At 55.1% G+C, this 124,871-nt stretch overlaps 1 protein-coding gene and 2 long non-coding RNA genes across 3 annotated transcripts; 1 reads left to right on the forward strand and 2 right to left on the reverse strand.

The window, feature by feature from the left end:
- Window positions 1-21,529: 21,529 nt before the first annotated feature.
- On the forward strand, window positions 21,530-84,589 carry RUNX3 (RUNX family transcription factor 3). Its single transcript, XM_070510676.1, has 6 exons — window positions 21,530-22,159; window positions 55,408-55,679; window positions 57,515-57,671; window positions 65,589-65,693; window positions 76,546-76,701; window positions 81,467-84,589. The coding sequence occupies exons 1-6, from the start codon at window positions 22,102-22,104 to the stop codon at window positions 82,009-82,011; spliced, it is 1,293 nt and encodes a 430-aa protein (XP_070366777.1). The 5' UTR covers window positions 21,530-22,101; the 3' UTR covers window positions 82,012-84,589.
- LOC139045351 (uncharacterized) lies at window positions 22,167-55,385 on the reverse strand. The gene is made up of 3 exons (XR_011503553.1): window positions 43,889-55,385; window positions 33,561-42,440; window positions 22,167-33,448 (listed from the first exon to the last, which is right to left on the reverse strand). It is a non-coding gene; the product is annotated as an uncharacterized lncRNA (long non-coding RNA).
- An 18,267-nt stretch (window positions 84,590-102,856) lies between the features above and the next one.
- On the reverse strand, window positions 102,857-110,192 carry LOC139045455 (uncharacterized). The gene is made up of 3 exons (XR_011503783.1): window positions 110,010-110,192; window positions 104,537-104,626; window positions 102,857-103,034 (listed from the first exon to the last, which is right to left on the reverse strand). It is a non-coding gene; the product is annotated as an uncharacterized lncRNA (long non-coding RNA).
- Window positions 110,193-124,871: the final 14,679 nt, after the last annotated feature.

Consider the following 124,871-nt stretch of genomic DNA (forward strand, 5'->3'; position numbering starts at 1 on the left):
GAGCATGTGGCCTGTGCTCGGCACATGGTAGGTGCTGATATTTACCTGTAACATCAACCAGCCAGGGAGGGACCAAGCTGACAGATGCCTTAAGTGGCTGTATGTCTTAGCTGGCTGGAGCCGTGGGCTGGTCTCAATTATTCATTCAACGAACAGTCTTTGAGTGTCTTTATGGGCCAGGGGCTGTTCTAGGTGCTGGGGACACAACAGAGAACAAGACAGGCAGTGACCCCGCCCTCTGTGGAGCTGTCCTTTGCGGGATACTTGTGAAAGTGCTGGACTCGGGTCCAGAGCACAGCGGGAAGAGGCTGGCCTGAGCTGCCGTGTGTGGCACAGGGAGCCAGCGCTCGGAGATGCGTTGTCTGGGTGATGTGGCTGCTAAAGGTGACGCTGGGATTCTTGGCTGTATTACTGAAGGTAGGGCACCCAGAGGAAGGAGGTGAGAGTCACCTTCTCCCCTGCAAGGCTCACACACACCCCTATCCTGAGCAATAGGGAAAGTTTGGTTCATGAGTGGACCTCCGCGTCCGTGCTGCCATCCGTTCTGGCTTCTTCTGTAAGCAGCACCTTTACTCTCCTTTGGGGAACTCCCCTGACCTCATCGCTTAGCAAACACACACGGGCTTTCGGTCCATGTGGTTTGGGTGCAAATGACACCATTCTCCGGCTCCAGAGATGGGCATGTGACTCAGGCCTGGCCAAGGAGAGTCGGTCCTGGGACTTGGCCTAGAACGACGGACAGGGGAAGCGTGTTCCCCTGGGATTGCCAAACGGATAAAAAGTAAAACTTAGGCGGCTGAAGACCACTAAGGGGAAAGGCCTGCCTGAAAATGAGGTCAAGACAGAGGATAGCATGATGGAGGGCTGCAGAAGGAGAGTATGAGAGTCTGAGTCCTGATAATGTTGTTTGAATTTCTGGATCCAGCCATGCCTGAAGCCATATCCTCATAGTATTTTCACTTAACTATTAAGCCAGTTTGAGAGAGATTTCCATAATATGGAACTATGAGAGTCCTGACCAATACCATCCAGTCCTGGGCGCTCCACTTGGAGAAGCTTTGATAGGATAGCAGGGGCTTCTCAGAACCGTGTCGTCTAAGGAACAGTTGAAGGCAGGGTAGCCTGGTGGTGAAGAATGTGGGCTTTGGAGTCAGAGCAGGCCTCCTGCTCAGCCCGCTATGAATTGGGTGACCTTCAGCAAGCCCCTTTGCGTCTCTGAGGCTCAGTTTCCTCCTGTAAAATGGGTACAATAATAGTGCCCCCCTCAGAGTGAGGACGTGAGGTCACAGGAGGAGTGTGCTCAGCTCAGCGTCCGAGAACAGCTGCTAGGAGAGCTGACTTAGAGGCCTGGAGGGCCGTGGGGTGGTTGAGGGCTTGGCATAGTGCTGGGCAGAGGAAGGAAGGGAGGATGGGGCGGGTAGAGGGCAGAACCGGGACTGATGAGTCCAGGTCCAAACTTGGACCCCAGCTCAACATGAAGCAGCACTTTCTCCCAGTCAGAGCTAGCCCAAAATGGCCTGGGCTGCCTTGAGAGGTAATGACCTCCCTGTCATTGGAGGTATACGACCACTTGGGAATGCTGTAGGAGGGGTTCAAGCATCAGGCAGAGGTAGGAACTGAAGGACCCCTGAGCCACAGCGGGTGGAGAGGAGTCCTGAGCCAGTTCCCTGGAGATTTCAGTTCCAGCCAAACTGCTCCCCGGGGGGATATCTGAAGCTCGGCTCCAGCATCACTCTGAGGAATCCTGGGGCTCCAGCACGTCAGCGCGCTTTTCCTGCAGCTCTGCAGTTCCGAGTTCAGGCTCATGCAGTTCCCTGGATCTGCCTTAAGCTGGGGAGCAAACAAATATGTAGGAGTCGTTGTCAGACCACAAAAAGGACGGCCACCCAGACCTCTGGCCAGTGACGGGCCAGCAGTTGGCTCAGGAATAGTCACATGACCTGAGCGAGGCCAGTGGGTGTCAACCCCAGAACTTTTGCTGGAAAGAGTAGAGAAGAAGCCCCCTTTCTACTGTTTGCATAGTTTAGACGATGCTAGAAGTGTTGGCAGCTTCCTTTGCACCTCCTGGGAGAGCCAGCTCGAGAAGGAAGCCAACACGGAGGAAAGCAGAACTGAGAGGGAGAGGTCGTGAGGAACGGGCTGGCTCTATGGTGAGGGCTGGCAAGTCTCCATCTGCAGGGTTGGCCTGCAGGCTAGAGCCCCAGGCAAGAGCTGATGTTGCAGCTCAGGTCCAGAGGCAGCCCACCGGCAGAATTCTCCCTTCCTCCGGGGAGGGGAGTCTTTTTTCTCTTCAGGCCATCAACTGATTAGATGAGGCCCACCTACATCCTAGAGGGCAATCTGCTCTACTACTGATTTAAATGTTAGTGTCATCGAAAAACTGCCTCCCCAGCAACATCTGGACTAGTATTTGACCAAATATCTGGGTATTATGGCCTAGCCAAGTTGACGCATGATATTACCCATCACTGTTGGAAATAACCAACTGAGTCCTGACTGGAGGCAGGGAGCTGGGCCAGGTGGCCCTCTGCCCTTATCTGGCTCAGGGACTCCACCTGGCACAGAGGCAACGAAGGGAGTGTCTCAGAAAGAGTGCTGGATTTAAGGGTCAGACCTGAACACAAATTTCTTTTGTTCTAAGAAAAAAATAATAAAGAAGAAAGGGCAGGTTTGAAGCAAAGTCTGCGTGGAAACAGCAGACGCTCCTCTCTGCTTCTTCCGAGACCCTGTTCGATGGAAAAGCCACAGGGTGTTCCAGCTGGAAGGACAAAGTATGGAATAGAAACATGCAGATTCTGAACTCAGGAAGGTCTCAGAGTAATCTCAACTCTGATACTTGTTGGCTGTGTGACTATGGGGTATTCCTTAGCCTCTCTGAGCCTCTATTTCCTGTCATGGAAAATGGAGACAAGGGGTACTGACATCACCACATCAATCATGCAAATTTGAGGAGGCCAAGTAGGTGAAATTTAAGGCCTGCCTGCAGTAGGTGCATAATATATGTGAGCTAAATCTGAACAGGGTAGAAAATTCAACGAATGCAGTTACTAACATCCATGCTGCACACCGCACTGCGCCAGGCACTCAGGGGCACACACAAGCAGAAGCTGACATCTCGGCTACAGAAAGCACAGAAGAATAAACAAATGAGGTTGGCAGCTGGGGACTTCCTGGAGGAGGGGCATGGAAGCTGGGTCACGAAGGATGAGCAGGATTCCAACAATGGCAGGAGGAGGGGGCACTTCTAGGAGGAGCAACCTGGTGAACAATGATCTGGAGGTTGAAAAGCGCAGAGCAGGTTCCTTCCTGGCCAGTGCAAGATGCACGATGAGAAACAGCAAGAGGGTTACCCGGAAGGCCTCAGACTCCAGGCCAAGGAGTGGGGAGGGGATGCTTTGGGTCCTAGGGAGCCATGGGAGGTTGTAGACCAGGAGATGATCAGGCATTTTGCATCCCCTGGGGCTGCCATGGGACTGAGGATTCCACCCCAGCCCAGGCTCCAGGAGTGAGTGGCCTCTGGCCACGCCCTCCCCAGGCTTCCCAGAGGCCCAGCGAGGGGGCGAGAACCACGGAGGGAAGCAGACAGCAGGCGGGGCCGTCTGACACCTCGACCACATACAAGACAAGAGGCTTGTCTGATGTGCCTTAACGTGCAGCGCTGACAGAGCAGGCGAGGGAAGCATCTTGATTTCTCTCTTGCTTCTGGCTAGTCTGCCTTGGAATACCGTAGTAGCCTCACTGGGGGCTGGGAGGTGGGTATTGGGCTGTCATTATTCCACCGGGAGTGGCAGGCCCCAGAATTATATTGGGGCCAGTCCCCTAATGGCCTGTGGCAGCTGGCTCTGAGACGCTGGGAAGACCTTTCTCCCTCCTCTGTCCCCCACTGCCTGGAATCTCAACCCCAGCTGCAGGCCCCTTGGCCTGAGGCCTGCGTTGTCCAGTGGCCAGCATTCGAGGAGTGGGAAGGTGGGTCTGGGGTCCAGGCTTCAGACGGAAGGCATCTCTATGGTTTTCTGGGAGCTGACTCTGATGGGGAGAGGATGGAAAAGCATGGGGATTCTGGAGAATGGGGGCAGGAAGAGTCAGGCAGGGTACAGGACAGACTGGCGCCCAGTGACTTCTGAAGCCAGTCTCTGCCTTCTTGGGCCCAGAGTTCCCCACAGGGCACTGGAGCTTCCTGTGCCTCCCCCATCTCCCCACCGCACCGGACCCCCGCTGGCCTCTGAGGCCCCAGGCCCGATTCACCAGCTCTTGGAAGACAGAAGATCTTCAGGGAGCTTCTTTTCACCTCCCTCCTGCCCTGAACCTGGGTATCCCCAGAGGACACCACCTCCCTGCAGCCCTCTGGGAGAGGCTGCCTCTCTGTCCACACCCCACTACAAGGCTGCTTCTAGATGCTGCCCAGAGAGTCCCCGCCGTGTCTCCCATTGAACCCTCCGCTCCTCTAGGCCGTCCCCTTCTGGTCCCCCCTCCCCAGTCCCAGTCTCACCCTTTCAGGCCTTTTAGCCCTTGGCTCCTGGTGCATGAGCCGGTGAATGGATGAGTAGATGACGAATACGGTCTGGCTTCTGCTGCCCTCTCCTGCCCTCCCCCACCGCCCATCTGAAATTGCACCTGATTGATCCCCAACAGCATCCTGGGCACCAAATCCTACGGCCACAGGTTCTCTCTCAGCATTTTCCCCGTTGATGACCTTCTGAGCCCCCCCCCAGGACCCCCCTACATTCCCAGTCCCCTTTCTGAGCTCCCCTTCCCCTCCCCATCCCGCAGGCTGGTGCATCCCAGCTTCCTGCCCTCGGGCTGGTTCTCTTCAGGCCTCACATCTCATGGCCCATGTGGGCCTTCTCCCTTCTGCTTCGGAGCTGTGCGTCTACCAGCCTGCTGGACACCTCCTCCGGGAGACGTCCTCAGACACGGCAGGACCACCTGGACCCCTCACAGTTCTGGACCTCACAGGCTCCGCCCCACAGCCCCCAACAGGCCCCACCCCTGTGTGCCCCACCACCAGCCACCCAGTCTCCAGCCCACAAACCCAGAGTCGTTGTTGGCTCATTCACCCCAGCTTCCTAAATGTCTTGTACCCACCTCAGCCCCTTCCACGTAGCTATTGTCCTGTTCCAGGCCCGGGCGCCCACGCCTGGCCATCACCGAAGCCTGGACATCTCCTCGCCTCCAGTTCCCCTCACCTCCCGCCAGTAACTCTTCTCAGATGCGCTGGGAGCCCGTCGTCCCGCCCCTGCTCCATCCCCTGCACAGCTCCCTGCTGCCAGCCAGGGCCAAGTGCAGATGCTGTTGCAAGGAACACGGGCTGTCCCCGTAGAGCCGACCATTGCCGCTTCGGGGCCCACCTCTGCACGGTCCAGGCACAGGCCTGAGACTGCCGGAGAAAATGTAGATACATTTGAATTTCAGATTCACAATGAACCATTTTTAGTATATCTCATGCAATATTTTGCCTCGTGTGTTCTTATTTGCCAAATCTGGAAACCCTAGGTCCAGAGTCAGCTCGAGCCACGCCCCCGACTACCAGTGGCCTCACCTGAGGGTGGCTAGGTTGACCCTCGGCATGCCACGCTGACCTCCTGCGGTGGGAAGGCTGGGAGGCCACCAGCCCTCCTCCTGTCCCCCCGCACAGCTTCGTTGTTGGGGTTCCCTCACCCCCTGGTTTCCTTTGGGTCTCTGTTCACACGTCATCTGTTGAGAGAGCTCCCTGACTGCCCACCTCCCTCCCTCTCTGTCCCTTTTCTGCTTTCTTCTCCCTGCAGCACGGATGCCCCTGCCACAGCGCGCAGGGCCCTGTCTGCTGTTCTCTACTGTCTGTCTCCCCGACGAGGACACACACAGCTCCAGGATAACAGAGACCTCCCTTTGTTCGCTGTGAATCCTAGAGCTGAGATTTGCGCCTGGCACACAGTAGGTGCCAAATAAATATCTGAATGGACGAAAGCATTCCAGCCTTCCATTTCGGTTCACTGCCCCGAGGAGCCACACAGGAGGTGGCTGGACATGCCTGCCGGGCTCCAAAAGCCAGGGGGCACCTGGGGCAGCAGAGGGCTCTTCCCACACTCGAAGCCCCAGGGCTAGAGCAGAGCTGGGGGCTCTTGGGAGGGTCGTCACGCGAGGGCGGGCGGCGGCCGGGCTGCAGGGGGGTCTGTACTTTCACAAGCCCTGGTTGCAGGGGCCACAGATGGTTCCCCAGGGGACACTCGTGTAATCAGGGTCCTCATGCCAAGAGGCCGTGGGTGCAGCTGAGACCACATCGCAGGGCAGTCACGCCCCAGGGTGTCCCCAAATGGTTAGCCTTTCACAGTCACAGCTCCTGACTTGTGCTGCAAGCAGAAGAGGGGTCTTAACATTTATTGGGGTCCCAGGCTCTTTTGGGAAGTTTATGAAAATGAGGGATCCTCTTGCGGGAAACTCCTTGTTTTCCCTGATTTTGTGTGTGATTTTCCAAGGTCCCCAGACCCCTGAGGCTTGTGCACTCCAGGGAGGAATGCCCGTCGTGGAACAATATCTAGCCACATGGGAGAAGATGCGTGAACATTTAGGTCTGAGGATGACACTGTGGGAAAGGAAGAAGGAGAGAGAAAAAGACAGACATTGACTCAAGAGAAAAGACAGACACCCAAACACTGATGGCGTCTCATTCCGGGTGATTGCACTGCTATCACGACGATTCTTTCTTTAGTCTTTTCAGATGTTCGGCCGTGAACCGGTGTCCCTTTGTGATTAGGGAGCGGAGATGAACAGAAGCACAGGGCAGGAGAAGAGCAGTGGGTGGCAGGGGTGTGGAGGGGGGACAGGGGTGGGGCTGGTTTTGTCTCGGGCCTGAGCAGGGCGTCCGAGGGTTGGAGCCCGGCTCTGCTGGGCCCCCTGGCCCTCAGGGTAGTTGACGTGCCTGGCCTGAGTCTTGGTTTTCCCACCCACTGAATGGGGACAGATGGTGAGAGAGAGCGCCTGTGGAAATCCAAGTGCACAGCACGCCGAGAACAGAGCTCGGCCCCCACCCATCAGCTCTGGGCCCCTGCCCGGGCCTCCGGGAGGCAACTCCAGGTCCTTGGTCTGTTCCCTGGAGAGGGGGACAACAGGCAGTGCTCCTGAGGGGCCAGGGTGGGTGGGAGCTGGGAACAGAGCGGGCAACTCCCCCTCAGCCCTCGGGAAACCTGGAGGGCACCTTCTACCCCGGGGACAGGACCATTTTCTGATGGTCCTAGGCCGCACAAGGGGCCTCTGGGATGGGCGGATGGGCAAGTCTGAGCCTGTGCAGCTGACCCCTGGGGCCAACAGGACCTACTGAAACCGCCTGCCGATGAGTTGCCCGAATCCAATTCCCTGAGACCTTCCTGACCCTCAACTGATAATAAAAGTTCAGAGAGGTTAAGGCGCTGGCCCCAGGTGCACAGCTGCCACAGGCAGAGCTCCAGGTGAAACCCCATGCTGTCAGACGCCACAGGGTGATTGGATCCGGCCCCAGGTGTGGCCTCCTTAGGGCCTGGGCCCTCTCCATCTGCTGCCTCGTCGGAATCCATGCTGCCCTGCAAGATGAGTGCTGCGTCACCCCCACTTTACAGGCTCGGGAGCTGCGTCATGTGCTGTGGGTCACACAGCTGCAGTCCCTGGCAGGACGGGGGTTTGCACCCAGGCTGACAAGCCCATGCCTTTCCACTTGCCAATTCCATCCAGGGGACCGGGACTGAGCTGCTGCGGTGTGGCGAGCCCCGTGCTGGGCACCCCAGAAGCGTCGCTTCAGCCAGGCCTCATGAAGGGAAGTAGGTGCTGTTGGCCCATGGGCAGAACACCCAGCAGCCAGCCCAGGATGCCAGCAAGGGGGCTCTCAGCTCTGGAGGTCCACCGAAGCTGACGGGCTGCTTCAAACAACAGACATGCTTCCTCTCACAGGTCTGGAGGCCAGAGTCTGAAATCAGGGTGTCAGCAGGCCCACACCTCCAAGAGGCTCTGGAGAAGGTCCTTCTTTGCCTCTTCCAGCTTCCTGTGGCCACCTTGGGCAAGTCGTGGCATTCCTCGACTTGTGGCCCCGAAACTCCGGCCTCTGCCTCCTCCATCCTGTGTTACCTCCCTGGCCTCTTTCTTATGAGGACACATGTGACAGCAGTTGGGGCCCACTTGCATAATTCCAGATAATCGCCTCATCTCAAAACCCTTAATGTCATCACATCTGTTGCCGTACAAGGTCACAAGCCATCTTTCGCCATATGAGGCGACGTTCACAGGTTCCAGAGGCTGGGATGGGGCCGCATCTTTTGGGGGATCAGCATTTAACCCGCTAGAGCCAGGCAGGCCTGGGGGGGCAGCTGGGAAAGGCTGCCCCTTTCTCCAAGGATGTGGGACCGCCAGGGCAGGGTCCTGGGCAGCCGGTTCAGAGGAGACACGCTTATCTCAGGGGTGGTTGGCACGGGACCCCCAGGGCTAATCTTAGCAGGAAGCCCCCAGCAGAGGGGATGGGGGAGTAGACAAGGGGGTCTCCCTGCCCTTCTGTCTTTGGCAACAGAGGGCTGCAGACTGCGTGCGTGTGTATGGACGGACGCCCCTGACCCCAGTCCTCAGTCCCGCTTTCAACTAGTTCTCCTGAGAAAACTTAAAACATGCAAATCTGATTGTGTCACACGCTCACCCCAAGACTTATCAACAGTCCTCACCTCTGGTCGCCTTCAACAGCCCCCACCTGCCTTGAGCTGGTCCCACCTACCTGTTCGGCCTCTCCTGTCCCCGGGGGCCCACAACCTCCTGTCAGCTCCCAAGCCAGGCCCGCCTTGGGCCCCCCTCTGGCCCTTGGCCCATGCGTCCTCTCCACCCGGCCCACTCTGCACAGACCCCCACAGTTGGGTCACCTCCACGCCGGACGCTGTAAACGTCGCTTCATGTAAACGAAGCCTTCATGAGTAAATTAAATAAGTATTTGTGATTTACTTGCTGAATGTCTGTTTTCCCATCAGACTCTAAGTCCCACGAGGGGAGAGGTCATGCCTGTGGTGTTAACTGCTGTATCCTTAGCACCAAGCATAAGGTGTGCACAATACAGAGCTGTTGAGTAAATGAAATGAACGCCAAGCCTGGCTACCCAAGCTCCCCCTTCTTCATTATTTCAGAAGAGCAAGAGCATTCATTCAATCTCTTCTTTGGTGATTCGATCATGTATTCATTCAACAAACATTCATGGATGCCTGTGCTGGGAGCTGCGGACATGCTTCCTGTCTTTGAAAATTCACAGAGTGGTGGAGGGACAAGACATAGGAGGGAATGTGGCTGGAAATATGGAGAGGAACGGTTTCGTGGTGGAGTGACTTCTCCTTGGACAGGGAGCAGGGGCAGGGAGGTGGCAGGGAGGGGCCAGGGAGGGGCCAGGGAGGAGGCAGGGGGAGTAACAGCAGTGGCAAGTCACAGAGACATGAAGCTGACTGGAGCGCTGGCGTCACCACACGTGGTCTGAAAGGCTGGAGCTGGGAGGAACAGGTGGAGGGGTAGACAGGGTCTTCCCCGTGGGAAATGGGAAGCTGTTGAAAGCTGAGGCAAGGGACAGACTGGGTCCGCCCGCACCTACCTGGCTGACAGGTGGAGGGTGAGCGGCGCATACCACCAGAAAAGAGGTGGGCTGGGGATTATTTTGAAGGTAAACTCAACAGTAAATGCACAGTGGAGAGCAATCCAGGATCCAGCTTGGTGACAGGGTGGATGACAGTGCCATTCATGGAAGAAGGAGAAGCTGGGCCCTGATGAGGTCGCTGCGGGAGCTGTGCATTCGCATTGTCTGGGGACCTCTGAGTGCAGGATCTAGTAGGCGGTTGGCTATTTCCACATGTGTTTGTTATTCTCCATTCCCCTCGTTCAGCTCTGCTTTTCCCCTTTCTCTCTCCTGCTCTGTGCACCTGGCGGCTGATGTCGATGGCCTGCCTGGCCTGGTCTCTGTGCCCTCTGGCCTCCCAGCTGGGCTCAGCCCGTGGGAGACCCTGCAGGAGGTGCTCCCTCGCCCCCTGGCCAGCCGTGGTTTGGGCAGCGCTGCATTCTCTCACTGAGTCGCCTCCTCTCCCAGAGCTGGTGAGTTCCTGTGCCGTCTCCCCTCCCTCGCCCCCTCAGGCTGGCGTGGTGGTTTCCCACTGCTGCTGACTCTGGGTGCATCGGCACCCCTTGCTGGCTCCCTTAACCCAGCCCACACCCCCGCAAAGAGCCGCTTCATTAGCGCTCCTCAGTTAAACCCTGCAGGGTAACATCTGTTTCCTGCCGGATCCTGGCTGATGTCCCCTTGCAGTGGTGTCAGTTTCTGGGTTCTTTATTCTGTTTCATCGGCCTGGTTGTGGTCTAATGCCAGCCCCTGTCTGACTTCATGAGTATAATGTATCCTACATCCTGGTATTTGGTGGAGTGACCCACCTCCCTTTCTCGCTCGTTTTTTACTGAATCGTCTTGGCTTTTCTTGGCCTTTCTTGGCCATTTATTCTTCCACGTGAGCTTCAGGAATAGTTCATCAAGTTCTATAAAAAATCCTGTTGGGGTTTTGATTGGACTTGCTAATATAATTTATAAATTAACTTGATGGGGCCGGCCCTGTGGCTGAGTGGTTAAGTTCGCACGCTCCACTCGGCGGCCCAGGGTTTCGCGGGTTCAGATCCTGGGTGCAGACACGGCACCGCTCATCAGGCCACACTGAGGCGGCATCCCACATGCCACAACTAGAAGGACCCACAACTGAAATATATGCAACTATGTACTGGGGGAAAAAGCAGGGGAAAACAAAAAGAAGATTGGCAACAGTTGTTAGCTCAGGTGCCAATCTTTAAAACATTTTTTAAAAATAAATTAACTTGGGGAGAATTAGCATCTTTTAAAAATGGAGTCTTCCCCAGCACAAACAGGATATAGCTGGAATCCTTGTTTCAAACAAAATCTCCCCCACAACCTAGAAAACAGAAAGGAGCGGACTCAATACGGACATTACCTCTGCTTCTGTCTATAAAGTGTCGTTGATTGGTTGGTGATGATATGTTTTCTGGTTTGGGGTTTTTTTTAAACACATGGGCCTACAGGGTCAAAGAGAACAGGAGAAGAGATAACAGCCACACGGGGTAGGGACCTGGAAAGCGTGTGTGTGAGGAGCCACTGAGGTGACAGCCCTGAGAGACCTGAATCCCCATGGACACGGCAGCGGGGACGTTGGAAAGCAGCTCAGCTTCTTACACGGCAAAACCCCCGGAGACTCAGGGACTGGGCACAAGAGACATCAGCGGAAATGGGCGGAGGGAGGGACTGAGAACTGGAGGAGTATTTGAAAGTCTGTAGGAAGCCGTTGGACCCCCAGATCCTCTCGCCTGCCCCAGGAGAATATTTGAGGTTTACTTTTTGGAGAGAGAAAAACAGGGTCTCTGGTCAGGGTGAGGCCAGCCACGTCAAAGGCAGAGGCTGCTGTGCTGGAAAGGAAGGATGGAGCGAACACAACATGTGCTTATAGCCCTCTTACCCCAGGACCTTGGCAGGCAGTCCAGTGCCCTCCACGCAGAGGAGAAGAGTCTGCCCCAGGGAATCAGGGCAGACTGTGGGGGAAAGTCTAAAGATACTGACCGCAGAAATGACTGACCAGACGCCCTCTGTCAAGCCCGGAGTCAGGCAGTCCCACACGATGACACAGAGCTTCCAATCAGAGTTCGGTACCCCACTATTAAAGAGAGGCAGACAGCCAAGGCTCATGAGCCATATGAAGGAAGCCTCCTTCAGAAAGGACCAGACAAAACAGAATGAAAAAAAAGTAACTTGAAGGAAACAGACTATGCAGGGAGATGAAATATTCTTTTAAAAGTCTATCATTAAGGGGCCAGCCCTGCGGCATAATGGTTAAGTTCAGCACACTCTGCTTCAGCAGCCCGGATTCACGGGTTCAAATCCTGGGTGCAGACCTACACTACTCATCAGCCATGCTGTGGCAGCGTCCCATGTACAAAATAGAGGAAGATTGGCACAGATGTTAGCTCAGGGCCAATCTTCCTTAGGAAAAAAAAATTCTATCATTAATATCCTTGGAGAAATAAGAGAAGGTACTGCATCTATGAAATAAGACTAGGCAGTTATAAAATGTAATAATTAGAAAACCAAAAAGTACAAATTCAGATTGTTATAATATAAATGAGAAACTCAATAGAGACATTGAAAGAAAGAGGTGAAGATCTTTCTCCCAAAAAAACTGCAAAAACAAAAAAATAGAAAATAAGGTTAAGAATTTTAGAGTTCATTGGAATCTTAGATAACTTAGAATTTTAAAAGGCCCAACAGAAAGAGAGAACAATGAAAAAGGAAGGGGAAAAACTATCAAAGAATTAATTCATGAAAACTACCCAGGACTGATCAACATGAATGTTCAGGTTGTAGGACCAATTGAATGTCCAGAACAATAAATGAAAATAGCACCACACAAAAGAATATGGTTATGGAATTTCAGAACACTTGGGACAAAGAAACTACCTTCAAAGGTCTCAGAGAGAAAAACATAGGCTACTTTCAGAGATTAAGAACAGAAGTCTTCAGAATTAACAGCAGCACAAGAAGCAAGAAGACTGGAAAAATACCTTTGAAGAGGGAAAATTATTTCAACCATGATTTCTATACCCAGCCAAACTACCCGTGAGTACAGCTAAAGACATCATCAAATGTAACAAGCTCAGAGGTAAATCTACCTCCCGTGCACCCTGTCTTAGGAAGCTACTGGAAGCTTTGCTCCATCAAAGTAAGAGAGTAAACCAAGAAAGAGAAAGGATCCAGAAAACAAGGGCTCCAATGTAGGAGGGGGCAAAGGGAATCCCAGGACGACAGTGAGGGGAGATCCCAGGTTGACAGCTGAGCGGCAGGCCTACAGAGCAACCAGTCAGACTGGAACAGTTTAGACGGTTCCAGAAAGAAGACTCCAAAAAAGATGAAAGGAATGGAATACCTGATGTTATTGAATTTCCCACTAGGAGGTTTGGACAACTAATGGAGAGTTTGGGGATGAATTAGCAGTAAGCACACAGAAAATTATGCAAATGAAAAGTTAAAGAAATTATAACTCCAGGGAAAACAAACGGCTGTGCAATTGAGAACTTGTAATTAGAGCATACTCTCTGACTTGGCTGTGAAAAGCATTTACCAGTTGTAAACAGGTACAAACCAACAGTTAACCTGACCAGCATAACTCTCCTGGGAGATAAAAAGGGTGCAGAGTAAGGAGAGGGTCAGATAAAAGGAGCCAAATCCTCCTCCATTGTGGAAGGTCAGTAAATAATGCCTAAAACAGAAAAGTCACAATGAGCTTAGCAAGCATGTTACTTAGAGAAGTAGAGTGAATACGAAAAGGTACGGTTAAAGGAATTGGAAGTGGTTTTCTCCGAGGAGTGGGAAGGAGAGCCTTATAGAAATATTTGACTATTTAAACCATGAGCATGTATAACTTTGAGAAAAAAGTAACAAAAGCTAAAATAAAAATTAAAAGACAGACGAAACAGGTTTCTCTGGCCTAAGTGGTAAAGAGGACAGGGTCCCCTCCTCGTGTTCAGCCTAATCCTAGGCACCTTCCTCCTCAGGGCGGGGGGTGGGGGGGTCCCTGAGGCACTGCCTCCCGGGGTTCCGACAACAACACTCTTTAAAAACCATTGCCAACATGCAGAAGCATGCATAGGGGAATCTCAGGCTCTGGGACAAGTGGCGTGGGAGCATTGGGTACCCCACCTGCTGTGCCAACACCTCACTTCCCTGATGGCATGGCTGCTCAGAAGGACTGAGAGAGGAGATTGGTGAAGATGCATGTGAAACCATGGATCCTCACCCATCAGAGCTGAGAGACGCCCTAGGAATCATACACCCACCCGAAGAGACCCTTCCCCTGAAGGACAGGTTGGCCCGAGGATGCTCTCGGACCTGAGTGAGCGTTGCCCCGGGGGAGAGTCATCACTCCTGGAACAGGCTTCAACCCACGAGAGCTGGGAGTCGGTGGATACGAACCCCAGCTCCCTCTCCCCTGGGGAGGCGTTCTATGAGGTGCTCCACCCAGTTCCACAGAGGGGCCCAGTGGGGCTGAGCTCCAGGTGCCCAGAGTCGTACACTGCTGCTGGCTCCTGCACCTCGTATGGGTTGCCTTCCCTTCCCCATGTCACCTCCCCACTCCCCCACCCCTGCTTCCTTGGATCCCCTCCCAAATAAACTGCCTACACCTTGTTCCTCAGACTCAGAGTCTGTCTTTGGAGGAACCCAAACAAAGAAAACAATCTCACCCCTCCTTTCACAGAATAGGAAAAGTGACCCAGAGAAGGAATAGAACTGGTCTGATTTCACACAGCAAGTTCCTCGTAGAGCCTGGCATCATGGAAAGAGCATCAGGCCTTGGGCAGGTGATGCAGATCTTGGCCTTAGCTGTGTGGCCTAGGACAAGTTCCTGTCCCTCTCTGAGCCTGGTCCCCCCAAGTGTCAGCCTCTGCCCGTAGCCGCCCTGATCAGGGCTCTTTCCCTGCTCTGGGAAGCCCCTCTTCCTACAGTGCTGCCTCTTCTGTGCAGATGCTCGAGGCGTCCTAGTTCAAAGTCGAGAACAGGCACACACACAGCGACAAGGAAGCCACAGCCCTGGATGGCGGCTAATTCTCTAATTTCCTTGAGGGCTGCTCAAATTCCTGGGATGCTAGATCGGTGGCATACGAGATGCCCCACCATTTCCCGACCACATAATGACACCCCCCCTTCCTTTTGCCTGGGTCAGCAAATTTGCTGGCCGGCACACCCCTGCAAATGGGGTCATTATGACTGAAAGAGAGAGAAAGAAGAGGGGGTGGACATGAAGACCAAGTCATTTTTTAAAAAATTACAACCAGATCCTGGCCTCTCCTGGGGCCCAGCCCCCTCGAGGAAAGCAGCAGGGGCTGGGGGCAGGGCAGGAGGTGGGGGTTGAGGACGCAGCTTCCAGCAAAGGCTTCGAGGATTCCAGCAGATGGGGTTCAAATCCTGACCCCACCACTTCCTAGCTCTGTAACCTGAGTCCCTTCTTCTCTCAGGCCCTCGGTTTCCTCCTCAGTACAGTGGGAGATGGGGAGAGTAATAGTGCCCCCAACACACACACCACTTGTTGGAAGAATTGACCAAGGTCATAGGAGCCACGCCCTGGAAGCCCAGAGGTCGGGGTGAGTGTTCTAGCCAGAGGGCCCTGGGTCAGACTGCCCTGTCATGAACCCTGACCTCATCATTTGTTGTCTAGGTTATTTTGACCAAATTCGTCAGCTTCTCTGAGCTTCTGTTCCCTTAGCTGTTAAATGAGACTAAATAACGATGCGATAGACTGTCTGGGCTCAAATCCTGGATCCATCCCTTCTGAGCTGAACTTGGGCAAGTCAGCTGACCTCTCCAGTCTCAGTTACCTTATCTATTAAACGATCGGATTATTGTGAGAACTGAGTGAGTTAATTGATGTCAGGCTCTTGGAAGAGTGCCTGGCACGTGGTAAGTGCTGGTTTATGATTATTGTTATCGTTATTATTATTAGGTTTGTGAGGAGAAGGCACAGAGAGGAAATGGGGGTGGAGGAACCAAGGCCTGGCCCCAAACAAAATGCCCCCTGAATGGGAAGGGAAGGAGCCCGGGCCGGAGGCCGAGCCTGCGGCGCTTGGAGGCCCTCCCCGCTCTGCCGGCCCTGTGAGGGGCGGGGGGGCAGGGGGGCACCCTTCCTGGCCCACCCAGCTGAGGATGCCCACCTCCGGCAGGGTTTGTGGTCACACAAAGCCGGTCCCTTAGCAGGTCTAAGCCCTGGCAGAGCTCTTTGATGCTAAAAATAGATTATTCCACCAAAAGACCCAGAGAAAGATCGTTTTATGAGCCAAAAGGGGCTGCAGCTTGGGGTTTTCTTTCTGCCTCCGAAGGGCCTGGGACTCTGAGGGAGGGGAGCGTCTTACAGGCAGGCCTTTCCACGTCTTGAAGGAACACAAGAGAGGCCTCTGGGCTGACCAGCATCTCAGTGGCCTGAGGACCTCGCCAGCGCCCTGTCCTGCAACCTGGGACCCAGGTTCAGGCAGCCCTTGGCAGGGGTTAGCCTCAGAAGCTGGGGGAGCTCAGGCCCCTCCCCAGCAGGGCCTCCATGGGACTAGGTGGGAGGGCTGGAGTCTGTGGGGGGCACCAAGGACCTGGGGGAGTTGTGGATTGGTTCCATGACCTCCCCAACAGCCCAGCTCTGCCCTCCTCCCCTCCACGCTCACCCACCCATCTCACGCTGCACCCTGGACCCTGCGGCCACAGGACAGTAGCAGCAGAAGAGCTAACCTGGGCCAGGGCCTGCATGCGCCCTTCCCAGGGCTCCCTGTGCATCTGCCTGCCGGAGGAAGGGAGGGGCTCGACGTCCCATCTCCCAGGGGAGGGCAGTGGGGTGCTAAGAGGCCCCGCTGATGTCACAGGGCTGGGATGCGCCAAAGCTGGGATCTGGACTCACTGCTTGGATCCCAAGGCCCCAGCACCTCCACCAATCTGGAGGGGACTTGAGAGAGTGAAGGGAAGTCAAAGGTCCCCTGGGACGACTGGATGTGGCAGCAGCAGGCCTGCAGTTGAATCCCTCTTACCTCGTGACCACATTGAGCCCTTCCCCTCCGCCAGCCTAGTTTCCCTGGCTGTAAGATGGGAGAACCCTGTCTGTCCGGCGGCTCGGCTTATCCGTGCAGGAGGTAGTGGACGGGGAGCACGTGGGTCATTGTTTGAAGCAGTGGGGACGCTCTGGCCAGGGAGAGAGGCAGCGCGCCCCTCAGCGGGGGGCTGGGGTGACCCAGCCTGAGCTCTTCCCACAAGTCTCTAAACCCCCTCAGGGGCCCCGTTGCTCCTCCACCCAGTTCAGCCTGCCTTGGTAACAGAGGACTGAGGGCTGAAACACATCCAGACCCAAACGCGCACTAACAGGGGAACTTCAGGCACGAGGAAGGGAGCTCTTGGGGTCCCTGGTGAGGTGGATGCTGTGGGTAAAGACAGTCGTAAGATTGTCCTCCGTGCCACCAAACACGTGGTGCAGGAGATGTGAAGACATGGCTACACGGGGATGGCAGGGAGGGGTCCAGCAAAGGGGGCACCCTGGAGAGCGGCTGAGGCAGGAAGCTGGAGTAGGCAAGGGAGGGGCTTGGTTCTGAAGGGGGCATCATGAGCAGTTTTTCGAAACAAACAGGAAAGAAAGAGGCTGGGGATGGAGAGGGGAGAAAGAGCCCAGAAAGCAGGTGGCAGGCAGGCTGGGTGTAAGTCCTGCCTCGTCCACCTGCAGACTGGGTGACCTTGGGCAGGTCTCTTCACCTCTCTGACTATCCCTGCAAGCTGGCGGGACAACCACTTAGAATGGATGGCTGTCCTGAGAGCCCACTGTTGGAGACACTGTGCGCAAAGCTGTCAGCATGTGCGTCCCACGTGGTAGGTCCTCAGCTAATGATCCTTTGGCTTGACCTGGGTATTCCGGTCCCTGGGCGGGCTGTGTGTCCTGCAGGGGCTCATCCTCTACCCTGAGCGATGGCCTGTGCTAGAACAGGCGGATGACCTGGCTGGGGTCCTCTGTGCTTGGGCCCAGCCCTATGATTTGCTGGTAGAAAGCCAGAATTTGAACTCCAAGGCCAGCGTCCATCCCAAATCTGCTACCCGTTTGGTCCAAGCTGGCTGCTCTGACTCCTGGAGGGAAAACTTGGGGTTAATCCCAGGGATGAGCCTTTTCCTCATCAGAAAAGTGAAGAGAGCTGCAGCTATCCTGCAGGTTGTTGGGAGGGCCCCATGGGTTGAGGGGTGTGCCGTCTTTGTAAACTGTAAAGAACATAGACGGGTCTCAGATTTCCCCCATCGCAGTAATCCAAGGTTGTGGTGAAAATACGAGCTCTGCACACACAGGTGAAGAAAACACACTTCACCACCACTCACAGGGGGAGCTTTCTTAAGCGACCTCCGTTAACCAGCTCACGGGGTTCATTGGCACTTCCGGTGTAATACGCCAATCGACAGATGCCCTTGGCTGGCAGGTCCCTCGCTAGGCTCCACCCCTTCTGCTCCCACCAGCCCACGGAGACGTCAACTTGCCAAACATCAGTTGGGTTTGTTCCCAAACCTGTTTACGCCAGTTGGGTTTTGTTGGTTACAGAGCTTCATTGGGTATTACGCCAGTCCAGGGCCAGCCTGTCCTCAGATCCATTCTACCCCTTCCCCTGTTTGGCTCTGTAATGCAGGAGTCTGATTCCACCAAGCCAGCTGGTTCCAGTTCCATTCCACCCATGGGAGGCACTGGGAGGAGACTGAAGAATGAGAGGAAGAAAGAAGTCCCTTTATTCTTTGTCTCGGGGGCATCTCCATAATGGCTGAGTTATGTGGCTCCAAAGAATGCTAGACTGGTCTACCAGGCTCCTGCTTCTGCTGGGGGGGGCCTGGCAACACCCCCTCTCCCATGTCCCTCTCGCCAGAGGGTAGCAGCGGCTTCCTGCTCTGGCCAGTCTTGGGGCTCCTCACCACTCCCCTTTGGTTTCTTAGCTCTTCCATCCCCTGTGTTGCCGATAGCCCCTGAATTAACTTCCTTCAGTTTCCAACACTCAAAGCAGCTTCTGTTTTCCTGCTGGGCCCCCACTGAGGGCAATGCGACGTTATCAATAACACGATGCAAAACCAGAGTGTCGGTTTGTGAAACTAGGTTGAACACCTTGAAAAGACTTGGTCAAGGCAAGTTGCTTAAATATAAATTGAATTCAGTATGGGTGGGACCTTGTGAAAGGTTGGGGGGAACAGTAAATTCGAGATGCTGCTGGATGCTGATTGCTTCGTATGCGTCTTTACATGCACGTTCCACTTTAAAGAGGCTGAAGCTGGAAATGGTAAGCGACGCCTTCTGGGCTGGTTTAAGTCTGAAGAACGAGAGGAAGGCTATTTAAGGCGTATTTATGAGTTTAAAGTCAAAATAAAGGGCTTAAGGAACTCAAATACTATTTTGTCATGATTCCCTTCTTCAACCCAATTTTTGGATTAACCTGATCTTATTGGTTCAGAGGCTTCCTCAGTGTCGGATACTTTTTTTCAGTGGAGAACAGAGAAAACCCGAGTGCCCGCTGCATGCCGAGGGAATACACATTCGGAAGCTGAGGAGCGAGAGTTCGGGAATGGGGCACCTGCAGTGTGGCAGGCACGCTCACGGTTATTTCCCATGTAAGCCTCTCTGCAGTTTTGGGCGGTGGGTACCGCCTCCCTCACAGGTGAGGCAGCAGGCTCAGAAGCGAAGCCTGCTGCCCATCTCACAGCTCGTAAGGACCAAAGTCAGGCTTCAGGAATGTTCTTTCTGCTCCCCCGGGCAGCCTCCAGGGGTTCGTTCAAAGTCTGGCCCAGGCTTCTGAGGCACTGTGTGGAGATTATAAGCTTCTTGAGGGAAGGACCTCAAGTGCTGGCCACATTGCCCCAGGAATGTATTAAATCACCCGATGTGCAGCTGAGCCCTGGTCCAACACAGCCCGCTGCACCCCTCCTGGTCCTGGGCCTGGACTCGGCTTCCGGTGGGGAGAGGCCCTCAGGGTGACCGACTTCTGGGGGCCATGGGGGGCCCGCTCTTACGTGTGGAAATTGCGTAGGGTGGTATGTCAGAAACTGGAGGTGGTGTTGGCAGAGTGGAAAGAACTCCTGGGCTGGGAAGCAGGGGCCCAGGTTCCACTGACTCACGGGGTGAGTCCCTGCCCCCTGGGGGCCTCAGTTTAAGCTTCTGTTAAAGGGGCTCTTCCCAGCTGTGTCCCTCTGTGACCTATGTCACAACGTGGCAGACTCCAAAATGCTCCGAACTCAACCAGGAGGCCAAGGCGCCTCAGCAGGTCCACCTGTGCCCCTGACCCCCACGGCCCTGCCCAGACTGGGCCAGCTGATGGTTACGGTGGGAACCGTCTGTCCTGTGTGACTGTGGGGGTTCCCTACCTGAGCTTACTCATAGTGGAGCCCAAATGACGTCACTGGGACTCAGGCAAGGAAACCAACGTCGACCGTGCCCCTACCCAGTTGCCTGTCCCTCTGAGAAAGGTGTTATCCCCATTTATAGCGAAGGAAACTGAGGCCCAGAGAAGGGGAGTGGTTGTCCCACGGTCTTGCAGCTGGAGAGAGCAGAGCTGGCACTGAAACTCGAGTCTGACTCCGGGGCACTGAGGGGTTCCCCAGAAACCTGCTCTCTCCCTGGGTGAATCAGAGCCCCTCCCACCACCCACTCTCCACTCAGGGACAGAAGCCTGAGCTTCCCGGGCTCCAGAGGAGGCGCAGACAGCGGGTTTCCAAGGGCGTCTGGCCCCCAGGCCACCCAGCACAGCTGTGAGCAGAGACGAGCCGCTCCTCTTCCCGGAGGCCCCTCCGGCTCCCTGTTGGCAGCAGAGAGCACCATGCGTCCGAGGCTGCTGCTGGTCCAGCCCCAAGCCTGGGCTCCCTGGGAGAGGCCAGGGCAGTGCTCCAGCTTCAGGGGGCTTTCTGAAGCCTCAGGACTTAGTTTAGAGGGCGCTGTGGTGTCATGGCGGAGGCCCCAGCTGGTGAGTCAGAGGCTGACCTGCACAGGCTGACTCCGACGTCCTGGGCCTCAGTGGTCTGAGCAGTGAAATGGGAGAGTAGAGGTTGAGAGAGAAATGGTCAAAGCCACCGTGCTCCCCCTGACACCTGACCTGGCTTCTGGGAACACAGAGTATAGAGTTGAGTCATCGTCTGCATCCTTTCCACTTTTGAGTCCCTCTGAGCTTGAACCCTCTGGGACGTGAAGGATTCAAAAAGGGGCTGACAAAGGGCACCTGGGAGGGGAACAGCATGAGCAAAGGTCCTGAGGCAGGAAAGCCCAGGCATGTTAGGCTGGAACAGAGAATCCCAAGGGGATGATGCACCAGAGGGCAAATGAGCAAAAAGGGCCTTGAGTGACAGGCTCAAGCCTCAGAACCCAAACTCTACAGAGGGCCCCTTGGTCGGGCTGTGCCACCCGCTTTCAGGAGGAAGGCCTTTCTTGGTGAGCAGGCCGCCGGGGAACATGAGCGCTGGCGATGCCGCTTCATGTGTTTCCCATTTGTCCTTAATCCCAACTCCCATAAAATCCCCCTGAAGTGCCACCCAGCCACACACGTGGACGCCTCTCCTGGCAACGGTAGTGGTGGACAATGGCAGGGTGTCCTCCACAGCCCGGGGCTGGGGCATGGAGGGGAGCCCTCCGCCCGCTGGTGGCCCTGGGCTCGGGGCAGGGAGAGGGCCCTGTGGGGCTCCCAGCCTGCCCAGGCCAGCAGTGGCCTGAATTCAGGACTCTTCCCCAGCATCCAAACCACCGCCCGGGCCCCCCCAGACACACTGCTTTCAGTTCTGCTTCTGGGCCGCGTGCTGAGGCCAGCCCCACAAATAAAAGCCATCACTTTTCTTCGCTCTCTTTCTTTTTTTTTCCGAAAAAGAGAGAGAGGCAGCCACAAGATCTTCTAAGAGGCCGTGACATCACGGCCCAGGTGACCGCAGCCCAGCCAATGGGCCAAGTCCGCGAGCTGGCTTCTTGCATCCTGTGAGCTGAGGTTGGGTTGACACTGTGAAGGCCTAGTCCCTCAACCACAGAACCACAAGGCCAGGCCCTCACCGCCTTCGGGCCCCGCGCGGGAGCTGGTTGGCTCCCGATCCTCCCCACCCCCGGGGCCACCCTCGCACCCACTGGGGCCTGGGCTCCGCCGGGGGGTGAGCCTCATTCATTCATTCCCGGTGGCTCTGATGCTGGGCCTGGCTTTGCTCTTGCTGCCCTGCGAGCTCTCCGCCCTGGCTGCCGAAGGCCCCTTCCCGCCATCTAATGATACACTCTGCATACGCTTCTGTTGAAAATTTGTGGCTAGACATTCCTGTGGGACCGGGAATCCAAATTCTTGGGTACAAACAGAAACTTACTTTCCTTGGGGATTTTTTTTCTCTCTCGCTCACACACACACTCTCGCGTTCTTTCCTTTCTTCTTTTTCGTAGCAGTAGGGGGGGAAAACAGAGACAAAACAAAAAAAACAAAAAGCCATACCGCCCCCCCACTTTATTTTCAAAAGTAGCTAGGAAAAAATAAAACAACAGCCAGCCAAGTCAACCCCAATCCAACCCCCTGAAGGGCTGAATTCCTGCCCTCCTCAGAGCGGGGCATGGCATCGAACAGCATCTTCGATTCCTTCCCGACCTACTCGCCGACCTTCATCCGTGGTGAGTAACGATTGCCCAGGGCCCTGGGCTGGCCTTTCCGGGTGGGGAACTGTGGCCAGGCCGCGGGCCACGTCCCCCCACCGGCCAGCCTGGCTGCCTTCGTGTGTACGGCCTGTCTGCCTAAATCCTGTGGAGGTGGGAAGAAGGGCTGGGGGTCTCCGTGGTCGCCTGGAGTGGGACATCTCTGTGGGACTTTTACCCTCACCTGGTGGTGGGGGCAATGGCTACCATAAGACCTCGAGACCTCAAAGGCCAGACTTCAGGGGGTCCTGGGGTGGAGAGGACATGGGGGCTGTCCCTGTGCCCCGTGGCTTCCTGCCTCACTAACGGGGCTCCTGGGCCCTGCAGCCCCAGCCTCCGGCTGGTCCGGAGAGCTTGACCCCTCCACCTGGGCTCAGGCAGACACAGGCTCTGAGAGATGCTCAGCTTTCCCAGAGCCAGGCTGGCTTCTGACGAGAGCAGTGGAGAGGCGGGGGGCCAGGCTGCACCCCGGCTGAGATCCCACTGGGGACCTTCTCCACAGTTCTCCGAGTGATCCCTGGGGTAGCGGGAGCAGAGGGAGGAGAAGAAGGCTGGAAGCTTTGGTTGGGAACTTGCACAGCTCCGGGTTGCACAGACGCCGGAGGGCCGTGGGGGGAGCCGGCCTCGCCAAGGTTTGTGGACTTGGTCACGGGGGGGACGAACGTGTTCCTGGGCGGCTTTTATCTCTATTCGCGGCCTAGAGGGATCCGGACCGCTGGGTTGAGCCCTTCGACAGAGATAGGGTTTCGGGATCCCCCAGTGGGAACCTCCAATGGAGGCTGGAACTCAGAGGACGGTTTTCTTGCCTCTGTCTGGCCCACAGGGCTGATGGAGCCTGGCCTCAGGCAACTCCCTGCTGCTTTCTCCCCGACCACCCAGCCAGAGCCCAGAGGGGGCTGTGGTGCCTGAGATCCTTGCGCCCAAGTGTCAGTTCGGTGTCTACCTTGCTGAGCAGACTTAGGAAAGTTATTTAACCTCTCTGTGCCCCAAACAGAGGCACCTCTGGCTGTGACATCCGGATTGTCTGAGGCTGGGAATGGACTGTGTATGAGGCCAGTGCCTCTGGGTTGTGCATGGGCCCAGTTCTGCTCCAGAACAGAGGGGATGACTGGAATCTAGAATTCTGAGGTTTAGGAGCTGGGGCTACCCTTTCTCGGCTGAGGTGGTCAACTGAGATGCAGAAGTCAGTCTGACTGTCCGTCTGCCCTTCTGCTCATCTGCCTGCCCCCCCCCCAACTGGCTAGCAGGGTGACTTAGAGCCAGTCCTTGGGGGGCCAGCTCTGGGCAGGGACTGAGGCACATTTGGGTGCTTATTGTCGCAAGTTTTCTGCAAAGGATTGTCTAAGAGCGGGACCCGTTCCTCCTTCCTGGAGAGAAGCTGAGGCAGGCTGTGTGGCTGCGGTCGGGGACTGGCGGGTGAGGGTAGAACGGGTCTACTGTCCCTGTGGCCGGGGCGCTCCCACCCAACCTGGTGGTGGCTGGTGACAAGCAGCAGCCCAGGGTCCGGGAGCCGCGAGCTGTGGGCTCGTTCTTCAAGCTGCTCCTATTATAACACTCTTTCCTTTGTAGCCCTCAGAGCTAATTAAAGGCAGTTCTGTGGCAAGAAAATAAGAGTTTATAAAAACCATTTGCTGGGTCTTTGTAATCTGTATTTCTCCCTCCACGAGCAAGATGCAGAAATGTAGGTTTAAAACAAAGGAAGCTTGGGGTACAATCCTACAGGGCCGGCTTCCTGAAATGGGCTCCTGATGCCACAGAGCCCTGGCGCTGGCCGACAGGGAAATGAAGGGAGAGGGAGAGGAGAGCCGGCGGCTTTGGGCCCGGCATGAGCCCAGACAGGAGGCCACTGGGCAGAGGGGCTGACTGCTGGTGGACAGGGATGCAGACGTGCCTTGTCAGCTGGGATCTGTGGGGAGGCCTCGGGGTCTGGGGTCTGAGGCTTTGCCTGCCCTTCTGGGGAGAGGTCCTGTCCATGCCGTCCGGCCCCCTCTCTCCTCCCCAGTTCTATTCCCAGTGCTCCACTTACAGCGTGCTCCCTTCAGGGGCTGTCTCCCAAATTCTGCCCCTGGGGGCTCGAGGGCTGCAGCTGCCCGTTCTGTCCCCAGCCTCTGGGTCCTGCAGAGCTCGGCTCCATGCTGCCCGGTGCAGGGTTCTTACCTTGTTCTGAGCCAGGGACCGTTCAGGAGACTTAGGAAGCCCACAGACCGCTTCTTAGAATCTCATTTTTAAAGGCACAAAACAAAATCCAAAGAACCGCAAAGGAAACCAAATCTATGGAAACACAGTTATCAAACTATAAAGAAGTAAGTTTGTGAGATAGTGGCCATGGCCCCTGTACTAACCCACTGAGTGAAAAGACCTCGCAGAGGCCCCGGTAACAGCTGTGGTGAGCATTTCAGGATGATCTGTGATAGCCCTGATGAGACCGAAGAATAGCTATGATTTCTGGCGGTGACAAAATCACTGTGGAAAAAGATGCTCAGTCTTTGTGAGATGTTGGTAAAGGGAAAGATGTCCTGTGTTTCCCCCCAAGTTCACAGACCCCCTGGATTCTGTGCAAGCAGGAACTCCAGGCCTGCGGCCCACGACCCTCCACAGGATGGGATAGAGCTGGTGGGTCTCAGGACACCGCCACCCCCAGAGAGCTTTGAAACACCTGGGTTCCCCATTCCAGAGTTCCTCTCAGCTCACTGTGGAGAAGAAGGTGGGGAGGTATTGGACCCCCGCTCTGCAGTTGAGGGCGAGGGGCAGACGAGAAGAGGGCAATGCTTAACACAAAGAGCTGGCGTGCTGATGGCAGAATCCCTCACACTGAGATGGAAGGCGTGCCCCTGTCCCTCAGCAGTTCTCCGTCCTTCCATCTCGTCTCCAAGGACTCTCCCAGGCAGGACAAGGGGTATTTATTCTCTCCTTGACAAATGGGGAAGCTGAGACCTAATGGCTGTGACTTGGACATACTGGGTCACTGTGGGCAAGGCCCTTCCTCTCTCTGGGCCTTGGTTTCCCCATGTGACAAATGCGGGTGATGGCCTGGAGGATGCCCACCCACAGCTCCACTGAGGGCCAGCACCTCTTCTGAATCCATCCCATGAGGCCCTTCTCTGCACCCCGACAGGCAAAAGCGCTCTCCCCAGGACATGGAGGGAGTGGGGGAGGGTACCACTCAGGGAGGAAACTGGAGGAAATGAGCCTAAACTGCCACATGCAGGATTTAGGGAACTCTGGGGACGCAAAAGTTTTCATTTATTCCGTAATTTCACAAAAGCTTGTCGAGGAGTAGAGTTTCGAGGTTCAGGCTTGGGCTCAGGAGTCAGACTCTCAGGGTTCGAGTCCTGACTCTGCCCTTCCCTAACTGTGCAGCCTGGGGCAAGTCCCTTCACCTCTCTGTGCCTCTGTTTCTCCATCTATAAGATGGGGGTGATGGTTACACCGACCTCACAGGGCTCTGGAGAGAATCAAGTGAGTGGGTGCCTGGCACAGAGTAAGTGCTCATTGTGCTAATGTCTTCCTTCTTCTCATGACTGTGAGCCTGGCCTCGTGGCAGGAGCTCAGGCACCAGGGCGACTGGGCCAGGCTCTCGGCCCTTGAAGAGCTCGTGGTCGGACGTGGAAAGAGATGGCTAAACGGAAAACTGCCCTGGGGTGTGATAAATGGAGTGGAGGGAAGAACGGGGGGCTGGGAGATCAAAGAGGGGCACTGGCCCACCTTGGGGAAGAGAGAACTAGTCTTGGAGAAGTGACACTCTAGCTGGTGTGTGACACTCCAGGTGGGGGAGTGTTACCTCCCCACCCACATCTTGCAGGGTGAGGAGGTGACAAAGGGGGACAGGACGTCCCAGCCAGAGGGAAGGGCCTAGGCCAAGGTGTGAAGGCAGGAGAGAGTGTGATGGCTCCGGGCGCCACCCAGGACGCCTGGAGGGCATGGTGCAGACTGGGATGCTGGAAGGTGACTAGGACAGGCCAGCCTGTGTGGCTTCGACTGTCCAGCTGAGGTGCCCCTTGGCAGTGGTTGGGAAGTAGGCCGGCAGCTCCTCCCTTGGGAGAGGTGGAAAATGGTCTCTCAGGCAGGAGGCAGGCCCCTGTGGAGGCCAGGGGTGGGCACGATGGCCCTGGGCAGGTCTAGCCCGGATGCTCTGACTCAGAGGTCACTGGACAGGGAGGAAGCTGCCCAGACCGGAGAGGTCGGTCACTGTCCTGTCCTGAGCTCTGGGCAGTGGCCAACACTAGAAGACTCTCCCGGTTCTAGCCCTAAGAGTCCCGAATCCCAGGCACCCCAAGACAGTTGGTTGCCCTGAGCCCACGGCAGCCTCCCCCTCCCCCGCCAAACTGGGCGATGACCCGACTGACCGCCAGCCGTCCCGCGCCCACCATGGCGCTTGCCTGGCGCCACGTCTGCTGGGCCCCTTTGGCGGCGGCTCCCCGGGCCGCCCTGTACACACCCGTCTCCCCAGACCACCCTGTCTGTCCAAGGTGCCCCCCAGGCTGGAAGGGCATTCCTGGGAGCCCCCCACCGGCCACAGGGTCTGGGCGGGCGTGAGCCGGCCCCACACAGTGGGACTGTGTGTCCAGCCCTCACCCGCACCCACGACGGCGGCCGGCGGCCCCCAGCGGCCCCACTGGTCACATAGAGGGCCCATTGACGCCGCGGCCTTGAGGTGGCCGCATCAAAGCTGAGGCTTGCTGGATTACCTGAGGGGGTGGGGAGTTTACGCAGGGGAGGGGGGCCCAGAGAGGGATGCCCCTGAGCAAGAAGGCCTGAAAACCTGACCTTCCAGAAGGCTCTGAGAGGCAGGGGGAGAGCAGCGTCCTCTGATCCCAGCCTTGCTTCTGAGCCAGTCTAGACTCCTTGACGGGCGGGGAAACCAAGGCCTGGGCTCAGGGTCCAGGGGGCAGCCGAACCAGCAGGCCGTACTCCTGTCTCCTGGGGATGCATCGTCAGCAGACCCTTCCTCAGATCCACCACCCGGCGTGCACCCCTCTGGTGCTGGGGAGCCTCGCTCAGTGTTCAAGACTGAGCTCAAACACCCCCTCTGTCAAGAGTCTTCCAGGGACCACCTGCAGCCACCAGGGAGCCCTGGGCTCCTCTGAGGTTCCGGTCCCAGGGCCAGCCTCGGTGCCCCCCTCAGTGCCGAGTCGCCTGCCTTCCTCTGTGGAAGTAAAGGGAAGGGAGGGAGGGAGAGCTTTGGCTTTCAGTGGATTTGCAGCCTGGGCCCTCCATCATAGCCTTGAAATAGCACCTCCTGGAGGAAGCCCCCCGACACAGCGCAGTGGGGCCATGGGAACTGTGGGACTAGGGCTGGGAGTGAGACCCCGGTCATACCTAAAAAAGTCACAGGAATCAGGAACAGCGAGCCAATCCAGTAGAGTGTTGGAGCTGGCACAAAGAGAGCGCCCCTCCTCACTGTATAGGTGGGGAAACTGAGGTCCAAAGAGGGGTGTGGGCTTGCGTGAGGTTGAATTCAGCAGTGGGAAAATCAGCTTTGCTCGGCTACCTGGGGACCAACCATCTGCCTTGCACAGAATTACAAGTCAGACAGGCCAGGCCTAAGCTGCTCGGTAGCAGGGACACCCAGCACGTCAGTTCACCTCTTAGAGTCTCAGTTTCCTTCCCTGTAAGATGGGGCTGGGAGCTCTGACCTCAAGGGAGGTTGGGAAAAGTGAATGTGCCCCTGACCCGAAGCCCAGGCACAGCACCTGGTACACAGTGAATTCTCGCCCAGCACCGTCGGCCTCCTAATGGGCTCCACACCCTCGCCTGTGCCTCCAGTTTGATCACGTGCCACTTGGCAGATGTTCCCACATCTGGTTTTCTCAGCGCTGGAGAGGGGTGAGCATGGCGAGACTGTAGAGGGACTGTCGGGCCCTTTGTCAATGGCTCCCAGGGGTGGGGGTGGAGAAGGGGGCGCCCTTTGGGGAGGAGGCAACATAAAATGTGGTGACAAGCCCAGGCTGAGGCCCAGAGGCACCATTTCCTCACTGTGTGGCCTCGGATGAAGTGCCTCACCTCTCTGAACTTCGTTTTCTCATCTTTAAAATGGGAAGAACAAACAGTAGCCACTTCAAAGCTTGTTGGGTGGACTTAATGAGATAATGTATATCATGTGCTTCCTCCAGGGCCTAGTGCAGAGTCAAGCCTTCCATACATGCCAGAAGTTATTGCTCTTTAATGTTCCCCTCCTCCTGGGCGAGAGAATCTGTCTGACTCTGAGCAGGATGGAGAAGCCTCAGTTTAATGGCCGCCCCTTCTGAGGAGCCTTCCCAGGCCCCTCACCTTCTCCTTCTCCCCTCCAGGCCTCGGGCAGACCCTGCTCCTGTCCCCACTCACCCCTACCCCCGGTTGTTGGGAGGGATGCTCCTGGGAGCGGGTCAGGCTTGCAGGATCCGCTCGGTGTTTCTTGCTAAATGGATGGAGGAAAGGAAGGATGGATGAATGAATGAATGAATGAATGAATGAACGAACGAACCAATGACTGACCGGCCTGAGAGGTTTCCAGTGTCTCCCTCACTTCCCCCTGGGCCGTCTGGCTTGTTCTCTGAAATGCTCAGTGGGGAGAGCCTGAGCGCCCGCGTCCAATCGCGGCCAGTTGGCCCGGCGGTGTGAACATTCAGGTTCCTCTTTGGGGTTTTCTTTCACGTCTGGGAAAAGTGCTTTTGGCAAAAGGTTCTGAGTTACACATGGGCGGACAGAACGGATGCCCATAACTTACGATATGCAGGGGTGACCAGAGTCAGCCCCCCCGAAACACCCTTCGCTATGTGACATGAGGGCTGAAACTCCACCAGGAGCACTTGGCGCCTTTGAGGGGAAGCGTTGCTCATCTGGGCTTTTTAAAATGCAGAGTCCTTCTGGCCACGCACACTTCAGCATCAGTGAGTCTGCCTGACCCGCTCCCCTGTGTTCAGAGGAGAAAGGTGGCTGGTGGAGAGCAAGCCAGGGATTAAGGGAGAAAGGAAGACTCAGGGCATTCGCATGGAAGAGAATGAAGTGAGAGGGCGGGAGGAGAGGAGAGGTCCATTTTGGTCATGCCCCTGCCCCAAACTCAGCTCGCCTAGGTGCCCAGTGGCTGAGGACCAACACCCCATGGCCCCAGGCAGTGCCCCCACCCTGAGGGTTTCCCTTGCAACCTCCCTCAGTGAACCTGAATTCTTCCCCCCACCACTCCCCCCACGGAGGAAGCAGGGCAGGGGGTTAGACCTGCAGAAGCTCTCCTGCGGCTCTGAGCCCCCTCGTGTCGTAGGTCAGCTCCAGGACAGCTGGAGTAGGGAGCCCCACGTTAGGGGTGTAGGGGGCCCATGGGGAGAGCTTGGTTCTCCCCTACAGGTCAGCCATATCCCTTCCCAAGAGGAAAAAGAAGCCACCTCTGAGAATAAGGCCACGTTAGAAAAAAGACTGGAAGGAAAACACTAAAATGGGATAGTTAATGCTATAGGGGCAATTGTGGTGGGGAGCCTTTATTTCTAATTCTGTTGGTGATTGTGTATTTTCCAAATTTTTAAACATTGAGTATATTACTTGTAGGTATAGGGGGGAAACTTTTTTTTTCTTCAAAGAGAAAAAGAGGAAGAGGCAGCCCCGCCCTCTCAGGAGCAGGTGGGCTGGGCCTCCCGTCAGCCCTGGCTGCAGCCGGGTCAGCCTGCTCCTGCCCAGCCAACGCCCCACCGGCCACCCTTCCTCTCTCTTCCTCTTGCCAAGTTGCTGCGTCTGTCCTCTTCCACCCCAGCCCCGCCCTATCAGGCTGTGGAGCAAGGGTCTGCCCTGGGCTGGACAGAGCGTGTATACAGCAGGTACTCGGGAAATGCTTGTGGTCTGCGCCGTGGCCCCGATCAGGAGAGGTTTCCCTGGAGAGGTGGGGCTGGTTTCCTTGGATTCTCACATTCCTGGTACCCAGGACTCGGGATCTGATGTGGGCAAGTTGGCACCGCTGATCATTCGGCAGACACTTATTGAGCATCGCCTGCATGCCAAGCTCCATTCTGGGCACTAGGGATTCAGGGAATGAGCAAAATAGCAAAGATGCCTGCCTTTCTGGAGCTGACATTCTAGTGACACGTGGAAAGATTCGCCTCAGGAAAATGTCCCAGGGAGGTGGGCCAGCACCCCTCTGTGCCCTTCCTCTCTATGCAGAATCTTCTGGGACGTCTATAAACGCTCCTCTTCCCCCATTAAATCCTCATCACAGCTCTGGGGGCATCACACCTCCATGGCAGAGATGAGTAAGCAGAGCGATAGGGGCACCTGCTGAAGCTGACATTTGTGAGGAGGAGCACAGCGAGGAATGGAGAGGGGAACCTGGTTTGTCGATGACTTACTGAGTGCCAGGCACTGCGGAGATTCCTTTGCAAATGTATCTCATTTCACTTAATCTCAACAAAAAACCCATGTAGTAGGTGTTATTGTTATTATTCCCATTTTACAGATGGGGAAACTGAGGCTCAGCAAAAGGAAGTGACTCGCCCAGGGTTAGACAGCTAGTAACTGGCGAAGCCCAGAGTCACAACAAGGTCTGGCTGACATCAAAGCCAGCCCGACAAAACTTGCTCTTCTACCTGGCAGACATCTGTTCTTCCTCAAGGTCCAGGCTCACCACCTCCATGGAGCCCTTCCTGATTCCTCCAGACAAAGTGACTCATATCCTCCTCTATGCAACCAGAGCACCTTCAGGCCTTTCTCAAATACTCTAAGAAGGTTTCCCAGAAAGGGTGGAATCTGAGCTGGGTTTAGAATAGGTAGATCCAGCAAGGACGGAACCTTGGGGGTCCAGGCAGAGTGAAGGGCACGTGCAGAGGTGTGGAAGGAGCACCATGTGGGGAGGGCTTTGTGGAGACGGAAGGCTTGTGGGTCCTGTGGACAGGTTGAGGGGAAAGAGGCTGGGGAGGAGGTGGGCCCAGCCTGGAGGTTGAGCATGGCCTTCAAGGCAGCGGGGGTCCAGGCAGGATCCGAGCTGGGCAGTGATGTGGGGCAGAGCATCCCGGATGCACCGGGCTGCTCTCTGAAATAGGCCGGTGTAGACGTGCGCTTTGAGCTCATGTACGTGTGTGAACAGAGACCGCAGAGGCCCTCCCGCACCCGCTCAGAGCCCTATTTTTATCACTCTCTAGACATACATCTGAGCAGCCGAAACACTCTTGTTCTGAGACACGTACAGGGCTCCATGGATGGGCATGTCTGTGGTCTGACAAGGACAAGGCGATGGTTCAGAGCAGTCAAAATGAGACCTATCCTGGGGAGAATCCCAGGACCAGCGCAGGCGACACAGTTTGCAGGGCACAGTGCAAGAGAAAGCAGGGAGCCTTGTTCAAAAATCATTGAGGGCCCGTCCGATGGCATAGTGGTTAAGTTTGTGCGCTCCGCTTCAGTGGCCCGCGGTTCACGGGTTCAGATCCCCGACACAGACCTACACACGGCTCATCAAGCCACGCTGTGGCGACCCACATACAACAAATAGAGGAAGATTGGCACAGATGTTAGCTCAGCGACAATCTTCCTCAAGCAAAAAGAGGAAGATTGGCAACAGATGTTAGCTCAGGGCCAATCGTCCTCACCAAAAAAACAAATAAATAAAAATGATTGAGAATTTCAAAACGGCGACCACAGGAACATTAAACCAAGCGTGGGGCTCTTCTAGGCAAGGGACCCTGTGCACGGCGCGGCTTGCATGCCCAGGAAGTCGACCCTGCCCAGAACAGCCCTGGGCCTGAAAACAAACCTCTGTCTGCCTTTCTTTCTTTCGTGCTTCGTTCCTTTGACTTGTGCAGGATTCCACTCTTCATGCGTCCACAATTTTAAAAATAATAATAATGAATTAAGCCTTAGGCGAGATCATACCCTGAAGATTTTAGAACCAGCTAGAACGTTAGGGAAAGCATGAATCCACCCAACACCCTCGCCCTACCTGCATTTTATGCTGTAGATGGCCTGAAGGATCTATGAAATTTAAAAACAAACTCTGTGCTTTCAACACCTAGAGAAAGCCGTTATCACTCGGTGTATTTCCTTCCAGACTATTTCCCCGGTGTCTGGTTTCTGCCTCTAGAGGGTCTCTTCCCTCCATGGGCGGCGCCATCCTGAGACATACGACGTAACCAGGAACCTCACCCGGGATGTTAATAACCATCGTGCACATGTGTCAAGATGTGTCCAGGAAGGGTTCAGAGCAGAGCCGTCCAATAGAATCGTGTGTGGTAGTGGAGACGCTCCGTGTCTGTGCTGACGGATCCGACCGCCGCTCGCCGCAGGTGGACATGGAGGACGTGAAATGTGCCGGCCCCGGTCCACAGCTAGTGTAACCGACTCTTCCGTCTTATTTCATTTTAATTATTTTAATGTAAATAGCCACGTGTGGCTAATAGCTACCTGTTGGACCCTGCAGATCTAAGAATATACACCAACTGTTAACCCAGGTTATCTCTTGGGGTGAGATTATGGAATTTTTCATTTTCCAACTTCAAATATTTGGAAAGTCTTATACACAGCAAGCATGGATTGCTTTTGTAATCAGAAAAAAGCTACTGAAGATTTTAAGTTTTTAATATATTCACTGCTATTAGGGGGGGAAAAAAACTTTAGATTTCTAAAAGCATATCCCCAGGGAAGATTGATCCTGGCAGAATGAGATCTATTTTTATTTTTCTTATCAATGTGCAGAAGAAAGAATGTGGGGTTTAGAATCAGACACTGTGGGTTTGTCTCCCGGATCTGCCACTTACTGGCTGTGTGGCCACTTAACCTCTGTGAACCTCAATTTCCTCATCTGTAAGATGGGGATACTGACGCCACTGACCTCCCCAGGTTGCTGTCGGGACTGAATCAGACAATGAAGGTGAGAACGCAGGGGACCAGCTGAGCGATGGAAGCGAGTTACTGGAGATGATTTCTGTAGAGGTGGAACCGCTTGTCTCTGTGAGGGCGTTACTCACCATTTCCTAGAAACCAGGAAATGAGGGGGGCGTCTCTCAACGTGTCTTTGGCGTATGTGATCAGTTGTTGAGCAGAAGTAAAGGGGGCTCTATGACCAGATAAGACTGGGAGTGATTGCATCAAACGATGTTCAACAAAGGGTTTACTTCAGGACTTTTCAGAGCCTTTGATGTGCAAACAAACGTAGGCTTCTCGAAGGGGCTGGAGTGCTGCAGAGCCCACTTTGGGAAAAGCTGCCCTCAGGAGAGCTATTAAGCCAACCATGGCTACAGGTGTGCTGTGCAGGCGGGGAATTCTCTTTTCAAGGACCTAGGCAATTGTATGAGAGTTGAAAGGGAAATTTGCTGGATCCTAAATAAAAAAGGAAAAGTACAAAATTGGAATTAATAAATGCACAGTTGTCTAGAAAATAGAAATGATGACAAGTCAACTCTTAGTTATAGTAACAGCAGTAAACACTTACACGGCTCCTACCGCATGCTGGGCACGAAGCACTTTACACGTCTCCGCTCATGAAATCCTCACAACCCTACAAAACAAATGCTATTATTAAGCCTGTTTTATAGATGAGGAAACTGAAGCCTAGAGAGGTTAAACCGCTTGCCCAAGGCCACCCAGCTGGGGTTCAAACCCAGGCAGCCTGCACCCGGAGCCTGTGCACGTCACCACAGCAGGGTCGCTGTGAGTTAATCCAGGCTTTCCTGGATCACTATCTAAGTGGAATTTGGTTGCCAGCTACCATGTATTGAGAGCTTTCTGTTTGCCCATCTCTGTTACAAACACCATCCTCGTGTTTTGTCTAATCCTCACGGAACATCCCTCGACTTCCCTGGGCCCCTCTCCTGGGAAGAGCTGGTGGCACTGCCCTGAGCCCGGCCAGTCAGAATCAGCTCTGCCGCTTTCAGGCTGGTGGGTCACTGCCTCCTCGGGGCTTCAGTTTCCTCATCTGAGAAACGCGCCAGTAATCATTGGAGGACCAAGCGAGGGGAGGTTTGCAAAACAGAGGGCACGGTCCACTCAGAAGGTACTTGATGTATGGTGGTCCTCTCCTTCACCCATGCATAGTTGGGGAAACTGAGGCACAGGGGTGGGGGTCGGGGGGATGCTTGGCCAAGTTGAGCTCGGAGAGCACTCCAAGAAGCCAGGCCGACATGGTATGGCCGGCCAGGTCCACGCGAAGCGCAAACAAAGGCCTTCTTTCCCATCTGGCAGACGCCCGAGGCGCCCTTCTCATAACAGCACTCCGACCACTTCGGCGGGGGCCTCTCCCTCTGGGCTCCTCTCCCTGGGCCCCGAAGCTCTCCCAGGGGTCCCTCCCACCTTGTGCAGGTTCTGTTTGATCCAGCATCATGCCCCGAACCTACTGCCCTGGGCATCCCGCAGAAATCCCCTAGAATTCCCCCTTAGGTCCCCTCGTGGGGTGAGGGGTATGCACGCAGACACGCCTCTGCCCTGTTCATGGACCCCCGTGCTTGCCGGGGGTCCATTCCTCTGCCCTGAGTCACCTCTGAAACCAACTATACGCCAGTCCCGGGCTCAGCACGTTCTATACGTCACTGCTCTCTCACAACCCCAGGAGGTCAATGCTTTTGTCCCCATTCTGCAGAGGAGGAAGGTGAGGCCCAGGGAGGTGAAGTCACTAAGTTCACCTAATTTATAAGCGGTGGAGGTGGGTTTGAACCCAGGCTCTGCTCCCCACTGCTGCTGGGTGGCCCCTGGGCACAGCCCAGCACAGGCAAGGCGGCTCCTGAACACGTGTGCTCGCCCGCACCCCCCCCCCACAGCCCCTGCACCCCTGCATGCCAGGGGCTTTGTTGCTGGGATGGGAGTCGGGCGGCCGACCCTCCCATCTGAGCTGGGTCCCTCCCTCCGTCAGGGCCAGCTTCTCAGAGGGACACAGGGCTCCAAGCTCACTAGGGGGCCTGCGTTTGGGTTTAAGGCTCTGCAGTTACCATCTTGAAAGTCGTAGTAATTTTATCTTTGGATTGGCGCTTTGTGAGTAAGGTCCGAGGGACAGTGGGGCTTGCGCAGGGACCTGGGGCCTGGGCTCAGTCCCGTTGCCGCCCCCCGCGGGCGGGGCCTGCGCATGAGTACAGCCAGGAGGAGGACCAAGTTTTGGGGTAGGGCCTGGGTGTCTGTGAGGGTCTGCACTCACCCCACGACAATCCCCATCCAAGTAAGTGTGACATTAAACAGCAAAAACAAAACACCATGACAGCTCAAGAGAGATTGCAAAAAAAGGAAAATGCTTTTTTCCTGCTTTTTCGTCAGGGACCCTGTGTTTTCATTTTGCGCTGGGTCCCGCAGATTAGGCAGCTGGCCCTGCCTGAGGATCGAGGGGAACACACGGGGCGCCCAGAGGTGTGGTGCAGACGAGAGGGAGCCCAGCCCAGCCCTGCCTTTTTCCAAGTGTTGCTTCTTCCAAGTGAGAGGAGGGAGCAAGTGCTCCCCCGGGCTCCTGGAAGTCACCCAGTTTGAGGCCTTGGGGACAAGGATGCCCCCCCACAGTGGCGACCCAGAGCTCAGCAGTGGTGCCTGGGGCAGCTCAGGGGTGCACACCAGCTCAGACTCCCGAGGTGGCCTGACCCTTCGGCCAAGCGCAAGAGGGGAGCTGGGCTTCTATGCCCCCTGGATGGGCCAGGCCCCTGCCCCAGGGAGGCTCTGCCCAGAGCAGTGGGCCTGAGGTGGTGGGTGGGCTCCTGATGGCCCCTGTGCCCACGTGGACAATGGACTGGTGAGGTGGGAACCTGGCCTTGGCTTTGGGACACATCTTGGTGGATGAAAAGCTCATAGAAGTCCCTGCTGATTGGAGCAGGTGGGATTATGGCTCAGTCAGTGAAAGCCTGGACTCGGGATCAAGGGGTGGTCCAGGTTGGGGCTCAGTCTGTGGCCATTTGGGAGCTCAGATTAGGGCCTCACCTCACCTCACCTCAGCCAAGACCCCAGTGCTGAGCTAGCCTGACTCATGGGAGGTGCTGGGTCCGTCCTGCCGGAGGAATGAGTAAGTAAACACGCTTTGCCCAGCGGCTGGGACCCTGGGAGGTTTTGCACTTTCAAATTCGCCAGACCTGAGTTCACATCTTAGCTCTGACGCTTACTCCCCGAGGGAGATGCTAACCTCCCCTTCACCCTCTTCCTCATCTGTACAATGGGGAGAACAACAGTTCAGAGAAGTAAGGTAATATTCAAAGTGCTCGGCTCCACCCGCGGCCCACGGGAAATGCTCAGTACGTGAGAATCAACTTGATTCCTGAAGCCGCACAGACCCCTGCCTCCTCAAGGAGGCCCACGCGACTCCCTCTGGCTCTAAGATTTCAGCCTTCAATGTTTTTTGTGTTTTTCTGTATTTTCCAAGTTTTTTCATTGCGCTCATATGACTTGTAACACAGGGGCAGGAATGTGTTGTGTGAGGGGATTCAATTAACGTTATTTATTAGCAGTATTGTTGTAAATGGACAATAAATAAAAGGAGGCAAGTCAGAGTCAGTTCCCCTCAAGGATTCACTGGGGTCCCAGCTCCCTGGAGGCCCCGACAGCATTTGGGTCCTGTACCCTCCCTGACATGCACCCCTGCCCTGCATGCACCCCTCCCCCAGGTACATCCCCTCCTTGGGTTAGACCAGCACCAGCCAAGGGTTCTGGCTGGGATCCGTGAGTGTGGTGAGGCCTCTGTCACAAGTTGCCCCAGCTCAACAACCAAAGTCTGGTCACACCTCCACCTTAGGCCCCTAGGCCTGTGTGCCCACCAACCTCCACACTCACCCCACCCCTACCATGTGCGTGTGAACACACACACACACTCACACAGGCAAACACACGTCAGAGGCTGCACCCACTGGAGAGACATCGACTTTTCAGGAACCCCTGCCTGTGGGGACCAAGGGACACCTGGTGGTGTGGTCTGAGGGAGGCCACAGGGGGAAGCTGCTTTGCCCCTACCCAGGCTGGTCCCCGCTTCTCTGGCCAGAAAGTCCCTCCTCTTCCTGGGGGTCCCCAGACACCCGCCACTGGCCCTGTCACTGGGCCGGTGCTTCTGGAGGGATGAGGCCTCATGGGAACCCAGGACTGACGGGATGGAGTGGAGGCCCTAACTCAGAAGGAGGTTTTCCAGCTGGGAGAGGCCTCAGAGATACCTGGAGGGGAGCCATCATCTGACAAGTGAGGAAACTGAGGCCAAAAGGGGAGAGGCCTGCCCAGGGTCACCCCCAAAGGTGCAGGTGGAGGGCACGGCCTAGCCTGGCAGACGTGCCCAGCAGGGAGTGCATGGAGGAAGGCAGGCCTGGTCACACCTCTCTGCGCTTCAGTTTCCTCCCCCATCACATGGGGACCACTCAGGGACCTTCCAGCTCCAACAGTCTGATCTTCTGGGAGCTCTGGAAGGCTCCGGGGAGCTCCAGGTGAAGTCCACGTGGCTCCCTGGCTGGTGGGGGAAAGAGGATGCAAATAGGAAGGGTCCCCAGGGACGTGGGTTAACCCCCGAACTCATTTCTGGCCTCTTCTTCCTGTGGGGTGGGTTAAAAAATAGCCTCCCATCTGCCAGGGCTGGGGGCCAGGCTCCATCTGAGGCTGTCAGGTCCTCCCAGCCCAGCCTGGGACTGAGACCTGCCCCCTCCAACCCCCAAAACCAGACTGGCTGCTGTGGCGAGGTGGCTCGTCTGTCACTGTCCTTTCTCCCTTTGACTCAGCGCTGAGCGTCACCACTGCTCTGCTCAAGCAGCCACAAGCCCAGGAGGTGCTCTGAGTCCCTGCTCTCCCATTTCACAGAGGGAGAGGGTGAGGCAAGCGACCTCCCGGGGCACTCCTGGAGTCAGGACCGGCAGCAGGAGCTGGCTGCCCAGAGCTTAGTGAGTGCTTCCCAGTGGTGCCAGGACTGTGCCTCCGTCGGGTAGCAGGCAGCTGGTGTAATGGGGCGGGGTCTGCCTTTGCTCCCCTCTGGATTGCACAGCCCACAGCTCCCCAGGGCAGCATCTGGAGGATGGGAGAGTCAACTTCATGCCCAGTCAGGCCAAGCTGGGGTGGATCCCAGATGCCCTGTTTCTCTTCTCTGTGACCTCGGCCAAGCCTCTTAGTTCTCAGACCCTCGGTGTTCTCATCTGTAAGACGGGAGACAGCCATTCCTACCTCCGAGGGTGACTGTGAGGACACACTGAGATGCACAGCGCCTGTCCGTGGCGAGTTCAGTCGACGAATTATTAACAAGATGAAGGCTACGCAGGCCTGAGATCATGCGCACCCTCAGCTCGTGGTCGTCTCTGAGGCTGTTTCCATTGGAACCGAGCGTCTGAGATGGGAACCACGAGCCTTAGAGCATCATGTGGACAAATGGCTGATCAATGGGTATTTTTAGCCCGGGTGGAACCAGTGAGGCCTTAGGCGTAGATGGGGCTTTTCTCCCGAGGAGGTCAAATAATTCTCCCAGTTTCTGCCAAGCCCAGAAAGCTGCGGCTGCTGGTGGGAGTGGGCTGGAGAGCAGCAGGAAGACAGTGTCCACACTGGGCTCCTGGTCCTGGAATCCATCCTAAGGGATAAATCAGGGGAGTGGCTAAGACATCCATACCAGCGTGGTCCCAGCAGTGTCTTCATAACAACCCAGAAACACCCTAAAGGGCCAACCACGCGGGAACACTACGATGGTCCAGCCCATGGGGTGGGGTCTCCACACTCTTACCCCCACCACGCCCGACCAGCGACCAGCGCAGACATGTCCCCTGCCGTCAGGGAGAGGATATAATGACAGGGGACACATATGACACGTTGGTGCCATTCAAAAGCAGGTTCAAAACAACATGTCCTATATGTTCCCAACGTTATAAAAGAAAAGAAGGAAGGAAGGAAAGGAGGAGGGGAAAGGAGAGAAGAAATTAGACTCTACACACAGTAAGAATGCCAGAAGGCCACGAACCAAAACGCTACTCATTGTTCTGGGTGGCAGAATTATGGGTGGTTTTAATTTTCTTCTTTATAATTTTATTATTTGCCAATTTTTCTTTAGTTAATGTGTATTATTCTTACAATTAGGAAAAAAATGTGTTTTGTTTGAAGAGATGGAAGGGGGTTAGAGGTTGTTCTTCCGCTTTCATCGGCCCTAAAACTGAGGCCCGTGTGGGAAAGATGTTCATTCGTTCACTCACCCAGCCACTCATTCATTCCTCCTCAGATGCTTCTGGAAACCAGAAGCGAGGCTCAGTTCTAAGTTCCATGGCCACAGAGCTGAAGGTGACCCATCTCTGTCCTCAGGGAGGTCACAGTCTGAGGGTATAGGACGCAACAGAAAGTCCTTTCAATTCATTCCATCAAGGGGCTGTGGGAGTAGTGAAAGGAGGGGGGCCAGGTCCTCCTGGGAGTGTCAGAAACGATCTTACAGAGAGGGGAAATTAGGACAGGGCTTTGGCAGGAGTTCTGCAGTCAGAGAATGGAGTAAAGCACTGCTCGCTAAGACTCTATGGGCTATTAGAGAGAGAGGAGCCGCCCTGTGTGGGGCAGTGTGTCAGATTAAGCTGGAATGCTCTGTGAGCCGGGTTCTTCGAGAGCCTTGAATTGCCTGGTTCTGCCACTCGATGGTGGGGTGACTTTGAGCAGGTTACTAAACCTCTTGGGCCTCAGTTTCCTCATCTGGAAAATGGGCCAATGACCTCACTGAGTTACTGCAAGAACTGAGAGAGTTAATAATGGTGGCGCACTCAGAACAGGGCCTGGCATATAGGAAGAGCTGTGAAAACATTTGCTTTCGTTATTTGCTATTAGTTCCACTTTATCCCATACGCATTCTGGAAACCAAAAGGATTTTTAAGCTAGAAATTCATGTTAATTCGTTCGTTTATTTATTTCACTCATCCAACAGATAATTGCTGAGATCCTCGCAGGCACCAAGCACTTTTTTAGGCTCTGGGGACAGAGTTGCCAGACAAAATACAGGACACCTAAATTATTTGAATTTCAGATAAACAATGAATAATTGTGATATTTGGGACAACTCTAGCCTAAAAAAGTGTCGTTTATCTGAAATTCAATGTAACTGAGCACTCTGTATTTTTATTTGCCAAATCTGGCGATTCTGACTGGGAATGCTGCACCAATGAAAAGCAAACCGTGGCCCCCCTCCCGTCCCCGGAGGCTGAGATTCAGGGCCCAAGACCGTTCATAAGCAAAGGGACGGTCCGCCAGGCACCAAGGAAGGGAGACCATCAGCTCCCCATGGCTGCTGGAACAAACGACCACAAATGCAGTGGCTTAACATAACACACACTTAACAGCTCACAGGTCTGGGGGCCAGACATCCCCCTGACTCTCACTGGGCTGAGACCAGGGTGCCACAGGGCTGTGTCTCTTCTGGTGGCTCCAGGGGAAAGTCCATCCCCGCTTGTCCAGCCTCTACAGGCCGCGCTCTCCTCTATTGGTGGCTCTTTCCTCTGCCTTCACAGCCAGCAACACTGGGCCACGTCCTTCCCGTGCTACCACCTCTCTGGTCCCCCAGTCGGTTTTCCGTGCCACCGCTCCCTCTGACTGTCCTCTTCGGCCTCCTGCTTCCACTTGCAAGGACTCTTGCGATCCATCGGCCAGCCCGGACAACACAGAAAAATCTCCCCATCTCAGAGTCCCCAACCTTCATCATTTCTGCAAAGTCCCTTTTGCCATGTAAGGTGACCTAGTCACAGGTGTGGAGGTTGGGATGTAGGCATCTTTGGGGGGCTTTGTTCTGCCTACCAAAGGGGTGCAGAGAAGGCCTCTCCTGGGGGGTGATAGGGACCTGAATGAGGTGGGGAGCTGAGCCATGCAGACAGAGTGTGAAGGGCTCTCCAGGCAGAGGGAACAGCAAGTGCAAAGGCCTTGTAGTGGGTGTGACTGGTGTGTTTGAGGACCAGCAAGGAGGCCAGAGTGGCTGGAGCAGGATGAGGGAAGGGGAGAGTGGAAGGAGATGAGGACAGAGAGACGGAAGTGGGGGGTGCCATGCAGAACCCCAGAGGGCTGACTGGAAGGGGAGAATGGGTGAGGCCCCTGCCCGCTCCTGGCCTCAACTGCCCCCATCCCCCACCCCCGGGACCATCTGTTCTGCTGAGCTGACACCCACTCCACGGGTACTCACAGCAGAGGTCACACTCCTCTCAGAAGTATTGCAGGATGAGAAGGAAGCATCCCAGCAACATGCAGGATTCAAGTTAGATGTTTGCAAGAACTTCCTGTGTGCTTCCTGTCAGTTACCAACCAGGAAGGGTGGTAACATGTGGGAGAGCAGGTCTTGACTGAGGGTCAAGGGGGCCGGTGCCCTCAGGGGCCTCGCATGCAGGGACCAGCCCCACTCCTGGGATGACCTGGGGGAGTGGTGAGTCCTAACCTTGGACTCCCCTCCACCCCGGCCATCCTGTGATCTCGGGATCCACGTCCCCTCCCCAGACCCGTTTCTCCAACACAAGGGAGTTGGACTCAAAGATCTTCAAGGTCCTCCCGGCAGTGACCAACTGTGAATCCCACACTCTAAGCCTCTCTGATTCTAGGGGTCTTCTATTCTAGGACAAAACCTCGCAACTGTGTGACCTCAGGCAGGTTACTTAACCCCGCTGAGCCTCAGTTTCCTCACCTGTAAGTGGGGATGATCACAGAACCACCTCTTGGGGGGAGTGCAGAGGAAGGCAGTGTTAAACCCCGTGCAGGGCAGACTCGCGCCTGGCACACAGTGAGTGCTCAATTAATGTGAGCCCCCGAAAAATGCGAGCCCCGAGATTGAGGATTCTAACGGCCTCCGCGTCTGGAGCCTGAGTCCGTGACCCCATCTCCGGGAGCCTGACATCTGCCAGCTGTGGGTTCCAAGTCTCCAGACGCCCCCACTGCCAGCGTGCCCCCCACGCCCTGGCCTCCCCCACGTGCTGGGTGGCATGCCTACCCCACGACCACATGAAAAGCCATTCCCCCAGGGTGTCCCCACACCTGGGAAAACCGGCAGCCTGCCCGGCGCTGGCCCCGCCTGGTGGCTGGAACACCGGGCAAGATCAATGGAGCCCGGCTGGGCTCCCGGTGCCGCCACCTTGTTCCAATCAGGGCTGGGCGCCTTCCGCTCCGGACCCCCGCCCAGCACCGGGCCCTGCCCAGCAGCCCCCGTTTCCAGCCCCGTGACCCCCAAGGAGCAGTGCCCCCAGCCTGACTCCCCTCTGGCTGCAGCTGCCTGGACCCGCGGTCGACCAACACGCTGAACGACGGGGCGGCCGAAGAGTGCCAGGCCGGGGCGGGGGCCAGGTCTGGTCCTGGCCTTTGGGTGCCAAGGGATGCTGTAGCAGCCTTCTCATCTGCAGCCTCAGTTTCCTCAGCTGCAAGTCAGGCTACTTAAATTCACTCCTTCTGGTTCTCAGGGCTGTTGTGGGAGAAGCAAAAGAGATAAAGGGGAGAAAAAAGTTTCAGAAACCGTGGACACGCCTGGGGCTGAGGAGGGGGCAGAAAGCAGGTGGGAGAAGCTGGTTCCCACTGTGTGGTGGGCTCTCCCATCAGCTCCCCTCTCCTCTACTTGAGTCCTTCTCAACCTTCAAGTCTCAGCTCAGTTGTCACCTCCTGTCTAAAGTATCAGTGACCACCCCCTCGCCCCACCCACCCACCTGGTCCCTCTCTACCCTCTGCCTCAGTCTGTTTTCTTCAACATCCCAAGTCACTATCAAATATTGGTGTGTTTATTTAGCTGCCTCCTTGTTTATCCTCTGCCTTCCCTCCTGGGATCAAAGCTCCACGGGGCTCCACAGCTGTCTTGTCCATTGCTGTGTCTCCAGCACCTACAATAAGCCCTGGCACATAGTAGGTTATTGAGCACACAGTAGGTGCTCAATCAATGTTTGTTGATTGAATGAAGCTAGTGCCTCCTCCTCTGTCTGTTTCTTATTTCTCCTTTTCCTTTCCATCCCTGCTCTTCCCCTTCAAGTGTAGGGCTCCCTGAGGACAGGACTGGGAACGTTCTCCCCTGTGCTCCTGGGATGGGGCCAGGCCTCTGTGAGCTAAGGACCTTCAGATCATTGATCCCACCTGATTTGACTGAGGCTCCAAGACAGGGCAAGAGGGCCCAGTCCCCCCTTGGGTGTGAGCACATTCTATGATTCCCTTCCGGAAGCCCGCTCAGGAGCAGTCAGAGACACACAGGTGATAAACATCATATTCTTGCCAGTGACAAACTCAGGCCAACAGCAAATGACAAAGAGTGCCCAGTGTCCGAGCCTGTGGCCTAGACATGCCAGGCGGGGATTTATGAGCTTGCTCTAGCCTCTATTTGGCTCTGCCCACATCCTTAGCACCTCCCCAAGGACCACAGGCCTGGTGGGTGAGGAGGGGACACAGCTCATTGCCTAGGGCTGGTGTCACGCTGGGAGCAGATCTCCCTGGTCGCATCCCCCAACCCAGCCATCCACCCCTGCTGGCCTTGGTCCCTGGGGGTCATCTGTGAACCCCAAGTCACAGCTCTGTTGCTTCCATGATGTTTGTGCTCCCCCTGGGGCAGGGCAGGCAGCACAGGCTGCTAGGTTCAAAGCTCGGCTCTGACATTCACCTGGGGGGTGAGCTGGGGCTAGTTGCTGAACTGTCTGTGCCTCAGTTTTCCTAGGGTTATAATGGGGTTGCTAATAATGGTACCTAACACATTCAGTGGCTGTGAGGGTTAAATGAAATCAGACGTGTAAACTGTAGATAGCATTAGTTACTGTAATTGAGGGACCTGGTCCCTGGAGTGAGGCCCCTGCAGACAGCAGGGCACGATTTCAGCATCAATATTTCTTGGTTCAAATCCCAGCTCTGCCCCTTCCTAGCTGGGTCCAGGAGACTTACCGACGAAGTTCAGCTCCTTGCCTGTAAAGTAGGCCTCAGGACACGTGCCTGGAAGGCTACCGGTAAGATTCAAGGAGCTCGGTAGGGAGTGTGCTCAGCAGGGTCTGGGTCCCCAGAAAGGCTCCGTGGGGGCCGGCGGGGGGTTGCCTTGATGAGGATGGCTCCAAGGGCCACCAGATGATTCTGCTGAGAGGGAGCTGACAGACAGAACAACTTGGCTGAAACAATGATTTGCCCAAGAATAAACACTCCCCAACCTTGATGCACCACGGGCAGTTTTGCAACTCTATGCAAATTTAAGCATTTTTGTCCATTCTTTTTTGAGAGGTTTGGGGGATGGGGGGGCTTTGTCTTTTTTTTTTTTTTAATCTTTTGCTGTTCTTTTAAAATATTTTACTGTAAAATATAGTAACAGAAAGTGTATAAAATATAAATATTGTTTAAATAATAATAATAAAACAGGCATCCATATACCTACCAACTAGCTTTAAAAAAACCCACTAACTGGACATTAGGGCTCCCACCAGCATCCCCTCCCCAATCATAGCCTGCCTTCTCCATCTTCTTGCCGTGGCGGGGGGACCCACTCTCCTCGCCTTTGTATTAACCATCATCTTACTTGTCTGTATGTTTTTTGCTTTCAATGTCATTTCCTATTTATAAGAGGAAACTTTTGGGATAAACTGAAAGGCAGCAATAGGGGATGCGAGCTATTGAAGCAACTGAAGGAGTTTACACAGAGAGAAGAGCATGGAAGATGGTCAATTCTCCCCATTTTACAGATGAGGAAACTGAGGCTTGGGGAGGCCCAAGGTCACACAGCTGGCAGGTGAAGATGCCAGGGTGGGAACTCAGAGCTGGTATGCCCTGAATCGCAGACTGTCAGGTCATAAATGGAGCTTTGGTTTCACTCTCTCATTTGTTTAATAAATGTTTACTGTGAGCCAACCCTAGGCTGGACACCATATTTGGTCCAGCCTCCAGCCCCATCGAACACTTGAAGTCCCTCTATAATATCCTGGCCTCAACTTGAACACCTCCCACGACAGAGAGCTCTCTACCTCCAGAGGGAGGTGTCTCATTCCACCTCTAGCTAGCTCTCAACACTTCTTTTCCTTGTATGGAGTCCAATACCCACCGACCCTAGTTCCATCCTCAGCATCCACGTGGTCCCCTGCCTCCCAGGAGCTCTTCATAGATCTGAAAGCAGAGCTCTCAGCCCCCAGGACTGCTCTTCTCCAGGATGAAGTCCCCAGTTGCTTCAACAGTGCATCATATGACATGGTTTTCAACACTCTTCCCCATGCTGAGGTCCCTGGGGGTGTCACATAGGCCCTAACAGAGGGGGCTCAGGCTGACTTGCCCTCCAGAGGTCTCAGGGGTTTCTGAGCTCACACTGCATGCCAGAAGCCCTTCACGACTCCCTTTGAGCAGCAGTAATTACTCGCATTTTGTAGGTGAGGTGGCTGAAGCTCAGAGAGGCCATATGTCATGCCAGGGCCTCTCAAACTGAACCTGATCCCAGGCAACGCTCTGCCCTCTAGCCCAGGCTGCCTGGAGGACCCCACCTGCAGCCCTCCTATTATAGCCACATTTCTCTGGGCCAGGAGGGCAGGCTCTCCTCACCTCCATGGAACATTTAGGAGGGAGGGAGGTTAAAAGTCAGATGCTGGGGAAAGATCTGGAAGCCCCAGGCTGGCAAATCACCTAGAAAGTCAATGCCTCTGAATTCAGGAGATACAGAAACTCCACAGCCAGCATTCAGCTCCTCCCAGAGCTGACCTGGAGAACAAATCCGAAACCCTGAGCCCGGATCCACACCTGCCTTGACATTTGTGTGTAGATCTGTCCACAGAATGGTCTGTGTCGACACAACCTTGATGTATGCCTTTGCCTGTGTGTGTGTCTATGCAACCCTGTATGGAGGCCTATCTGTGTCTACACTAATGGGTCTGTGCATATGGATGCAGATAGATGTGTCTCTTTATGAGAGTAACTTTGCACACACGTACACTTAACTGTTTACACGTGTGGCTGTACCATAACAGTGTTGGCCTCCGTGAGGGCGTGTCCACATAGATGTGTGTGGGCTGCCAATGAGTGTGTGAGTGTGCCCATGAGGAGAGGGGGGCGTGTGTGTATGTGTGCTCATGAGCATGTGCATTGTATGTGTGCATTCAATGCACACACCCTGTGTGCCTAGGGTCCAGCAGAGTCTTTCCTATCCTGGCTTCTCAGCATTCTATGCCTCACCTGGCCCTCAGGTCCTGAGTCTGACCCTTCCTCCTCATTTTCTAGCCATTTACAACCCCTGGAAAAGGGGCCTTTGTTATAGAAACAATGACACAAACTAAATGTGCATGAGGGAAAGAAGACGTTGACATTGCTGAGCACATGTTTTTCTAAAGAAGGTCTTTAGTTCTCACTGAGGACCCTTAGCTGTGGCTTCCAGACCTGGGCACTGAGGGTGCCCAACAGATCAAGGTGGGCTGAGGAATAGGGGGTAGGCCAAGACCAAGGCTGGGCCCTCCCAGGGTTCGTGCAGAGAGAGCTGGGCTGGCAGGCAGGAGCCTCAGAGTCGGGTCCAGCTGCCAGTGAGCATCCTGTGTGACCTTGAGCAAGTCCCTGACCTTTCCTGGGCCTCAGTTTCCCCAGACTTGTTATAGATTAACATGGAATTCTAGAACACTGAAGCTGGACAGTCCCCCTGGGGATCAAGTGTGGTCCAATGCACTTATCACCCTGATGAGTTATCTGAGGCCCAGAGAGAGAAGGGACTTGCCAGGATCACCCAGCAAGGAATAAGGGGATTGCTCCCCTGGAGCCAGTAGCCAGGTCCATGAGCCTCAGGCCCAGCCCAGGTGACAGGTCATGACCATCTTCAGGCTCTGTTCAGCCACAACTTTCTAGGATTCATCTAGGATTGGGACTCTTTTGAGTTTATCAAGGTACAGGTGCAACTGCTTCCCCAGCCAATGAGGGTGGCAGAGGAAACCGGGGCATGAGAGAGTAGAGGGAGTCACAAAGAAGGACTTCCAAATGTTTAGGACAGAGAGCTGGGGGGCAGGACTCCCATTACATCCCACCCCAGACTCAAGACAGAGACCCACACAGAGAGAGCTAATAAATTTACAACTATACAAATTTACAAACAGCTATAAAACTGGGACCCCACCCCCACCCCCTAGCCAGGGATCCAGGCCCAGGCCCACAGTTGCAGCCCCCGGCACTGACTGTCTATGATCCTGAGCACCTTCACTCCTCTGGCTTCAGTTCTCCCATCTGTGATTCAGGAATAAAAAAGCCCCACCGCAGGGAACACTACCCCATGGGGCACAGCGAGGATGAAATCCTGCAGAATGCGGAGTGGTAAGACACCTGCTTTGCCATCAGAGGGACCTGACTCCAGATCTAGGCTTCCTTGCCACATGGAAGCCTCTCAGCCTCAGTTTCCACATCTGCTCAATTCACAAGGTCATTTTGAAGTTCATCTCAGATAATGTAAGCAAAGCAGGTGCTCAGAAGACATTACCGCCCAGGCCTGGGCACGTGGTAGAGGCCTGTAGACATGTGGCAATTGGCTGCTGGGGTGACGGTGGGCAGGACTGATTACATAATTTGGGGCGGCTGGTGCACAATGAAAATGCAGGCCCCTTGTTCAATAAGCACTGAAAATTTCAAGGAAGTGACAGCAGAGCCTAAACCCAGCGCAGGACCCTCCTGAGAGCAGGGCCCTTTGCGGCTGCACGGGGCACGGCCCAGGAAGCTGGCTCCGCTTATGGGACATCTGGGCGCCTCAAACCCAGTTCAGGTGACAGGGCTGAGGCCCTTCTGCTGTGGCTTCCACCCCTGTGCCGAGAGCTCTGCCTCTCCCCGGGGCTGCAGCTGGGATCGTGACCGCTGGCCCTGCCACTCTCGGTGGCCATCGAGGCAGCATAAAAGAACGACTGTTCTCCTCCTCGTTATGCCCCGTTTTTATCTCATGCCATGCATACAGCACATAGCTGATTTCTTTCCGCAAAGGGCTGCGCTTTTTTTCTTTTCCAAGGGCGACGCTGGAAAGCCATGTGGCTTTTATTGCTGGCAGGAATGTCTGAGGCGTTCCTTCATGCCCACATGAAACGGAGCCGTAATCTTCATCTGTGCAAGGCCAAAGCCCCCGGTCTCCTCCGAGCCATTGGCCTCTGAGATTAATTAAGGCTTCACAAGGGCTGACAGTCATTAGGACCTTTTTGGGGAGGTGGAAAATCCCTAATGGGACCGGCTGGGCCCAGGAGCCCCTGGGTGGGCGGTGGGGCGAGGAAGGCCTGCAGGGAATTGGAAGACACCCTGGACCAGAGTCAGTGGGAGGTGGCAGGAGGGGATTCCAGACTCTGCCCCTGGCCTAGGCTGTGATCTCGAGGGAGACCCTTCTCTTCCCTGGGCCTTGGTGCCGCCATCTGATAAATGGGAGGTTTGGATGTGATATCTCAGAGGCTTGCTGAGTCTGACATTATAAAATTCTGCATCCTGCCTACAGTTCTCACGCCAGAATTCTAATTCTATTCCATGACTGTAACTTCAAGCATCTGATTCTGGTCCATGAGAACAGAGCGTGGTGGTCAGGAACGTGGCTTCTGGGGCCAGGCAGCCTGGTTGGAATCCCAGCTCCACAGATTCCCAGCTGTGTGACCTTGGGCAAGTTGCTCAACCTCTCTGTCTTCAGTTTTCTCACCTGTAAAATGCGGGTGATAACTGTACCTCCGCCGTAAGAGTACTGTGAGGCATAGATTCGTATAAAGTGTGGTATGAGGCCTGGCATGCTGGAAGAGCTTAAGTGTTGTCAGCAACGATTAGTCAAGCTCAGGATTCTAATCCCATGGTTCCGATCCTATTCCAAATATTGGTTTCTGACTGGCTCCTGTTCTTGCCACCTGGTTAAGGTTTGGAGGCATTTTGAACATGGAAATCCTCTGCCTTTCCTCCACTATAGGGGATGTGAAAGGTGACAGCCACTCAGAGGAGCCCTTTCTCTCCCCGGAGCTGAAGCACCAGGAGGAGCTGGGGAAACAGCGTGCCCTTCCCAGAAGCCCTCCTGGGCCCTAAGGTCCCTCTCACCCCTCCCCCAACCCCCCCTCCCCAGTGGAAGAGTCCTCTGATGTGATGGCTTTGCCAGCAGGCAGCTCTGCACCGCCCCCCCCCCTGCTGTGGACAGAGTCTAAGGCACTGCGACAGCCAGCAGAGCAAAGAGGGAGCCTAGACCCCAGAGCCATGTTGAAGGAAGGGCCCTCAGGTCTGAGGCATTGAACGAGGAAGATTTTTATTCCCGGAGCCTCAATTTCCACATCTGTAAAGTGGGGAGAACAAACTTTCTACCCTGCAGAAGCACCATGAGGTTGGTGATAACTGGGGTAAAACTCCTAGCACAGAGGAGGAGTCCAACAAATTAGGACGATTATTAGTCATAGACCAAAGGGCTCTGCCAGACCATTTCCCGTTTCATAGTCGGCAGAAGTGAGGAGCAGGGAGGGCGGCTGGAAGACCAGACCCGTTGCTGGGAGCCGGAACCAGAACCCACTCCCCTGGCTCCTGAGGGGCCTGCCTCCTCTCCCCTGCGCCAGGCTGCCCGAGCCCACCTCACTCCCTTCCTCCCCTCCCTCTCCTTCCATGAGTTGGCCGATGCTCACGGGGACCTACCGCAGGGTGGAGCAGGAGCGGGTGTTCCGCGGCTGCAGGGACACGATGGAGCCTGGTGCCACCTGAGGAGGCGGCCAAGGGCCCGAGGTCACAGTGAAACTCATCAGGGGTCCAGCGGGGAGCCGGCCCTGCGCCTAGAGGGACCGCAGAAGTGCACTCCCATCGATCCGATGGGGACGCTGAGGCCCTGAGGGAGTCTCCCGCTGACTCTGGCTTTTCCCCTGAGAGATGGGTGAGGCGAGGCTCAGGGCTGGCCCCGGGCTGTATCCGCGCTCAGCCGGCCGGGCTCCACATTCGGGCTCCAGCCACCGGCCTGGGCCGCGCCACGCTGCCCCCTGCACTTGCCAGAGCTCAGATCGAGTCTTGCTTCTTCCTTGGTGACTCAGGTCACGTCTCGCCCCCTTTCTGAGCCTCAGTGCTCCCATCTGAAAGTTGGGGGCTACAGCTGAGTCCACCTCCTCGCGGGCGGGTTCTGGGGCCGAAGGAAAGAGCAGAGTGGGTGGGCCTCAGCAGCTGACCCGGTAGCCCGTTCCTGTCCCCCAACCCCGGTTTGAAGGATGTGCTGATTTTCAAGTCCATGGCTGTTTAGCAGGTTTCATTGCCTCTGGCTCCGCCACCATCGTAATAGCTAAGGTTCGTTCAGCACTTTTAATATCTATATACCCAGCTCTTCCCATGACTTTATTCAACCAATGAGGGGGTGGGCTAAGGGACATGTGCGCAATCAGGAGGTGCCTCCGTTCCCCAAATTTGGAGTCAGATCGGGCTTGTAAGCCGCCTCTGGTCCTCCCTAGCCCAGAAAACGTTGAATAAGTTACTCTTCGTTTAAATGCACATAACACCTACCACGTACAATTGCTGTGAGGATGGAATGATGCACTCAAAGCCAAAACTTGGTGCCTGGACACCGACGCCTCAGGGAACTGGCTGTGACTGTTCTCCCATTTTACTGCCCAGGGGACCAAGGCTCAGGGAGTGTGAAAGTTACACAGCCAGTCAAGGGCAGAGCCAGTAGCTGGGTCCTGACCACAGCACTCTCCCAGCTCCCCCTCCCTCCCCTCCGAGTCTGGCTCTTCCCCCCCCCAAAAAAAAACCGTCTGTAATTTGATAAGCGCACTTGTCCTGCACCTTCAGGAGCCTTCCAGAGAGGCTGCCCTGAGGGATGGCCCCAGAGCTGGACTCTCAGGTATGAGGGCCCCCAACCCTGTAGACAGCAATCCCTCGACCATATTGCTGTTTTTCATGACCCTTTCTCACTAATTGTATATGTTTTTAATGCAATATATAATACATATTATTTATAATTATATATGTATAAATATATGTATCTGAAATCGGGGCACAGGCAAGTTCTAGTTTAATTAGCAGGATTTTCCTTCTTTTTCTTTCACATGGAACAATTGATGGCATTTTAGTTACGCTGAAACACAATGCCCCTCCCCTCCTAGATGGCGTCTTTAACGCTCCGGATTGTGAAATAGAGCCATTAGAATGACTTCCATTACCAGAAGAGGAAACCGAGGCTAGGCCAGGGGGTTCACCAGGGGTCCCTCCAGAGGCGAGTGTGGAGACCCGATGGGGAGAAATCACTAGCTTCTAGAAGATAGTCCTCTGTGCTAGTCATGGGACTGGGGCTCCCGTGAGACTCAGGATAAAGGGTACAGATGCCTCCTGGGGAGAGGGGAAGGGGGAAGGTGGCCGACAGTGTCGGCTGAGGCCTGTTCCTATTTAGGAAAGTGTCTGCCTGTGGGGGGTAAGGGGTGGGGGCCAGTGGGTTTCCAGGGCGAGAGTCTGAGAGCCTAAGGAAAGGCGGGAAGGCGAGTCCTCAAGATCCAGGCTCGGAAGTCCCTGTGATGCTAAAAAGCCCTCCCATGAGGCAGGTCACAGACAGTCCTGACCTCCCCCAGGCAGCCCCAGGCGAACCAAGGGAGACAGGACGGCCACGGACTAGGCTCTGAGTCCTGCAAGCTTTGAACATGCGAACTGGATATTTCACAAATGGCAAGTGTGAGGCTCAGCGAGGGGAAGACACTCGCCAAAGGGTCCTGGACAAGGCGTGATCAGGCCTTATTTTTCAATCTAACAACAGTGACAGCTCGCATGGATGGAGCACCCCCTACGTGCCAGGCCTGTGCTAAGCACTCTATACGTGAGCCCATGTGGAAGCCACCATTGTTACCCCCCTTTACAGGTGAAACAGATGAGGCTCAGAAGTTTCGAGCAATTACCCCTAGATCACCGTGACTGGTGGAACAAGAGAGAACTCAGGCAGTGGGACTGCGGACCCCAGCTCCTTCCACAACCAGTGGGCCTCTTAGAACGTTTCCAGAGCACAGAGGTCCACTGTCTGGCCCCCAGGGGCATCCTCACCCCTCCCCAGGCACCAGGACTCTCGAGGAATCAGACCTGCCCTTGGAAGCTCTCTGGCTGGTGGGGAGCCACGTGCAGGGACCTCACTACCAGGAATGCAGTCAGAGCGCACTCCTAGACACCCTCAGGTGGCAGGAGGAGGGCGCCCCAACACTGGGTCATTCTGACCCCATGGATCCCCTCCCAGGGTGAAGGATGCTGGCGGGAGTGGCCCCCAGAACCCAGGCTCTTCGGGCTCCAGGTTGAGTCTCGGTTTACCCAGCTCTGGGCCAAGATGGGGCCCCACCTCCAGCCCTCCTCGCCCTGCTGCCGACAACTCGGGTGCTCTTAGGTGGAGTCGTTAGAGAGAAAGTGGGCTGTTTGTTCATCTGTCCAGTGGGAGAAGGAGAGGAGATGGCTGTCCACACAGGATGGGGAAGGGAGAGAATATCCGCGTGTCCCAGGTAGGGGAGTGGGAGCTGTCCAACTGTCTTTCGAAACGGTCGGGGAGGAAAAAACTGACCCTAGGTCTGTCGCTCTGAGATCGGGAGGAAGTAGGTTGGCCATAGGTCGAAATTGGGAACGAGCTGGTCTGTTCTTCTGTGTCCTCCTTGCCCTCGGCCCCCCAGAAGGGGACGGGAAAGGACTGTGCATTTCTAGAAGGGAGAACGTTCCGCGGGTCGGAGGGCTCAGAGACCCTCGGGTGTCAGAGATGCGAAGGCAGAAAGCGTCCATGGGAAGGGCAGCCTTCTGTCCGACACAAAGCCACTGGTTTGCCCGAGACGCGGCCGCACAGATGGTGAGGAATCGGACGGCACGTCTGTCCAGGAGGGGCAGCGCACAGGAGGCGGCCCGCCGCGCCTGGACATGGGGACAGACCGCAGCTGGCGCACATCTGTGTGCGTGGCCTGGCCGCGCAGCTCCGGGGCTGGCAGCGTGCCGGCGCCTACTAGCGGTAGCTCCTGGAACTGCTCCCACCCTAGAGGCTTCGGCGACCTGTGGCTGGGGACTCGAGCGCCAACAACTCGGGTACCCTGGTAACGGCGCCCACCGGCAGCGAGCGCCCTCCCGAGGGCTGGAGCCGCGCCCGGTCCTGTGCCAGGGCGCCGAGACCCACAGGAGCCCCATTCTCAGGAAACTCATTTGTAAACCCGCCGTAGGAAGAGAGGGAGAAATCAGGCGGAGGGGCAATTAAGGGCATGAGTGCAAACCGAAACCACTAGGCGAATCGAATTTACAAATCTCAGACGCAGCGGGCGCTGGCCCCACAGCTGCCCCAGGGCAGCACGCGTCGCCCTCCTTCCCTGGCCCCAGGGTCCTACCTGGCCACGACGCGGCGGGCGTCTCTCGGCAGGAAGCTCCCAGAGGTAGGACGCGCCAAGGCCCCGGTCTCTCGCTTCTTCTGGTTCTGCTGCTAGTGCCAGCGCTCCCTAGAGCGCGCGGGCCTTGGCCCCGGTGGTCTGCCAGTCTGAGGCGCAGGCTCTATCAAACGGTCTAATAAGGGACCCTCACCGTCCCCGCTCTCGAAATGACCTGAGGGGCTGCTGTGAGGCTCTGAGAGGGGTAGGGACCAGCTCTCCAGGTAGTCGAAGTCGGGCCGGAGCCCGTCGGCCCTGGAGCGCACGCGGGACTTGATTTCGTTTGGCGACGATGAGATGGCGCGCACTGGGCGGGGGCCAGATCCAGGGCAGGATCTCATGGCCACCATCGGATCCTACGCTTCTTTGCTCCCGAGGCTTGGAATTCGTCGTTTTGCACCTGTCGAGCGCCGGCAACAACGAAAATCCAGCCCAGACTCCAAAACGGCGGGGAGATTCGGCACGCGTTCGTTCCCCAGACTCCAGGGAGGTCAGCTGGGGCGACAACCCAGCGTGAACGGGGGCTGGATCTTTCCAGTTGCCCTTCCCAGCCTGCTCGGCTGGCCTAGGGGCGGGAGAGGAAGGGATTGTTGCTGTGGAGCCCTGGGAGAGGTTGGGCTGCGCGGCTGAGAGTGGCGCGAGGACCCAGGGCCAGCGACCAGGCATTGCCTCCGCAAAGCTGTCTGTGACCCGCGGCGCGGCCGGAGCACACCGCCCGGGGAAGACAGAAGTGGGTTTGGACCCGTGCGGGACAGTTTGCATCCACGTGGTGGAAGAAAATTCCCTTTTTTGGAAGCCGGGGCCCTTAGCTTTGCGGCCATTCCCGCGTTCTCCGCACAGTTTTCTTCTCGCCACGGACTCGCGTCCTCTTCCACGATGCAGAATCGTGGTTACATGCGCGGGGGGAAAAATCAGGGAAAAACACTAGAGTTTTTCAGGCCCCAACGTGTTTTTCAAACAGCCACAGGCCGCCACAACGAAGAACAACGCAGCCAGGCCTGCGCGATCCTGAAAGTTGTCTTGAGGGCCGAGCGGAGAGGAGCGGGTTTAGTCGCCCCCAAGTCGGATGCAGGCCCAGGGGGGACACCCTTCTCTCTGTCCTCGGGTTGGCACCGGGGCCGCCGAGGCCGCACGGGGCTGGGAGCTGCAGAGGCCGCTGGTGCGCGCAACCTCGTGTGCGATGGAGCCTCTGGGGTCAAAATAATTTGCAGGGCGGAGGAAGGGGAGTAATGAGAAGTCTCTTTGGGGCAGCTCCCGGGTTGATGTCACGGGCCCTGGAGCCCCGTGGCCCCAGCTGAGGGTGCAGGCAACACAGGCCGAGAGCAGCAGGAGCTGGGGAGGCCGGGCCGCGGGCAGCGGGGAAGGACGCGAGGAGGGGAGCGGCGGCCCCCGCGTCAGGGACCGCGGCCCCGAGACAGCGGCACAGGAGCCTCTGCAGGGTCTGGACGTTTTAAACAAATGCTTCGCGTCGGGCCTGGCTCCCCTGAGCTCCCGGGGAGCCCTGAGCTGGCTCGCGGGCTCCAGACCCCAGGCGGCCGCGGGGCGGGGCCTTCCGCCCCTCCCCGTTGGGCGCCCTTCGGCGGCCCCCGGTCCGCCCCCGGCGGCGGTACCGAGGTGCCCGCGATGGGGGCTCCGATTGGCTGCGCCTCGCGTCGCTCGGGCCGGCCCCGCCCTCGCGGCCCCGGGGTACTAACCCCGCGCGGGCGGCGGCGGCGCAGCCACTTGATTCTCGAGGATTTGTGTCGGGGCTGCGGCCGCGGAGTCGGCGGGGCGGCCGCGAGCGGGTGGCGGGGCCGGGAGGAGGCGGCGGCACAGCCCACGCGGGCCCCGCCGCGGCCGAGGCAGCCGGGACCGGCGCGAGGGGGCCGCACGCGCGTCGCCCGCCCAGGATGCGGGAGTAGCCAGCGGCGGCGCGCGGCCGTCGGGGCGGCGAGGCCTCGCTGCGGGCGGGCCCTGGCGGGCGGGCCCAGGCGCCGCCCCCTGCGCCCTGCGGCCCCAGCCCGGCCGCTTCTGCTTTCCCGCTTCTCGCGGCAGCGGCGGCCGAGCAGGCACCCGCGCCGGCCGCCCCCGGGGGAGCCGCGCCGCCGCCGCCGCCGCCCGGCGCGCTGACGGCCGCTGGTATGCGTATTCCTGTAGACCCGAGCACCAGCCGCCGCTTCACACCTCCCTCCACGGCCTTCCCCTGCGGCGGCGGCGGCGGCGGCGGCAAGATGGGCGAGAACAGCGGCGCGCTGGGCGCGCAGGCGGCCGTGGGCCCCGGCGGGCGCGCCCGGCCCGAAGTGCGCACGATGGTGGACGTTCTGGCGGACCACGCGGGCGAGCTCGTGCGCACCGACAGCCCCAACTTCCTCTGCTCCGTGCTGCCCTCGCACTGGCGCTGCAACAAGACGCTGCCCGTCGCCTTCAAGGTGAGTGCGGGGCCCGGGCGGGAGGACGCCGGCAGAAGCCAGGGCCCCGGGAAGGAAGGGAGGGGACGTGGCCCGCGACCTCGCGGCGAGAGCGGGGCGACTGGGCCCCGGGCGCCTTCGGTCTCGCCGCGCGCTCCGCCCGGGGACTTCGGCGTTCCCTCTCGGATGCAGCCGGCGGGGATGACTTTTAGAGGGTTTGCCTCCTCCGCCTTCGGGGAGCCCTGCGGAGAGCCGTTCATGCGGAAACGCGCGGATGGCTCTTCGCTCCCCCGCGACCCCGATCCCTCGGACACAGCCCTGCGGGCGGCGGGCGAGAGGAGCCCCCGGACCAGGGCGAGGACCCCGGAGGTGGGGTGCGGAGGGTGGATAGGGCCTAGCCTCCGCTGCCAGCACACCTCCTGCAGCGCTTCAGAAGCACTTCCTGCTCGCACCCTCAGCCTCTGGCTTCTGAAATTTTATACCGGGCGACTCTAGGCCGGGATTGGGGACCCTCATCCCTAAACGGCTGCAGCCGGGATCCCGAACGTCAGGCAGAAATTGGGGGCGCCCCCACCCCCGGCAGCCCCCAGTCATTCAGAGGATCTTTTTCTCTTTGCCAGGGAGTAGGCGACTGTTTCATTTTCATTTTTTTTAAGGGGGCAGCGAGATGAAACGAAAACGCCTTGGTTTTCCCCTAAACCTCACAGCTGCCGTGAGAAAGGGCAGGGCAGGAAGGGCCAGCAGCGGCTGGGGGTGGAGGTGCCCGAGGTGGCTGGAAACAGCGGCTCCTGGCAGCTGAGGCCGTCCTTGCTCCCATTAAGACGACTCCAAATTGGAAAAAAGGATGAGTGGCTCTTTGAGGTCTCCCGGGTGACATCTTAAAATACCAGTGGGGAAAATCTCCCGGGGAGGAGGGGGAGGGGGAGGCCCGTGTGACTTTAATCCTCAGATCGGAGGTTTTACTGTCACTTGGAGCTTAAAAGGAATCTTTGAAATTAAAAGAAGACAGGATGTTGACAGGAAATCTGGCCTTTTTAATCAGACCCCAAACATTTTCTCCTTGAAATTTTTACCATCTGGATCCCTGGTCCCTGCACGCGGTGGCCACGTTTAAATGGCTGTGACTGCGTTTGCAGTCTGATTCCTTTTCGAAAGGCATCTGCCTCTCCAGGGTCCTTGGGGTGGAAGGGTGGGGTAGACTGTATTGGGGGAGCATCTCCACTCCCATCCTGCAATTCCCAGCAGGTGCGTTCTCCTCCATCAAAAGCCCCTCTCTCACTTTAAAGGGGTTTTCTGGAAACACCAGCTTGTTTTGCATTTTGCATTTTCTCTGCACAACGAATTCAGGCTTTGCAGAGGCCGGTAGACTGGGCCTGGGCCCTGTTTCAGGGCCAAATTTCATACCCCAAACGGCTCTTGCATTAATTGAGTGTGGGGAGCCGTGCCGTTCTTATTGTTGTTGATATTATTTTTACTTAGAGAGTTGGTTGCTAGGAGCATGTTGATTCCTCTTTCGATCAAGCCGAAGGGAAGAGGGAACCTGCCCCCCGCACGGTAGTGACCGGGTTCATTCACAGCTCTCGAGCTTAGATTTAATTTAATTGAAAGGATAATTTCTCAGGACATGGCTTAACCATTTCATCTAGCATTTGGGTATGGAAGGTAGAGATTTCGTCATCTTGTTTTTGTTTTATTTGGGAGGAAGATCTGTATGGTTTTTAAGCCTCTGTCTACCCCGAATTTGAGAAATCCGCAGTGCGCCTGGGACTGGGGGGAGCTGCCTGGCCCAGCCCCTCCCCTCCTCCCCCTCCCCTCCCACTACCTTCCTAAGCTGTCTCCTGCCCCCATGCCCTCAGGTGGTGGCGCTGGGGGACGTGCCAGATGGAACGGTGGTGACCGTGATGGCGGGCAACGACGAGAACTACTCTGCTGAGCTGCGCAATGCCTCGGCCGTCATGAAGAACCAGGTGGCCAGGTTCAACGACCTGCGCTTTGTGGGCCGCAGTGGGCGAGGTGAGCGGAAGGGAGACCTCGCCAGCCCACGCCGGCAGTGGCAGAGATGGGGAGAGGAAGCTGAGAGCAAAGCCTTGGGGTCCCGATGGGGGCCCCAGAAACAGGTCTCTCCAGGCCCAGCTCTGCCTAGAACAGTGGTTTGGAACCCTTTAGGGTGTTGCGGACCCCTTTGAGGGTCCCTTGAGGGTCTCGCCAGAAAAAGAGAATATTCTCCCACTGGAGCCTTCCGTGGCTCCCCTCTTTCCCTGTGAAGCCTCCAGTCTCATAAGAGACAAGAGACGCTGAGAGAAGATCGTGGATTAACACATTCAAAAGGGGCCTTCTAGGTCTTTTTCGATAGATGAGCTTAGAGGCTGAGTTAGACAAATCCTCCGTCTTTGGGGCCGAAGCATCCCAGCCGCTCTCCCCACTGGGGCGGAATCTGGCCCCACCCCCACCCCCAGCCTTCGAGGCTGCCTCTCCCCAGCTGTGGTCTCCTAAAGCCACAGTTTCCCCAGGCCTTTGAGCCTTCAGGCGGTTTAGAAAAGCAACAAAGCCGCGCAGGAGGCTGAATGTTGGAAAGCACAGCTTGAAGGCTGCCGACTCCCACCCCAGAATCAGCGCTGGTGTGCCACTCTGCCTGTCTGATCTACCTCACGCAGTATGCAGGAAGGCAGAACCAGACGCCACTGTGGCTGCCGCCAGGGGCTGTGGAGTGGGAGGCTGCTGGGACCTGAAACCCATCATCACTTCTGGGTGGAGGAGTCCTAGAAATCCTGCCCAGGCGAAATGGAGAATCGAGGCTCGCTGGCCCCTTAAGACCAGCTTGCTGTACAGTGGGGAGCACCCTTCCCCAGCCCCTGCCCCTCCAGCTTTGCTAAGAAAGTCAGCTAGGTCCCCCTGCTCCCAGTCTCCACAGAGGCTGAGGCAGGATTGTACTTTTCATCACCAATAAACAAGACCTTCTCAAGGTTTTAGTTCCCTCTCAGCCGCCAGCTCTGCTCAGAAACGGGCATCTGGGCACCATTTTTTCCTCCCCAGCCGTTCAGTGTATACATACAAATGTCAAACATATTTTGACTTTTCAGCATTAATTAAAACCAGGGCATTATTTGCATGTAATAACTGTTTACTTGTTACTTTTTATGAAACTGAAATAGTTTACATTCTTTCAAACATTTCCTGTTCCTGTTGGCTCCCTTCCCCACGCACAGATTTCTTTCAAACGTTGCCCTTAACTGGTTGCAGGTTGATGGATGGAAAATGCTTGCTTTTATGAATTAAGCTTTCATTGCTGCTCCTCATTAGTCTCCAAGCCCCTTTTGTCATCCCAATCTCGCAAGCCTTTTGCAACTTAATCCCAGCCCCAGCAGTGAGTGGAGAGTCACTTGCCACTGGGCGGGGGTGAATGCAGCTCCACTCTGGGCGGTGGCCGGGCCCGCCGGCCCAGGTGGTGGCGTGGGGGAAGGCCCACTCTAGCTGCAGCCCCTTTCAAGGCAAGCAGGAGAGGTCAGTCCCGGGAGCCCAGCAAGGCATCAGGAATGTGGTACCCTACTCCGTCTCCTGGGAGGTGAGATACAGACAGAGATGAGATGGGGATGCTCTGAGTTACCAGAACCTTGTCTGGCCATTCTGCTGCTAAAAACGGTTTCTTTGTGGCATCTGTGCCCACAGACCTGCCCCCACCCTGCGAGGCCTGCCGGGGGGAGGTGAGTCTCTGAAGCATCATGCAGCAGCATGCACTTAGAGCAGGTACCGCTGAGGCTGGGATTGTGGCTCTGCGAGAAGCAGGAGGCTGAGTTTATGAGCCATCCTGGCAGCCCCTCTCTCCCCAGTCTCAGTGGTCCCGGGAGACAGGACGAGGCCTGTGGGAGTTCCGAGCCCTGTGGACAAGACTTTCAGACCTCGGGGGCTCGTGGTGTTAAACAGCCTGGGCTCCTCATCCAGCCGACCTGGATTTCACTCCCAGCTCTGCCGGTGACTTGCTGGATGACATTGGGCAAATGGCTTAACCTCTCTGTGCCTCAGTTTCCTCATCTGTAAATGGGGATAATGACGGTACCTCCCTCCTGGGATTTTGTGAGGCTTAAGGAAATTGGTACGAGTGGATCAGATGGTACATATGGAGAGCTGGATACATGTTAGAGATTTTGTTACTTCAGATGCCTGGGACAGGAGATCTTTGAAGTCCCTTTGAGTGGTGACAGTCACTGATTCCCTTTGATGGTGTGGTTTGGGCGGGGGTGGGGGAAACCCAGAAGGTGTGAACTGTTGAGTGGGAGAAGAGGAGGCGGCTGGCGTGAGGAGGGGGGCGCAGGGGCCTGCGGCATGCAGCAGCGCGTCTGCTGGACCCATCCTGCCATCGGGAAATTCCCTCTGAGAGAACAGATCAGAGATTGACACAGACAGTTTGGGCCGCTTTAGGAGGTCGGGGTTGGGGATGGAGGCTTCCCCTGGCTCTCTGACTTCTGCCAGGACTGAGAAGCCAGATGGAAACTTCTGCTTGTTTCTTTGCTTTTATTCCTTGATTCTGTCTGAATTCCAGGAAGATAGCTTTCCATGAAAGACACACACAGCACGTGCCAGAGCGCTCGCCATGAGCCTCAAGGTGTGAACTGTGAGGGCGTTGTGTCTCCCATGGCGACTGGGGCCGAGGGTCCCACCCTGCCAGGCGCAGCACCCCGTCTTACAGTAAAGATTTCGTAACTTGCCCTTTACCATCCTCCCATGAAACGTGTGGATAACGCAACCCGCCTCTTACGTGCGGTTTCGAAACCCATGTAATTTCATAGCTATGATGGAGGAACAAAGGGAAGGGAATCTGTAATAAAATATCTACTTGAACATGTAAATGTCGGGACGAGACTCCGCCACCAGGTGGACAGACACCCGCGCCTCTCAGCAGCCCCGTGAGCGCCACGGCAGGCCAGACAGGCCAGGTGTGCGTGACTCAGAGTCTGAACGCGACACAGCCATCAGTGACATGATTTTCTGAAGTTGTGAACAGTTCTTGGCAAAGTTCTTAACAAAATTTAAAAAGAACTGTCTTCCATCCTGGAAAATTCAATAGATAATTAAAAGTGTGCGGAAAAATTTGCCTTGTTCTATGTAAAAGTGAGTTAGGTTCCTGGCTCAGTGGATCTTTATAAGCAAGTTGTTCACACCCGGCAAGGATGAATACTTCGTTAGTGTTCAGCACTGGGCTTTTGCGTCCCCCACCCCCTACCTCCCACCTGAGGACCCCACGCCACAAATCTCCAAAATGCCTTTGAGGAGGCGGCCACTGGCCTAGACAGAAATGAAAAGAGCATGAGTTGCTCACCTGTCGTTAACTGGTTGGAAGGAAACCATAGTGTGTGCAGAGAGATTTGGGATGACATGTGTGGGTGCAAGCGTAGGCGGACCACTGGTGGCAGAGGAGATAGATGGCTTCTTGGCCGATGTTGAGAAAACCCAGAGGTCCCCTGAGATGTGTCCCCTCCTGCTGTCCCTGAAGCCCCTGTGCTTGGGGCTTATCACACAGGAACCTGGGCTGAGAGGGACAGGGACTTGCCCAAGGGACAGGCCTGGCTGTGCGTGCTGATTGGTCCAGGGCTCCAGGTCCTGCGGGAATGTCTGGGGCCACTCAGAGCCCCAAGGGGCAGCTATTTCCAGACTAGGACTTCTCCCCCTCCCTCCAGGGCCAGCCTTGGAGCACCTTGATCTGCAGTTCCTGGAGTCCTGGCTGATGGCAAGTTAGCCCAGGGTTCCTGCACAAAGTTGTCCACCTCCTTCGTCTTTTCGGCTCCCTTCTGTAAGGCGGGGAGAGAGATGGGTGCATGGGTTTGCCGCCAGGCAGAGAGGCAAGGGGTCCTCCAGGAGACAGCTTTCCCCTACTGGTGCATCATGGGGTCCCTGCCTCCTGTGAGACCTGACACCTGCCCCTCCCTTGCACTCCTGCTCCCAGCTCCAGCCCCTCCCTTCCTCCCTCCCTCCCTCCTCTCTGCGGGTACCTGGGAACGGGTGGTGCCAGGCCTGGAAACCCAGCGGAAGCTGAGGAGGGCTGGCGGCCTCAGGGCTGGCCTGTGGTTTGCTGCCAGGTGGGTGTGGGGACTTCTCACTCCCTAGGAGTGGGTCCGTAGTGTCTGGTGGAGGGGCAGGCTCCAGCACATCCGAACCTCTCTGGGCCCTGCCCGGATACTATGTGACCTAGGCAACCCGATGACCCTCTGTGAGTCTCAGCTTTCTCATCTGGAAAATGGGAGCAGTAATCTCTGCCCTTAATTCATTTAACAAACATTTATTGAGCACCTACCGTGTGCCAGATGCTGTCCTAGAGGCTGGGGACACGGCAACAAACAAGACGAAACTTCTTGCCCCCAGAAAGCTTGCAGTCAAGTAGAGGGAGACAAAATAAAATAAATGTGTAGCGAATGATGAGAAGGAATAGACATGATGGGGACATTCAGGCAGGTCGAGTGGGAGTGGGGGGTCCAGTGATGCTTCAGATTGAACTTCCCACCCTTTCTGCCCCATGGTCCCCTTTGGCAGTCAGGCGAAGCCCACATCCCTTTGTTAAAATAATGTTTTTTTAAAGAATAAAATAAAATACAAAGGATTGCAATAGAAACCTATTATATTAAAACATAACGTTTTTAAAAATTGTGGTAAATCTGCTGCTCTGTTAACGTGTTAAATAACAAGATCTAGCAACGGGTCTGATGATGACTGATTTTGAAGTTGTGATGAGCACAAAAGATATTTAGAGAAACCTGCCCCGTCTGTAACGTGATATCCGTGTAACGTAAATGTCTGTGATGTCTGTTGGTGACAAGGTCACAGGGACTGCTGTAATGCTTCTGTGGTTTGCTGCCTATGTTCATACTCGAGAGAGATGCTAAATTTCAACGAGCCCTTAGGGACAATGCAATTTGTTTTCTGTCCCAGTTCCTGGGTCCACTCGGTTCTAAGAGGCGGCCACAGATGCCAAGTTAAAAACACCTACCATAGATAAAGTGACCAGGGGGTCCTCCCAGAGCCGGTGACTTTTCAGTGGAGACCTGAGGCAGTGAGGTGAGAAAGAGTGGCACTTCAGGAAACTGGCCAGCGCTGCTGTGGGCCAGGGCCACTGCTCCAGGGGATGGGGCCCATCCAGCCTGGTGTTCGACCCTGTCACTCAGGCTCTGGGCTGTTTACCTAAACTCCCCATCCACTTGGCACCCTGCAGCACCAAAGAGGTGATGGAAGGGTCAGAGCCCAGGAGAGGACCTGACTGGTTGGGGGTTGGGGTCCAGGAAGAAAATGACCTCAGAGTAGGAGGAAGGGACGGTCCCGAGGTGGGCAAGGGCCCTGAGGCCACCTGCCTGGCATTTTCCTAGACCTTCTGTACTTTCTGTTTCCAGAAATCATGGAAAGTACTCCTGTGGTCTGAGAGTGAGGGGCCAGATTTGTTCCTCTGACCCAGGACTCCAGGGGCAGGTGTGGTTTGCATTTCCACTCCTGCCTCCAGCCGGCTGGCTCAGGAAAATTCTTCTAGAGAGGCCCCTGTTTGAGTCACACCTCCATTTAAACCCCAGCCCACCCCCACGGCCCCAGTGTCTCAGAAGCCCTTGTGTTTCTTGGTGTGGCCCCAGCAGCTGGGCTGGTTTACTTGTGTGCTGGATTCTCCTGTTTCTGGGGCTGGAGTTTTCACTTGCTCACTGGACCAAAAAGGCCCCATCGGGGTAGAGACAACCGTAAGCTGCGGGTCCCCGCCCTGAGTTCTCAGTTCCCACCTGTGAAGTGGGGCTGTCAGAGTCTGCCTGCCCTGGAGGATTGTTGGGAGCACAGGCACAGCAGACGGGCCCACTGGGGCTGCCTCACTCAGTGCCCACCCTGGGCCAACCCTGAGGGACGCAGGTGCACTAGGCCATCAGCCCCTCCCCTCAGGGAGTCCCCAGATCTGTCCAGAGATGGGGGTGCTTGGAGGCAGGGGAAGGGGAAACCAAGTCCGACTTGGGAGATCAGCGAGGCTCCGCCCACACGCTCCCCTGTCTCAGAGGGCATGGAGGCTTTGATGGAGAATGGGACAGGAGGGGCCCTGACATCAGTGGCGGTGCTGGGACTGTCGGGTTGCCCTTTGAAGAAAGCTCCTGGGGCCAGCCCGCTGGTGCAGTGGTTAAGTTCGCACGTTCTGCTTTGGCAGCCCGGGGTTCACCGGGTCGGATCTCAGGTGCGGACATGGCACTGCTCATCAAGCCATGCTGTGACAGGCATACCACATATAAAGTGGAGGAAGATGGGCACGGATGTTAGCTCAGGGCCAGTCTTCCTCAGCAAAAAGAGGAGGATTGGCAGCAGATGTTAGCTCAGGGCTAATCTTCCTCAGAAAAATAAAAAAGAAAGCTCCTTATGTTCTACCATTCCAACCAGTAAACCCAGGAGAAGCAAAGAATGAAATGCAGAAGGTAGAAAGAACACTGTTTGTGGAAGGTAAACCTTTAAAACCTTTACCTGCTTGTTCCCTGGGGAAGTCTGCCTCAACATGAAAACCATCGGAGAAATCACAAACGAGAGGGAGAACCGAAAATGCAAAGCAGCTCGGTGTCAGAAAGTGACACGTGAGGCCAGTGAATGGGGAAGACCGATCGCCACGAATAGGACATGGAAAGTGTTAACACGCTTAATCTAGAGCGATCGTTCCAAGGCCTGAAACCTTCATAGCAAAGGACAAAAGAACAGGAAGCGATAATCTGTGTTGGATTAGGACAGACGATAACGCTATAAAACGTTTCAGTCTCACTGGGAACAGAAGAAAGACAAATGAAGTCAGGAGCATTTCAGATCTTGCGCTGGATAAACTGGTCACGGTGCTGCTGGCACGGCAGCGGGTGGGACAGCGGGATGCGGCTTCACACCAGTCACCAATCATGGTGACTCTCTGGAGAGTCACCTCACCAGCGACATCAGGGCCGATAAATACGTCCCAACCCTCTGACACGATGAAATCACCCACCACTTCTTGGAATCTGTTCTAAGGAAATAAGCAGAGATGTAGACAAAGATTTTTATAAACAGAAGGTCATTTTCGTTTTATTTTAAATGGTAAAAAGAAAAAAAAATTATTATTTTAAAAGTTTTTCCCCTCTCAGGAATTTTGAATGGAGACTTTGGAGCCAAATGTCTATCTAAAAATAGACCAGAGTTCTGGAAATAACAGTTGTGTCTACAAATGAAATGTCTGCAGCTCCCAGATCAGTCCTTTTCAGCCCCAGCTGCACCCACCAATAAGAAATTAGCAGCGACATAAATGCCCGAGAGTAAGGAGGTGGATAGATAAAAGATGAGGCTTCCATGAGTTGAAATATTTTGCAGCCATTAAAAATCAAGTTTAGGAAGAATTTTTAATGACATAGGAAAGTGCTTACGATGTAATGTTAAATGAAAAAAACAGGGCATGAAAATATGTATTTTAGTATCCCTATAACTATGTAAATACACAAACGCACATACAAAGGACTGGAGGAGAAAACACCCAAATGTTAACAGTGTTTATCTTTGGCCAGTGGAACCACAGGTGATTTTTTTCTTGTTTTTATATTTTCTGTGTTCTCAAAGTTTTCTGTAAAGATCACTAGTTACTTTCAGAAAGAAAAAAGTATATAGACCCGTCCTTGCTCCCCCTCCCCGGATCTTGAGGGTCTCTGGATGGAAGGAGCAGCAAGAACAAAGGCCAGGAAGCAGGGAGGAAGTCATTCAGGGTGAGCAGGACGTGGGGCAGGGGAAGGTGCCAGATCTCCCAGGGCCTTGAATGCCGACCCCAGCAACTTGAACTTTACCCAGAGCGCCATCGTCTGCCCAGGTTCGAAGGAGAGAGACCTGCCCCTTGGGGAAGGTTAGGGGCTTCCAGGGGTGATGCGCAGCAGGGTGTTGTGAACAGCTCCGGGTGCCAACGTCCTGCCTTTGTCCCCACTCCTCCAGGAAAGAGCTTCACTCTGACCATCACTGTGTTCACCAACCCCACCCAAGTGGCCACCCACCACCGAGCCATCAAGGTGACCGTGGATGGACCCCGGGAGCCCAGACGTAAGTGCCGAGGCCACTGAGCCCCCTGGGCGAGGGCGGCGGGTCTAGCGGGGAAGGGCAGCAGCCGAGGCCAGAGAGATGGCACTGTGTCCTGGGACCACCTCTCTGGGAGATTGTGGTCTCTGCTGTACGTGCCCACACACTGCGTGCCTGCCAGCAAAGCCCTGAACATTCTGTGCTTAGCCCCACACCCCCAGTAAGGAGGCTGGGAGGGGAGGTGGCAGAGTCCGCCTGACCCCGTCCCCGTGGGGTGGCTGCCTGCTGGGGGCTGGCGGGGGGAGTGTGGGTTTGCATCTGTTAAGGAAAGGACAAGGGTGGGACGGCCTTCAGATAGGGTGTCTGTGGGTGTACGGGTGGGTGTGGGTGTGTTCGGGGCCGGAGGTGGGGCCAGATTTGCTGTACTCCACCCCAGCTTCCTCTGCCAGCGGCTGAGGGAGGGAACCACCAAAAGCAGGAGTTGGTCTGGCTGTGAGGCCACATCCCCTCCTCGGAAACTCCTCTCTGAATCTCAGTGTGTGACTTAGGTCTCACACAGCGCAGGCGCTCTGACCCCAGGACCCACACTCCTGAGATCAGGAATGCTCGTTTGAGTCTGCGGATATTTATTGAGCACGTACTATGCACAGAGAGCCCTGGTCTTTGCATTTTAACATCAGAGGGTTTGTGTTGAATTGCTTCTGCCTGCCGGAGGCCCTGGATTTGCAGTCAGCTTAGGGAACCTGGAGGGGCAGCTGCACAGAGTGGGCCAGAGACCTGTGTTCACTGAGTGAAGGAGTGAATGAGTGAATGAATGAAACAGAGGACCAGCTGGCCGTCTCTGGACTGGCTGCTTCCTGAGCTCTGACCAGAGCTGTTGTCTGGACTGCCCCTGCCGGAGCATCTTGGCCTGGTGGATTGAGAGCTGCCCAGTCTTCCTTTTTCTTTCTACTTGTGGCCCTTTGCAGTTTAGAAAATCCTCTCAGAATTGTTATCTCCTGGGATCCTCGAGGCAGCAGGCCAAGGGGTCACCCACTTCCAGCAAGGTGAGACTCCAGGCCTGGGGACGTTGTGAACCCGGCTGGGACCTCCCACTGTCTTAGGCGGAGGAGGCGCCTGGTCTTCTGGAGGCAGCCTGTGACCGACCCCCTGACAAGCTCCTGGTCTCTCCTCAGTGCCCAGGAGGCTAAGAATGGGAGTGTGGCTGTGCCAGTGTGTCGTCAGTCAGGGCCACCGAGGCCTGGCCCTGGGCCGGCCCTCTCTCCTTGGGAATTAAGCAGGCCTGGCTCCCCATCTGTCCAGTTCCTGGGCCCACTCCAGCATCCTGGGAAAGGCCCAGAGCTGGGCCGGGTGGCCCTGGAAGGGTTTTCCTCCAGGCCTCTCAGGGCTACCTGCTCCGGCCTCCCTTGAGCTTCTGTATGTGGCCGTCCGGCCGGCAGGCATTCAGCTCCCAGCCCACACCTGCTCTGGCTGAATTTCTGCTGGGATTGGACATGGACGCGTCTGTGCCCCTGGCCTTGAGCTGTGTGGCCCTGGGCAAGTCTTATCTCCTTTTGGCTTTAGTTTTGTCATTTGTGAACCGGGTCAGTGACCCCAGGAGTGTCAAGACGGCGATGGCTGGGAAGTCCTTGTGAGTCATAGGCCATGGTGGTGTGGAGAACAGATTCTGAGCCATTTGCCTGGCTGGGGGCTTTGGGCAAGTTGCTGACCTCTCTGGGCCTCAGTTCCCTCCTCCAGGAAGTGGGATGAGACACACACACCACCCCCCCCCCCCCCCCCACCGCAGGCCTGGAGATCAGTCAGGGCATGTGGATAGCACTGACTATAGCAGAGGGAGGGTCCTTGTGAGTCACTGGATCCGTGGTGTTAAGTTATCACTGGTACCTGGCCTCCCCCAGCGCTCCTACCACCACCACCATTAGTCAGTGGTGGACCTGTCTTGGTCAGCAGTAGGGTGGCTGCAGAGAACCCCAGAAGTCTCCATTGAAGGAGGCAGCATCCTGCTGTCAGCCTCAGGAGCAGAATCGGGGTGGCCGAGCCGCAGCTGGGCTGGTGAGATGCTGCCCCATGGAGGAGCCGCTCCTCAGGGCGGCACGCACCAGCACAGGGGCACGGAGCTGGTGTCTCAGAGCTCACTGGGAACATTCCCAGGGGCCCGGAGTCCTGCAGACCCTGCTCAGCCCAGAGCTGCCCACCCTCCCCCACTGAGGCCCCTGGATGAGGGCGGAGGCTCGGCCCTGCCCTTGGGAGCCCCCAGTCCTGAGGAAGCTCCTTCCTGGGGTGAGCTGTTGGGGAAGGGATGGCACAGGACAAAGCAGCTGAAGCTGGAGGAGACGAGGCAGCAAGAGAAAGGGAAAGAAGCTGGGCCGGGAGACAGGCTGGAGTCGGAGGCCAGGCTTGCTGTGCGCCCTGAGGCAGATGACATTCCCCTCTAGGCCTAGGCTTGGGCCAGATCAGTGGTTTTAAGGTGACTTGTTCAAACAAAATCTTATCAAAAGCTTATTAGTAGGAAAGAGCGGACGTGGGCGGGGCCAGTTCTCCAGGGCTCCCCCCTGGGGACCTGCTGCTTGGCAACCCCCTCCCTGGCCCTCAGGCAGCACCCTGATTCCAGCTCCAGCCTGCCCTTCAGTCTGTGACCTTGGACAGATCCTTCCCCTTTCTGGGCCTCTGTTTCCCGCCTGTAGGAGGTAAGAGGCCAGCTCAGCTGCTGCTGGTCACCAAGTGCTCCCTGTGAGGCAGGCCCTCTGCGCAGTCTCTGTTAGCTGATCCTCGACAACCCCAGGAGGAGACGGGGCCGAGAAAGCCGCTTGCCCAGGGCTGAGCTGCGGTGCACCCCAGGGCCTCCAGCCGGGGCTTAGGGAAGTGTGGGCCACGCCTCACTGTGCTCATCTGTCGAATGGGGACGATTTCATAGCATCTCCTCTGGGGAGCTGTGAGCTGCCCCCGGCCCGCAGGAAGTGCCCGAAGGCCCCCGTGGATTGTCGCCAGAGTTCCTTTCTAGGCTCTTCTCCTGCCTCCTGACCCCCCACCCCATGTGAGGACCAAGCCTTCTGTGGGGTGAGGTGGAGTGGGGCCGGTCCCGGGAGCCAAGGAGTGGGAGTCTGCAGATCCCCGAAGCAGGGCTGTGGGTTCTGTGGCTGGGTCGTTCCCCTCGGGTGCCCTGCGGAGCGTGCCCCATCTGCAGCCAGGTGGCCGGCTGGGTTTGGAGGCTGGCTTGGTGGCTTCCTGCCTGTGTGGCCTCGGTTTCTGAGGTTCTCAGTGCTGGTGTCCCTCGCAGTCACTGGGGGCTGGTTAAAAGGCAGATGGCTGAGCAGGATCCAGGATATGGGCAGGAGGCCTTGCAGGGCCTGGCAATTCTGGCGTGGACCACAGTTTGGGAACCGCTCACCCCATCTTCCAGGCTTAGCAGGTACTGCTACCTGGAAGGGTAGGCAGGACCCCATTCGTAAACCTGTCTGAGACAGAGGGGGTGCTTCTAGCATCTCGCCTGCGGGCCCTGCCTCCCCAAAATGTCCATGGAGTGATTGCAACCAGTATTTTCCTGGGCACCTACCATGTGTCAGCCACTGTTCTAGAAGCTAGGGACACTGTGATGAACCCTACAGATGGGCTGTGGCCCTCTTGGGTCTCACCTTCTAGGAGTGGGGAGAGATGGTAAACAGTTGTCTTGTCACCACCATGGCCCACAAGGCACCGCCTCATCTGTCCCCCACTCTGGCCACCCTGACCAGTCTTCGAACTTGGCAGCCACACCCCTGCCTCAGGGCCTTTGCACCGCTATTCCCTCTCCTTGGAACACCCTTCCCCAGACACCCCCAGATGTGTGGCTCACTCCTTCCCACCCTGAGGTCTTCATCAGACTTCTCAGTGAGCTGTTCCCTGACCACCCCGTTTCGGTCACACACACAGCCCTCCCCTCCCCCACCCCCCCTCCCCGTATCCTTCCTGGCTTGAATTTACCTGGAGCACTAGTCACTTCTGAGACGCGCTATAGTTCACGCACTTACTTCATTTATTCTTCACCTTCCTCCACTACTGTGTACTTTCCATGGGGCAGAGGTTCTTCCCTTGGCTTTGCCAGGCATGGTGTAGACCCTGGAACACCCTGGTGTAGACCCCAGAGCTCAGACATGAGCACACAGTAGGTGCCCAGTAAATCTTTGTTGAATAAACGAAGTGAACAAACAAATGATCAGCTAATGTAACTAGGTTGTGAGAGGTCCTGTGAAGAGAAACGAAGCTGGGGGAGGGGTGGGAGTGTGGGCGATGGGACATGGCAGGGGGACAGGGGACAGGGAGGCCTCCTGAAGAGGTGACATTTGAGCAGAGGACTGAAGGACGAGAGTAAACAGCCATTGTGGCTGCCGGGGGCTCAGAGGGCACAGGCAGGAAAAGGGACCCTAAGCTGCTGCTGGGCCTTCAAGGGGCCTAAAGTTGTCACAGCTGTGTCCTCAGCTCCAGGTGTGGAGGGCGCGGGGCCGCCGGGGTTGAGGAGAGGCAGTGGCTCCTGGCCTCCGGCTCCCACGATCCCCATGGTCCCCAGGGAGTGCGCCCAGCAGGAGGGAAGGGGTTAACCTCAGACCTCCTGGGTTCCCCTAATCAACCCCAGGCCGCTGGAAGCCCCAGTCGCCTCCCTGCCCGCTGGCCCCCCGCCAGCCCCACTCCCTGCCCAGCCACGGACCGCTTTCATCTGCTCACAGGGGGCTGATTCACGGCAGGCCACCCCGGGCCCAGCACCCGCCTGCCGTCCGCGCGGTTGTTAAGAGTCGGGTGTAAATCTCCTGACAGGCCACAGAGTGGGCCCCGGGCCCGGGTGCCCCACCCCACGGCTGGGCAGACAGTGGCTGCTGTGTCTGGGTTGTGGCCACACCAGGGCCAGGCCGAGCAGCCGAGGAGGCGGCCGAGTGGCTTCAGATGGGCCCACATTGTTCCCCACAGACGACGCTGTTCCAGTGGCCCTGCCCAGCTCTGCTGCTCCCCGCTCCCGGCCTCCGCTGGCCTCCTGTCCCCGTCCCACCAGGTGAGGCAGGACGCTGAGCTGCCCTCTCGCCAGTCAGACCTCAGTGCCAGCACCCAGCTCTCTGCTCTTGGAGGTCCTGGGGAGCCAGACCTCAGCAGCTGAGCTCCACACAGTGCGCTGACCATTCAGGTGTGAGCTTGACCATGTGCCACCACGTTACCATCTGTAAAGTGGGGGTGACGGCCCCAGCCTCTCAAAAGGTTGTGGCCCTGGGAGACGACACGCATGGCCCACCTGGCATAGTGCTTGGCACCTGGCAGATGCCTGCTAAAGCGGTTGCTGCTTTCATCACGGGGCTTCTGTTGGGCCAGGGTGACGACGGGGGATGGCCCTGATGCTCCCTTGGTTCCCCCAAAAGCATCAGGTGGCTGGCAGATGTGGGGGCCGCTGTGCTGGCCCAGCTGCTGGTGATGAGGGATGCCCTGGGGATGGTGGTGAGGGAGCCCCCAAACCGGAATCCAGCCCTTGTCTCTGGCTCTCACATGCTGTGTGACCCTGGGTGAATCACACAGCCTGGCTGGGCTCAGGCTTCCTTCCGCCGCCCCTGTGAGGTTGGGCCCCCCACTGTATATTGGGCAGAGGGCCGTGGAACCCAGAACGCCTTCCCCGAGGGCTGGCCCCCCGTGGACTGTTTAATTCCCACAGCCTGTCCTCCTCCCTGGGAGTTAGAGTACCATCTCTGTGTAACAGATGAGACAGCTGAGGCCCAGAGGGTGAGCACTGGCTGGTACAGCCCTGGGCCACCGGGCTCTGCCCCCATAAGCGAGGGTCAGTAACCAAGGCGACGGCTGAGGGGCTGCCTGGGATCAGGCGACCCTGCCTTCTTTCCTTCAGGGGAGCTTGGCTGCTGGGGGCTGACAGGCAGCCCAGGCCAGGTCCCCTGGGCCGAGGTGGCACTTTCCCCAGTTGTTCCCCATCCTCCCTGCAGTTGCTCTACTTCTAAACACGCAGGGTCTGTCCTCCAGCTCATCCTCACCTTCAGGGGTTAGCTGGTATGATAAGCACTTTACAGTGTGGAAACTGAGGCCCAGAGGAGGAGAGGGACTTGGCGGGTTAGAGCAGGGCATGGTTACAGAGTTGGACTCTCAGGGCTGAGCTGCAGAGCAGAGCAGCAAAGGTGGGGTCCACTGAGACCATCTCCTCTTCCTCTCCCTGGGCCTGTCCTCCTGGACCTACAGAGAGCCGCTCTGTGCCCTGGGCCTGGGCTGGGCCCTAACACCCATTGTCTGGAGCCCCTGATTTTCAAAACCCAGGCTCCTTTTCTGAAGGATGGGCTTCGGGAAGAGAAGGTGGCCAGTTGCCTTCTGTGTCACCTTGACCTGTCACGGCCCATCACTGAGACTCAGCTTTCTCACCTGTTAAGTGGGGACAGAACCCCCCCTCATGGGGATGTGCAGGGGGAGACAAGGCCGTGCGTGTCAGCTTCTGAGGCCTGGAGTGGAGGAAGTGCTTGGAGGTCGGCTGCTGTTTGCATTTCCGCTCCTCCCAGCTACTGCTCTTAGCCTGCAGAGGCGCTGCAGGGGCTGGGTGCTGGGAGAAGGGGGCTTCCTGGAGGAGGGGCTCTTGGGCTGGGCCCCAGAGGACAAGAAAGCATTCCTGGCAGGGGCTGCACCTGAGCTGTGGCCCTGATGTGTGGGAGGTGAAGAATATTCAAGAAACTCTGGGAGTAGCAGCAGCAGGAGGTTGTGGTGGGTGGGCCCTGGAGCGGGCAACCCTGCCTTCTTTCCTTCGGGGAACCCCACTCGGACCCGTGGCTGATCCTTGCAGTCTTAAAACAGGGACTTTCAAAGCTAGAGGAGCCCCAGCGAGCAGGCTATGCAGAAGGGAAACTGAGGCACAGAGTCTGCACAGACTGGGCTCCAGGTGACCAAGTGAGCTGAGCCAGAGCTCCCCACCCGGCTCCCAGCGTGGCTGCCGAATGAAAGAGACCTTTCTGCAGGCCCGTCTTTCCTCGGGCACAGGAAGTCCCCTTCTGCTCCCCGTGGACGGCCTGGGCCCCGTGGCTCTGAGACTCTCTGGCGTCCTGGCCACGTGGAGCCGCCTCAGCTTCCCTTTGCCCCTCCCTGGCAGTGGCTTCAGCATTCCACAGCCACACAGAAGCAATTCCTGAAGTGCCGTTAAAACTCCCCTCCTCCTGAGTGCCTGCCCCATGTGAAGGCAGAACGGCAGACGGTGGGGGCCAGATTCCCTGACTCATATCCTGGGTCCCAGACCAGCCACTCAGCACCGGTCTCCACTTGAAACCTCAGTGGCCTCATCTGTACAATGGGAGCAAAAAGGAAAGTGTCAAGAGAAAGCGTGCTGGGCTTGGCATTGGGGGTCTGGGTGCCCAGTGCTGGCTCTGCATCCCAGACACGATTTAGCCTCCTGGCTGAAGTGTCCTGGTCTCTAATGTGGGGGTGATGACCCTGCCTCCCTTGGCACAAGCAGAGGCAAAAGTGACAGTGGTGATGGCCCCAGACCCGTGTGCATGGAGAGTGTCCACAGACCTTGTTTGGCTGACAGCACGACCTGTGAGGGTGCCGTGATGGGGGCACTGTGGCTTAGGGTGGGGGACAGGGAGTGTGACTTGAGTGAGGCCACCAGGCTGCAACAGCAGGGCCCATCCTCAAACCCAGGCTGACTGTGAAACCCGCCCTCCTTCCTCCGGGCCGCAGGAGTGCCTGTCAACCATACACAGTGTGACTCAGAGACGGGACTTTATTTGCCAGTGACGATAACAACAAGGCCTGAGGTTTTGCACTGGCTTTTGTGTAGCCTCATTGGCTGCCTTCAAGCTTGTGGGTGACTAAGACACCCAGATCCTTTGCACCCAAGCTGCTGTCAGGTCAGTCTGCGGTCTCCACGTCCATCCAGCCGCCTTTCTGCCTGTTGAGATTGTTCTGAATTCGTTCGTCCTCCAGCTTGTTCACAGCACCCTGGCCTTTTCGGTGGCCTCAGTAGCAACGGCAGCATTTCCTCTGAGGCCTGCCAGGGCTGAGGGCTGAGCCCTACGACTCTCCCCTGGAGACCGCCTCCCGAGGGACAGCCTTCACTCAGTCCTCAGTGACTAAGACGACACAACCAACCAGAAAGAGGAATCTTGAACCTGGAGCTTGCAAACTGGCAGCCCCCTGTGCAGGCCAAGTCCTACAGAGTGGCTGATGGTTTTTGTTTTCTTTTTCAGTATTTGAATTAATTGTCAACATGTAAGACATGGGAGATCTCACATAAAAGCAGGTTTGTGGCTTCTCCTGGTGAACTGAATGTTCTGGCAACACTGGGCCCACCCCTGGCAGGGTACCGGTCAGCTGGGCTGCGTGGCAACGGCCCTTCTCCAAGGCACAGCCTCTCCAGTCTGCCCCAGTCCCCACCCATCACTCTTGCCTCTTTTGCATGACTTGCCTGGACCCCAAAAGCATCTGAGTGTGTAGCCCCAGCTCCAGCCAAACTCACCTCCTGCCCATGTCTTTCCCTTGTTGCCCAGGGTCCTGGGAGGCAGCACTGGGGGCCTGGCTGGAGGCCAGCTGGTCTCATTCTGGCTGCCAAGTGTCCCTGGGCCTCCTTGGAGGAGAAAGTGGGGTCCCTGGCTCTTGGTGCCTTGCCGAGCCCATCGCGGCTCCCAGGACTCCCTGCTCCATTCCTCAGGGCTCCCAGGTGCCCCCTTGATCTGTGGTGAGGTGTGCAGGCAGCTGGGGGCCTGTGGGTACCAGAAGCCATGACATCCCCTTTTGGCGAGCAGAAATCAGGCCCCTTCGAAGGCCTCTGACTTGGTCCCCTCATTCCCAGCGGGGGCAACAGTTGCTTCACACTTTGCCAGGCCCCCAGGGCACCATTTTCCAGGCCTCTGAGAGAACAGCAAGTGATTGAATTCCACTTCCCATCTGCTTCTCTCTTCTTCTCTCCATGTCAATCTAGAAAATTCCACGTCACTCAGACCCAAGGTCTCAGGCAAGCCTTCTGCTCTTCCTTAGCCCCTTCCCACGCTTCTTTTCCAAGGGATCCCAGGTCCAGGAAGTCCTTCCCCCTTCCTTGCTGTGTGACCTCAGGCAAGCCTCTTCACCTCTCTGAGCCACAATTCTCTTGTCTGTGAAAAGAGGGCTGGGCCACCCTGCTGCCTGGCCTCCTCTGTCACGTCCTGTGAAGCAGTGAGCCAGCCTCCGATGTTAGGCTGATCAGGAGAACCCAGGACTCTTGGGCCCTCCGAGTGAGCCATCCATTCGGAGTCTGCCCTGGGGAAGCGCCCAGACACAGGGAGGGGTGGATGGGGACGTGCCTGGGAGCCCGTGTCCGCTGGAGAGGAGTGGTGAGTGGACTGTGGCCTGCGGATGTGACGATCAGGAACAGGGACGCAGGAGGCACGGCGCGGCAGTGCACGCTTGTGGAGCCCTCCCTCTGCCACAGGGAGGGCCCCAAGGGTTTTGCAGGGACTCTGCTCTTTCTGTGGGGCCGGGCTGCCCTCCCCATTTTACAGAAGAGGAAACATGACGCTTCTATGTGTGTCTGGAAAAGCGGGTTACAGAATGATACAGCCGGGCAGAGACCATTCAGGACAGTTCCTTGAGAAGCTTGCTGTGTGTTTCCTGGCATGTGAAACCCAAAACAGGCTGGAAGAAAGACTCCAAACCGATCACGTGGAGGACTTCCGGGGAGGGGGCGGGGCCGGTCTGTCATGCTTTGATTTTTGTAGATGTTTATGTGTTCCTTGAGAAATGTAAAATGAGTCGTTGGAAAAGTGGTGTGTGCATGTGTGTGTGTTTGTGTCCCTGCAAGCGTGATGTCATTCAAGAAGCCTTGAGGGGCCGGCCCGGTGGCGCAGCGGTTAAGTGCACACGTTCCACTTCAGCAGCCTGGGGTTCACCGGGTTCGGATCCCGGGTGCGGACATGGCACCACTTGGCAAGCCATGCTGTGGTAGGCGTCCCACATATAAAGTAGAGGAAGATGGGCATGGATGTTAGCTCAGGGCCAGTCTTCCTCAGCAAAAAAAGAGGAGGATTGGCAGCAATTAGTTCAGGGCTAATCTTCCTCAAAAAAAAAAAAGAAAAAGAAAAAGAAAGAAGCCTTGAGGGTGCCCCAGCTGGCTGTTTGAAGGCAGGGGAATGGCCTTGACCCCGACTGCACCTCTGGAGCATGGGAGACGAGGCTGGCATCCTTCCTGTGCGGGCCGTGGCAGAGGGGTAGTGGGAAATGGTGGCAGGTTCTCCAGGGGGTGATGCCCCAAGCCAGGTACGCTGGTGCCCTGTCCGCAGCTTCAAGTCAGAGATGGCAGCACAGCCCCGACTCGTGCCCCGCGCCGCTTCCCAGCATCCTGGCCAGTCACCCCTTCTGTCTGAGGCCCAGAGAGGAGGAGGCGTGTGCTGGGGTCCCGGGGTGCCCAGGGCTGGAGCAGCTGGCAGTCGCATTCTGGCTCCCAATTTTCTTGCGGATGTGTGTGGAGAGGGGGTCTGAGACGCTGGTGGCCGAGGGTGGCAGCATTCCTGGGTTCCCCCTGTCTCCCGCGGGGCCTGTTTGAGCCCCTCTCCTACCCCATTGCCGTGGGTCCCGTTCTGCCACAGAGTGTGTTGTAGGGGGCTCCATCACAGGTTTGGTTTAAACACGGAGTTCACATCTCAACTCCACAACTTACTGTGCCTGTGGCCTGGAGCCCCCTTCTGAGTAACCCTGTTCACACAGGAGGGTGGGACCACGGCAGCCCCCCGGCGGCACAGAACCATCCTTCCCTGTTCAGAAAAGAGGGCAGTGGTGACCTATGGGCTCCCCCTGTGGAGACACTGGGTTAGCCCTCAGGAGGGACTTCCCAGTGGACTAGGCATTTCTGTCCCCCCTCCCGAGACCCTCGGGGACCAGCTGCTGATGGGCTCCCCGTGCTCCTCAGGGCACCGGCAGAAGCTGGAGGACCAGACCAAGACGTTTGACCGCTTCGGGGACCTGGAACGGCTGCGCATGCGGGTGACGCCAAGCACGCCCAGCCCCCGGGGCTCGCTCAGCACCACAAGCCACTTCAGCAGCCAGGCGCAGACCCCCATCCAAGGTACGGCCCCGCGGGGGCTGGCGTGGGGGGCAGGTGGACGGGGGACCTGGAGGAAAATTCGTCCGAGGATCGTGCACTGCACCGCCCTCGTTTTGTGAAGGAGGCGGCCGGTGCTCACTCGCTCTGCAAATATTCCCGGGGCCTGCTCTGTGCCCAGTCCTGGGCCAGGCCCTTCATTCATTCACTCCGCAAACATTGATTGACACCCATGTGCCATCGTGGTGCCTGGCCCAGGGATCAGCATAAACAGACAGCCACAGTCCCTGCCCTTCAGGAGCCCCCGTCCCCTGGGGGACATGGGCACTGATCCCACAGTGCCCCCACTAAGATTGGGCAGGACTTGCCCAAGGAGCCTGCGACAGACACGTCCCTGCTGAGGACACCCGGGTCCCCCAAGCCTCGGGTTTCTCATCTGAAAGTGGGGTGGTGGCGGCCACCTCGGCCTGGGCCCGGGAGACTTTCAAATGACATTCCTGCACTCAGGCAAACTTTGTAAGCCAGTGGGTGATGTTGCAGCCCTGTAGAGATACAGTATCACCTGGGAAGGGTCCACCCACCCAGAGACCCCTCCCAGACAGGAAGGCGGAGGGAGGCCTCTGAGCTGAGGCCCGAGACGAGGTGTCTGTCCCCGCTGCCTGGGATAGACAGAGCACGCACAGTCGAAGCTCGCCCTCGGCAGGCCTTCCAGGGTACACAGCCGCGGGGCACGCAGCAGCTGCTGGGCAATGGCGGGGTCGGGAGTGTCTGCTGCTCTCCAGGTTTTCTCGGGCAGTGGGCTGGGGCGCAGGAGGCTAAAGCACGGCTGGCCCTCAGGCCAGGCCGGGCAGAGAGCGCTTGTCACCAGTGCTGGACAGAGGCAGGAGGGCTGGCTGCTGTCCGCACTGGGGTGGGGGTGGGGGCCTTCTTTCTCGGGCCTCCAGGGTTAGACCCCCCCCGCCGGGCAGATGAGTGAACTGAGGCTTCAGCAGTTCCAGGCCACCCTTGGGCTCCACAGCACCTGTCCCCAGGAACTTCCTGCACTTCTGAGGGTACAGGAGGGGATCCCGAGCTGGAAGAGCCTGGGGTGGAGGTGCAGTCCGACTCCCGCCTGCTGCATGCCCCTCTCCTTCGCAATGCTCCAGGCTGAGCTGCACCGGCTGGGTCGGTGCGCAGGGAGGCCTGGCCCCCAGCCCTAACATGAGCGTCAGGCACGGGGCTGTGGCAGGGGACCTGATGCAGCCCCTCGATGCGAAGAGAAGGGCCTCCCCGTTCTGGCCTAGGAAGCTAAGCCCCCAGGGTGGGAGAGGCCCCAGCTCCAGCTGCTCTGAGCCCGTGGGCTGTCGCGTGTGAGGTAGGCAGCAGCTCTAGAGCCCAGGGCGGTGCGGGGGGATCTGAGCTCAAGAGGCAGTGGGAGGAACCCTGCACTCTGCTCACGCCCACCCCTGCCCAAAACTGCCTGTGCTCCTATCCCCCAGGGCCGGCATTTGTCAAGATACGGTAGCCTGAGCCTCCAGGCCCTCCTCTGCGGAGGGCAGAGCCGGGGCCCTGCGGGTATCGGGTCCTAGCCAGGGAGACCTGCAATCCTGCAAGTGGGGGTGAACAATGGCCTCCTGTTTAGCAGCTCCCGTGGAAGGAGAGCCCCCCTCTGCCCTCGCACACTTGTGTGGACATGGCCTGGGAGTCAGTGCCTGAGGGAGCCTCCGGCAGGCCCAGCCACCCGCTGTCCAGCCCCAAAGGGCCAGGCCGGACCCCGCAGCAGGCAGAGCCCCTGCCTCCACCAGGCTGGGAGGAGATGAGGTCAGGCCTCTGTGGGACGGCGGCTGAGCCCGTCCTTCCCCTTCTGCTGCGTCCTGAGGCAGGACCCCCAGCCCCTCCTGACCTCCACACAGCCCTGGGCCTCGGGCGGCTTGTGTGGCCCTTCACCTCAGCCTGGCCTCCGCTGCCCCAGGCCTGTCACCTTGGAGTGAGAGGAGGGCCCTGGATGCCAGGACCAAGGAAGGAGCGTGAACTTTGCAGTGGGGGACCTGGCCAGGAACTTGGGCTTTACCAGGCACTGGCTGTGGGATCTTAGGCAAGTCGCTTCACTTCTCTGAGCCTCTGTTTTCTGGTCTGTGAAGTGGGAAGAAGGAGGTACCTGCCATAGAGGGGTGTTGACAGGGCCAGCTGGGGGAGTCGCTGTCTCTGGCGCTCCCATCCTGGCGGGAGCAGCCTCTGCCTTCAGACCCGTCCAGAGGCTGCCTGTCAGGACACCCCACCAGCACTTCTCTTGTGCCTGTTAATAGCTTTGACCTCAGACTTTGGTCACTGGCAAGCAGGGCCGAGGCCCCCAGCCCTCCGTACCCCAGCCCCAGCCCCGGCCGCGGCCGCCCACAATGGGGGCTTCTCCCAGCTCAAAGGGCCCATTCAGCTGCCACGCAGCAGCTGGGGCAATTTGGAGAAGAAAATAAACATTTCCTCCCAGTGTTGGGGTTGGCTGCTCGACAGCGGCCTGGCCAGCTCTGGTTTCCTGGGGCTACTGGGCTGGAGGGGCGGGGGCGGGAGCCGAGGGGGTGCCGAGGGCAGACGCTTCACCCAGCACCCTGGGAGGGAGGCAGGAGGGGACAGTGGCAGGTCCGGGCAGGCCGCCCACAGCTGGGTGAACTCCGAGGGCCGCACACACCCAGGCCCACCTCGCACGGCCTGGGGTCCCCGTCTGGGTTTTCTCTGGTTTGAAAATGGGGCTCCTGTGGGGCGGGCGGCACTCACTTCCCAGGGCTCAGAGCGGAGGCGGTGGCCTCACGCTCGCCATGCTTGGGGTGCCAGGCACCGCCAGCAAGGGCTTCTGAGACGAGGGCGGGCACCTCCCACCCCCTAGGCTTCCGCGCACCACTCACCAGCCAAGGGACCTGTGAGGGAGGGTCCCAGATGTTCCAGAAAGCTCCAGTCACCCTGACTCTTGCCCCTGTATCTCCCCACCTCGAGCCCAGGAGGAGCGTCCTTCCATTCTGATCCACACCCAGGCCCGGAGCCTGCTGCCGAGGGAACACTCCCGGCTGAATCAGGAAGACCCCAAAGCCCAGAGAAGTCACAAGTCTCACCTCAGGGCACACAGCCCCTCAGGCAGATCTAGGGAAGCGAGAGGCGTGAGGGCACCTGCGCCCATATGAGTCCCAGCAGGCAGGGCCCCTGGCGCTGGCCAGGCCAGAGGCTGGTCATTCTCCCTCTCCTGGCTTTTACCCTTTGCTGGGATGGGACACAGGGGTTGGGGCCAGACAGACTTCACCTCGGGACCACTGCTAGGGGCTCGTCCACCTCCACGCTGCTGCCCAGAGTCGCACCCATGGCCAGAATACAAGGAAGGCCCGTGTCGGGCTCCTCTTTGCAGGGCCTGGAATGGGCCACTTCTCCTGGGTGCCCAGAACATGAGGTGTCACAGCCTCCGCAGCGCCAACCCTCATCGGTCCTACTCCATGCCCAGTCTAAGCGCTTTACATGTAGTAACTAGTTTCATTCCTCAGAACTGTTCTTGTCTCCATTTTTCATGTGGGAAGACTGACACACAGAGAGGTTAGGTGACTTGCCCAAGGACACACAGCTAAGAAGTGTCAGAACCAGGATAAGTGTCTAGCCACAGACCACACAGTTAACTTCCATTCTCTGCTGCTTCAAAGAGGGGACGGCTGCCTATCAGGCACATATCAGGGCTCAGAACCAGGAACAGTAGGGTTTTGTGCCAGGTCCAATGTGCTGTGTGACCCTTAGGCAAGTGCCTCACCCTCTCTGGGCCTCAATTTTCCTACCCAGGGAGTTAGACTCAATCCCGAAGTCCCTTTGAATGCTGAGGTTTTGGGGATCTGTGATTTTAAAGGTGAGGGGCAGAGACTGGGACAGCCTTGTCTTTGAGCACAGTGAGGAGTCAAACTCTTGGGGAAGCCAGGGCAGGGCCTGGGCTGGACACTGGGTCTCCCTGTGACAAAGGCAGGGTCCAGGCCGCCAAGCCCCTCCAGCTGCCATCTCGCTTTGCTGCCGAGGCAGGTGAGGGTGGCATCTGATCAGTCTGTCAGCCTGAAGGGCAGCCCTGGAGACACAGGCCCAGAGCAAGGGGGCAGGCAGGATGGACAGAGCTGCTGCGGACCCAGCCCCCACGACACAGGCACGAGCTCAAGTAACCCACCTGAGTGCCTCCGGGCAGGAGAGGGCAGGAGCTGCGCACACACGCCCAGCAGAGAGCAGAGGCCTCAGATGAGTTCCGTCCTGCACGACTTCAGGAGCATCCATCTTTCTCCCTCGCTGCCTGTTTCCTTATCTGCAAAAGCCCAGCCCACTCCAGTCTTGCGGGCCGCTGGAGACCCTCTTCACATCCGCGCTCTCGCCAGCTCTTAACCATGAGGGAGGGGGGGAGGCGGAAGCTGCCGGCCAGGCTGCTGGAGCCTATGCTGGCCCCTCCCCGGCTCCGCACACCCCCCACCCCGGGCCAGCTGGGCCCCCTCCACCCCTCAACCGGCCTCTGTGCCGCTCAGCTGTGCAGAGGATCCCACGAGGGGAAGGAAAAGCCCCCTCCTTCTCCACCTGCCGGGCAGGCCCCTGTGGCCCACGCACCTGCCGTCACCTGCTTCCCAGGTGGGGGCCACATTCAGAGTCAGGCGGGCTCCAGCCCCTGAGCAGCCCAGGGCAATAGGAGCGGAGCAAGGTCTCGAAACAGGGATCCTCCAGCAGGGCCTGGGGAACCGGGGCCCCTTGGTGGTCCTTAAAGAAGGGCCCGGGGGGTGTCGGGCTGCGACTGACTGCCCTCCTTGCTGTCCTGCAGGCACCTCGGACCTGAGCCCTTTCTCCGACCCCCGCCAGTTTGACCGCTCCTTCCCAGCGCTGCCGACCCTCACGGAGAGCCGCTTCTCGGACCCCCGGATGCATTACCCGGGGGCCATGTCGGCCACCTTCTCCTACAGCGCCACGCCCTCGGGCACGAGCATCAGCAGCCTCGGCATGGCCGGCATGCCGGCCACCAGCCGCTTCCACCACACCTACCTCCCGCCGCCCTACCCTGGGGCCCCGCAGAACCAGAGCGGGCCCTTCCAGGCCAACCCGGGCCCCTACCATCTCTACTACGGCGCGTCCTCTGGCTCCTACCCCTTCTCCATGGTGGCCGGCAGCAGCGGCGGTGGTGACCGCTCGCCCACCCGCATGCTGGCTTCCTGCACCAGCAGTGCCGCCTCCGTCGCCGCCGGCAACCTCATGAACCCGAGCCTGGGCGGCCAGAGCGACGGCGTGGAGGCCGACGGCAGCCACAGCAACTCGCCCACCGCGCTGAGCACGCCGGGCCGCATGGACGAGGCCGTGTGGCGGCCCTACTGAGTGCCCGATCAGAGCGGACTGCTCCTGCTGGCGGCGGGAACTCCAGGAACCTTCCCGACTAGTGGCTGGCCCAGCTCCGAGGCTCAAGGCAGGAAAAGGACTTATGCTCCTGGGCCATCATGGGCCCAGGCTCCACGGTCCTGGGGCGCAGGGCTGGTGGGGGGCTCAGGGAGCATCTGGTCCAGCCACATCTTTGTACAGAGGGGTAGGGACCTCCCCCAGGACACTGCCCCAGCCCAGATCCTAGTCATCTCAGCCCACATTCCTATGGGAAAACTGTCCTTCTCTTGCCACCTCCTCTGGAATGACCTGGCTGTCCCCAGCTGTGCCCGGTGCTGTCATGGGGTCCAGGTCTCCTGGGACAGAGACCATCTCTGTTCCGGGGAGAGGTGGCATTTGCCTACCTGGCTTAGCCTTTTATCCACAGGGCCCTGGAACGCCCTCCCCAACCCCCACCTTCCTCAGAGACCCTGCACCCCCTGGGCCCCGCCCTCCCTCTGCATTTATGCAAATCGAGTCAGAACTGGAAGTGCCCCCACCCTGCGGAGGGGCTCCCCTCACTGTATAGATGGGGAAGGAACCCACCCAGAGGACTCAGAAATGGCTGGCAGAGATGGGATAGAACACCCCCAAGCCAGTCCCCTCAGCTCTGCTTCCCCACAATTCCTAACAGCTAAGAAGCCCCCATCCCCGTCCCGGCTGTCTGTGGGTCCCAGGCCCCAGAGTCGAGTCACCCATGGCATCGGGTCCCTAACACCAGGGAAGACACCTACAGACGGGTCCTCCATGCACTTTACCAGCCCGAGGCATTCACCTTCTGTTCTCTTGGTGGGGGCCAGGATGCCCCTTCCCCCTAGGCTGGTCTCCAAATTGCCATTTTTGGAGAGAGCACAGGGACCAGATAGGACAGGGCCTGGCAGAAAGCACTAGCGTGAGAGGTCATGGGGTCGGATGTCAGCATCCCGGTCTCACCCAGGTCCGGCCAATCTGTGCACCCCCAGCCTCATGGGACGGCCCAGTCAGCTCTTCCGGCCTCTTGACACTGCTCTCCATCTTCAGCCAGGCTGTGCTCTGAAAGCAGTCTTGAACAAAAATTAGTTTTTAAAGCTGATTGTAGAAAAAGAAGCTCCAGTCAAACGTTTTCAAACGCACAGTCTCTTACAGGTGAAGCCCCAGGGTAGTGAGCAGGGTCCCCGCCCATTCTGAGAGTGTGGAATTGCTGGGGTCTCGGCACCCCCTCAGGAGGTCACCTTCCTTCAGCAGCATCCTACCAACCTCCGCCAAAAGCCGACCCTGGTGGGGACCACGGCAAATGCTGGTGACATTTGCCCGAGGGGACGCGTGGGTGTCCTGGTAGGGCTGGGTGGGGTGTGGGCGTTGGGGAGCTGTGGCTGTGTGACGGCAGCACAGAAGAGCTGCGAAGGGCGCGCCGGCCTCCGCCCCAGCCTCACTGTGCCAGGGGTAGAGGATCGCCCCTTCGTTTGCACATGGGGAAGCCCGGCTGCCCCAGGCTTCAGGCTGCCTGGATTCTCGTGTGAGTTCTTAGTTCCAGGGCTTAGTGGAAAAGGACGAGCAAACTCTTCTAAGGGCTAGAAAGCGTGTGGTTTTCAGTAATTATTTCAGCCACATCCTCTGTGGACGTGGAGATCTCCCCTACAAAATGCTCCTTAGTGGTCGTTTCTGTAACAGCACTTGGCCTGCCATCCCACCCCCAAACTGTAACCACATCCACATACCCACACCGGATACACACTCGGGCAGGCGAGGAAGTCCTTCTGGTGGTCTTACTCGGACTCCTCCTGCTACAGTTTCTCTTGTCCTGTGCTCACTGGAAAGAGCAGTCTCCATCTCATCAGCATGGCTGCTGGGGGCGTCCTGCTGACCCCCGACACCCAGGGCCTCACCACCCCTTCTCAGGAAGCAGCTCCAAATCCATTGCCCTTGGACCTCCACTCCTGTTCTCTGTGGTTGTAGACTGGCTTCAGGCCCACGTGGGAGGCCCCCCTTGGGTTCCCAGTGCCCAGCACTTTGTAGCCCTCCCCACCCCTCAGATTACTCCCCCTTCCTGATATCCAAGCCCTGGTGGGGGCAGGGACAGGAAATAAATTGACCCCCAGCCCACCCCCTAGGCGAAGGTGATGGCAGCCATGCTGGGTCTGTCTTTTAAGGCCCGTAGTGGGTGGACAACCCGGGCTGGTAAAAATAGGTCCTTATTTACAAGGCTGCTTTAAGGTTGTGCAAGGCAGACACACGGGTGTAAAGCACAAGGAGATGAAGAGCTTTTGACACCACGTTACTGTAAAGCTGTTGGTGGTGGGGACAGATCCTTTGTGACATATTGTCATGCTGAGGCGTCAATACCTGCCACAGTCATTTCTTCCGTCAAACCGTCCCCAAGCTGGGAAAAGGGTGGGGAGGGGTGGAAACCGCTTTGCACTATAATTTGCTGGTGTGTTTGTTTTTAATGCACAACTTGCTTGTACAGTAAACTGTCTGTCTTCTGTACTATTTAACTGTAAAATGGAATTTTGACTGATTTGTTACAATAATATAACTCTGAGATGTGTTGAAGGATCCCAACGCCAGACTTCTGGGGCTGTGTGCGTGGGGGGGGGGGGGAGGATGGAGACCACCCCCAGGAGGCAGGGAGGAAGGGGACGGGGGCCCGGGGCAGGGACAGGACTAAACCTTCTGCTCTGAAGGTGACCAGTACCTCAGCCTTCCTGCATCCAGCTCCATCAGGAATGGCCACAGAGACCACCAGGCCAACTGCAGCTGGTGAGGCCTTCTCCTGGTGTGGCTGGAACTGCAGGGGAACGTCAAGACAGGTCTTCAAGGTGCCACCACCCCTTCTCCCCTCACAAGTGGCCCTTAAGGAGGCAGTGCATCTGATCCAGCCTCTTCCCCGGGCTCGGCGTGAGGAGGAGGCAGAGGCAGGTGGAGCATCAGGCAGCCTTGGGGAGAGCCCCCCCCGGGGACCTGAGTTTGCTGGAACAGTGGCGAGTTAGCAGCCATCAGAACTACAAAGCAAGCAGCTACGTCAACTCCTTGTTCTGCAGACGAGGCGACTAAGGTGCAAAGAGGGGTGTCATCTGGCCCCACATCTCCCCAGAGATGTTTGTGGCTGATGGTGAGGGCTGTGGGTGTGATGGTGTGAGGACCTGGCTTGGCAGCCAGCAAGAGGCCTGGACCACTGTACCCGACCAGTTGGGCCTTGTGGGGGGCACTTTTCATAAAACAGACCTTATTTTCGAGTGAAATACTTCAAAAGCTAATCCCAAGACTTGGCCCTGTTCGGTTAGGTTGGTCTGCCTGAAACCCAGCGCCTGACAGGAAGTTCTGGTTTCCCCAACCTAGACCCTTGATCCCGCCCCTCCGCCCCACAGCGTCCCTCCTGTCCCAGGATGGCCTCCTGCAGGATCCCAGCCGCAGCTGCAGAATCTCTGCTGTGGGTCTGCTCTGAGTGGCGCCTGCCTAGGCTGAGCAGGGCTCGTCCTGGAGCGGCATCTGTAGGCCAGCACTCTGCTTCTGTATGTGTGTTTATTTGGGGTCACTTTGTAGGGAATGAGGGGACCGCAGTTCAAGCCCCTCCCCACCAGCCACACTTTGGTGCCACAGCTGATGGGAGAGGCACCCTGGCCTCCAGAGACCCCCGCTCAAAGCTCCTTCACCTTCACCCCAGCGGGCACAGACCAGCCCGCCCAGCCTCCCAAGGAGAAAACGCCCAGAGAAGGCCAGGACTAGCCCAAGGTTTGAGGGCCCTGGGGAGCGCTGCAGTAACCACAGCGGCCTGTAGGTGGCAGCAGGCAGGGAGAGAGTGGCTGGTCGCCTGCAGAGAAGGGAGTGGGGGCTGCCTCAACTGCGGCCAGAAGGCAGGTTAAGTCCCAGGAAGACCTTCTAACCTCAGGGGGTCATCTGCGGAAGGGCCTAGGAAAAGTCTTGATGTGGAAAAGGAGTTTTCTTTCCTCCTTTAGCTACGTGGCTGTGGGAGGTCCCTGTGCTTCTCTGAGCCTCCTTATTGATTCGTGAGCACCCACTGTGGGCCAGGTATGCCGTAGGATCGCAGGTCCCCTGATCCTGAAAGGGCCTGCTTTGGGACCGGGCTTTGCTCGGTTTGAAGCAAAGGTTGACATCCCTGGGCCAGCAATCCCAGCCTCCTGGAGCCCTGGCCCAGGTCCCCTCTACCCCCCTGAGCCACTAGCAGGAGCTCAGGACGTGAAGCAGCCAGCCCAGGGTGATGAGGCCATTTTGTTCCAGAGTCTGGGAGCCCTTGGACTCCAGAGTCGCATTTTAGCGGCTCTAGAGTCCTCCGATTTGGGCTGGACCCACAGAGTCACCAGCCCCAGCCCCACAGCCCGTGGCTGGCCTGGCGATGGGCTGAGAGAAGTGGTACAGGCCTTGGGGCTCCCAGAGGTGGCCTCCTGGGGCTGGGCTCTGCTTGGCACCTCCTGAGGGGGAAAGTGGTCCCAGATAGCCCTGTGACTGCTGGGCTTCTGGCCTTGGGGATGGCTCTGGTTTTTATTCTGAGAAATGGACATCCTGACATGGTTTCACTGGCCCGAGATAATGACCTGTGCCCAAAGGGAAAATTCTGAGGGTCTGAGGGGACTGCTGCGAGGGCTGACCTGGTGCAGGGCCAGCACCAGTGTTATGGGGAAGGGCAGGGCTGGTCACAGACCCAGGCCTGCCTCACCCCTCCCCTGCCCCAGGCTGCACCCCATAAACACAGCCTCCCAGGCTCCCCAGCCTGGCCCAGGGGCAGCTCTCAGCCACACCAGACGCCCAGCGTGGCCACGTGAGCAGGGAATGCACCTCAGTGGGTCGGTTCATTTCGGGGTCATAAATGAAATGAGCTGTCCAACGGACGGGGGTGGGGGAGCAGAGTGAAAGCAGGAACTGTTCCTCATGGAAACCCAGAGAGCCCCTCGTTCCTCCCCACGAGGGCTGGGGAGCCGGGCAGGGATGGGGGCCACATCCCCCAGCATCCGCATCCGCACCTGTGTGGTCCAGCGGCTAGAGGAGCCTGCAGAGCCGGGTTCCAGGCTCCCTATTTTTAGTTCTGCAGCTAAACATGCACTGTTTGTTTTATGTATTTATATTCGCCCGTGGGGAGAGCCTGCCCTGGGCCCGGCCTGGAGGAAGACCTCGGCCGAGGGGAGTGGAGCAGCCCTAGAGCCAGCTTTCTGGAGCCACCCTCCCTTTGTGCCCACGCCGACTGCTGGAAACAGTTGTGGCATCACTGGTGTCCTATGGCTGGCAGCTGTTTGGGCCACCCCACCCCGCTCTGCTCATTGGGCCTGGTGTATGCGAGGCCTTGGCCAGAGTTCATTCACTCATTCACCAAACATAGATCCAAGGTCCGCCCCACCCACGGGTGCCAGACAGCAAGGAAAAAAGGCGAGTAAGTCAGAGCCGTGCCCCTGGGGAGCTCAAGGAGCAGACACACAGGGAAACAGGTGTGCTGACCCGTGGGATCCAGGGTGTGGCGGAGAAAAGATGGAAAGACCAGTAGAAATTTACCAGGCAGAGAAGCAGCAGGAGGGGCTTCTAGATGGAGGGAAGCGCGTGTACAAAGACCTGGAGGGCAGGAGCGTGGCTGGGCTGGAGAGGATGGTGGGGAGGTTGGAGTAACAGCGATGGGATGGGGAGAGCAGCAGGCCCAGGTCATGGGGGCTGAAGGCCAAACTGAGGGGCTTGGTTTGGTCCTCTACGGGCACTGGGGGGCCAAGCTGAGAAGTGACAGCATATGCTGATGGGTGTGTGTTGGAGAAGATCGCCATGGTGGCGAGGAGTGTGGACTGCATGGGAGTGCAGAGACCTGTTCACCGGCTACTGCGATAGTCCAGGCAGGGAAGGGTGAAGCCTGTGCAAAATGGTGGGAGAAGGAGCTAAGTGTCCTCTAAAGCATCTTTAGCACTGAAATCCCAGGAAAGACTCTGTGCCCCAAACCTCAGTTTCAAGTGTCTCTCAGTTTCTCAGCATTCGTGGCATTAATGGAGCCATTGGGGACAAGGTCTTGATAATAGTTTTTGTTGTGGCCGACTGTGCAATAACAACAGCCCTGCCCTCTCCCTGGCTCCCCACCCCACAGGTTTGTACTGAAGCCTCATGTCGTGCCTCATGACAACCCTCTGGCCACACCCGAGGTCACATGCAGCCTCTTTGACTGGAAGGCCCAGGGCTCAGAGGCTGGTCCAGCCACCCTACTCTTCTCTGGTCCAAAGAAGTCATGGTTATGAGAGCCTGAGTCCAAGGGTCCCAAGTTCTATGTATTAAATTTTAAAGTCACATTTTAAATTACACTAAATAATACATAGTCATGGGAGAAAAAGTAGATAATACAGATTGCCAAAAAGAGCACAGAAAAATTACCCATTATCCCCCTCCTCCAAAGATAACCATTGTTATTTTTTTCCCTATCCAGATTTTTATTTTCTATAAATATATAAATACTTTTCTAAGACTAAACATTTTTCTAGCCAGGTACACATTGTATACACAGTATATCAATTAATATAATTTAAAAATAGAAATAAAAGTCATCTAGAATGAAATCACTGGAAGGATGGGGTTATTGCTGTTTTCTGTTTTCTTTATATTTTCCAGTGTTTTCCAAGTTTTCTACAATGAGCATTTTTGTTAGAGGGGTAGTGTATTAAACTCCTAGACCTTAATAAATATCCAAGCAGGAGAGTTCAAGATCACGCTTGGGCCAACTCATTTGACGTTAGCTGAGGCGTCACCTCTTCCAGGTAGCCTTCCCTGATAACCCCATGCTGGGTTTGGTGCCTTCTCTGTGCATTTATCTTTGGAATAATAATAATAATAATAGTTAACAGCACATGCCAGGCACTATTATAAATATTTTGCCATTTTTAACTCAGTCCGTTGAGATATATATTATCATTACCCCCATTTAACAGATGAGAAAACTGAAGAACAAAGTCGGAATTCCCTCATAGTCCTAACAAGGGCAGAGCAATGCCTGAAAAGGTTGACTCTAAGTTTCCCATTGGCTGAAGGTATTAGAGGCTCAAAGTGAGAATTGAGTTGACTTTAGGAAAAGGATGCTATTTCTCGAACACCTGAGTTTGCGTCCCATGACTCATACTTGCTCTAAAGACAGATCATCAAGGGAGAAAAGGAGGAAAAAGCAGTGAGAAAAGGTCTCTTTTTTTTGAAAAGCAGAACAGAAAGGACACAAGGCTTTCTCTGCTTCTGAGGGTGACGCGTCTGCCTTTCTGAGTCGTGATTCTGAGATTTCACGAAGCGTGAAATCGAAAGACAGAAATCACTGTCTCTGTTCCCTCCAGTAGCCCCCAGCCGGTCCTGCCCCGCTTGCGGGGACGCCCTGTGAATGAGGCCTCCCTGGAGGTGGGTCCCAGGCCTCTTTATGGCGGGGCTCCTTCACCCTGGATATGCGCACAGGGGGAATATCTGCCGAGGTGGCAGTCTTCCCCTGCCTCAGTCAACTTCTATTTCTTTTTCCATGAAAACAAGTCGGTCCTCAATCACCGACGCCTGAAATTAGAAAAATACGTGGTCCATATTATCATAAAACTATTTTAACACGGTGGGGCCCCCTCGGTTGCAGGAGGGGTGGCCGAGAGTTCCACAGCCGCCCCTTCCAGTGGCAGCCCCTAGAAATGCTCAGAGGGACGAGAAATTTGGTTTTCATTAGCGGCGAATGTGAGGAGTTCTGTCGCTCTGAATGGACCTTTGATTCCGGCTGCCGGTGGAATCTTTCCAGGACCAGTGAGTTTTGTTTTGTTTTGGTTTTCTTTCACATAAAATGGGCCAGGCCCTTCTAGCTTATATCTCCCCAAACTACGCGGGAATGGGGCAACACCCCAACCTCTTGACTTCTAAAGTCAACAGCTGGGGCCGGCAGGAGAGGCACCCGAGACCATTCAGCTTTATTGACTCTGAGGTTTTATTAAAAATGTTATGTTTCCTTGAGGTCTGCGCCAGACCCAACAAGAAGACCGGCCAGTGTGGGGCTGGCACGAGCCACCTGGAAGGCAGCCCGCCTTACCTGCTTTCTCCCAACCCAGTGACCCCAGAAATGGCCTCCACTTTAGAGGCGCCACAGAAAACCCTATTTCTCCCCCTGTGTCTACTCCACAGGAAAGAACACCGGCCAGCTCTTTGATTCGTTCAGTACATTTTGGTTGAGCCCCTACGACAGCTCTGGGTGCAGCCGTGAACATGTCAGACAAAGACCTCAGCCCCATGGGGTTTATGCCTTCGTTAGAGAGGAAGGTCATAAACAAACAAATAAATATATTGCATGATTTCAGATAGTATTAAAGGCTATGGACAATAAAATGGGAGGCTGTGATGGGGGAAGACAGAGTTGGAAGGCCGCATTAGGCGAGGTTCCTCCCGGGTGACTGCAGCCCACCATGAGCGTAGCCAGGAGTAGCCCAGCCTCAGCCGCTCTGCTGGAGGAGTGTCTTTACTGGGGCGGATCAACACGGTGTCTGGAATTCGGTAAGCAGCCATTGATCTGGCAAAGATTCTCTTCACGATGTCTGACAGCAGAGGGGAGGCAAGGCAGTTCACCCACATGGCGGGGACAACAGGACAGCCTCAGGGCCCTGCCCAAGGGCTATGCTAACTCTCCATTCCCATCATACGTCACTGCCAGAGCCGCTCTTAGCTCAGAGTCCCAGAAGCAGATTCAAAGATAGGGGTTTTTGTGGGGTGGGCTTTCAGGAGAAGTGGAATGAGGGAAGCAGGACAAAGCAGGGGAAGCGAGCTAACCCAGGATGTCTTCCGCCTGGAGACTGGCCTCACGCTCATCTCCCGGGGCCCTCTGGAGCATGGAATGCACACTGAGTTGCCCCGCAGGGAGTTGGACTTTTGTTCTCCCATGTCAGTTGACCAGACAGTGTGGCTAGCTGACCCCCTGGAGGGGGTGTAACCAGCCTGGTAATATAACCTTACTATTTGGCAGAGAGAAATTCTCTAGAGAAGGGGGCAGATATGAGCTGTTAGCAGCCACTACTCCTGTGATGTCACCATGATGGACCTGGGTGATGCCTGTGGTGTGTCAAGATGATCGAGGATATTACAGGGAGATTCTGCTGGTAAGCTGCCCAGACCCTCCTCACTGGGCCAGTGCCCCATTCCCCTGCTGCTGGGAACCTGAGGAACGGGAAGTGGCAAGAACATGCACGCTGGAGGGTGGGAGACAACCCCGTGAGGATTCAGGGCTCCACCATGTTGATGAAGCTGTCAAGGAGCCAGTGAGCCAGGGCATGCCAAGCCAGCCCCTCTAAGATAAAAGACGAGTTGCTGCACCTGGCTCCTTCTACCACGCAGTAGGCCAGAAAATGCCACCCCAAAGAGGCGTCCATGTCCTCATGTCTGAAACCTCTGACTATGACCTTATTTGGAAAATGGGTCTTTGCAGATGTTATCAAGTTAAGTATCTCAAGATAAAGACGTAGTCTTGGATTATCCAAGCAGGCCCAATGACAAATGTCCCTGTAAGAGACACACCAAGAGGAGGAGGGAGCCATGTGCCACTGGAGACTGGAGTAATGAAGCCGCGGGCCAAGGACTGTCTGGAGCCACCAGAGGCTGGAGGAGGCAGAGAATGGATTCTCGCCTGGAGACTTCAGAGGGAGCACAGCCCTGCCAACGCCTCGAGTTCAGACTTCTGGCCTCCAAAACTTTGCGAGAAGAAATTCTATGTTTTTGTTTTTGTTTTTTTAGGAAGATTAGCCCTGAGCTAACATCTGCCGCTAATCCTCCTCTTTTTGCTGAGGAAGACTGGCCCTGAGCTAACATCCATGCCCATCTTCCTCTACTTTATATGTGGGACGCCTACCACAGCATGGCTTTTGCCAAGCGGTGCCATGTCCGCACCCGGGATCCGAACCAGCGAACCCTGGGTCGCCAAAGTGGAAGATGCGAACTTAACCGCTGCGCCACCGGGCCGGCCCCAAAGTTCTACTGTTGTTTAATCCACCCTCTTTGGCCTCTTCAATTGTGAAGCAGCGAGCACCACACCCGGGAATGCTGCTCTGACCTGTTGATCATGTGATCAGGAAGCTCTCCGTTTGTTTTTATTGGGTAAAATCCACATCACACAAAATGTACCATCTGAACCATTTGAAGTGTACAGTTCGGTGGTGTTAAATACATTCACACTGTTGTGTAACCATCACCACCACCCATCCCATAACTCTTTTCATCTTGTAAAACTGAAACTCTATATCCATTAAACAATAGCTCCCAGACTCTGGCAACCACAATTCTACTTTATGATTCTGACTACTCTAAGTACATCATAGAAGTGGAGTCATACAGTGTTTCTCTTTTTGTGGCTGGCTGATTTCCCTGAGCACAGTGTCCTCAAGGTTCATTGATGTTATGGCATAAGACAGGATTCCTTCTTTTTTCAGGTTGAATAATATTCCATTGTATGGATATACCACATTTTGTTCATCCATTCATCTGTTGATGGATGCTTGGGTTGCTTCCGTGTTTTAGCTATTGTGAATAATGCTGCTATCAATGTGGGTGTACAAATATCTCTTCAAAACTCAACTTCCCATTCTTTGGGGTGTATACCCAGGAGTGGAACTGCTGGATCATATGGTAATTCTACTTGTAATTTTTTGAGGAGCTGCCATATTGTTTTCCACAGTGGCTGCACCATTTTACATTCCTACCAACAGAGCACATAGGTTCCAATTTCTCCCCATCCCCACCCACATTTATTATAGAAAGCTATCAGTTTTGACACAAAGAAAGAGATAAGTCTGCAGAGGTCCAAGTTGCCATGCAAGCTCCCTGCTGTTTAAGCTGCATGACCGGGAAGTTTCCACAGTGCTCGAGAAGGATATTGGGTGGAGTCTTCGGCAAACTCCAGTCAAAGAGTGCGGTGCAGACTGCTCTGGGTTTCAGGGGCAGAGAACGACTCTCCTTTTGAGAAACAATCCCCGGCGTGCTGCTAGACCCTGGGAAAGACAATGCCTGCCCCTGAGACTCCAAGCAACCATACTCACCCAGCTTCCATTGTGAGCTGGGTATTATCAGATCCGCAAGTCACAGCATTGGGAGGGCACAGCAGCACTCCATTGTGGAAGGGAAATGATATACTTGGAATTGGGAGTGGGCGGGTCCAGTGGGTCCACATAGGTTCCATGAGGAGGTGTGCTGGACCCCCATGCCCCCTCGTTCTGTTGCATCTATACCTATCCCTCAACACACACCTGTGGCCTCATGGCCACAGTTCCCTATGACCAACTGTCAGAGGACTAAAGGACTCAGGTGTAGTTCATGGGCTGGTACCCAGGACTATGAACAATAGACTCGATCATCTCATCATGGAGGAAGACGTGCCGCGTCAGCACTCTCTCCCTGTGCTGGTTGGTCAGCAGCCCGAAAGGACAAGATTAGAAGATCTTAGATGGCATGGTGGCTGAAGGCCTGCCTGGGGAAGGAACAATTGGGCAGAATGTGGGGGAGACGCCTCAACACTCACAGAGGGCTTTTCCATTTATGAAGCCCCACCACCCATGAATCACTGAGTCTCGGGACCCTGGGAGGTGGGTCCTTCGTGACTCCCCCGGGCTGGGTTTCCGCATTGGTCCTGGCTACCTCGGGCTCTTGGAGTGGGCACCTGTCTCATGTTGGGCTGCCCAGAGTGCACTGTGAGAAGAGGATTCAAATGAAAGTGAATTTCTCAAGTCAAGCCACGAACAGGGTGCGGGTAGTGGACACGAAGAGTGAAGGAATCAACATGAGCCTGATGAGGGCAGCACTCTGGAGTGTTAGCTACACCTCAGAGTTTGTTCCAACTCGGGGCAAGGGAGCCAGGCTTGCATACACCTGCATGCGCACCTGTCAGTCATTATCATGCTAAGATGGCCCCAGGGACATGAACGCCCCGGCACTTCTGGCTCTGTGTGTGTGTGTGTGTGTGCACGCACGTGAGCAGGGCAGCTCCAGGAGGTCTCCAAGGAGAGTAGAAGTGCAGGTGATCAGAAACAAAGGCACAGAGGAGGGATGAGCAGAGACGGAGCGGCAGCTCCAGCCTCCTTTCCAGCTTGCCCTGGCATTGCCCCTGCACTGGGTCACATGGTCTCCCCCCCAAAATTCATGTCCTTCCTGGAACCTCAGAATGTGGCCTTATTTGGAAATAGGATCGCTGCAATGATCTTATTACTAATTACTGATGAGCAATGATCTTAATGACTAATAGTCAAGATGAGGTCACACTGGAGTAGGGTGGGCCCTTAATCCCCTGGGACTGGTGTCCTTATGCGAGGAGAAGAGACACAGGTTGAACATTATGTGAAGAAGAAGGCAGAGGCTGGAGTGATGCCTCTGCAAGTCAAGGGACACCAAGGATTGGCGGCAGCCACCAGAGGCACGGCATGGATTCTCCCTCAGAACCTCCGGAAGGAACCGTCCCTGCCGACATCTTGATTTCGGATTTCCCATCTAGGATTCGTTTCTGTTGTTTGAAGCCATCCAGTTTGCAGTGCTTTGTCACGGCAGCCCCAGGAAACGAACACACCGGAGACAGCCTGGGTGACGGGCTCTGACAGGGAGGCCAACAGGCCTGCACTGTCATCATTCACCCAGAGAGACTCGGAAAGACACTTAAGTTCCAAAAGCAAAATGAGAAAAGGAAAAACCACATTTCCACCGCCTTCCAGGAGGGAGGAGCTGCCACCCAACCCAACAGGAACCTGGTCCTGTTTGTGGACAGGAGCGCCATTAATCCGGGCTGGAAAATATGGCCAAATGCTCCTGAGGTTGTTTTTGGAATCTCATCTGGCCAGATGGGAGAGGCGCTGGGCCTGGCAGCTGGACCAAGGCCCAGTTAGGGGAAAAGGAGGGTGTGGCTGGGTATCAGGTGAGCTTGGAGGCGGGGGATCGCCCCCCTTTGCTCCCAGAGACCTGTTGTCCGTGAATGAGGCCTCAGAAGAGCAGTGGAGGGGAGGGCTGGCTGGGGTCTTCCAAGTGGCCCTCTGCGAGGGAGACCAGTCTCCATCTCACCTCGTCTTAGCATCTTTTACCGAACTGAGCATCTGCCCAGGCTGGAGAAAATCGTCAAGGAGCAAGAATCCAGAGAAACAGCATCTCCCCAACCTTACTCACTCGAGTACCACCCTCCCACTTCTTGCCATATCTGGCACATATCAGCTACACTAGTATTTTACTTAATATTTTTCTTTTAAAAGTTGCATCTTTCTAAGTCTCTTCAACAAATGATGCTGGGACAACTAGATAGCTACATGCAAAAGAAGGAAGTTGGACACTTACCTCACACAATATACAAAAATTCACTTGAAGTGGATCAAAGACCTACACGGAAGCATTAAAGCTGTAAAACTCTTAGAAGAAAACATAGGGGTTAACTCTTCATGACTTTGAATTTGGCAATGAATTCGTAGATACGACATCAAAGCACAAGAAAGAAAGAAAGAATAGACAAATTGAACTTCATCAAAAGAAAAAATTTTGTGCATCAAAATACTATTGGCAGAGTAAAAACACAACCCATAGAATGGGATAAAATATTTGCAAATCATATATCTGATAAGGGATTAATGTCCAGAATATATACAGAAATCCTAAAACTCAACAACAAAAAACCAACAACTCAATTCAAAAATGGGCAAAGGACTTGAAAAGACATTTCTCCAAAGAAGATCTACAAGTGGCTAACAAGCATATGAAAAGATGCTCAACACTATCTGTCATTAGGGAAATGCAAATTAAAACCACAATGAGATACCACTTCACATTCACTAGAATGGCTATAATCAAAGAAAAAGAAGAAATTGCAAGTGTAAAGAAGTTGGAACCCTCGTACATTGCTGGTGGAAATGTAAAATGTTGCAGTCACTTTGGAAAACGTTCTGGCAGTTCCTCAAAATTTTACCTCGTGACCCAGCAATTCAGCTTCTAGGTATATACTCAAAAGAATCGAAAACAAGTAGTTAAGCAAGGACACAATTATTCATAGCAGCACTATTTGCGATAGCCAAAAAGTAGAAACAACCCAAATGTCCATCAATGGATAAGTGGGTAAACAAAATGTGGTGTATCCACACAGTGCAATATTATTCAACAGTGGAAAGGAATGAAGTGCTGATACACTCTGCACGTGGGAGAACCTTGAGAACGTTATGCCAAGTGAAGTAAGTCAGGCACAGAAGACCACATATTATATGAGACATCCAGAAGAGTCAAATCCACGGAGATGGAAATCACGTTAGTGGCTGCCAGGGGCTGGGAGAGGGGGAATGAAGAGTGACTCCTTTGAAGGTGATGAGATATTTTGGAAATGGATAGAGGTGACAGTTGAAAAACATTGTAAATATATTAAATGCCACTGAATTATATATTCAGTGTACAATGAAATTAACAAAAAATGGAAACAATCCAAATGTCCATCAGGGGATGAGCAGGTAAACAAAATGTGGTATATCCATACAAGGGAATATTATTCAGCCGTAAAAAGGGATGAAGTAGTGATATGCGGTACAATGTGGGTGGACCTTGAGAACATTATGCTACGTGAAACAAAAGACCACATATTATATGACTCTATTTATATGAAATATCCAGAGTAGACAAATCTGTGGAGGCAGAACGTAGATTACTGGTTGCCAAGCGCTAGCAGGAGAGAGGAATAGGGAGTGATTGCTAAAAGGTACAACGTTTCTTTCGGGGGCTATGAAAGTATTCTGGAATTAGTGGTAATGGTTGCATGACCTTGCGAATATACTAAAAACCACCATATTGTACTCTTTGCAAAAGGGTTAATTGTATGGTATATGAATCATATCTTTTTTTAAAAAAAAACTGTCTTTGGGTTTGGAGAAATTGGGGACCAAGCAGCATGACCGAAGCTTTTACTCTTCAAGACGACAGTCCTTACCTCATAGGCCTGGTGAGCAGGCTAACGAGCTAACGCTGTGATTCTCAGATTTAGGTTCTGGCAGAATCTCCTGGAGGGCTTGTTAAAATGCAAACTGCTGCCGCACCTCCAGGGTTTCAGATCCAGCGGGAGCCCAAGAATTTGCCTTTCTAACAAGTTCCCGAGTGATGCTGACGCTGCTGGTCCCCGGACCACGCTTTCAGAACCACTGAATCGATTCATGTAAAGTGCTGTGTCTGGCCCCGGAGCAAGGCCTCAATATCACCTGAGCACGTTTTAATTATTCCCACAACCATAACAGGGAGGTTTGCGGGACCAGGGTTATTATGTTGGTTTTCCACTTGGGGAAACTGAGGCCCAGAGAAGGCAGTGACCACCCGGAGTCATGAGGACAGGAAGTGGCAGGGCTAGGACTTGAGCCCAGGTACGGTGGTTCAGATTGAAGGCTCCTTACCAGCCAGGAGCAAACGCACTTCCCTCTGAATTCCCCACGGTCCCTGAAGGACATGCTAGGTCCACTCCAGGCCCCAAACACTCCAACTCTCTCATGCCATCCTCAACAAACTCATTGCGATCGCCATGCCCATTCCGAGGTCTGATCTAAACCCACAGCTCTGGATTTGCTTCACTGTGGATGCTGCTTCCTGCCACCCCTGCCCCTAGCCCCTGGAGCAGGTCTCAGCCTGGTCCTCCCCGCCACTCCCTGCCTTGCCCGGGGATCCAGGCCTTGGCCCTCCCCGCGGGCAGGGAGAGTTGAGGTAGGGCAGCTCAAACAAGTCACAGAAGGAAGGGTGGTCCCGAGGTCTCCAAAGTGGTCACATAATGATGCTCACAATTAACCCCTCAGAGCTCCTATAGAGCCATTTTGCATTGTCATCTCAGTTGCTCCCATCAATTTTTCAGAGCAGTGGCTTTCTCAAGGGCCGCAGTCAGGCGGGCTGCAGAGTGAGGTCTCTCCACGCCTGGTCTGTCACTCGCTCACTCATTCAAGTATTTCCTGGGTGCGTGCTCCGTGTCAGAAGAGCGCTGGGCTTTGAGTGAACACAAGGTGATTAAAACCCAGTTGCAGGAGCTCACAGACAGATTGGGAAGACGACGTTGACCCTGAAAGTCATCACAGGGATGACCTTGAACAGTCCCCAGAGGGCCCAAGGCCAGCCATCATCTGCACCCAGAGAAGACTGTCCCAAAGCAGCCTGGTGTCTGAGCCGCACTTTCCCACAGCGTCCCAGCCCTCTCTTTCCAGACTGGGACCAGAGGTAGTAACACCTGGCTGACCCCAGAGAAGTGGGCAGACACCACCTGCCTGGGGACCGGATGACCAATGAGAGTGCTGGCCATGAGGGGACGGAGGCAACTCCGCTTTATGGGGCGTAATCATCTGACGAGCTGCTCCTCAAAGGAAACGGCTCCATGAAGGAAGGCGTTCAAAAGAGTAACAAGGCACTGTCTTTCAGCGGTTCTTAGAGGCACTGTCTCACATTTTGCTATCTCTGGAATCGGGGTGTGTCTTACAATAGCTCTTGGCCAGGGGCCTCTGGAAGGCGTTGTCCCTGCCTGCTCCAGCCAAACATCACTCTAGGACGGGTTTCTGTGGCTTGGAAGAAAACCCTGGAGACAATAGACGAGCATTCTTCTAACCTCTAGGAACCGAGCGGCTGTGGTTCCGGGCGGGGAGACAGGGGAGCAGACGCGTCCAGCAGCATTCCGTACACGGGTCGGGAGGGAGTCGAGGTGGAGCGAGCGCTGCACCGGGCAGAGCCCGGAGGGCCCGGTGCCAGGGGCTCTCAGTCCATCTGCAGATTCTTCTAAGAAGTGCTGCTTCAGAGCGTCCCTTGGAGGGCAGGGGAGGGGGCGGGGGGGGGGCTAAGAGGAGGCTTCCGGGGGTGCTGGCTATCTCCCCCCTGATCCATCAGCGGTGTGCTGGTAAACCAGTCTCTGAGGGGGACAAAAGCCCTGAGTTGTTGCCAGTTTCCCTGGTGTAAATGCTCCCACTATGGCTGACTTTAAGCGACTAACAGCTTAAAAACTGGTTTGCAAAATCCTTGACTATTTAACCACCAGCCCACCAGTGGTCACAGCTGTATGCAAGCACAGAGAAAGACTCATCAGATATAATTTGTGCACGTTATCATATGTAGGCTTCAGCTCAATAAAATGTTTTTTAAAACATGGACCCAGCCCCGTGGCCGAGTGGTTCAGTTCGTGTGCGCCGCTGCGGCAGCCCAGGGTTCCGCCAGTTCCCATCCTGGGCGAGGACATGGCCATGCTGAGGCGGCATCCCATATGCCACAACCAGAAGGACCTACAACTAGAATATACAACTATGTACTGAGGGGCTTTGGGGAGAAGACGAAGAAGAAAAAAAAATGGAAGAAAAAAAGAAGATTGGCAACAGATGTCAACTCAGGTGCCAATCTTTAAAAACAAAAATACACACAGAGAAAGAAAGAGAGAGAAATGTGTGTCACCGACACTTGCTGGCACAGAGGACAATATTATGTGAAAAAGCGTGGGCATTTGTCACTCTGGCAGATTTTTGAATGTGAATTTTATTTTCATCTAAATTTAATTTCATTTCATATAAAGTTATTTTCATATAAACATTCCTTTAACGTATGCACAAGAGTGATATATACATATGAGATGAATCTAAGTCTAAAAGAGCTCTTTTATTAAGTATAAGAAAGTATTGTATCTTAGTTTAATTGACAGCATTTTTATTTCCTAGGGTATGTAAAATAGTGATGTGCCTATATTCAATGATGTCGTAGATTTGTCGAAATATAGTAATGTGTTTTTTTCAGTTTTGTGGCTGTTCTCGAGAGTTAGTTAGAACCCTGGACCAGGAATCAAGAGATAGGTTCCAGGTCTGGCCTTGCTGCTGTGTGACCTTGGGCAAGTCAATTATCCTCTCTGGGCTTCAGTTCCCTTACTTCTAAATTAGGGATAGTAACACTATCTACCTCATATAGCTGTTGGGAAGATTAAAGGCAATTCTGTATGTGGCATGGTTTAGCACCGTGCATTAGTCACGCTAAGAGATCAATAAACGGCAACTAATCATTGTCATTGTCATTTCTGAGACTCTCCAAGCCTCCATCTGTCAAACAGGCCCAAGTCCCAGGTCTGCTGGGAAGATCCACTGAGCTGATGTGTATAAACGTGCTGTGCAAACTGGAGAGAGCTCCGCGGATGAAGAAGATTAAGAACAGTCTAAAGAGTGCAAGCAACAGATGTGAGACACAGCAGGGCCACAAGACACGTCACGCAAGAGAAACAGCGAAAAGAGAACCAGGAAAACCTGCGCCGAGGCTCAAACCCACTTGCACACGTGGAAACAGCCGTCAGTCTGTGGTTAGACCCGCCGTCCCGGCCTGGCCTCTTGGTCGTTTCAGAATGGAGAAGTGGCCATGGGAGCGGGCTCCGCGTTGGTAAGGGCTGACGTATGGGCTTGGACAGAGAGTGGGGGATGAGGTGCAAGAAGCTGAACTGAAAACGTCCCCGGTGAGGCGCCTCTTGCCATCCCGCCCGCTGCCCAGCTGCACAGCGGCAAGACCGCGTGGCCCGCGGCTCGGGAACACAGCCTTCACGGCCAGGAGAAGCTGGGTTCAAACCCCACCTCTGCCCCCCCGCTAGCCGAGGGGCCTGGAGCCCTCTCCTCTCTGAACCTCAGATTCTCTAGCTGAGAAATGAGGATAATAATACCTACTTTGGGGGTTGTTGGGAGAATTAAATTAGATAATGCATGCAAAGCACTTAGTAGGCCTGGCACACTGTAGGTGCCTCAGAGAACATCTCTATGACGTGGTGCTGGTGCTGGGGAGGCAAAGTCAAGTCCAGCAAGCTCTGTACCCCTGAAGAATCAGGGGGGACAAAGAGGGAAATTCACGTTGAACGTGATGTGGTTAGTGCTAAATAGAGAAGGGAGCACGAGGTGCCACAGAAGGGCACAGGGCACTGTCCCCCAGCATGCGGGTTCCAGAAGGTTCCCTGGAAGAGCTGAATCTCATCAGAAGGGTCAGGGTTAACTGGGCAGCCGATAAGGGGAAGCGCATTCGTGGCAGATATGACAGCTTGAGCAAAGACAGGGAGCATGAGGCCACCAACTGTCCCAAACGAAGGGCTCATGCTCCAGAGACAAGCCCCCTGTCTCTAGGTTGGGAGTCCCAGGTACACCAATGTTTTTCCCTTATTCTGAACCAACATTCATACTCAACTGGCAGCGAAACGGGCTGTTGCTGCCACCTCTGGAGTTAAAGAGTGAGCTCCCTAGCACGGGAAGCACTTAAGAACAATAGTCACTGGGCCAGGTCCGGGCCTCCAGCCTCAAACATGTTCCTCTCTGTGTTGCAGGGGGCTGATGTCCGTGGGCTGCCTTGCCAGGCTCCCATGCTGGTGGGTTTCCAGCTGGTTCCGCCAAGGCAAGGCACTTGGGGAGAATGAGAGGGAGGGAGCGAAGAGAGAAGCTAGACTATTCCTCCCCGTTCACATCTGCCCCAGTGGGATGCCCAGCAGCAGCCACATTTCCTCTGTGCTCCAGCTCCCACCCAACGAGGTTCCAGCCGGCACAGGTGGCTGGGGGTCTGAGCTCTTCAAACCCCACCCCTTCCCAGTCCCTCCATCCCCTGGGTGGGGGCAGTTTCCCACAGCGGCTGACCTCGGGGTTGACTCATCACCCCTCTCTGGCTTCACGGCTCTCCCGTAACCTGTGTGACCATGTCCCTCCATCAAGTCCCCTTATCTGAAATCCCTGGGCTGTTTCTGTTTCTTGACGGGACCCTAAATGACACAAGCCCTTCCCAGGGCCACGTGACAGGACTTCACATCCTGGACAGGAGGCTGATTAGGAACCCAAGCCTCCCGCCAGGCCCCCCGGCCCCTCCTACACCAGGGCCAGCTCCCCTCTGAGGGGCACAGACGGGCCAGCTCCACCTGGGCATGTCCTAGAGCAGAACCTGAACCCTACCCCTCAAACCACCATAAAAGTCCACCAGCCTCTCACAGTGACCAGAGCAGAGTCAGTCCCGGAGAGCAGGCGGCCGCGCTCGGAGAAGTGCCCTCACCCTGCAGGCCAGCCTGCCATCCCACTGCCAGTCAGGAGGGGCCTCGGGGACCCTCCGGGCCAGCATCCCTGCTCCAGGGGGGAGAAACTGAGGCTCAGAGAGGAGAAGTGACTTTGTCAGAACCCAGGCCTCCTGGATCCTGGCCCGGTGCTTCCCCGTCTGGTGTTACCTGGGCCTCAGGAATCAGGGTTCTTGGGGCCACTGGGACAACTATGTCACCCAGCAACCAGGTGCAGCTGTGGCCCAGCCAGCCCACTTCTGGGGCCCCACTATTAGGAATATGCCCTCCACAGGCCGAAGGGTGTCTGTGCAGTGGGGGCAAAAGTGAAAAGCTAAACATAACCCAGGTGTCATCAGCAGCAGGTTGTCACAAAGGATGGCGCGCCCACACCTTGTGCTCCTGGGCGACATGAGACCAGCACAGGAGACCCACTCCCTGCGCATTTCCACAATGGAGAGCCCATCGGGGCGCCGGGAGAAGTCTGAGCTGGTCAGTGTGGGTGGGACAGGGGCTCTGCTGAGGGAAATAAGTCGTTTTTCGGTGTAAGCCCTTTACGCTGTGTGTGTGGCTGCCACAGGCATAGCTTTCTTCCAAAAACAGTTAATACAGTTGTTTTTCATATTTCATTGAAAAAATAAGACAGAATGAGATTGAGCTCTGTGTGCCAACGTGGAAACGTGTCCCTGATAAATGAACTGTCACTACAGGTGGTGTCCCCTATGAGAGGAAGAAAAATTTACTTACCTGTGGAAAGAAGATTGCCCGGGAGGGGCCACACCAACCTGTCAACAGGGGTAAGATCTGGGGAGGGAGAGGGAGGAAAAAGGGCTTTGCTTTTTACTCCATATGGCGCTTCTGAATTTTCACATTTTTTCAATGAACTTGTTTTATTTTTGTAATTAAAAGAAGAGAGGAAGTGGGGCCAGCCCGGTGACATAGTGGTTAAGTTCGTGCGCTCTGCTTCAATGGCCTGGGGCTCACAGGTTCAGGTCCCTGTCGTGGACCTACACACTTGTTCATCAAGCCATGCTGTGGAAGCATCCTGCAAACAAAATAGAGGAAGATTGGCACAGATGTTAGCTCAGGGACAATCTTCCTCACAAAAAAACAAGAAAACAAAAAACAGAGAGAGGAAGCAAACGTATTTTCAGTTAAAAATCCCTGTGGTTTCCTAGGGTCTCCTCCAGTCTCCCGGCCCATGGCTGGCTCAGCCTGACCCTCCTCCGGCAAAGGGAGGAAGAGGAACAGCCTGGGAGCACCACCTCCACACTGCACACAGCCAGGCCTGTCCTTTTAGGACGCCCAGAGAAGGAGAAGAATGAGAGAGAGGAAGAGAGAGAGGGAGGGAGGGAGAAAAGGAGCTGGCAAAGGCCATGGAGTCGGGTAGGTCCACCCTACACAGCGAGGATGCCAAAGGCCCCGTACCCTATCTGTGCTCTGCACCCAGAGTCTTGCTTTCAGTCCCTCATGGAAGAAGAATCCAGATGAATGCAAGGGTCGGCAGGTGGGAGGTAAGAAGAGTGAGGGGCCTGGAGCATCACAGTGGAGGATGGCTGGAGGGACCAGAGAGGAGGCCCAGATGGCTGCAACGTGTCAGCGGATGAGACGTGCGATGTGCTCCACGCAGTCCTGACAGAAAGGACTGGAACCCGTGGAAGGAGACCCCCGGCATAGAAAGCAGGGCTCCATGTCGGGAAGAAGTGCCCATAGACCTGCCTCAGATGGAGCCAGCTGCCATGATGGGTGGGGAGAGAGCGTCCTGTCATCGGAGGAGATCAAGCGGAGGCTGGGCCCTGCCTAGCAGGACACCATAGTCACAGGAAGGAGGGGTGGGTTCTGTGACCTCCAGGGTCTGTGATCCCGTGGCAGGAGGAGCCAGGCCGGGGACAGCCCACGTTTGCTGAGTCCTCACTATGGGCCAAGCGCTGTGCAGAGGGCTTTTCAAACACCAGGGCCTCAGCCGGACAGCAACGCAGAGGCAAGGTGCTGCCGTCCCCTCTCACAGACGGAGAAGGCTAAGGGAGCCGGTCCTGTCCACTCCACACCACAGGGCAGTGTGGGGCACCATCACCCTCCGAGAACCCGGGGCTCCCCAGTCAGCAAGGGCCGCTCTGCCTCACCCACCCCACTCCCTGCCTCCCCGCCCTATCCCCAAGTGGACACTTTACCAGTCTGTCTGTGTCTTTATAAAATGCATTGCTATAATTTGCACAAGGCATTGTGCTGACTTCTTTAGTATTATATTTTACTTTAACTTTGAAAAAAATAAGCCATCAGAAAAGTGGCAAGAAAAACAATAAACCCCACTATCCCTCTCAAGTGGACTCACCAGTTGTTAATATTTTGCAACTTTTTTTTTTCCTACCCCTTATGGAAGTCTGCTGCATGGGGGCCCCTCCACCCCTAATGTTGCGGGGCCTCCCGAGAGCAGGGACATTCCCTTACATAACCTGCAACAGCGATCGCCTTCAGGAGAGTCTGCCTGACACGGTACTGTTCCCCACCAGGGTCCACGTTCCACCCGCCCACCGTCCCGACACTGACCTCACGTCACTTTCCCGCGGGCATGTTTCCAGTACATGGAGACGCCTTCGTGCTGGGTTCTCGTTCTCTTTTCTGCTTCGTCTGCTGAGCCTGCAAGGTGGGGTCCCTGCACGTCCCTGCGGCACGCAGCTGCCTCACCTCCACCTGCTGCACGCCCTCCTCGTTTCCCTCCTGCTCCCCCAGTGAGGGACCCCCTGCCACAGATAAGGCTGTGATGGACGTCAGCGCACCAGCCCCAGACCAGCACGGCTCCCACTGCAGTCCACTGACAGGTCACCCGGGTTCTTGGGAAAATGCAAAGTCAGACTCAGCAGGACGGCACTGGGGCCTGGAAACCTGCCCTCTGACCCAGTCCCAGAAGATGCTGACGCTGCCAGGCCGCCGACCATGCTTGGAGCTCTGAGGCCCTTGGGCATGGGCTTATGTGTGCTTTTTGGGGGGTGGGAGGTGGGGGTTGGACCCAGGAGCACAATGGCTGTGTCTCTGAGCTTGTGGAACCTAACGTCACAGAGCATGGCTCCGGTCTGAGCGCCACAGTGGCTGCCCTGTATGTCCACGCTCCCACGAAGGCCCCAGCTCTCGGCTGCCTCCCTTGCCCCCCCAGACCCCCTTCTGCCCCGACACAGAGCCCACGGCTAGTGACAGAAGCAGCAGCTTCCCATGGTGGACGCAGCTCCCTCTGGATACCCAGCCTTGAGCAGCAGCTGGAGGGCTGACGGACCTGCTCCCCAGCCTCCGGGTGAGTCCCACACAGCGTGAAGAGAAAGGAACCTGGTCTGAGGCCCAGCATTCCTGGGACTGAGCATCGGTCATCACCACGGTCACGGACCTCATCCAGCTGCCCTGCTTTCAGCTCTCCTCTGCTTTGCACACTGAGGAAGCAGAGGCGCAGAGAGGTGGAGCAACGTGCCCAGTGCTGCACAGCCAGAAGGACAGAAAGACTGGAGCTGACTTCACCCAGGAATGAAGAATAAGGACAAAGCCAGCTATCCAGGGAGCTTAAAAAGTGAGAATTCCTCCAATCAAACTTATTGCACTGGGAGCAAAAGACATTTCTAGAAAGACCCGTCTCGCAAAGGATCATGATCAGTGGATGGGCACTGGACGTTTGGGGTGTTTTGAGGGTGTGGGACCTCCAGGTCGACCCGCCTGAACCCCTGCCTCTGCTGGGGGCACCCTTGCACCTGCCCTGGAAATGCTTGCCGAGCCTCTGTGGGACCTGGTCCTGGTCCTGCCATCTCAGCGCCTGTCTGGGCTGCCCGCATCTCCCCGCATCTGTGGCTGTCAGTGCTCCTCCTGCCGCTTGCTTCCCACGCCCCATTTCTGCCCTTGAATGCTGCCCTGCCTCTCGTCTTCCTCTTGGGTGCAGCACCCAGGCACGAGGGGCTTGGGGCCGTGCCTCACCCTCCGTCCCCACCAGTGGCCCTGCCTGAGGGCCCCTCCCACTTTCTCACCTGTCCAGGCCTGGAAGCTCCTCTGCTCCCAGCAAAGGGACACATGTCCTCAGGTACATGTGCCCACCTCCTGAGACCTTGCACACAGGCCCCGCCCGAGGGTGGAGGCGCTGAGCCACATCAGCAGCCCCAGCGAGCCATCTACTGTCGTCCCTGCATCTCCATCCCTTGTGTCCTGTAGACTCCGGCCCTGTCTCCCACTCCTCCCTCCACTCTGGCCACCCTGGCCTTTTGTCCCTCAGCCGCACCAGTTCTTCCCTCTGCCCATGACACTTCCACTAAAGAGCTTCATCCGCTGACCTCCCACCTCTCATCCTCTGTCCAGATGTCACCTCCCCAGAGAGGCCTCAGCTGACCCCCCCCATTCAGCAGCCCAGCCTCCAAGGCGGGCTCCATCTGTCTGGCCCGGATCCGTCCGCACCCTCATCACCACCCCTGGAACTGCCTGACTGGTTTCCCAGGTGACTATCTGGCTCCTACTGCTGGAAAGTCGCCTCTGGGGACCAGGACCTCGTCTGTCCTGTCCTGCTGTATCCCCAGGTCCTAGAGAAGGGCCTGGCATGAAAGCAGGTACGTTATAAATGCTCGTTTCAGGAACAAATAAGCATCGTTTACAGTTTCCATGTGTTTTCATGTCCACAACATGCTCAGTCCCCACAAGCCTGCAGGGTAGGGAGTTTCTCTCTGCTTTTGTCAACGAGCAAACTAATGCCCAGAGAGGTGAAGGGACTTGCCTGAGGTCACGAAGCCAGGAAGTGGCAGAGCTGGAACACGAGCTCATGTCCTTCTGACACCAAACCCCTTGGTCTCAGACTCAAGGTCATAAATTCCGTCCTGGTGACACCTGCTTTGTGCTGTTTCTCCTCTCATGCGAGGAGGCTGCCCTGAATCTCTGCCCTGCCTTGTCCGTCATCCAGGGGCTGCTGTGATCAGCATCCATTTAGGGGCCAACAATGCCCCACAGGGGTCAGCTGTGCTTTAGTTCAGAATCCACGGCAGCCCGTCCGGGCCACGTGAGCCTGGGTGGCCACACCCCTCTCGGGCTTCAGTTTCCTCGTCTGTAAAATTGCATCACAAGAATCCTCAGCCTGCTACAGAGTCGGAGCTCAACAAATGGAGATACTGTTATTTATTTCTACACACTAAAATATATACTAAATAATTCCAATATATACTAAATACTAAAATATACTAAAATATATATTAAAATATATTTAAAATATATTTAGTATACTAAAGTATACTAAAATAATTCCAATATGAAAGTAGAACCTCAGTACATTCCTGTTACAAAAAACATCGCAAATAAAGCAAAAGAGCTCCTGGCAACCACTGTTGGTTTGGTGAGTACTTTCCAGAACTTTTTCTCCTCATCTGGAGGGATGAAGGTGGATTTAAAATAATAAGCACCACCATTCGGTGTCACTCGGTCCTAAAGAGATTTTCCCACTCAGAGATGTCTCCAAGTTCATCTTCTGCGGGGTGTCCACTCTGACCCTCACTGTTCTGTGACAGGAGCTGGGCAGGCGATATCCCCATTTTACAAGTGGAAAAACTGAAGTGCCAGAAAGTAAATGACACCTGTCCAAGGTCACACAGGAGAAAGGGGTGGGACCACATCCCCAGAAGGATATTCTGGCTCCGGGTTGGCTCAGCATGAGTTTTCTGGGATCAACCACCCACACAGGGACAGCCTGCTTGGCACAGCTTCATCCATCCATCCATTCATTCATTCAGCCCTTGCCAAGGGCCCGCCATGAGCCAGGCCTCCTGCGGGGGTAGAGATTCCAACAGTGGCCTCCGTTAACTTACATTCCAGAAGGAGGGCTGAGAAACCTACAGCTGCTCCCGAGACAGCACAGATCGGGAGAGAGATTCAAATGAGAAGAAGAGAGGATCGTGGCATCTATGCCGTTTATAGTTTGCGAGACAAACATCCATTTCTCTTGTTACTATAAAGAAATAAAAACACAAAGCCAGAGGAAGTCCACAGACAGAGGTCCAGCCAGGGAAAGCCAGAAGAGAAAGGGGGCAACCACAGGGCTTCAGGGGACCCCAAGATGCCCCAGATCGGAGAGGCCCGGCTCGCAGGCGAAGTCTCAGCTGTGAAGCCGCAAAGCAGGGGAGCAGGGAACTGTCGGTGGCACTCAGACCCCGTGACAAACGCCCCGCAAACCTGAAGGTCATTTCCTCCTGCACATGGAGGTATTTATTTTACATATGTGGCCAAACACGAGGAGAAACCCAGGCGTTGGAGCGGAGGGGCTGAGAGAGAAAGAGGAAGAAAGAAAACAAGCCAAGGTGGTGTTTTACGAGTGCCATTAAACCCCTCGCACGAGGAGGTAGGTGGGCCGCTAACGAGGACAACTCCGGAAAATCTAGGGGACCAAGGCAGGGGAGACGCAGGAAGTCAGACGAAAGTGGAGAAAAACTCACAGGTGCTTGCACACACACACACAGAAAGAGAGCTGAGCTGAGAAAGAAAAAAGGGGTGCAGGGAGAGGAGAGGTTAGAACTCTGGAACCATCCCAAGAAGAATCGCTCTGTGTAGAACCTTCTAGGGTTGGGGGCTGTGGACAGCGAGGGAGAGACGCCACTGTCAGGTGCTCGACTCAGCTCCCCCAACTCCCCAGGGTCACGGTCACCTGCGGGGAGCCACGGGTCTCACTTCCTGTCCCCCACTGCCCCCTCCCACGTGGCGTGGGAGTTCGTGCAAGACCTGGTCTCACACACACACACACAGTCATTCACACACACACACCACTTCCATCTCTTTTCCTCTGGGAGAACATCTTGACCAACCATCAAGACCATCAAAAGGCGTCCCGCTTTTTCCAAAATTGCCAGCCCCCACCCCGCGGGCCGCAGGGGGAGACAGTCTTGCCCACACGTGGGGCGCGGAGGCTGATGGTGCTTAGAAGCACCGAGCACAGCACCTGGTACGGAGCCTCGGGAAACCGGAGGTATTGTTGTTGCTCATGTCGTGTTATTATCGTTAGCAGGGACCTGGGAAAGCCTGTGTCGGGGGGGCGGAGGTAAAAAGGACAGAGGAAGCTGGAGCAGGAGTGATGAGGGAGCCAGAGCGGAGCAGTGTCCGACTGTCCCAAGGGGCCGGGAGGGAGGGTCTGCTATGGGGTTAAGGCCTCACACCACTGAGGGAGCCCGTGTGGGGCCTGAAGTCACTACAGGTCACCCAGACTGGCGGTCAGAAAGGAAAAGGAGATGTGGATGAGAGCAAGGACAATGAGGACAGCGCAGCCACTGCTGAGCATGGGGAAGGGGAAACCCAGGAGGAGGGGCGGGTGGCTGGAAAGATGCCCGGTGTCCACTAAGTTGTTCACGGGAGCTTTGCCTTGAACGGTGTGACTCTGGGCTCCCCACTGACCACCCTGAGCCTCAGTTTCCTCTCCGGGAATCTGGGGGTCTCATCTCCCCACAGATCTATGGCTCAATCTGACGTTACCCACCATCCCTACCAAGGGCGTTCCCCTCGCCCACAGCCACCGCCCCTTGCCTCGGAGCTTTTACAGCTCGGGGCAACGGCCAAGAATTCCTCCTAGTTGCCTCTCCCTCCAAAACAAACCAACCAGGAGCCAGAGTCGAAGTGTCTTTTGGGTCTGCTGCCTGGCCTCCTGGAAGCCCTGCCCCGTTTCTTCAGGCCCAGTTACACAAAACGGCAGCTTCTCTGACAGCTGAGAGGCAGCCCTGAGTCCCCGGCGGGCCCCGAGGAGGGGGTCCTTCTGGAGAACAGGTAACCTGGCGAGTCCTGGACTGGTGAAGGCAGATGTGAAATCATCCGAGGCCACACCCCCGCGCCCCAAGTCTCCCATCCAAACTGCAGACCCTCGGCAGTGACTCTGTCAAAGGGACTTCTGCCTGAGGGGGTGCTGGTCCCAGCCCATAGCCCATGAGCCGACGTCCTGGCAGCAATGCCGTAAACTGCCCAGCGTCTGAAGGACGGGCCGTGGGGGTGGCATCGGGGCTGACAGCCTCAGAATCTGCCCCCAGTCCACGCTTACCTGTTCCTTCAGGAAATATGAGCTGGAAGCTTCAGGAACCTCGACATCGGCCACCACCCCCCGCAGCCCCGCCAGGGCTTCCCAGGCCAACGGGCACTGCCAGGGCGGGGAGCCAGCCACGTCACTCCATTTTCTGGGGGAGCCCAGGGCAAGTCTTGCTCCCCAGCCCGCCCAGGGCCACTCAGCTGGCAGGGTAGCCAGGATGGCGGGGTGCCCGCATGAGCCACACCCACCCCTCGTCCTCCCTGCCAACCACACCCTGTGTCTGATGCCGTGGGGACAGGGTGTGACGGGACTGCGGCCCTGCATGCCCAAGTCACAGAATCCCTGACACCTTCCTGAGCCCCCGTTCACCTCCAGGTGACTCGATTTCCTTCTTGGGGACTTAGAATCAGCAAACAGCGGCTGTCAGTGACAGCGGCCGAGAGGGGGCTGGGCCCGGATTTCCACGTGTCCATGCCACCCAGTGGTTCCTAACCAGCGGGCACATCAGGACCCCCTGGGGCAGGGTGGGGTGAGGAGCTTGGTGGAAATCGACTGCTCAGGCCCACCCCAGACCTGCTAAATGGGATCCCCGATGCCCTGGCCCTGAACTGGGCTCCTGGGCCCCCTAACAAGTGCCGTGGGGGCACAATTCTTAAGGCACAATCCCAAGAGCCAACAGATCCAGGATAGAGCGCCCATTCAGCCCCTTATGAGCTGTGCAGCCTTGAGCAAATAACTACACCTTTCTGAGCCTGTGTTCTCTTCCCTAAAGTGAGGATAATGCTGGCACTGATCCCACAGAGTTGTGAAGGAAACACGAGAGAAGTCAGTACAGCGCTGAGCACAGGGCTCGGCACAAAGTAAATGCTCAGTAAACACCAGCTGTCATTGCTACTGATACTGGATGGCAGAGCCCCCTGTTGACAACCACCTTGCTGCTTTCAGACCAGAATCTCTCTGCCCTACCTTGCTGGCCAAATTAACCCTCCCAGTCAGGGTTGCCATACACTGTTGCATAGCTTGTGCACTGCACAAAGTGCTGTCACCAAATTGGGACTAAAATTCAGCCTGACTCCACTACACTGGTTGGACTGGCATGTGAGCTGTGCCCACAAGGGGCACGTTTTCTAATCTGCCCAAAAGTACCCCACAGCAGTGACTGGTGTTGCAGAGGCCCAGTCACTGCTGGTCACAGGACCTGAATCAGGGTTTGCCAGGTATGGTCCTCCAGCCTCCGCTCAGGCACCTTCAGAAGGTGGTAGCTAACGTCTGGCTCCCAGTCCCTCCCTGCCAGGAATATACCTGTCCCCAACCCCACCCACACCTCCACTTCCACAGTTCACACGGGCTGCAGAAACGTCAGAGCCTCTACCTGCCACAGCCACTGTCATCGATGGGGATTGAGGGGCTGGCCCAGGTGGAAGAGAAGAGAACCGTGATCCACTGGGGCCTGGTTTGTAGAACTATATATATATATATATATCTGGAAGACAGTTCGAGAAATTTGGAAATCAGTTTATTGTTAGATGAGAGTAAGAAATGATCGTGAATTTTCTCAAGTATTGAGTTGTGTAGGAGACTGTCCATATTCTTAGGAGATGAATGTTGAATTATTTAGGGGGAAGTGTCATGATGCTTACAACGTCCTTGGAAATGTTTCAGCCAAAATATCTGGGTGGTAGATATAGACATGCATGTTGAACTATTAGTGTATCTTTTCTATATGTTTGAAATTTTTCATAATAAAAATGTTTATATAACAATAATAATAATTTTTTTAAAAGAAATGGTGAGAAGGGGGCTCCAGGGTCATCTGGATTGTCTTTGTGCTTTCTCCAACCTGCACTGCTGTCTTCGCCTCGGGAAGGGACCCTCCTGGGTGACCTCTGCCTTTAGGGGAGGTGGGGGAGGTCCTCCCAGGGTGACACATTAGAGCCACTCAGAGCCTGGTGCCCTGAGAAGGGCAGGTCATCACCGTCTCTGACTTGGTGCCCCCAGAGCAGTGACGATGAGTCGCTCACGTCCCCTCACCCCTCACCCTAGGATGCTCCTTGTGGAGTGAGAAACTCAAGAAGGCTGTTCCTCACTATATTTTGCACAATCAAAAAAAAAAAAAGGAAATAGCCTAGCTGTCCACCAGTAGGGGACTGGTGACCTTAACGGCTGTTTATCTGCACATTGTGACATGAAAGTTTGTTTGTGATATTCTGAGTGAAAAAGAAAGTTGCCGAGTAATATGTATGATACGGTGTTTTTAAAAGAAAGCACTAGATATATGTGATCACCGTGATTTCTAGAGAAAGATCTGGAAGGTGGCCCATGGAACTGCTCACAGATGTGGTTCTGGCCAGTGAGAGTAGGTGGAATAGGAGAAACGCTCACTTTTCATGTCAAATACATCTGTGTTTTTGGAATCTGTTTGCAATCCTAAATAGCACATGTCTCAGGGCACTTACTCCGTTTCAGACACTATGGGGACACTGATACTCACGTAGCACTTCCTATGGGCCAAGTGCTATTCCAAGGGCTCCATGCACACTAACTCATTTAATTCACACATTATTACTACCATCTTTCCCAGTTTAGAGATGGGTGAGGCACAGAGCAGTTAAGTAACTTGCCCAAGCTCACACAGCCTGGAAGTGGCAGAGCTGGAATTTGAACCTGAGCAGTTGCTCACTCCCGATGGTGCCAGAACAATTCTATCACATCCCCCCAGAGGCCTCTGCACGCATTTTTTCATTTACTCCTCACAAAACTCCTAGAGTGGCTCCTTGCCTGACTCAAGTATTCCCAGAGCAGCTGAGGAGGCTGACACGAGACAGCCCAGGTACTGACGTGATCGGAGGCTTGTGGGAGATCCATGTTCTTCTTTTCTGAGAAGGAGAGGGCGAGGGCACTAGAGAAATAAAGAAGATGTACGCGTGTGCAAGGCCCTATATGCTCTGTGGCACTTTTCTTTCACAGACTACTGGGACCGCGGAACATCAGCCCCGGAAATCAAGGCCCAGCTGCTCATTCGACAGATGAGGAAACCGAGGCCCAGAGACAGCAAGTGCCCAGAGCCTGGATGCATTTGGCCAGGGCCCTGCAGGGGAGCGGGGGAGAATAAAGGCCAGGCCTGCCCTCCGTGGGGCTGCTGGCCTTGCTCTCTGAGGCCATGAGGACGAATCTTGAAATCCCGTCTGCTTCACAAGCGCTGCAAGTGGGGTGCCGCCCCGAGGACCCCATCCCAGCTGGGACCCGATGGCTCTGGCGCTCACCCCACCCCCAGCGTTGTTGGGGCCTGGACAGAAGTGTCACACTGTCCCGGAGCCACACCTTAAAGTTCTGAGAATAAGAAGTGGCCCGACAGCCCCGAGGAGACACACCCAAGTGTGCGCCGTGGCAGATCTGGGGCGTGAAATTGCGGGTAATTTTTATTTCCTTCTTCGTACTTTCCCACAGTTTCCAAATTTTTATTCAGTCAACATGTATCGCTGTTATAATGAGAAGAAAAACACTGTACTTCTTTTTCTCCAGGAGAAGCCAAGGACGTGTCACAGGAAGTATTTCAGCCGGGGAGCGTGGAGTGCGCCACCCTTCTTAAAGGAGGAGGGACAGGAGGGGGAGAGAGGCGGAGAACTGGCGTTCGAGGGGCTACTACACAGCAACCGAGGTGCTGGGAACGCTGCATCCATCGTCTCCTTATTCCTCACGACCGCCCTGGGAGTTTGGTGTGACGATCCCATTTCCCAGGCGGGGACACCGAGGCACACAGAGGGAAAGCAGCCTGCTCTTTCCGCCTCACCATGCTGGCTTTCCACGAGGTGGCAGAAAAGGCAATTGCAAAACCAGTTCGGTTTGAGAACGTCCGGAGGACATATTATCTGGTGCCTCCCAGAGAAAAGTCACCAGTTCCTCATGATACAGACGCCCCCCAGGTGTCACCGTATTGTAGCCCAGAACATGGACTGGTGTCGATTATTTGCCATTTCCTTGATGACGGGGACCATTTTACATTCCATGTACAGCATTTTGTCTGGTGACATTAATGCCTCATGTAGACAAAGCTGAAGTGGACTCGGTCTACCATTTGGTTGCCAGCAGCCCTGAAGATTGGGACGATCCTTTCGGAAGCAACAGGTGACAGTGGAGAAGAGCTATAAACAGGTGAAGATCTTGTGACTCAGGATTTCCATTCCCAGGACATATTTCCGAGAACGACTTCAGCAGAAACAGAAAGCTACGTGCACACAGACGTTCGTGTCAGTATTAACTACAATAGCAAATCATGTATAATATGACAGTGCGATGGGGGTTGCTACCGAGTGACCTTTTACGATGGAGGAAGTTTATCCAGATGCGGTAGCCGGCCTCCAAGAGGCCCCCCAGTGATCCTTGCTCCTTAGTTGCAGGCTCGTGAAGTCCCCTCTCACACTGACTTGGTGGTCAGCGGGATATTGTGGAAGAGATCATAGGTGACTTTCAAGAAGTCATAAAGGATGTTGCAGCTTCCCCCTTGGTCTCTTGATCACTCATTCTGCGGGAAGCCAGCCACCATGTCATGAAGAGACTCAAGCTGCACTCCAGAGAGGCCCACGTGGAGGGGTGCGCCATCTTGGAAATACATAGCCCCAAGCCCCAGTCAAGCCTTCAGATGATGGCAGCCCTGCCCGACAGCCCAAGCACAGCCTCACAAGAAACCCTGAGCCAGAAGTGCCCCGCCGAGCTGCTCCTGACATTCTTACCCATAGAAACTACAAGAGGGGATCAATGCTATTGTTTAAGTCACTAGGTTTGGGGGTAATTTATTCCACAGCAACAGATAACCAATGCCCAGTACAACAGACTCCCATAGATCAATAAAAATTAGTGAATGCGGCCCTCAGCAACCTGGGTGATTTCGCAAACATGATGGTCAGCAAAAGAAACCAGACGCCGAAGAGGACATCCTTTATGATTTTATTGATAAAAAGCCAAAAACAGGCAAAATTAATCTATGCTGTCAGGGCGGTGGTTCCCTTTGGGTGGGGGAGGTTAGCAACTGGGACCACTGGGGGGGGCCTCCAGGTGCTGACAATGCTCTGCTTCTTGACCTGGGGGCTGTTTAGTTTAGATTGTGGTTGTGTTTAGTTTGCAAGAATGCATCAAGCTGCACATTTATGATGTGAAATGCAGACACTGCATTTCAATACAGAGTGTTTTAAAATGATCATTTCTCCTCACTGTGTAAAATCTAGGCACCTCTGATCCAGCGCTGGTCAGTGAAAAGGGCAGAACCTCAGGGGAGCCTGGACGCCGATTTGCAGCCCAGCAAAATGCACACCACGTGGAAGGCAGGAAAAATATGAAATGTTTGTGTTGGGAGGCAGGGATTCTGGGTAATTCAAAAATCTTTAAGGATTTCATTGAAGAATGTACTGTAGTGTCTTATCAAAGAGAATGAACAAAGGCCGAGACGCAGAATACATTTCCCAGGGCTGTCTAACCAGAAACTAAAATGTAGTCCTCTAAGGAGTAAGCTTTTTATTCACCAAAAACTTGGCCACCCACGACAGCTCCTTCCCAGAGATCTCACGAACTGTTCAAGTGCAGCTTCTCTAGCAGAATCGGTTATGGAAACTCCCGTTTTCATTAAGGCAGAAAAGTGGAGGCCTCAGCTCCAGGTTCGCGGTCCGGCCGGGCTTGGACGGCAGCCACGCCAAGCAGGGGAGAAGGTGTCGGCGACACGGTGGGCGGACAGCAGCAGGATCGACTTGCGGTGAAGTCAGAAGGAGACCAGTGGGCCTGGGGGATCCTTCCCGGCTCTGAGAGTAACAGAATCAGAGAGAAACATCACCCTCAAAGCCCCAAACAGCTGCCGGCTCAGAAGAAAGTGGAGTGAATTCTCAGGCTTCCCTGAGCAATGAACTTCAGATTTTCCACGTTGTTCTCGGTAGAAACCAAATTCTCCAATATTCGGGAATCATCCTGAGGACACAGAATCTGTTTTGCAGCCCCTCCATAGGCCACCCTCCAGCTCAAGAACCATCGGGGGCCCCACGCCTGTAACCCTGAAAAGCTGTGCCCCATCCGGCCCCAAGCACGAGTCTACTCCGTGTTCCCCAAGACTGTGTCGCCTCTGGCCTCCAGGCCAGGCCCAGGGACTCCCTCACCTGGGAACTCCCTTCGCCTACCGATCTTTACACGGGGCAGGGCTCTCTAAGCTTCAAAGCCATGGAAGAAACCACAAAGGAAATCTTTGACAGATCCGTGCTACATAAAAACAAAAAATTCCTGTGTGATTAAAAAATACAAGCAAAATTAAACAATAAACAACTGGAAAAAATGTTTGCAGCAAATACCACAGATGGGTGGTTAGAACCCTTAATTTATAAAGAACATACATAAATCAATAAAAAAAAATACAAAGATGCCCATGGATAAAGGGGCAAAAGACATGATAAACAGCAAATATGAGCGGCCAGTGAACATTCGGGGGGAGAAAAATGCTCAATCTCTCTAAGGGCGAAAAAATGCAAATAGCAGTAAGATAATATTAAGTTAACGAACACATTGCCGCCTGGGGCTAAAGCACAGAGAAGGCCCTCGTTGGGGGCGGGGGTCCGCTTGGTGATGCTTATCAACAGCCTGAAAAATGTTCCTCCAACTGGTCCACTTATTTTTTTTGAACCATTTCCTTAGAAACTTTCCAGCAAATAATTTGGTGATATGTATCAATCTTCTTAAGATGTGCATACTTTTGGTTCACATTTCTGATTATTTCCTGCGAAACCTAGAAGTGGAAACACGGCCGAAGAAGGGTGTGCAGAGATGTCCACTGCAGCGTAAATGTGTCATAACGCCAAGCTGGGAACAACCTAAACGCCCTGCCACCGGGACAGAGTGAGTCAGTTGTGAAATGGCCGTGTGGCTGAGAGCATGGGGTAAGCGGCCTTGGAGTAACCGAGAGTTCCAGATGACGTGGGAAAGCGCTCATGAGATCACAGCTTTGTAATGGAAAGTAAACTCTAAAATTCTTAAAGAAAAAAAAAAAATCCTAGCCCGTAGGCAAGAAAACACACACAAATGGGCTACCTCTGGGTGGTGAATTTGGGGGAAATTCATATATATGCTTCTTTACTCTTTTCTGTACTTTCCAAAATTTCTACAACGAGCAGAACTACTTTGATAATCATTTCAACAGTTCAAAACCTTTGCCGAAAGTATTTTCCTGATGCACTGTTGATTTCCTAGCGAGGAGCCATGGCTCCCTTTATGAATCGGCCCCGGGCAGGTGACTGAGTGAGTCGTGCTTTTAAGTCTCTTGTGAATCGTTTCACACCTTCTCTGCTTTTATTGCCTGGTTATTTGTGTTGGTCTTTTCTCCCTTGTGATCCTGGAAGCCCCGAGAAGGCAGAAATCACGTGTCTCCATTTATTCGAATCCAGCCAGTGCCTTGCACCCAGGAGGTGCTCAACAGTGTTATTTCTTAATGAATAGAGCATCTCATACCCTTAAAGTGTGTTTTAATGTGAGATAAAGATTCTGGATGTCAAGGATTATTTGTTCAACCCATTCCTGATAAAGTCAGGGAACTCCCTCAAAGCAGAGGAGAGGGGATCAAGATGCGGTTCCAGTGGCATCTCCGCCCCTACCCGGTTTTTGCCAAAATTTGCTGTCTAGTCCCGAGAACGCTCGCTGTCCTAGGAGTCCCCATTCTGCAACTAATGCCCTATGGGGCCTTGGGCAAGTCGCTCACCCTTAGTTCCTTCACTGACAGACCAAAGGTGCTGGAGTATTTCCAGCTTGCTGTCCCCGTAACTTCTAAAAAGCACGTGGTAATCGAAGTGGGTTTGGAATATCAAGTTGAAAGGCGTCTTTAGAACATTGCAGAATTTTTCTTTAAAACAAAAAATCTCTATTGATAATCAAGTCAATACTGTGCTCCAGTGAATTGGGCTCCATGTCACTTTATTTACATTTTTGTCTTTATCTCTGATTTTTGAAATAATTGCATTAAAAATAGGCTACCTCAAGAATCAAGGATCATAGGAGTCTTGGAGCTTGTGTAGAGATTAGGAACAATTCCTCTGAAGCAAACCATTTAAGAGAATGAGTGTCCCATGAAGGAAGGGACTGGAGAGGGACCTGGGCTTTTCTCCTCCTGCCCCTTCCTTGATCAGGGACACCTCCGGTCAGTCCACAGCAGGACGGTTTTGCCAGCTTACAGTGACCTCTGCAGACAGCAGGGAGTTGCTGGTCTCGCTGAGCCAAGGACGTGCAGCGGCGGTCCCTTCTGCTCTCCCTGCCTCCCAGAGTCCCCTCTCACCAGACAGGACCCTCCCTTTCACACAGAAAATGGCGCACAGCATTGGAAGCACTGAGTTCCACCTGCGTTGCCCTCACCTGCCTGGGAGCTTCGGAGGCTGGAGCTGGGCTGGTGTAGCCATGAACTTCCTGAATGTCCACCAGGAGAGTCCACGTGGGGAGCCTGGCCCTGCGCTACTGGGCCAAGAAATCAGCCTTCCTTAGTCCCTGCTTGAGCCCCTCCCAACACAGGGGAGGGGGGACAGCGAGGAGCCCTGGAAGCAGATGACCGCCATCAGCTCCTGAGTGTGGCCTTGGGCAAATTACTGAACCTCTCTATGCTTATCTTTAAAAATGGGGATAATAGATTGTTGACAAAATTGAAAGATTTGAAACATTTTATTTATATACAAATAAATATATTTTATATACTTATATTTAATATAAACAGCGTAGTAACTGGCACATAGTGTTTAATGAAAACTATCCATTCTTATTTGACTCAAGAAATCAGAGACAGAGGGAACACTGGAAGAGACTGAAGGGCCTCCATTGCTTACTGTATAAGAAGTGGAATCAGAAATGTGTCCCTGGCTTTCCCCGTTTCTCCCCCAAAGGATGCCCCAAGCCAGGGGCCTCGCTTGGTGCCACGGCTCCCCCGGGGGAGCATTTTCTCGAGTCTGCAGCCGGGGTTGGAAGGGCGGCCCTTTTCCCAGACCACGTCATCGCCGAGCTCCGGGCGCGGGCCCCTCCCGGGGGCCGTCCCCGCCGGTCCTGTAAGTCCGCCCGCCTTCTCTCCGGGGACCCTGATCTCAGTCTGCCGGGATCTGCCCGGCGTCCGCGCGGTCACCTGCGGGCGCCCCGGGACGGCGGCGTCCCACACCTGGGGCAGCGGCGACACACCGAGGCCCTCGGCAAACAGCCTTCGGTCGCAGGGACGTTCGGGGGCCTCCGCGCCCCCGGGCAGGGGCGGAGCGGGGAGGAGCCCCGGGACCACCCGCAGCGGGGCCCCTGCCCGCCCAGCCCCGCTCGTTCCGCTTCCGACGCGCTTCGTGCAGCTGCCGTGCCGGCCGCCCGGAACCGAGGGTGTGCCGATGCTGAGATCTGCAGGAACCCCGGCTCCGGGTCTGACTGCAGCCCCAGCGCACGGGCGTCTGACCTCACGCGGGGCCCTGCCCCCAAAAAGGGCGCGAGCGGGGCCGGGGCGGCGCCGATGTGCAGATTAGTGGTTGCGCGGAGAGCGCCCGTTCGACACAGGAAGGAGGGCAGGAGGCCGGAGGTGCCTTCGGAGCCCGCGGCGGCCCTGACAGATCTGATAAAGAGGAAGGAAGCCCGCGACGCTGCGGCACCGGGCTGACAGCTCCCCAAACCGACGCGGCCCTGCAGCTGGCGCGGCCGTTTGCAGCCGCGGCGCCGAAAGGAGGGCGCCTGCGCCCCCTGCTGGCCGCCTTGGAGTAGCGCCCATCGCCGAGCCGCCGGCGCACCCGGCCGGGCGGGTCCCTCCCCCTGCAGGTGGGGAGCGGTCGGGGAGGCAGGGCTGGTCCGGCCCGGGCCCTCCACCTTCCGCTCCTTGCAGGAGACCAGCCCCTGAGAGCAAACGCATGAATAGATTTGCGCCAGCTGCAGCTCTGCTTACCAGGCAACCCAATTACCTCGGCCGTCAGGGGTCAGAGAGCTAAGTCCCCCGCAATGGGAAAAGCAGAAGCGCTTCTAAAGGTCTCGAGCACGATCTGCATACTGCTGCATTCCTTGGGCTCTAATTTTGGCTCTGTCACTTACCTACTACGGGATCTTGAGCAAGTTTCTTAGCCTCCCCGTGGCTCAGTTTCCTCATCCATAAAGTGAGAATCATAGTCTCTTTCTCATAGGATTGTTAGGGAGACTGAGTTAATATATGTAAGGTGCTTAGAACAGTTCCTGGCTTATTGCACGTGTTTGTTAAATTAAAGTGTTTAAATTTCAGCGTAGCTTGTAGACTTGTCGCAGTTGCTGTAACTCGTTCCTTATTCTGGGGATTTTCTGGCTGTCTTTCAATCGTTGATTTCTAGTTTAATCCCCTGTGGTCAGAGAACATACTTCGTATGATTTCATTCCTTTGAAATTTGTTGAGGCTTCCTCCATGGGCCAGCATATGGTCTACTTTGCTAAAAGTTCCACGTGCACTTGAAAAGAATGTGCATTCTGCAGTTGTTGGATAGAGTATTCCCATGTCAATTAGGTCAAATTGGTTAATTGAGTTATTCAAATCTGCTATTCCCTACTTGGTTTGTGTGTGTGTCTGGCTTTTCCCCCGGCTTGTTCTCAGTTACCAAGAGAGCTATGTTAAAAATCTCCAATTATGATGGTGTATTTGTCTATTTCTCCTTTTAGCTTAGTTAACTTTTGCTGTATGTATCAAGGCTATGTTATTAGATGTATATAAATTTAGGACTGCTGTATCTTCCTAGTGAATAAAGCTTTTGTCATTATAAAAGCTATTACAAATGTCCTATATTACAAAATGTTCTGGGGCGGGCCTGGTGATGCAGTGGTTAAGTTCACATGCTCTGCTTCAGCAGCCCAGGGTTTGCAGGTTCAGATCCTGGGCGCAGACCTATACATCACTCATCAAGCCATGCTGTGGTGGCATCCCACATACAAAATAGAAGAAGCTTGGCACAGATGTTAACTCCGGGACAATCTCCCTCTAGCAAACAGTGTAAGATTGGCAACAGATGTTAGCTCAGGGCCAATCTTCTTCACACACACACACAAAAGTTCATCTCTAGTAATACTTCTTGCCTCAAAGCTTGCTTCATATGAGAAATGGTTACATCTGCTTTCTTTTCTTTACTGTCAGTGGATTCACTATCCCATCTTTTAATTTCAACCTTTCCATGTCCTTATAGTTTGCTTCTTATAAAAGTCATATATTGGGTTTTGATTTTATTTTTATCCAGTTTGACACTGACTTTTAGTGGATTGTTTAGCCCACTTACATTTAATATAATTGCTAATGGTGTAGGGTTTATAGCTAACCTTCTGCTGTTTTTCCAGTTTGTCCTTTGTTCCTTTAGTCCTCTTGTCCTGCTTTTTTTTTTTTTTAAGATTTTACTTTTTCCTTTTTCTCCCCAAAGCCTCCCGGTACATAGTTGTATATTCTTGTTGTGGGTCCTTCTAGTTGTGGCATGTGGGACGCTGCCTCAGCGTGCTTTGACGAGCAGTGCCATGTTCGCGCCCAGGATTCGAACCAACGAAACACTGGGCCGCCTGCAGCGGAGCGCGCGAACTTAACCTCTCGGCCACGGGGCCAGCCCCTCTTGTCCTGCTTTCTTTTGGAATCTTTGGATTCTTTTTAAATTCCATTTTCCCCTTGAATCTTAGGTTTTTATTCTTCTATCTTAGTCGTTACGCCAGTGATTACAATATTTACCTATGATTTATTATAGTTTTCTTAAATTAGTACTTTTACCACTTGCCAAATAATGTAAGGATCATATAAGCACCTAACTCCACTTAGCTTCCTTCTACCCTTTCACCACTGTTACATATTTATAATATATAACCACTGTTATAAATTCCACATGATATAATTCATAGCAGTTTATGTCTTCAAGACCCTATTGTTCGGTCAATATTCTTTTACATTTGCCTACATAGTTAGCCCATCCCTTGTTCTCCATTCTTCCTCCCGTCCTACACTTCCACCTGGGGTCATTTTCCTTACACTGAAGTAGTTCCTTTAGTATTTTTCGTAGCACAGATCTGCTAGTGCCAAATTCTCTCAGCTTTTGTCTGTCTGAAAATGCCTTTCTTTTACCTTTGCTTTTGAGAATATTTTCACTAAGTCTGGAACTCTAGGTTGGCAGACTTTTTTTTCCAGCACTGTGAAGATTTCCCTGTCTCCTGGTTTCCGACGTTTCTGCTGAAAAGTCAGCCTTTGGTTTCATTATCGCCCCTTCAAAGGTTGTGTGTCCTCTCTGGCATCTTCAGGATTTTCTGTCTTGGTCTTCAGCCGTTTGATAATGACATTCTCAGGTGTGGTTTGTTTTTATTCCATACAGCGTTCGCTAAGTTTATGAATCTGTGGGTTGATGTCTGTCAACAGTGGCAGGAAATTCTCAGCCATTACTTCATCTAATGTTGCTTCTGCCCTGTTCCCTTTCCATCTGGGACTTCAATTACACATATCTTTAGACTGCATTCCACGGGTCTCTTACACTCTTCTTGTTGTACTTTTGTTTTTTTTGTTGTTTTGTTTTTGCATTCTTTTTAGTCTCTTTGCTTCAGTTTGGATTTTTTCTGCTGACCTACCTTCAAGCACTAATCATATCTTCTGCTGTGTCCATTCTGCTGTTAAACTCTTGCAATGAATTCTTAATTTCAGATTTGTCCTTTTTAGCTTTTATTTTTAAAGATTTTATTTTTCCTTTTTCTCCCAAAGCCCCCCAGTACATAGTTGTATATTTTAGTTGTCAGTCCTTCTAGTTGTGGCATGTGGGACGCCACCTCAGCATGGCCTGATGAGCAGTGCCATGTCCATGCCCAGGATTCGAACCGGCAAAACCCTGGGCCGCCAAAGCAGAGCGTGTGAACTTAACCACTCGGCCACAAGGCCAGCCCCCCATTTTAGCATTTTTTTTTTTTTTTTAAGGATTGGCACCTGGGCTAACAACTGTAGCCATATCTCCCCAAACCCGCCCTGTACACAGTTGTATATCTTAGTTGCAGGTCTTTCTAGTTGTGGGATGTGGGACGCCGCCTCAACGTGGCCTGACGAGTGGTGCCATGTCCGCACCCAGGATCCGAACCCTGGGCCGCCGCAGCAGAGCACGTGAACTTAACCACTCGGCCACAGAGTGGCCCCTTTTTAGCTTTTTTTTAAAAAAGAAAAGCTTTACTGAGATATAATTTAAAAGCTGTAGAATTCAACCATTTTAGGTGAATAAAATGGAATGACTTTTAGTAAATTTATAGAGTTGAGCAACAATTAGCACAATTCTTTTTTTCCTTTTTCCCTTTTAAGGATATATTTTGGATGACATTTAAATTGAACTTCAATTCAAACACAAAGGAAATCCACATCACTAACTTTGCCAACCAACTTAATACATGATTATCCAGAACTCTAGCAAGGCAGAATTTGTACAAATTGTATAAATTGAGATATAATTTACACACCATACAGTTCACCTTTTTAAGGTATACACTTCAGTGGGTTTTAGTATATTCACAAAGTTGGGCTATCATTGCCATTATCTAATTCCATTTTCGTCACTCCAAAAAGCCCCTGTACTCACCAGCAGTCACTCCCCATGCCCTCCTCCCGCAGCTCCTGGAAACCACTAATCTGCTGTCTCAATACATTTGCCTATTCTGGGCATTTCATATAAATGGAATCACACAATATGTGGCCTTTGGTGTCTGGCTTCTCTCACCGAGCATAATGTTTCAAAGTTCATTCACACTGTATCTTGTATCAATACTTTTTAATGGCTGGATAGTATTCTATTATATAGAATATATTTGGTTTATCCATTCATCAGTTGATGGATATTTGGGTTGTTTCCATTTTTTGGCAATTATGAATAATGATGCCATGAGCATCCATGTACAAGATGACTGAACCTAAGTTTTCAGTTCTCCTAGTTATAAACCTAGAAGTGGAATTGCTAGGCCATATGGTAGCTCTGTATTTACCTTTTTGAGGAACTGCCAAACTGTTTTCCAAAGCAGCTGCACCATTTTACACCGCCACTAGCAATGCATGAGTTTTAACTTCTCCACATCACTGCCAACGCTTACAAAGTGTCTGTCTTCTTGATTACAGCCATCCTAGAGGGCGTTTTTGTGTTTTTGATTTACACTTTCCTAATGATTAATAATGGTAAGCTTCTTTTGTGTTTATTGGCCATTTGTATAGCTTCTCTGGAGAAATTCTATTCCAATCCTTGCTCATTTTTACAAACTGGGTTGTCTTCTTTTATTGAGTTGTAAAAATTCTTTATATATTCTGGACACCAAACCCTCATCTAATATCGGTATTTAGTTCCATTGTCCCAAAAAGATCCCTAATGCCTGTTTGCAGTCAATTCTCCCTCCCACCCCCAGTGCCAGGCAACCAGGAAGCTGCTGTTTGGGGAAGCCCCTCCATCTAGTTTGTCTCTAAGTACTGAGACTGTGGGAGATTTCACCTGCCTTTTGGAAGCCCGGGCTCAGCTCTGAGCATGCCATGTGCAGCTCGGGAGTTCAGCAAATGTCCTGTGAGAAAACCAGCCACGTGTTTGGGGTCTTGGGTTTCCAGGGTGCCCTAAATCAATGGGACTTTCTTTTCTCCAGTAGAGTCCCCTCTGCAAGGGTCAAACCCAACCCTCAGTTCCATCCCAGAACCAGCAAATGCCCCTAGGGAGGGAAATGGCCAGTCCACCTCAGAAAGCCACCTTCCTCTGAAATTCAATTCATTTGGTCCATACTGCTTCCACAGTTTTCAGATGTTTAAAAATGTTATTTTGGTGTTTTAAACCAGTTTTTTCTGGTAGTTGCAGCAGGAGAGTTGTGCAGCTATTCCTCACCCATCAATTACTGTAAGCTTTTAAGTCTTTATATCTTGTTGGGCAAGTTTCTTTT

This window comes from Equus asinus, chromosome 5 (assembly GCF_041296235.1).
Source record: "Equus asinus isolate D_3611 breed Donkey chromosome 5, EquAss-T2T_v2, whole genome shotgun sequence".
In the NCBI taxonomy this organism is placed as follows: domain Eukaryota; kingdom Metazoa; phylum Chordata; class Mammalia; order Perissodactyla; family Equidae; genus Equus; species Equus asinus.

What these genes read in the sequence shown, in the direction of transcription:
- RUNX3 (XM_070510676.1), top strand. Translation starts at nt 22,102, where the DNA reads ATGGCATCGAACAGCATCTTCGATTCCTTCCCGACCTACTCGCCGACC. An exon ending in CTCGCCGACCTTCATCCGTG is followed by an intron (nt 22,160 to 55,407) that starts GTGAGTAACGAT and finishes GTATTCCTGTAG; the next exon opens with ACCCGAGCACCAGCCGCCGC. An exon ending in TGTGGGCCGCAGTGGGCGAG is followed by an intron (nt 57,672 to 65,588) that starts GTGAGCGGAAGG and finishes CCACTCCTCCAG; the next exon opens with GAAAGAGCTTCACTCTGACC.